The sequence below is a fragment of the Notolepis coatsorum genome (genome assembly GCF_963971535.1).
Source record: "Notolepis coatsorum genome assembly, chromosome: 15".
NCBI classification, from domain to species: Eukaryota; Metazoa; Chordata; class Actinopteri; order Aulopiformes; family Paralepididae; genus Notolepis; species Notolepis coatsorum.
In genome coordinates, this window is record NC_140179.1 from 77,329,316 (window position 1) to 77,473,494 (window position 144,179).

A 144,179-nucleotide genomic window follows, 5' to 3' on the forward strand; every position below is an offset into this window, starting at 1 on the left:
ACATTGGATTGGGTAGGTGGGGGTGGGGGGGGGACTGTACATTGGAGGTGGTTGGGGGGGGGGGGGGGGGTGGGTAGGAGGGGTGGGTGGGCGACACTGTACAACTGTACAAACAAAACTGTACATTGGATTATTGACAAGACCATACTTGGTAATTTACTGTACATTGGAGGGGGTTGTGTTCGGACATTTACAGGGGCCAGTTTCGAGTTGCAGTCTCCCTTAGGTGTTTTTTGAGAGTGTTTTTGAAAGTGGGTAGTGATTCACATTCCTTTACAGCTTTGGGTAGGGCATTCCACATTGATGTGGCATAATTGCGAAACGTGTTTAGTCCCTTGTTTGAGCCGAATCTGGGTTTAACATGATTTGTGGAGTTCCCTCTGGTGTTGTGATCGTGGTATTCACTGACCTTTGGGAAGTATTTTGACATGTACATGGGTACCTTGGTCGCGTAGTGTATCTTGTAGACCAGGCCCATTGCAAGTTGCTGTACTCTGTTGTCTACTCTAAGCCATCCTAGGTTGTCAAAGTGGGCAGGGGTGAGGTGGGTTTTAGGAGTAAGGTCAAGCAGTAGTCTGACCAGTTTGTTTTGAGATGTTTGTAATTTTGTTTTTAGCGCCTTTGAGGTGCTTTGGTACTATGAGGTGCAAGCATAGTCGTAGTACCCTTGAATGAGTGCTCCTGCTAGAGTCTTCAGGGTATTCTTGTTTACCAGTGAGGAGATCCGGTACAAGAATCGAGTTCGTTGGTTGACTTTTTTTATTACATTGGATGCCATTTTGTCACAGGAAAGATTTGCCTCTAGGATGGAACCCAGGTAGGTAATATCTTCTTTCCTTGTGACAATATTGTCACCCACTGTAACTGAGAAGCCGTCGGTCTTGCTGAGTTTGTTATTTGAACCGAAGAGAATGGACTCTGTTTTGCCCATGTGTAATGATAGTTTGTTATCAGCGAGCCATATGCAGATTTTGCCTAGTTCTGAGCTGAGGGTTTTTTCAACCTGTAACTTGTTCTTGTCAGAGACCAGCAGGGCTGAGTCGTCCGCAAACAGGAACAAGTTGCAGTCACAAGCTGACGACATGTCATTTGCATAAATTAGGAACAGTAGCGGACCTAGTATGCTTCCTTGTGGAACACCACAGCTTACTGTGAGGGGGGGGGGATAGGGTACCGTTTACCTCCACCATCTGCTCTCTCCCCTCCAGGTAGGATTGGAATCAGGGCTGGTGTTCTATCGCTCTGCTCTAAGACAAACTCTAACCTTAAACAACTTCGAAAGAGTGCCTAAGCTTAACCAGTGTAGAAACAGGCGTCGGCCAATCAGAGAGCGTCTCCGCAAAATGCGGCTACGGAAAAAAACTACTAAACTACTGTCCTACTTCCGGGAACTCTCCCATCGAGGCCGCAGGTGCGTGACGTCACCAACCCAATCCCATTGAACCAATAGTATCCAGCTGCAGAACCAAAGAACCACCACAGTAGCGGCGGGCTGAGGGACCGGCGGCGTCTATATTAATCCCAGCCGAAGAGCGCTTCCGCATTTTGCCCTGATTGGCCCCGGTAACGTCCTCCAAATGCGCATTTTCTTTTTCCCCGCTCAGACGCCGAAATGGAATACATCATACAACTGTACTTTACATATTATCCAAACGAGGACCACATAACGCCATAACGTTATTTCGCTGTACATTGTAACGTTAACACAACGCAGCTGTCAACTGTACTTTCATAACGCCATACCGTTATTGCGCTGTACATTAACACTTTGACTGCCATGAAACGTGTTTTGACGTCATTGCGGGCCATGCTCAAGTTGCCGGAGGACGCTGTACAGCGTCCTTATATCAATATTTCAAAAATCTGCGATCGGATTCATATGTCCCCTCCGCTGGCCTGAGATCCACCAGCAGGACCCACTGAGCTCTCTGGCGGTTCAGGAGCGCCATCTGGTGGCCGATCGGCGCAATCGCTTTAACAGGAAGTGGCATAGAGGTTGTGCTAGACGTCCGTAGTACTTCCGGGCGCTCGCTATAGGTCCCGCGACTCTGGCTCGTCACGCTACACAGTGATCGATTGCCAATAACTCGATAAACAACATGATTTGGACGTATATACCATTATACAAGCTGGAGATGGACCGGGTAAATTTACATCCCATAATGATAAGATTTCAACTCTACGATGATCGCCCAACGGCGCGCGGAGACTGGGGTGAGTTTCAGCGTGTAACGTTACCGTCTTCGATACTAACAGCTATTATCAAAATTTTGACCCACATTAGATGATTGGTATAACGCTGCCCACGGAATTATAAACGCCCCCTAGCCCATCCGGTCAACATCAGATGACGTGTAGTAACTTCTAGAAGTACGTCTAGTTGGAATTTTTTATATCGCGCTGATTGCCATAAAACTGTATTGCATCATCAATATAATGCATTTGGGGCTATAGATCACGTTCTGGAGAAAGCTGCAGAAAGAGATGAAAACATACTTATACATTAGACCATACTTTACTATGAATATGTGAATGAAAAAGTTTAACGTTGCTACACAATGAACAATACATATAGGACTTTGAATGGGCCCTAATAATGGCAATGTAGCAATAGAATTTAAAAAGGTATAGCCCTGCAAAGAAGGGGTACTTCTCCATAGACAAATAGAGCTGGCAATCTATGGTATATCATGAATTTAACCCAAGGCAACCAAAGTGTTAACACAACACAGCTGTCAACTGTACTTTGTATCGTTATGTTATTTCTAAATATTCAGCAGGACTGCCAGACAATGGGTCACACAGACAGAAATTAGTCAGTAAATAGTTGGCAAGGATTAAAAGCAGTCAAATGTACAATAGGAGTTCCAAGTCCATTGATGCTATACTATAGCAGTGTGACATATACGCCTATGGAAACCTGCGTGACTGACTGTGTTGCAATTAGTCTAATGTCTCCTTCCTGTACTTGAAGCTTTCCCTTGAACTCACTAGCGAGATGAGAGACCGGTGAGAAGATGCAGGAGATATATCACAGTTGTTGTTTTAATAGAGCGAATGTTAGTAACGCCTGCTGCGTCCATCGCGTATATATATATACCGTATTAGCGCTTTAATATGGCGTGTTCTGTGATTAATGTGATTGACCTGCGTTAATGTGATTGACCAGCGTTGCGACCAGCGTTATATGAACCAAAGGCTTATATGGCGCGTTCTGGCATCTGTGATTAACCGTGTTGAATGGGGGTCTGAACCAAGCGAGGACCTCATGCGCATGCGCGGCGAGCACCTGGGCGAAGGAAAAGGAAATGCGCATTGCTTACCGGCGAATGGGGAAGAATGCGGAAGCGCTCTTGCACTCTTCGGCTGGGATTAATATAGACGCGGACCGGTGGGCTGAGGGACCGGCGGGCTGAGGGCCCTCGCTTCCATTGGCTGATTTGGGTCACGTGACCGTCCCACCCAATGGCTGAATTGGAGTGTTGCACTGCGGGCATTGGCTGATTTGGGTCACGTTGCACTGCAGGATTGATTGATTGATTGATTGATTGAAAACTTTATTAACAGATTGCAGAATGGGTACAGTGACATCACAGGCCCGGATTGATTGATTGATTGATTGATTGATTGATTGATTGATTGAAAACTTTATTAACAGATTGTAGAATGGGTACAGTGACCGATTGATTGATTGATTGATTGATTGATTGATTGATTGAAAACTTTATTAACAGATTGCAGAATGGGTACAGTGACGTCACAGGCCCGGATTGATTGATTGATTGATTGATTGATTGATTGATTGATTGAAAACTTTATTAACAGATTGCAGAATGGGTACAGTGATGTCACAGGCCCGGATTGATTGATTGATTGATTAATTGATTGATTGAAAACTTTATTAACAGATTGCAGAATGGGTACAGTGACGTCACAGGCCCGGATTGATTGATTGATTGATTGATTGATTGAAAACTTTATTAACAGATTGCAGAATGGGTACAGTGACGTCACAGGCCCGGATTGATTGATTGATTGATTGAAAACTTTATTAACAGATTGCAGAATGGGTACAGTGATGTCACAGGCCCGGATTGATTGATTGATTGATTGATTGAAAACTTTATTAACAGTGACCGATTGATTGATTGATTGACAACTTTATTAACAGATTGTAGAATGGGTACAGTGACCGATTGATTGATTGATTGATTGAAAACTTTATTAACAGATTGTAGAATGGGTACAGTGACCGATTGATTGATTGATTGATTGATTGATTGAAAACTTTATTAACAGATTGCAGAATGGGTACAGTGACGTTACAGGCCCGGATTGATTGATTGATTGATTGAAAACTTTATTAACAGATTGCAGAATGGGTATAGAGGTGTGATAGGTGTGATAGGTGTGAGAGGTGTGATAGGTGTGAGAGGTGTGATAGGTGGGATCGGTGTGATAGGTGTGATAGGTGGGATCGTTGTGATAGGTGTGATAGGTGTGATAAGTGTGATAGGTGTGAGAGGTGTGATAGGTGTGATAGGTGTGATAGGTGGGATCGGTGTGATAGGTGTGATAGGTGGGATCGGTGTGAGAGGTGTGATAGGTGTGATAGGTGGGATCGGTGTGATAGGTGTGAGAGGTGTGATAGGTGGGATAGGTGGGATAGGTGGGATCGGTGTGAGAGGTGTGATAGGTGTGATAGGTGGGATCGGTGTGATAGGTGGGATAGGTGTGATAGGTGGGAAGATAAAAACAAGGATTTAGTATAGCAAATAAGATACTTTCACAGATGCTATAGATAGAAATAAAAAACTAAACAATTAACTAAAAACATACAATAAATATCAATTTTTAAAGATACAAAATGAGAACTTGTAGGCTAATAGGCAAAAACCCATACACAAATGCAATACACATTAAGGCAACAGCTGTAATTGAGATTTGAGTTTCTTTTTAAAAATCGATTTACTAAAAGTGTAGAGATAACTAGGTAGGTTGTTCCAGAGTGTTATGCACCTATAAATAAAAGACCGCTTTAAAGCATTGGTTCTAGGACGAGGGAGTACAAACTGACCATTTCTGGCCCCTCTTGTATTATGGTCTTGTATAGAGCTTCTGTAAACAAGTTGCTCAAACACAAAATATGGAGTCTTGCTGTTAATGACTGATTTACACAATACAAGTGAGTTGTTAGACGATAACCTTTTTTCAACTGTGAGCCAGGAGAGACCAGCATGCATACGGTTGACATTGGACCTTAGTGAGCAACCCAAAGCCAACCGTGCTGCCCTGTTCTGGACTACCTGTAGTCTCCTGATCTCACCTTTGGTGGCAGATGACCAGATCACAGAACAATAATCAACATGACACAGGACTAGACTCTGAATAATCTGACGTAGAAGAGGACGATCAACAAAAGAAGCACATTTTCTAACAATGCCTACAGCTCTTCCCATCTTTGAGACAATAGTACTATCCAGTGTCACTCCAAGGAGCTTAATGCTTTCAACTTGCTTAACTATGGAGTTACATGAATTTAAAATAAGCTTTGGGTTACAAGACAACCCATGCCTCGATCCAAACACCATGCTTTTTGTCTTAGAGATGTTCAGTACAAGCCTGTTAGCTACTATCCAATCATTCACATCATTAAGTTCTATGCTCAGGACTTCATTAAGCATACCATTTGATGGAGAAGCATAATACAAGGTGGAATCATCTGCATATTGGACCAATTTGGCATTCTTAGTAGCCCATGGTAGGTCATTGGTGAACACTGAGTAGAGCAGAGGCCCTAGGGAGCTCCCCTGTACACTCCAAACTTCTACTACTAGATAGGCTGCCATTCAAATAAACCTGCTGAGATCTGGATCACAGATAACTGCATCCACATCAAAGCCAGGGGATTAAAACCATAACATTTAAGTTTATCAATCAAGAGAGAATGGTCAAGCACATCAAATGCAGCACTGAAATCTAAAAACACAGCTCCGACTATCATGGAGTTATCAATAGCTCTGAGCCAGTCGTCAGTCATCTGAACTAGAGCAGTCGATGTGGAGTGACCAGTTCTGTATGCATGTTGAGACTTTTTTTTTTTACTATCCAAGTTGTCTGTAACTGAGGGGTACAATTCCCTGACTGTATTACTAGATATGATACTTACTACCACTACCTTTGTACTTAATATTCGGCCACCCAGTACACGGCATAAATATATTATGATGAACACTGTCACGTAGATGAAACGGATCCAACACAAATGTACGAATTAGAAATAGGTCTTTATTTCTACACAGCGATGGTGTGTAGAGCAAGCACTTAATCAAATCAATCACATTTATGAATGGAAATTAGTATGCACTTTTATGGCAAGAGTACTCGTCGGTATATCAATAGAGAATGTCCAATCTCTGAAGGCGCAGGTGGTACATATACGACCTGGAATAGTTTAAGGAATAACAGCAATGATACTTCAATGATTATATACTGGATACACTAGGGAGGGTTAATCCGGTCGCTTGTAAGCCGACAGGAGTAGGAGGGGGGGGGGGGTAGAATCCGGCTGCCTCATGCGGCCAAGGGTATCCCAGGTGAACCCACTGTAGTGCCGTTCAATGCGCCGGCGATCCTTGGACCACAGATGAAAGCAGATGGACTCTTTGTGGGCCGGCGGCCTCCGGTCCACGGAGGAGAGACGTGAAGCGACCTCGTCTTGCAGAGCGTCTCCTCACCTTGCGTCCTCTCCAGGGGGGGGGGTTCCAACACACGGCAGTGTCGGGGGTCTTTATCCATGGAATAATCAAAGTATACAAAGCATAATCCGTGCCTGGGAAGGCGGGCTGTCGTCGGTAGAATAATCCGGTATACAGGTCCACTCGCTCGTCGGCTCTGGGGCTCCTCGGGTGCAGCTTCACGTGGGGTCAACCACCCTGGATAAGCAGCCAGTTCTCTGCCCGAAACGATGGGGTACTGACTACGGTAGTATTCTCACCGCACGAAGCACTATATATTAACAGACTATTATTAGCTTAATAGACTACGTCCAACTCGACGATATAGTGCCAAATATGACTATTCAAATATTAATATACACGATGTCTCAATACCGATGGTAGGCGAACTTGGCCTTACTCCCACACGTGGCGTCGCGGGGAGGCTTTACGTCTGTGACTCTATTGGAGGGTAAGAAACTGGACTGAAAAGGAAGTCCTACTTTAGTAGCGCAGTATATATATACGCACTATGAACAAATAGTCCCATTAGTGGTGCGGTAGCCAGATTCCTACGCGGAACTAGGACTTGTTCGTACATGTGGAGCGGTACGTTTGAACTGGGTCTGAGGGGTATGGCAGCCTGGCACCAAGGTCTCGACCAATAGTAGAATGGAGACTATTATGGGATGTTCAGTAGGCTAGAATGGATATTCAATGCATATTGTACAAGGAATATACAAGGGATATCAAGGAATATTAGAGAATATACAAATACAATTAAATATATATATATAAATAAATATATATATTCGGTTTAATCTGGCCCTTCACAACAGCCACCCCCTGATTGGTCCCAGACCTAATCAGTTAAACAGAGACAGATTAATCGCGTTGTCTATTTACACATAAGGGTTTGCTGTAGGGGTCAGTCAACTTCACAAAGTCATAGGGTTATAGGGTCATGGTCATCATCGATTGTGTCTGGGAGTCGGGGCAGTTCTATGAGCCTCGCCACGGGACGGGTGTAAGTGCGACCCTGGACGAGCACTTCAGCTGCTCGGACCTTGCCGTCGGCACCGGTGATCACTTTGCTTACGCGGCCGGCCGGCCACATAGCTCTGGGCAGTGATTGATCAACAATCATGACGACTGTTCCTTCTGTCAAATTGTCTCTCTGGGCTCGCTGCAGTAGAAGCAATTCTGCTTCCTCGTAGTTAGCTGCTGACATATCAGCGGGGGACTTGCACTCCGGGTGGTACCGCAGGAATGTTCTTTGTTGTGCACTCTCTATGGACGTGCAATCGTCTATGTTAGGGTCGGTGGAGGCTACGGTGCTCAATCCACAGAACACAGACTTCTTATTTTCCACCTCCTCTGGACTTGCTTCCCTCGGGATAGGCATGGGCCACTGTCCTTCCAGGAGTCTTAGGAATGCGGGGCCATCACTGTAGACATTGCGACGGGTGAGGTCATCCAGGGGCATCCCCCGGGTGATGACGTCAGCTGGGTTCTGTTTTGTATCAACGTAGCGCCACTCTGTTTCTCCGGTTAACTCTTCGGTTAAGTCTTGAATCTCGGTGACTCTGACTCCCACGAAGACTTTGTACTTGCATGAGTCCGATTTGATCCAGGCGAGTACTGTCGTGGAATCTGACCACAGGATTGTTCTAGACACCGGTATGGTGAGCTCACGTTGGATGAGCGTGGCTAGGTGCGCTCCGGCTAGGGCTGCGCAGAGCTCTAGACGTGGGATAGATTGTTGCTTGCGTGGGGCTATTCTCGAGCGGGCGAGGACAAATGCTGTGTAGATCTCTCCCCCCTGGTCTTGGGCCCGCAAGTAGGCTACTGATCCGTATGCGACCTCTGAGGCGTCACTGAAGACGTGTAAGTCCATTTTACATGTCTCTGGCCTCACCATGGGTGGGAAGTAGCTTCGGCGCATATTAACGCCTGGGAGTGAGTGGAGCTCCATCTCCCACTCTCTCCAGGTGGATGCAAGGTGTGCGGGAATGGGGTCGTCCCAGCCCTGGTCCTTGTCCCACAATGCTCGTACAATCATTTTTGCCCTGGTGGTGTACGGTAGAATACATCCTAGCGGGTCATATTGTCGGGCGAGTGTTGTGTACACACTCCGTCTGGTGGTCGGCGCCGCCGCCGGCCTTCCCTGCTCCGTAGTCAGGGGCTTGTGTCTGTAGTGAAGCGAATCTGTTTTGAATCGCCACACCAATCCCAGGGTCATCTCCTGGGCTTCTCCCGGGATTGTAGCCATCCAGGTCTCGCTGCTGGCTGCCTTGTCCTCGGAGGAGAGGCTGCGCAGTACTTGCGGATCGCTGCTGGCCCACTGCCTGAGATCAAAGCCGCCTTTGATCAATGAGGCGCGGAGTTTAATCAGGAGAGCCTCGGCTTCTTCCTGGGTTGAAAGGCTTTGTAGACAGTTGTCTACGTAGAAGCTGTTCTTTACGCTGTGTCGGACCTCTTCGTCCGCTGCTGGGTCCTCTGCTACATGTTTCTGTAGTGCAAATGTAGCACAGCAGGGGCTGCACGTCGTTCCGAAGGGGAGGACTTCCCATTGGTAGATGGCTGGGTGCTCATCTCCTGGCTTCTCTCTCCATAGGAACCGTAACAGGGGCTTGTCCGCCTCTACTAATCTCACCTGCAGGAACATTCCTTTAATGTCCCCGCTGATGGCCACCTTTTCCTGGCGGAAGCGGAGTAGAACGCCGAGTAGGGAGGGGCCGAGTGTGGGACCGGGCAGTAACTCTTTATTCAGATTTTGGGATCCGATCTGGTAGCTGCAGTTAAATACTATGCGGTCTTTACCGTTGTGATGGACCTTGTGGTGAGGCACGTACCACGATTCAGTGGTCTGGTCAGCCTCTTTAATGTCCATCTTTGTGACGTGTCCCGCTGTGATGAGCTTCTCAATCTCAGCGCGGTATACACTCTCTTGGGCGGGGTTCTTGGCTAAGCGCCGCTCCGTGTTCAGCAGGTACCGTTCTGTGGCGTCTGTCTTGGCGTGGAAAGTAGGCATTCCTTCTCGCCGCAGGAGTGGCGTGGCGTATCTCAACACGCCGTTGACCGGGACTCTCTTGGTCCCTGTCTCGAGGAGGTGAATGGCGTAAATGTCATCTTTAGAGCGAATGTCTTTCTTTCCGTTCTTAAAGGGCATTTGTTCCAGGGTCCATAGCCGCTCTACGTGTTGCAGGAGTGCGGTTTCTCCCTCTGTGACTCGGGAGTGGAGACATCTAGTGGCTGTACTTCGGTTGAGAGATTTGGCGAGCGGGCCTTGGAGAGTCCATCCCAAACGGGTCTCGACTGCTGCAGGACAGCCTCGGGGTCCGGTATGAACCCGGTCTATCGGGACAATGAGGTCTGCATGGTCGGAGCCTATCAACAGGGTCGGCATAGCATTGTCTATGAGCGGGATCGGTAACTTGCGCAGATGTGCATATTTCTCCATCAGCTTGGCGACGGGGTATGTGTACCGCGACAGTCCTATTTCTTGGCTGGTGAAAGCGTCTGTAATCTGGTACCGTCGCTCAGGCTGGCCGCTTGCTGCGATAGAGAATGAGACATTCTCGCCCTTTATCGTCTTCAAATCTCGTCTTATTGTCCGAATTGTCATTTGGGTTTCGCTTCCCCGCAGCCCTAGCTGGGCCGCAGCGGAGGCGAGCAGCAGGGTCTTCTCTGACCCGTCATCGAGGACGGCGTAAGTGTCCAGGACTTTATTCTGGTAGCTTAGTGTCACACGCACTACTTTTAGGAGTACTCGGGCTCCACTGCTGCTGGCGGGATCGATGTACATGACGCTCGCTTTGCTGCTGGATGGTGCGGGTGAAGGGCGCCGTCTGTTACTGTCGTGAAGTATGTCCAGATGGGCTCCATCGCACTTGGTGCACCTTTTCTTTAAGCGGCATTCGGCTGCCATGTGTGAGCGCGCACAGCGAAAACAGCGCTTGTTGGACTTTATCCATTGACTTGCTTCCTCCGCGTTCAGCTTGGGGAAGGAGTCACATTGAGCTAGCCAGTGTTCTTTCTCACAGTAGGGGCACACTATCTTCCACTTCTCCGTTCTGGAGGGGGTACTGTGGCTCCTGCTGCTCGGTACTGACTCCGATTGGTGCATCACAGTCACCGATCTTCTTCCATCATTTAGTCGTCTGGTTCCTTCTCTGGAGCCAGGGGTGCTCCGTCCGAATGTATCTAGCCGTAGGCTGCTGACTTCTCTCGCCAGGAAGTCTGCTAGATCGAGGAGGTTCGGTTCGGGGCCATTCGGGTCTCGGTGGTCCCTCTGTCGCCTAAAACGCTCCTGTCGAGCGGGCGGCAGCTTCTCCAAGATCCTTTCCACATTTGAGTTGGCGTAAAGTTCATGCCTCCCCTTCTCTCTCTGCGCTCCCAACATCCCTACCAGGGACTGCACTCTGATGGACAGGTTGTCCAGTGCTCGATTGTCTATTGCTGGGGGTAAGCGGTCGATGTGTCGGATCTCCTGGATCACGTAATCCCATATGCGCCCATACCTCTGGTCCAATGCTACCAGCGCTGCTGTGTATGGGGTGGTGGAAGTCGCGTAGGCGAGCGCTATATTATGTGCGCGGGGCACCTTTAAGTGCTTCAGTAGGATGGCGTATTTATGGCGTTCATCCAATACATCCACCAACATGGTCTCCAGACACATGCGGAGTTCCGTATACTGGGCCCGGTTCTCTTGGGTGAAGTCGGGTACCATAGGCGGGCCAATGTATGACGCTGACTGTGGATACATCGGCGAGCGTTGGGGGAGAGGCCTCCTAGGCGAGTCTCCTCCCGCTCCTTGGTATGGGCTGGTACCGGCAGTGTACCATGGCCCGCTTGTCCAGGTGCTGTTCCTCGGTGCGGGTCGTGCGTCGTGCTCACCCGTGTATAGAGTCGGGGGTCTGTAGCGCAGCTCCGCGGGAGTATAGCCTGGGCTGTACCGGACCTCCTGGTCCGGTAGAGTACTGTGCTGTCGTCGGGCGTGGTTCTCCTCCTCTTCCTCTTCGTCTTCAGTTAGGTCATCCAGTGCTTGTAGTCTCTGGTTTAGCCTCTCCACAGGATATGCTGCTCCTTCCCGGTTGCTAGGTCTCGCTTGGACCGGTGGGGGGAGGTGGTCTGTGGGGGGTATAGACCTCGTCTGTTGGTCAAGTTCAGGGTTGTTTACTCGGCTAGGGGATGCCGCCCTGGAGGTGTGTCTAGACGAGTTCCTGGAGCCTCTGGCGGAGGGAGAGGGTGTTGTCCGTCTGATCAGCTGTTCTATTAGTTGCGCTTGCTGTCTGTCGCGCTCTGCGTCCCGTAGAGCACCAGCAGCTGCTCGCTGGCTGTCTGCTCGGTCTCGGGCCACATTCTCTTCTCTCTGAATGCGTCTTAGTTCTAGACGTATATGCTCTTTTTCGCTCCGCTGCTGGATCTGCAGTCGGTCGCGTTCAGCAGCGGCGTTCAGGCTGATGAGGAAGGCCTGCTGTAGGGTCCTCTCTGCCTCGCTGGGAGAAGGCGGTTGTATAGGGGAGCCTTCCCTCGGGGTACTCCTTGCGGAGCCTTGGAGCTCTATCTCCACGGTGCTCTCCCCGTCTTCTTCCGTGCCGAGTTCTCTCTCGGTAGCGTTGTATTCCTCCCGGGACTCATCGGGGACTACTTCTTCAGTACTGGCGGGGTGTGAAGTCATGTCTGGTTCCCACTGGTCCCCACCGTGAACTTGGTCAGTTACATTAGAGCCCGTAGGGGCCTCTATGGTCGGGGTAGTCTGGGCGTTGGGGTTAGACATACTTTTACTTTCTAGTTTTACCGCGTTTACTGTTAGTAGAAGACTAGGTTGTTGACTGACAGCGTAGGCCTCTAAGTACTGAGGGAGCCGTCGTTCGCGCTGCGGGCGTTGGTTAGGAGGATCGTTTCGTGGAGTGTTCATCATAGGCCATTTCAATATTAATAACACTATATTAATATTACACTAATTACCCTCCGGCTCGAAGGACCAATTGTAACTGAGGGGTACAATTCCCTGACTGTATTACTAGATATGATACTTACTACCACTACCTTTGTACTTAATATTCGGCCACCCAGTACACGGCATAAATATATTATGATGAACACTGTCACGTAGATGAAACGGATCCAACACAAATGTACGAATTAGAAATAGGTCTTTATTTCTACACAGCGATGGTGTGTAGAGCAAGCACTTAATCAAATCAATCACATTTATGAATGGAAATTAGTATGCACTTTTATGGCAAGAGTACTCGTCGGTATATCAATAGAGAATGTCCAATCTCTGAAGGCGCAGGTGGTACATATACGACCTGGAATAGTTTAAGGAATAACAGCAATGATACTTCAATGATTATATACTGGATACACTAGGGAGGGTTAATCCGGTCGCTTGTAAGCCGACAGGAGTAGGAGGGGGGGGGGGGTAGAATCCGGCTGCCTCATCCGGCCAAGGGTATCCCAGGTGAACCCACTGTAGTGCCGTTCAATGCGCCGGCGATCCTTGGACCACAGATGAAAGCAGATGGACTCTTTGTGGGCCGGCGGCCTCCGGTCCATGGAGGAGAGACGTGAAGCGACCTCGTCTTGCAGAGCGTCTCCTCACCTTGCGTCCTCTCCAGGGGGGGGGGTTCCAACACACGGCAGTGTCGGGGGTCTTTATCCATGGAATAATCAAAGTATACAAAGCATAATCCGTGCCTGGGAAGGCGGGCTGTCGTCGGTAGAATAATCCGGTATACAGGTCCACTCGCTCGTCGGCTCTGGGGCTCCTCGGGTGCAGCTTCACGTGGGGTCAACCACCCTGGATAAGCAGCCAGTTCTCTGCCCGAAACGATGGGGTACTGACTACGGTAGTATTCTCACCGCACGAAGCACTATATATTAACAGACTATTATTAGCTTAATAGACTACGTCCAACTCGACGATATAGTGCCAAATATGACTATTCAAATATTAATATACACGATGTCTCAATACCGATGGTAGGCGAACTTGGCCTTACTCCCACACGTGGCGTCGCGGGGAGGCTTTACGTCTGTGACTCTATTGGAGGGTAAGAAACTGGACTGAAAAGGAAGTCCTACTTTAGTAGCGCAGTATATATATATACGCACTATGAACAAATAGTCCCATTAGTGGTGCGGTAGCCAGATTCCTACGCGGAACTAGGACTTGTTCGTACATGTGGAGCGGTACGTTTGAACTGGGTCTTCTGAGGGGTATGGCAGCCTGGCACCAAGGTCTCGACCAATAGTAGAATGGAGACTATTATGGGATGTTCAGTAGGCTAGAATGGATATTCAATGCATATTGTACAAGGAATATACAAGGGATATCAAGGAATATTAGAGAATATACAAATACAATTAAATATATATATATAAATAAATATATTCGGTTTAATCTGGCCCTTCACAACATTGTCTGTGCCAGCTAACTTGCTGTCAGGTTGAGCCTGGAGTAACCTTTCAATATCACTAACCTCAACCTGTTTAAAATCAAATTTACACCCTTTATCTTTCATTATGATATTCTTAATTATGTCATTTGATTTTGTATTGTTTGAGATGTGCATTCCCTGCCTGAGCTGAGATATCTTACTTACATAAAAATCATTAAAATGGTTGGCAATATCACATGGTTTGGTTAGGACAATTCCATATGACTCAACAAAAGGTGTACAGACATTGGATTTTCTACCCATAATTTGATTTAAAACATTCCATAGATTTTTACCATCATTTCTCACATCATATAACCATTGTTTAAAATATTCCCTTTTTCTCACCTTATTTAACTTTGTGACTTGATTAAGTAAGGAACAGTACTTTTGTCTGTCATCTGCAGAACTGGAACACACTGATGCTTTTTTGGCTATGTCTCTCTCATTCATTAAAAGCTACTATCTATCCATGGGGCTGATTTTTTTCTGACTGTGAACTTTTTTAAAGGAGCATGTTTATCTGCTACACTCATGTACCTCAACATAAATAAGTCCGGTGCAACCTCTGGGTCATCCTCACAACATACCTCCTCCCAGTTTATACCCAACATTTCATTAATAAAACCTTCTACATTAAAACTCTAATATGACCGTGAGACAATAATTTTTGCTTTGGCTTTTGGGACCTTCGTCATTCTGGAGACTGCTATGATGTTGTGGTCACTGAAACCTACAGGAACAGACACTGCCTTTGAGCATTGGCCTGGCACGTTTGTATAAATATGATCAATACATGTAGATGAAATGCTACCATCCTTATCTATACTTATTCTAGTGGGAAGATTGACATTATTATTATACATGAACTGCTTGTTTTTTTTTCCATCTGTTTATTACTTGTTTTTTATTATTATTTATTTTCAATTTATGTTCGAAATAAATAAACTCATTCATTCAAGATAGAATAGAATAATCGTCATTGCACAGTATACAACGAAATTTCAGGGGAGCTCCCACAGACCGTAGTACAATATATACATACATGAACAACACATATAACACTGTACATAACAGAATATTTTAAATAAAGTGCATGATGAGTGGTAACAGTGATTATCAAGTCCAGGTAAGTGCATGGTGCACGTGAGGGGACAGTCAATGAGCGTTTAACAGTCCGACTGCTTGGGGGAAAAAGCTGTTCTTAAATCTTGAACTCTTGGCATGTATGGACCGGTATCTCCTCCCTGGGGGAAGGAGCTGAAAGAGGTGATGTGCTGGGTGAGACTGGTCCTTGATGATGCACTTGGAGTGGTGGAGGCAGCGGGAGGTGAAGACGGAGGTGATGTTTGGTAGAGGAGTCCCGACGATCCTGCCTGCCGCCTTCACCACCCTCTGTAGAGCCTCTTGCTCTGCCTTTGTGCAGCTGGAGAACCACACAGACACACCGTAGCACACTCTCTACAGTTACAGTCTGTACAATACTGCTGTAGGCCTATAATACTTATGTAAATAAGTAAGGCAATTGAAATATATCTGCAGTACAGCTCAATACACACAATTGTTAAGGGGATGCAGACCAGAGAAAGACTTCCGTCTTGTTTACATCAGGGTCCCCCATTTTCAATTCATCATAAATGTACAGTTCCCTCCCCCTTGTATATATTTACTGTATGTCACAAATGTAACAGTACTGCATGGTCTGCATCCCCTTAACAATTGTGTGTATTGAGCTGTACTGCAATCTGTTAATAAAGTTTTCAATCAATCAACCAGGCCTGACGGTCACTGTATCACACCTCTCACACCGATCCCACCTATCACACCTCTATACCCATTCTGCAATCTGTTAATAAAGTTTTCAATCAATCAATCGGTCACTGTACCCATTCTACAATCTGTTAATAAAGTTTTCAATCAATCAATCGGTCACTGTACCCATTCTACAATCTGTTAATAAAGTTTTCAATCAATCAATCAATCCGGGCCTGTGATATCACTGTACCCATTCTGCAATCTGTTAATAAAGTTTTCAATCAATCAATCAGGGCCTGTGACGTCACTGTACCCATTCTGCAATCTGTTAATAAAGTTTTCAATCAATCAATCCCGCAGTGCAACGTGACCCAAATCAGCCAATGCCCGCAGTGCAACACTCCAATTCAGCCATTGGGTGGGACGGTCACGTGACCCAAATCAGCCAATGGAAGCGAGGGCCCTCAGCCCGCCGCTACTGTGGTGGTTCTTTGGTTCTGCAGCTGGAAGCATCTCCATTGAACAATGTTATTATACTCTGAACATGTTATACTCTTTCACTACCACACGACAGTTTCTACATCAAATGTATATACTCTCTTTTCTGGACTCTTTTTGTATCTCTGGTATGTCATAAATGTATAGATGTAGCAGTACTGTCTATCTGTATGTCATGTGTGTCATATATGTTATGATGAATTGAACATGGGGGACCCTGATGTAAACAAGACGAAAGTCTTTCTCTGGTCTGCATCCCCTTAACAATTGTATGTAGTGTACTGTACCCATTCTGCAATCTGTTAATAAAGTTTTCAATCAATCACAGCAGGTTAACCCTCTGTGTATTGTCACAGTGAAAGGGTTAACCGCTTTTGGTAGTGTGGCAGTGAAAGGGTTCAACTCTGAACATGTATCATCCAATAAAATGCGAAAGCGCTACACCGTTGCTTCACATCGTGTGTATTGTACACATACTCGATCATAAGAGTAGAAATTATATACATAAAAAAAAAGCTTTCACAAAAGACAAACTGACCTTTTATTTGAACAATAAAAGGCACATTTCAATAAAGTGCATCCCAAGAAAACCAAAGCCAGTGAACAAAAAACATGAATTGAATTTAGGATGTGAATAAAGTTCAATGACTTTTGTATGAACATTTTCCAGAATCGTGAAAAGAAGAATAGACTGCATCTATCTAAACCTCACCAGAATCTAAATTGAGGGCTAAAATAGTAGTTGTTAAATTGTACAAGTAAACTGGATTGTAATTACCGGTATGTAAATCCAATATTTTCAAGTGTAGGTTAACCCTCAAATTCTAGGCCCTCTAGAGGTAATTAATCACACATAAATAATTAAAATAAAACATGGCATGAATTACTAGTATTAAACAGCATTATACAATTCAAAAACAGAGATGAGCATAATTATTGTCAAGTATGCTACAATTAGGCTAACATAACGTTGTGTGAAAATAGAGTACAAGAATGACAAGATATCCATTTTTCATCTAGAAAATAACACTTTCACCAAATACGGCTTACTTAAAAAAAAAGTAAACAAATACCCCAAAATACCCACTCTGAACAGAAACAGTACATCATTCAACTACAGTAGTGCTACATTCTCCAGCATGTCCCTTGTTAACCTAACTTCATGCTACTGACTAAATTAAATGGCTTCTATAATTCATGTTATTCTTCATCCGATATGTAGAAATATTATTGTCTGATCAAAAGCACCTAGCGTCTTTCTGTAACCAAATAGGCAATTCACAGAATGCTAAAAAACATCTTCCATATCCAGTATCTAAGAATCTTTTAAGTACATAGATCTGTGTGCAAAATTTCTACTTTTCTGTATAAGTTGCCATAATAGAACCTTTGTTGAAAGGAAATACGCTAAATGGATGATCAAACAGTGCATTGACCCTCTTTCAGAGATGTACCTCCCAGGACATCCCGAGTACAAAACAGTCATGTTTTCTTTTGCCTTAATTATCTTATCTACCTAACATTTCAACATATTTCTGCCTACACGTTCTTTTAGCGATTTTAACCATTGAAGTGTCCTGAAATCAATAAACTGTTCAGTGTTGTTGCTGAATGTGCAGAGCAAACACAACCTGACTGACTTAACAATGGTTGTCATCTAGGAGACTAAAGTAGATGAGCACATGCAGCTGACCTACAAATTCATGGCAAGCATTTTTTCTTTTTTTAAAACAGCAACATTTTAAAGCTAATGCCAAAAAGAAATAGGCCAAAAATGCTAAAAACTGAACAATTAATCATTCAATTCTAAATTAGTCATGGTCATCTGCTAAAGCAGACAACAGAACAGCCAGTGCCGTTACCAGCAAACTATTTCAATTAAAAAAGCAAATAATTTCTAATTACTCAACAATAAACCAAACGGGAACAACTCAGGTGTGTATGGTACCTCAAGTCCCAACCCTTTGACCACTCCCTAAATCTAAAGGAGATTTGGACAGGATGGTTAAAGCACCAAACAAATTTTCTCAAAGCATGTACTGTAGGACTGCTGCTCCGAGATCACTAATTAGATCCCGCTTGTACACTGAATTCTGATCACTCATGAATGTTAAGTAACAGATCCTGAATCAGTAGCAGTCAATTATGACAGGCTTTGGAGCTTTAACTTGGCAACGGCCCGGGCCCTCTTTAGGACTATTTGCCCACCACCACGGAACTTTGCGAACTTTGCATTTTTTTATAAACCATATAATATATATTAAAGCCCTATTTGTTGCCGTTCGAATGCCACCTCACCCGACCAAATCCATTCAGCGGTTCTTGAGTTACATGCCAATATGTCAGGCGCGCGACTTTGTACATGCGAGCCTCAGATTACCACACCCGACTCCACAGGCTCTGGAACTGTCAATCATTCGCCAATTGTGAGAATTATTGGAAAGGATTGTAGCCAATGAGTGTAGCTTTCCAATGATACCCCACATGGGGTTGTGCGAATCAGGGATCTAGGTGAAAATCTACGAGCAAAAACAGGAAATGAAAAACACACATTGACTGCATTGCAGTCAATGAGGAAATGGATTACTGGAGAACTTTCTTTTTTGTACAGTTTACCAAAATCGATCTAAATCACCCATTTCTGAACAGATTTTTATGAATTTGGACCTGTACTACATAAGACTTCAGGCTATGGACCCACCGTGTTTTCCAGCTTATACCATATACTTCTTTTTTGGGATATTATTCTTTTGGATATTGCAACTACTACAGAAAAACGTGAGTACACAATTACAAGTACAACTCAAGTTCAGCCCTGTTACTCTATTTCATTAGCACTAAAAGTGATTTTTCTTTATTGTGTAAGACACTTCAGAATGTTATCTTTCAAAAGAGACCAGGCTTATGCAAGTGCTATAAGTATAAAGTATAAAGATACGCTTTTCAAAAAAAAGTATGCAGTCCTCAAGTTCAAGTTTAAAAATTGCCACTTTTCTGCCCGTCTGTTAAGAGGTTAACAAAGGTCTAATTCAGGGGTTATACCCCTCACTGTTTGGAACCGTTTTCTTAAAAGGTGGCAGCAAAGTGTTGATCGAAGACCACAGGGTGGTGCTTCTGGAACTCTCTGACCAGCCTCCTCCTCTCCTTGATGGTAATGCCGTCGTTGAAGGAGATGTGAAAGAGGAGTTGTCTGAGGTTCTCCTGGGTGGCGGACTCACGCTGGTCCTCGTACTGCTGGGGAGTCACCCGCTGGCAGAAGGTGAACGCTACAACACACAATGTGGGGAGGGGGGGGGTTCACAAGGGAAAGGTTAAGGACTGGATTTAACTGTGATGTTGATGCTGTAACAGGAGAACTATCAAATCTAGAAATTTTAAGGCTCCGATTGACAAGGAGTTTAAATATTCAGACAGGGGAACAGAGTATGAATAATAAAAAAGTGTAAGATGTATTCAAAGAAAATACATCTGTATGGCAGATTAATGATTCTGTCATCTCATGTAATGTTCATAACGTCATGTGATGCCAACCCTGGAGTGTGAATGTTGTAATTCCAGGGTTCGTACACATTTGTCCTATAATCAAATTCTAAACTTAAAGATAAAAATGATAAAAAAAAGAAACGATTTTGAACAAAGAAATCTCCATGACATTTCCAAAACCTTTTGGACATGTATAATTTTCCATAACTTTTCCGGACCTGGAAAACACAACTATCAAATTCCATGATGTTTCCAGGTTTTCTATGACTGTATGAACCCTGTGTGTGATTCACACACACACTATTGACTTACTGGGGATAGAGTCAGGGTCTTTACCCTGCTGCATGGTCCCGAGTGTCCTCCTAACAGCTTCAATCAGAGATAAGGGGGTCTGTGTAGACGTCACAGGGAAAGAAAACAAAGACACGATTTGAAAGGGTGTTAGATTAACCTCTTAAGCCCTAGCCATATAAATGGCTTCCAAGTAAATGGAAGATTGCTCCACTTCTACAAGGGCCATTTGCATGTTCTTGGTATCTAGGGACATCTATGGACCCCAGGGAATGTATTCCCAATGTCAGAAATATTGTGTCTGTTACTATGCTCGAGGAAATTGTAATGAACCAAATGAGAATATAAATTAATATACGTTTTTGTTTTTGTTCCATCTTTGACGGTGAATAACACCATGCTAACATTGACCAGAAGTGAATAATTGCCACTGAGCTCATTCAGCACCTTCTTGAGATCACGTGTACTAAACATCTAAGCAAATGAATGAAGGGCAGATGATTTACAGGGTTTTTTGTAGATACAGTACAGAATTTTGCCATCCGGACACAAATATGAATATACTAGAATATAGAATATCAGACCTATAAATGACCTTATTATGGCCAAGTCATACATCTATGGATCGGGCCAAATGTCCTCTTTCCAATGGCAGTGTTAAATCTGCATTTAGTACCACCAGGCATCCGTTTACAGGGCAGCAAAGGCCGTGAATGAAATTTACTGTAAGTACAGTTATTTTTGTATAATGGCCATAGCTCCGCCATTTTTCACCAGATTGCGATGCATTTTTTGTAGACGTTCACAGAAAGGTAAAGAAACAATATACATTGTATTTTATGGCAATAACGTTCAGGTTGGTTCGACCCATGAGATATAATCCCGAAAATAATGTCAATATTATTCGCATAGAATATCTTTAGCAGCTTTGACATCGGCTGGTGTGTGCTGGGTAGTGTAGTTTTATGAAATGTCTACGTCCATCGAAAGCCCTGGGTCTCCTCTTTCTTAGGACTACAGCGATTTCATGACGGTGTCATTTCCTCGCGTCTAAATCTTCCGGTTTCAAGATTTGTATAAACTCATATTTAGCTAATAACACTTAAAATCATTGGTAAACAAACGTTGTGCTGAAAATATACACTTTTACTGCTGTTTTGATAGGGTTAGGGTCTTTACTCTTGGCTACATTTTAAAAAGAGACGCAACATTAATTAATACGGACTGTATTGATCTATTTATGACGTGAAATAAATCCACGGTTCAGTACGTACCTCGGTTTTGAAGTCATGGTTCGGTACGGGTTTCCATGTTCCACTCAGGGGTGATGTTGTGTGCAATTACTGTTAAGTAGGGCTGTCAACGAATATTCTATATTCAAATGAATAATCGACTCTTTCACTTTCATTGAGCTGAAGAACGTGTAGTACCAAATGAACAACAACCGGTCGCGAAGATAGTGATTTGCACTCTGAGCAATCTCAAGCCCCGGTTGGAACCTCGAGACAAAATTGTATGCCAGCTATGTAAACTATAGCTGGCCTACCTTCTAGCTCTGGCTTGTTGTTTGTGTTCGCCATACTATGAGGCTATGCTAAATTACAGGTAATCTCTCAGTGGTGCAGCGTGGGCTGAACGAACAACATCAGGCCCTTTGCGCACGTTATATTTTGAGAAGGGGGTGAATGGAGTTTTGAATTTAGTTCTGCACGTGCGTTCCATTAGTATGTATTCGTGTTTTCCTTCTGTACACAGCGCGTACTGAACCGAAGGTCCCGTATAGAAACGGTTCGGTACGAATACCGTTACACCCCTACTACTATCTACTATCTACTATGCTAATATGTCTATACTACTATGCACTCAAGAGTGTACCACTCAAGTTCGACACGGTCTAAACAATATCACTTAAAATGGTAAATGGCTGCTTTTTTATATATCGCTTTTATCCAAAGCGCTTTACAATTTGTTACTCACATTTTACCCATTCACTCACACATTCACATTTCACACACACATTCACACACCGATGGTGGAGGCAACGATGCAAGGTGCCAACCTGCTCATTGGGAGCAATAGGGGTTAAGTGTCTTGCTCAAGGACACATCGACACGCTGCCCGGGAATCAAACCGGGAACCTCCGGATTGCCAGATGACTGCTCTACCTCCCGAGCCACTGTCGCCCCACCCAGTCTTAGCTGCCAGATATGTTTCCCTCCTGCTGACTTGTTGTACACAATTTGTAAGTAGCGTAGGATAAAAGCGTTACTAAATGTAAATCGAAAAACTTTTGGCATAATAGGTATAATCCAACAATTAGTGTTGTCAGCATGTAAAGTAAATGCAATTTCAGTGTAAATTCTGAATGGATTGAATTGGGCCATGAATTGGATCCCAGCTCTGGTTAGTACACAGCAGTGAGGATCTACCTTGAAGAGCTGAGTGTGGTTGTCCATGAGAAACAGCACCAGGGCCTCACTCTGAGCTCGGGTCAGGTCATGGTTCTGTATTATGGCCTTCTGCAGGGTCCGACTGACAAACACCCTGTTGTGGATCTGACGGGGAGAGAAGATCAGTACAGTCAGAACCTACATTAAAACCAATGATTCAACTATTCCACTCTGGGTCTCTCTTGTATTTGTAGAAGAGTTGCAGCAGAAATAGTTTTGGCCACATAAGAGGTAATTCATCAGTTATGCCTCAATCTGCTAAACAGGTTTAATGTTGCTTTGCGGTGGAACGTCCCTTTAGCACTGTACAACACAATAAAAGCTGTCATTAGCAGCTACAACCTCGAAGCTAGCGTAGAGAGAAGGGAGCCGGCTACCTGCTTGTGCAGACGACAAGCCTCTGGGTGGGCCGCGGAGGCCATGAAGGCCAGCAGTCTGTGGAGCTCGTCTCTCCCAGCGGCCTCCAGCAGACGCAGACACAGCTGAGAGGCCCTGACTGCCTCCTCCACCTTCCCTTCGTCTGCAGGAAGATGTGAGAGAAGGGGATGTCAGGTTCAAGAGAAGATAAGATAAGATATTCCTTTATTGATCCCCTTGGGGAAATTCAGGCATCATAGCAGCATGGGGGGGGGGGGGGGGGGGGTACAGGTAGTAGAAGACATGGTACAGGTAACAATTATATTACAGTGGAGAAGTAAAATAATAAACAATAAATCAATATAATTAACTCTGGACATGTGCAACATGGTGCGGGATGAGGGTATGTATTGTATGCCCTCTCAGTTATATTTGCCCTACAATATATAGTTACAATATATAATCTAATAATCCAATAATCTAAATCTAATCTAATATATAATCTAAAAAAAACGAAATGCTAAATATATGCAATATATAATCTAATAATTCAATAATCTAAATCTAATATATAATCTAAAAATGCTAAAATGCTAAATATATGATCTGATGAAGTATACAGTATTCACATAAGGGTGCCGTATGCATAAACTAGTATATTGTCCTTTTAGGTGGGAGTCAGCTACTAGGTTCCTAAGTATAACTTCCCTCCATCTTAGAGAAAGCAATAAGAGAAGGAAATGTCAGATTCAAGAAGATGAAGGGAAAGTATTCCCAGTTCCTACATTATTGTCCTTCCACAAAAAAAATGCAATGATGCAGATAATCCGGTACCTATTAAAAACCAAAATAACAGTTTGAATGTATCATTGTGTTTCCAGAGACATGCGGACACACACAAACAAGACCCTGAATACAAACTAAGTCGACTAAGCAAGGAAGAGCGGGCTGCTGCCTTAACCCTTTCACTGCCACACTACCAAACGGTTAACCCTTTTACTGTGACAATAGAGAAGGTTAACCCTTTCACTGCCACACGACAGCAGGTTAACCCTTTCACTACCACACTACAGAAAGTTACCCCTTTACTATCACACTACCAAACGGTTAACCCTTTCACTGCGACAATGCGGTTAACCGTCTGTAGTGTGATAGTAAAGGGTTAACCTTCTGTAGTATGGCAGTGAAAGGGTTAACCTTCTGTGTATTGCCGCAGTGAAAGGATTAACCTTTTCACTGCCACACAACAGCAGGTTAACCCTTTCACTACCACACTACAGAAGGTTAACCCTTTACTATCACACTACCAAATGGTTAACCCTTTCACTGCAACAATGCAGAAGGTTAACCATTTCATTGCCACACAACAGCAGGTTAACCCTTTCACTACCACACTACAGAAGGTTAACCCTTTACTATCACACTACCAAACGGTTAACCCTTTCACTGCGACAATGCGGTTAACCGTCTGTAGTGTGATAGTAAATGGTTAACAGTCTGTAGTGTGGCAGTGAAAGGGTTAAGGTAAATCCATTGGGGTCTCACCCAGCAGCTCCAGTATCGCCATGTGTACGTCCAGGTAGCGGCCTGAGAGAAGGGGGACCCTCTCCTGTCCCCCATAGTACTTTGCGATGGTGTCAAACAGCAGTCTCTTCTGACCGGACAGCCCCTCTTGGGTCGTCTGGCCCCCCGTGGAGCCGTCCGTCGTGCCCGGCTGTCGGAGCTGCTCCCCGGCCACCACGATCAGCCGGTCGGGGAAGAGCTCCAGGCAGTCGGCCGCTGCAGACAGCCAGCTGTCCATCCTGAGGAGAGCAAGAAGGGACAGCCATGTTGTCTTGACGTTCAGTGTGTGGTATGTATGAGGGGATGGTAAGTGCTCACTCTTTAACACAGGGGTTCCCAGACATTGCAAAATGAAATTCAAGGACCTAAGTACTTTTCCAAGCACTATTTTTCATTTGAACCTCTTCCGCCCGTGCGGTCCGTCGGCGGACCGCAAATGACATCTGGTCATAAATCAATATCTCCAGATTGTTCTACAAAAGTAGCGTTTTTATTTTCAAACGTATTCAAGTATAAACATCATAACCATGTCACAACAGCATTTATAATGTATATTATAATCAATACGTTAGTTTAGGAATAGGTGTTATTAGATCGATTTTCCTTTTCGAAATGTCTGTTTATTTTGCGAGAGGCGACCAAAACTACACTTCCTGAAAGGATCTATGGGGTTCAAGGTTCAAGTTATGTATGCATTTTTTTTAATAACTCTTATCATTCGGGATAGTATACCTGTATACCACAAAACGTAATGTTATTGACAAATATTCTCTTCCCTATTGTTAGCATGCAATTTGTTCTGAAATTAGTTTCAAAATGAAAATTAAAAAGTACAGTAGATTACAGTAGATTTCATTATCTGTTCTTATGCACGCCTGCCGCCTGGTGATACTAAATCCTAATTGAACTCGGCCATTTGAAAGATAATCAGCTGTGTATATCAGTGGTGGGAGTCAAACTCTGGAATTCTCTTTATAATGAGTTGAAGTACTGTAAACATATTTTCAAACTAAAAAATACTTTTAAAGACAGAACAATGAGAACATATGAACAGCAGGTAGGCCTATACATTTATCTGTATCTGATTTTTTTATTTTTATTTTCATGCATCCGAGGTTCGTGACGCAGGTATTTATTTTTGTTTGTTTATTGGTAGCTATAGCAATATTATTACCATTATTATTGTTATTATTCATGGTCATATTATTATTATTGTTATCATAGTTATGGTAATGATTATTATTATTATTATTATTATTATTATTATTATTATTATTATTATTATATGGTATGAAGCTGTAAGGTGCACATGAGCTGACCATTATGTTAAGTTTGGAAGGGGGCAGGAAACATACGTTTTCTTCATCCTGCTCCTTTTCGGCCATGGGTGCATCATAAAAAGAAATATGTTGGTGATATTGTGCAAAGATTAACTGTACCCCCATGTACGAAACAAAATAAAATGAATGAATATATATAAATGTGCGAATTGGCTATAATAGGTAATTCATAAGCCTGCTATTCTATAATAATATTTCAAATTGCATTGGTCCGGATGGGAGAATTCAGTACTGTATCTACAGAACCTTCTGTTTAATCATCTTCCCTTTATTCATTTCCTTAGATTTTTTGTACACGTGATCTCAAGAAGGTACTGAACGAGATCAGTGTTTGGTCATTATTAGCATGGTGTTATTCACTGTCAAAGATGCAAAGAAAAATCATAATTCATATTCTCCTTTGTTTCATCACAATTTAAGCAAGCCTAGTAATAGACACAATATTTCTGACACTGGGAATACATTCACTGAGGTCCATAGATGTCCCTAGATACCAAGAATATGCAAATTGACCTTGTAGAAGTGGAGCAATATTCCATTTACTTATGTATTTTAGGCGGATTTTCAGAAAATAGGCTCCGGGGGCCGGCTTAAGGGCATTTAAAAGGATACAACTCACTTTTAAATGCTGTTTATAGAAAAAGAAATCTGATCCAATATTCATAGCTTAAAAAAAACCATTTCCGACAATTAGTTACTTTAAAAAAAAAAAAAAATCATTTCTTGATTCAGAACAATTTTATCACGGATGAACAAAACTTTCAATGCGAATGGTTGATTTGAATTTCAAGGACTTTTTAAGCACCTTGTTAAAAATAATTGGCTGTTTTCAAGGAATTCCAGGCCTCGACTTTTTTTTGTAAAAAATCAAGCACTGTAAGCACTTCAAGGACCTTGTGCAAACCCTGTTAACACTCACAGGATTTATCTTTCATCTATTTAGAAGGAAATCTTTCAAATTTAAAAAAAATTCAGTAGAGAAAAATTTAAGTATGGTCTCTACTGCCACGTGCCAAGTGCATGACGGTCATATGATGGTGGGCTTTTATACTGCTGGTAATAACTAACTACAATGATGATAATAATAATAATAATAATAATAATAATAATAATAATAATAATAATAATAATAATAATAATAATAATAATAATAATAATAAGATTGCCTTTCTCAGACTCAAGGACATTGGAATGCCTTTCTCAGACTCAAGGACACTTTACAAAGAGAGAGAAGCTATATAAAAGAGAGGGTCAAAATATGAATATATATATGTAGTAACAACAGGGGAAAAAGGGAAGTAAGGTGCTGTCCAATTGGACGAACAGTAACAAAAGAATAAACAAAATCAACGGGATCGGTAGTGGTTAGAAAAGAGTCAGGGGAAAGGGGGTGGGCTACTTGGGAGCAGGGCTGTGTTGCGCGAAGGCAAGTGTGTGAACAGGTGTGTTTTTAGGTGTGTTTTGAAGAGGTTGATGGTTTTTTTTACGACGTTGATGGTGTCAGAGCCTCGGATGGAGGGGGATTGATTGATTGAAAACTTTATTAACAGATTGCAGAATGGGTACAATACAGTATGGCTCAAGGGAGAGGGAGTTCCACAGCCTGGGGGCAGCCACGGAGAAAGCTGGATCTCCCAGTGATGATAAGTATGATTAAAGGATAATTGCAGGAATGGAGGAATGTTTGTGTTTCAAGGTGCTTGAGTTGGCTGCAGTTGAATCCATCTGAGGCAATCACACAGCAACAAAGAATGCTACAAAAGAATCCTTTCTGAGTAAAAGACATGCTAGATGCTAGGCTGATTTTGAGGAATGTTGTTCTGCTGCTTGGTCGTTCCATTGGACTGAATTGCAGCCAGGATTAGCTGCAGCCAAGTCGAGTGGCCAGAAAAATACAACTCGCTCAAATGTGGCTCCAAATAATAATAATAATATTTATATCATACATGGATTGCAGCTCAAAGTGCTTCACAGCAAAAAGCATAAAATGAACATAGGCATAACATTTGCATACAGTTGACAGAATAAAAGCAATGCATAAAGTGCAGACATAAGAAGAATAGGTATAAAAGACAATAGAAGTAGTGCAACTTGAACTAAAGAAACTTGAACTTGATGTAGAAAGTGCAGACATAATAGGCATAAAATAAGTACAATAAGTACAGTGTCGCTCGAAGCATGTGAACCCCGCTCCCCCGGAACAGCCAGTCACCCAAACACCCCACACATCAATCCCCACCACATCCCCATCCAAGATACACCCCCAGATAAAGCACGTCATGAAGGAAAACACAAACAGCCCGCGCGCCACTCACACCGCCATGCACGGCGACGGGAATGCCACCCCCACGGGCCGCACCATCTCCCCCGGTCCCGGCGACCGCGCCACCACGAGGAAACCAGCGAACCCCACTCCCCCAGCCCCAAACTCCACAAAGGAATGACACGTCACACTAGGGCTGTTTTAAATACTTCGAAGCTTCGTTCGATGGCACAAGCTTCGAACAAAAAAAATATATCGAAGTTAAAAAAAAATTAAAACACTGCAGCGTTGCAAGGCGCTCGCCATCAACGCTGGAGACACTGGGTTCGCGTGTTCGAATCCAGCTCTCGGCGTTGCTATCAGCTTGGCTGGTCGTTCATACTAACACAATTGGCAGTGTTAGGGGTGGGAAAGCTGATGGGTGGGTCCTGGGCGTTGTAAACAGAAAAATACTCCTACAGTTCGGTCGGGGCGCCTGCTCAGCGAAGGAGGGATCTGGAGGGAGGTAGTGTGACCTTCCACACGTTACACTCTCCCAGTGAGAATCTGTGCTGCCAGGCTGGCTGCCGGCTGGCTGCGCATGTGTCGGAGAATAGCATGTGATACTTGTGATAGTCTCCGGCTTCCCGGACCATCAGTAGGGGGGGTGCGCAACAACCAGGAAGTGGGTTGGGAATTGGCATAACGACTAAAAACAGTGGGATGGGAGAAAAATCGGAAAAAGAGGAGGGGGAAAAAGATAAAAAAATAATAATAAAAAATTAAAAAACGACAAATCTCGTCGTCGGCACTCAACGGGGGGCATGATAAGACGACAATTCTCGTCGTCGGCATTCAAAGTGTTAAGAGTTGGACAATATCGGCATATCGGTATCGGTAAAAAAGCCAATATCGAGCATCCCTAATAGCAATAGATGGATATAGCAAGATAGCATAAGGATATATAGTATAACTGTATATTATATTGTATAGTATAGTATTGTATAGTAGTGTACATAAGACCCAGTGCCTCATCTGTAGTTTAACACTGTATTGCACTATCGCAGTACCTTAGCATGTCTTTTACCATGCATTTTAAACTTTATGTACATTATAGCTGTTATGTCTTATTCTTATTACTTGTATTATTGCACAATCGCCATGACCACCCGCATTTCAATGTATGCCCTGTATGCCGTGACAAATAAAACTCTCGACTTGACTCTTGACTTAACCGTGCAAGGAGCCACTGTCAGGTCCAACACCGTCAATACAAACAGAATTTCCCAATGTGGGACAACAGAACTCATTAGTGATGTGCAGGGAGTTGCTTGGGAGACAGGGGCATAGCTGAAGGTCAGGCTGGTGAGGGTCTGAAAAATAATGTTGCAAAATAATAACTTAACGGGTTGCACGCAAAAGAGGATAGCAGTTTTGAGGCCATTTCGGCAAAACTGAAACTCTCTATAACAACCTAAATTTGTTGGTGCATCATTAAAAACAAACAACAAGTGGGATTTATGCAGGGTACGGGGTCTGACTGTGAGTTTTATAATTGTTACCAAACCCAGGCAGTGAGTGAGTGAGTGAGTGAGTGAATGAGTGTACTGGGCTCTGTTAAGGAAGGACAGGACACACTCACTGAGAAACATTGCTTTATACTGAAAACTAGGGTAAGCCATTTTAAGTTTATTAGTGAATCTTAAAAGTGAGGAACCAGCTGACTTGATTAAAGGGGCGTGTTTAAAACGGCCATTTTGTTTTGTTAAGTGCCCCCATTAAGGGACTGTTTCCTGTTTACTAGTAGCATCTGATTTGCTGAGTGAGCCATTAAGAGCCTGCCCTGTTTAAAAGCAGAGGTCCACACTGTGTTGAAATCACTCTGTACTGGGCTCTGTTAAGGAAGGACAGGACACACTCACTGAGAAACATTGCTTTATACTGAAAACTAGGGTAAGCCATTTTAAGTTTATTAGTGAATCTTAAAAGTGAGGAACCAGCTGACTTGATTAAAGGGGCGTGTTTAAAACGGCCATTTTGTTTTGTTAAGTGCCCCCATTAAGGGGCAGGTGTTAAGACAGCACTAATTAGTGATAGTGATAGTGATAGTGATTTAAAGGCTTGCTGGTGTAGCGTCAGTGAAGCGTCGAGAAACGAAGAGGGACAAAGAGGAGGAGTTTTCCTGGAGTTCTTCGCCGAGGGATCCACCGATCCACCCAGTGCTAAGCTCCGGGAGGGTCATCAAAGAGAAGTCGCCTATTCTCAGTCCTTGCCCCACAATGGTGGAATGAACTACCCACCCCAGTTAGGACAGCCGAATCACGTCCAATCTTTCGCCGTCGACTAAAGACGCACTTCTTCAACCATTATCTGAATTAAAAAAAAAAAAAAAAATCTAACCCTAACTAACCGTACTGTCATGCACTTGTCCTAATAAACTAACCTACACTGTAGCACTCAACACTTTGATGAACATTGTTGCTCAGCTGATAGAGTTGTGCCCTTCCTGATGGCTTGTCGTACAGAACTTGTAAGTCGCTTTGGATAAAAGCGTCAGCTAAATGACTAAATGTAAATGTAAATGTAAATGAGTGAGTGAGTGAGTGAGTGAGTGAGTGAATGCTGGCAGGTAGGGCTGCACGATTTTGGGAAATAATCGAATTGCGATTTTTCTGACAGATATTGCGATTGCGATTACATTTGCGATTATAATATATTTTTTTTAAGCAGCCCCATAGAGGTTTATTGTAAAATGCGGCTTGCATCTGGCCTACACGGTGAGTCTTTTCAGGACACAGAGCCTGAAAATGTTTATTTTTACCTGGGAATCGATACCGGTACCAAACGGTACCTTTTTTTCTGTACTTTACTCTCCCTCTCTGAAGTCTAAACTTCACAACACACAATCTAAAACCCCTTACCTCCCTCTCCCAAACCGATCTTGTATCTCAATGGGACTCCCTGGTTAAATAAATGTTAAAAAAAAGAAAGAAAAAAAAAGAAAAAAAAAGTGATTGATAATTGCATCATTCCAAATCGCGATTTCGATTTAAAATAGATTAATCGTGCAGCCCTACTGGCAGGTACGAAAGCTGACCGCTGCATCACTGAAACCAATCAACCAGTGTGAGACAGACATGTGAACTGGAACACTGACTGGGGTAAGTTGAGTGTCTGGGGCAGCTCTCTCTCCAGACAGGTGTTGGAGATGACCAGGTCCTGCTGCAGGGCGGCCAGCGAGGAGCCGGAGGCCAGGGGCTGGATCCTGGCCGGGGAGGTGAGGATACAGTCTAGCATGGGCACCTCCACCGTCTGCAACAGCTGCAGCAGAGTCTGCTGTTTCCACACCTCGTCCACCACTGGAGAGAGAGAGAGAGGAGCAGGAGAGGAGCAGGAGAGGAACAGGGGGAGAGAAGAGGTGGAGGAGACGTGGGAACTTTTGGTCCGGTTTGAACAGATAACTCACATCCATTTAACAATAGTCAATGATCAAGTACAGATCACAGTCTGTTTTTTTTTTATCTTTTCCCCCCTCCTTTTTTCTCCCATCCCAATGTTAGTCGTTATGCCAATTCCCAATCTCCTTCCTGGTCGTTGCGGACTCTACCCCCTACCGTCGGTCACATGCTTCCTCCGACACATTGTGCAGCCCGCCCACCGCTTCTTTTCACCTGGCAGCGCGGACTCTCACCAGGAGTGTAACGTGTGGAAGGATCACACTACCTCTCCCAGATCCTTCCCTCGCTGTGCAGGCGCCCCGACCGAACTGTAGGAGTCGCCGTTTACAACGCCCAGGACCCACCCCACCGGCTTTCACCACCCGCTGACACTGCCAATTGTGTCAGTATGGACGACCGACCAAGCCGGAGGTACCGCAGCTGGATTCGATCCCACCGTCTCTGCGGTGGTAGACAGACGCTTAGTCCGCTGCGCTACCCGTTTTTAGGGCTGTACCGAATGTAATTTTTTATTTAATTTTTTTTACATTCAAAGTTTCTATTGAAGTTTTCTAATGAAGCTTCGTCATATTTTATGATGTAATCATAAAAAAAAAGAATCCTCAAACAAAATCCTCAATTTGAATAAAGTGATTAATCCGATTAAATTAATATTTTTTTTTTATCCACTTTCTCCCATTTTCTATTTTTCTCCCATCCCTAATTTCGTATCATCCAATTCAACCCTCCCCTGTCTCGAACGCTGTTTCTTGCCTCCCACAAGCCGGCTGCAATGTGGACTAAGTCATACATAGCACAAGTCCCCTCCGGTACTTGAGGTAACAGCAGTCGCATCTTTTCACCTGCGCGGCGCGATCTTTCAGCGTCAGGGGTCTGCGCTTTGGAGGGGCGCCGCCCCCATCGCTTCCTGATTCTACTGCGCAGGCGCACCAACCGACCTGTAGGAGTCGCTGTCCACAACGCCCGATCCCCACCCATCAGTTTCCCACCCCCTAATACTGCCAATGTGTATTAGTACGGACGACCAGCTAAACTGAAAGCAATGTGGAGCGCTGGGCTCGAACAGACGAACCCAGCATCTCCAGTATTCGTGGTGAGCACCTTGCCCACTGCACCACGTAGCCGCCCCGATTAAATTAATCTTGAATTTTTTTATTAAAATAAACTTTCTTTAATGAATATAACTCATCAGTTTGGTCAACATAAATAATCCAATACGGGCACGGTTGGTACGAAAGTGATGGTGACGTCTTGATGGAGCGCCGAGTGCCAAGCGGATGCAGGTAGGCTACATCATTTATGATAAATGTTTTATTTAAATGTTTATGATGAGTCATATACTATAATAGTATAATACTATAATATTAGTGTAGCCTAATCTTTATCTGCAACTGTGGAGACAAACCCCATTGGTTTAAACAGAATGAATAGACGCATACAAAATCAATAAAAAATCAAATGTTGATTTAGAATTCGAATGTCAACATTATGAATGAAGCTTCGAACTATTCGGTACAGCCCTGGTAGTTTTGCAAAGAACCGACATGGAACACATTTCTTTCTGGCAGCCATTGATCCGACTGTCGTCTCACCAGCCTTGGAGAGGAAGGAGGCCGTGGAGGCGGCCGGGCCCAGGGATGAGGTCAGCGAGGGCTGCAGGTTGATGGTCTTCAGCAGCCTCTCAACCCGCCTGTCCGATGGCCCTACTGCCAGGGGGTTAGAGATGGTCCTCAGCTCATTCAGCCTGGGGATACAAAACACAACAACCAGGCATTCTTCCAATGAGTGATATGATCCCTTTTGCTTTTGTTTGATTTGTCTTCCAGACTATGTAAAATACTCTGTGTATGCGTGTGAGAGTGAGGTGAGTGAGTGAGTGAGTGAGTGAGTGAGTGAGTGAGTGAGTGAGTGAGTGAGTGAGTGAGGTGAGTGAGTGAGTGAGTGAGTGAGTGAGTGAGTGAGTGAGTGAGTAAGAGGTGGGGGGTTTGTTTTTCCACAATCACATCCCTTTGCAGAAGAAATTCCTCCTTACTATAGTAGTAGTATTAGTCATGTCAGTGAATATGACTTAAATATACAGTAGTATATAGAGTAGAGATTTCAACACCACCAACCTGGAGCCCTTCTTTCTCTTCCTCTCCAGCTCGTGTGGCGCCATGTTTCCCATGTCACTGCCACAGTCCTTTGAGGCGGAGCCCGGCAGCGCGTCGCAGTCGAGGAAACGATAGAGGCTGCAGCCGCTGTCCTCGAAGGTCACCTCCTTGTCCCTGCGGAACAGCTTGGTTCCCACCGACTCGAACACCTTGGCCTCCATCAGCACCTGGCAGAGCCGCGCCGCCTTGAGGCGGGACACCTCGCTGGCACAGAACACCACGTTCTGCATCAGGTGACTGAGCACGGCGTCCACCGCGTCGGCGCCGGTGAAGCACTCCGCGTGGACACGCAGGTGCCTCCGCCGGCGGCGCACCTCCACCTGTGTCTGGAGGGCCCGGATGATGTTCCGCCACAGGTGGGTGGCGCGGAAAGGACCCGAGAATCCTGGTGGAGAGGAGAAGGGAGAGGAGAGGAGAGGGGGGAGAGGAGAGGAGAAGGGGGGAGAGGAGAGGAGAAGGGGGAGAGGAGAGGAGAAGCGGGGATAGGAGAGAAGAGGGGGGAGAGGAGAGGAGAGGGGGAGAGCTGAAGAGGGGGGAGAAGAGAGGAGAAGGGGGGAGAGGAGAGGAGGAGAAGGGGGGGAGAGGAGGAGAGGAGGAGAAGGGGGGGAGAGGAGAAGAGGGGGGAGAGGAGAGGAGAGAAGGGGGGGAGAGGAGAGGAGAGGAGAAGGGGGGAGAGGAGAGAAGAGGGGGGAGAGGAGAGGAGATGGGGGAGAGGAGAGAAGAAGGGGGTGAGGAGAGGAGAGGAGAAGGGGGAGAGGAGAAGAGGGGGGAGAGGAGAGGAGAGAAGGGGGGAGAGGAGAGAAGAGTGGGGAGAGGAGAGGAGAGGAGAAGGGGGAGAGGAGAGGAGAAGGGGGGAGAGGACAGAAGAGGGGGGAGAGGAGAGGAGAGAGGGGGAGAGCTGAAGAGGGGGGAGAGGAGAGGAGAAGGGGGGAGAGGAGAGGAGGATAAGGGGGGGGAGGAGGAGAGGAGAGGAGGAGAAGGGGGGGAGAGGAGAAGAGGGGGGAGAAGAGAGGAGAGAAGGGGGGGAGGAGAGGAGAGGAGGGGGGGGAGGAGAGGAGAAGAGGGGGGGAGAGGAGAAGCTAAAAGCAATTGGTTTTGATAGCCTATCAGTGAGCTGGATGCAATCCTACCTGGAGGGGAGAGGACAGATGGTGGAGGTAAACGGTACCCTATCCCCCCCCCTCACAGTGAGCTGTGGTGTTCCACAAGGAAGCATACTAGGTCCGCTACTGTTCCTAATTTATGCAAATGACATGTCGTCAGCTTGTGACTGCAACTTGTTCCTGTTTGCGGACGACTCAGCCCTGCTGGTCTCTGACAAGAACAAGTTACAGGTTGGAAAAACCCTCAGCTCGGAACTAGGCAAAATCTGCATATGGCTCGCTGATAACAAACTATCATTAGACATGGGCAAAACGGGGAGTGGCTAGGCGAGCAATGGAGTAGTACGCTTTTCTGTTTTCGCTCCCGTCGAGTCTCTACTTTTTGTTGTTTTATCTTAATTTAATAAGCTTACGGATTTACATAACTTAGTGAATCTTACGGCGGCTACGTGGCGTAGTGGGCAAGGCGCTCGCCACAAATTCTGGAGACGCTGGGCTCGCCTGTTCGAGCCCAGCGCTCCACATTTGCTTTCAGTTTAGCTGGTCGTCCGTACTAATACACATTGGCCGTATTAGGGGGTGGGAAACTGATGGGTGGGGATCGGGCGTTGTGGACAGTGACTCCTACAGGTCGGTTGGTGCGCCTGCGCAGTAGAATCAGGAAGTGTCGGGGGCAGCGTGAGCCTCCCACGCGTTACTCCTCGCCACTGAGAGATCGAGCTGCGCAGGTGAAAAGATGCGACTGCTGTTACCTCAAGTACCGGAGGGGACTTGAGTACTACATGGCACTACGGGGTACTACATGGTACTACATGGCACTACAGGGTACTACATGTCTGCACCACAAACATGGTAACTCTCTAACTCTTCCCCCCCCCACCCTTCTCTCTGAGTGCCCGTCTCCTGGCGCTGACTACGGTGATGGATGCCTCGGGGTCTTGGCCAAGATTGTAGTGACTGCTCTACATGCACCTCCGAGGCCTTGGATCAGTTATTCACCGCCGTCTGTCCGTGGTCCTGTCAACTGATTAACAGTATTAACAGACTGTTAACAGATTAACAGTCAATGCGGTTTCATTGCTGGGTTAAGTACTTCCATTTCTATTCACATAATACGCCTACTTCACATATCTACTCCATTCACATATATGCCTACCACTTGTATCTATTGCTATGTCCGCCTACTACAATCTCATGAGCTGTCTAACGCCTGTCCCGTCTCCCTGTCTCCCTATGACTTGCTGTCCTGGAGTGTTGACCGGAGTGTTGGACGTCCCGTGACGAAGGCCGGGAGGTTGCGACCCCCTCTGCGTGCCCCCCTGTCTCCGGAGGTCTCGTAGTGGTGACCGGAGTGCCGGATGTCCCGCGATGATGTCGGGGAGTTCGTGACCCTCTCTGCGCCGCCCCCTATCTCCCTGTCTCCGGCTGTCCCTGAGCAACGACCGGAGTGTTAAATGTCCCTTGACTAAGACGGGGAGGACGTGACCCTCTTTGCGCCGCCCCTGTGCCTCAAATAGATTGCTATCAGCTCTATCTTTAATCTTTCAAAATGTTCAGTTGCTATCGCTATTAGCTCTATCTTTAATTTTTCAAAATGTACAGTTGCTATTGCATGCACTCATCTGTGTTCCACTACACACATGAGTGCATGCTTACCAACTGTCCGTCTGCAACACTACTATCACCTCACCAACATCTAAGAAGGGAGATCCCCCCTTGAATGGCCCTTCTAAGGTTTCTCTCCTCCACACTGCCTGTGGAGCTTTTTTCCCTATTGTTAGGTTTTAGTGAGTTTTTCCTTACCTTCGCGTGGGGTATGTCTGGGAGTGCTTGCATTCTTTCATTTATTTGCATCCATCTAAAAATGTTTGCACCTTATGGTGTTCTTGTTCTGTTCTTGACTTATTGTTATGTTTTCTTCTTGACTTGTTTAAAGAAGATCTGTACGGCCCATGGGGACATTAACGTGTGTTGTCGGGCCCTATAAATAAATTTTATTTGATTTGATTTGATTTGACTTGTGCTATGTATGACTTAGTCCACATTGCAGCCGGCTTGTGGGAGGCAAGAAACAGCGTTCGTGACAGGGGAGGGTTGAATTGGATGATACGAAATTGGGATGGGAGAAAATATAGAAAATGGGAGAAAAAGTGGATAAAAAAAAAACGTAGTGAATCTTACTCAGGGTACATTAATTTGTTCAAACCATTGGTCATTTTTTACACGGACTGATGGCATCAAACCTTCGCAAATTTGGATACGTCCCGACTACAAGTAGGCCTGAGAAAGCCTCTGGGCCACCACCGACCACACCGTCAAAGATGGCCGACGTGGATACCACAGCCTTAAAGACGGAGATTCTCCTCGCGCTGAAATCCGAAATCGCAGTGATAATACAATCGGAATTGAAGGGTGCACATTCCAAGGAGTTCGACCTTATCAGAAATGATTTGAAAGCGATAAAGGAGGAAATGCGAAGCTGTGTAGCGACACTGCGTGTGGACATGAACAAAATGTAGGTTGCGGTTAAGGACGTGGAGGGTGGTCTCTCGAGGTGGTCGGACGAGGTGGCAACGCTACAAGTCACAGTCGACGACCTAAAGACGGAGATGACTGGTCTCAGGGGAAAGTGTGACGATATGGAAGGAAGGATGAGGAGATGTAACGTGAGGATACTTGGAGTAGCTGAGACGGACGGCTCAAGCTCCACTGCATCGGTCTCAAAGCTGCTGAAAGACGTGCTGCAAATGGACGATGAAGTGCTGGTGGACCGCTCGCATAGAGCACTGGGGCCAAAGAGGCCAGACGGGAAGCCGCGTGCTATCGTGGCTAAACTCCACTATTACCAGGATTGTGTCGAGGTGTTGAGACGGGCGCGCACTGAGGCTCCATTGCAGGTCAACGGAAAGTCTATTGCAATCTTCCCCGACTATGCCAACGGCGTTGCGAAGGCCAGGGCTGCGTTTACGGAGGTGAGGAAGCTACTACGCGGTCGTGAGGGCATCCGATACGGCATTCTTTTTCCAGCCCGACTTCGCATCACGCACGGGGGAAAAGAGAAATGTATCGGTGTGTAAGTGCTGCTTATGATATGCAGGCGATGTGAACAATGTATCATATTAACTACAACAGGACAATATATATATAGAGGCTACTGTAATGTCTACTGTCTGTGTGATCATCTATGTGTAGCATCGTCTGCCTAGCATTGAGAGGACACCACTGGACACTATTTACCAAGCTAAGTGACTCACCAACCTCCAGAAAATTCGTTGCCCTATACTTATGATGTACAGACGATGTGAACAGTGTATAATTTTGGCCCCAATAGGACAATGTGTGTATACACATACAGATACAGACATATAAATATGTACACACATGCTCACACCTAAGATGGCGCACGCGCCCGCATACCTAATGGATGCACTACCTAGAGATTCTAGGCGTACTACACACACGTGGGCGCGCACTACGCGCATGCACAGACACACATTAAGACAAGCAAACACATTATACAGACACGGGGGCATGGACCCACACACTCACACCCATACGTTTACACCTTTGGCTTGTCTGTGTTCGATACATCCAGATATACACACACACATAGGATCACGTGCACGCAAATGCATGAACAATGAAGGGCATATGCCCAGGTACACGCCCATTTGTAGACGCACGGACACACGCACACTCCCACACCTCTTCCAATTCAATTTATTTTATTCTATATCACCCAATCAGGTACCCTTTTTTGTGTTTAACGGGGCATGTTGGTTGCCCTTGCTCGGGAGTAAGATGTTTTGCCTTATTTCAGGGCCTGCTCGATGTGAGGTTGTTAATGTTAATGTATTATTGTTATACTTACCGTTCACCGCTGCCACCTATATTACCCTACCTGGTTGGGTGTATCCCAATGGACAGCTGAAGACCTTATATAATACCAAGATCTGAGTAAGTTTTTTTTTTTTTTTTACTCTTATTTTTCTTTTCTTTCTCTTTATTCTTTTCTTTTACCTAAGGGGCTCGACGGGGGCCTGAGCGGCTGGCTCCATAGGTAGAACACCTCCAACATAAGCACATTATGTGTGGATTAGTTTCTGAAGGGTATTTATTTTGGGCACCTTGTTTTTTATAGGTGTCAGGGGGGGGGGAGTAACCGGACTTGTACATTCAACATGCTTAACTGATCAGACGTCTGTTTTGCTTTTCACCTGCTGCAGTTGTGCTGAGCTCTCTATAGGTTCCAGATGCATGGCCTCTCTCATCTACTATGATCGACACGGGTGATACCATGGGGCTGGAAGGGTGCTCTGTCAATTTCGTGAGTTGGAATGTTAAATCACTCAACCACCCAGTAAAGCGTAAGAAGGTACTTACACATTTAAAACAACTCAATGCAAACATAGCGTTTTTATAGGAGACGCATTTAAAAACTGCGGACCATGCTCGACTGGGGGGAGGATGGGTGGGACAGATGAATCACTCCAACACAAAGGCCAGAGGAGCAGCCATTCTGATAGATAAAAACACGCCATTTACTATGTCAAGTGTAGAGGCCGACCCTGCAGGGCGCTATATTATAGTGGTGAGGAAACTGCATTCATTTCCGGTCATTTTGGCTAATATCTACACACCAAACTGGGACAACCCTACGTTCTTCACCAGCCTTTTTTCCCGCCTACCCGATATGACCTCGCACCATCTCATCCTTGGCGGCGACATGAATTGTGCACTCTCCCCGGTGCTGGACCGTAGCTCGTCCAGGAAGGCCCCCCAGTCTAGCTCGTCCCGTGCAATCCGGCACTTTCTTAAATCATATGGGGTAGCTGACGTGTGGCGGTTTCGTAATCCTACATCCAGAGGATACTCCTTTTTTTCCCCGGTCCATAATACCTTCTCGCGCATAGACAGCTTTCTCCTGGATAAGAGACTCCTTCCCCTTGTAACCAAATGCGAATACGGAGCGATAGTTATCTCGGACCATGGTCCCTTAGTTATGAAAATGAGTATCCCGAATACACGGCTCGGCCACCGCCAGTGGAGACTCAACCCGTTGCTTCTGTCAGGAAGCCTTCACAAGCTTCATCACCTCGGAAATTACATTATTTCTCGACATTAATAAGACTCCGGAAATGTCTTCTTTAACCATTTGGGAATCACTGAAGGCGTACTTAAGGGGACAGGTGATTTCATATTGCGCCAACCAAAAGATAAACACGGCACGCCTTAAGCAACTGACGGACGAGATTTTGGAGCTAGATAGACTACATTGCCACTTGCCATCAACAGACACGTTGAAAAAACGTATATTGCTGCGAACTGAGTTTGACCTCCTGTCAACGCGACAGGCTGAGTACCTCATTACCAAAACGCGACAGGGGTACTATGAACATGGGGAGAAGGCCGGACGGATACTTGTCCATCAGCTGCGACAAAGAACTGCCAACCAGTCCATCCCCTCTATCAATGACGAGCGGGGCTCAAAAGCCACTGATAACCTTAAAATTAAGTTAAGTGGGGCCCTCCACGCTAGACGATTTCTATAGGACCCTCCGCGTCCCGACAGTCGACCCAGAGAGGGCCGCAGATCTGGAGGAGGGACTTACGGTTGCGGAGATTACGTCAGCGTAGGGCTGGGCGATATGGCCAAAAACGTTATCGCGATAAAATTATAAAATTTTCATATAACTCAATATCGTTAATTATCATCGATATAATGTCTGTCAAGTTTAATTAACTTCTTATGCCCGGCGCCGATGGACGGGCTATTAATAAACTTGTTTTGCTGCTGCGAATGTCTCGAGTTGATGTCGTCATCAGTCCGCGCACGTTAGCAGTTAGCCGACAAGCGGTGTATCCCATGACAATGTACTAAATATGACCCTAAAATACTCTGTTCCGCCCCAATACATTGCAACAACGTCCACCGTATACCCCACACTACTATAACCGTGGCCTCAGAATTCACACCACACACCCACTCGGCACGTAAACTATAAAATAGCGCCGTGCAAGCTAATTATCCTAGCCAGCCTCGTTTACAAAGTACTAAATATCACCCTAAAATACTCTGTTCCGCCCCAATACATTGCAACGACGTCCACCGTATACCCTACACCTACACTACTATAACCGTGGCCTCAGAATTCACGCCACACACCCACTCGGCACGTAAACTATAAAATAGCGCCGTGCAAGCTAATTATCCTAGCCAGCCTTGTTTACTACTTGAGTCCTACCTCTCTACCCAGAGGTGCAGCGCGGGTCTCCTTCCGCTGTCAGCCATCTCCTTCACTGATTGGTTGTTAGTAGAGATGTTCCGATACCATTTTTTCCTTTCCGATCCGATTCCGATACCTAAGCTTTGGGTATCGGCCGATACCGATACTTATCCGATACCAGTGCATACAAAAAAAAAAAAAAAAAAACGATATTATATAAATTTTTTATAAATATATATATATTTTTTTTTAACAAATACTGTTTTATATATACTGTTTTTTAGTCATAACTAGAAAGTAATGGTATTTATTCAACAACAGGTGATTGTATAGATTTGTATTAGTATCATTAATCAATGAGTATGGGGCTTCAGCACTGCAGATATACCCTACTCCAATGATCCACACGGACATTATACGTTGCTGCACTCGCTACCCACTGGCTCTGCAGATATACCCTACTCAGTCTGTCTACAAGGCTCCGTTCAGTAGCAGTCGGATCTGTTGTGATTTTTGCACAATAAATATTCAACATTCTCTTTTGAGACTCCGCCTCAGACTCTTATCATTTGGCACTAAAAGCTAAACATTGTCGCCGATATGGCTGTCCGCAACATGTCATTAATTGTGTACGCGACGTGCAATGACGACGTTACCGTTAGCTAGCATGAGCTACCGGTATATGGGAAGACCATAGAAGACTGTAACGTTACTGGTGACATTGTGATTTAACTTGGAATACTCCTTTGCCAACTTGCTGTACTTTGCTTGCAGGTCTGCAGCCATTATTGCTGGATTATATGAATAGCCCCAACTTTAGCCAAGGTAATGTTAAAGCTAGCTTTCGGTTAGCTGTTCAATGCTAATAACACCAGCCACCAAGCGAACCCATGAGCTCCTCGTCAACACCGCTCTGTCGGGACGATGACATTTAAGAAAGTATCTGCTGTTAAAATGACAAATGGCATTGACACTTTAATCGATTAAGCACACGTTTGTTTTATAATGCTTACTCAACAGACCACAGTGTTGTTGATAAATTTCGTCATATGGTATCGGAGCGCAGCATTAGAGGGTACTCGCCGATACCGATACCAGCATTTTAGCCAGTATCGGCGGCTTTTCCGATACTGGTATCGGTATCGGAACAACTCTAGTTGTTAGTGCGTGTGCTCATATCCAAGCTTGGAAAATCGATATATCGAAACTTTGCGACCACGTTTCATTTTTATTTCGAGGAAATAATTTATCACGATAGTTATCGTTATCGTTTTATCGCCCAGCCCTACGTCAGCGATTAGATCTATGCAGAGTGGCAAGTCCCCGGGGCCAGACGGTTACCCTACAGACTTCTACAAAAAATTCTCAACCCAGCTGTCCCCACTGCTGCTAGCCGTATTTGACTAATCATTCTCGGCAAATTCTCTTCCTCCGACCATGCGCCAAACGGTTATCTCCTTAATCCTTAAGAAAGACAAGAACCCCCTGGAATGCGGCTCGTTCCGTCCAATTTCCCTCCTTAACGCCGATGTCACGGTTCTCGCTAAGGTTCTGGCCCGTCGTCTAGAGGGGGTTCTCCCCTCGATTATCTCGCCGGACCAAACAGGCTTCATCAAGAATCGGTACCCTCTTTAATATCAGACGCCTCCTAAATATCCTGTATGGCCCCTCTCCACCCGGAACACCTGAGGTGGTCCTCTCCCTTGATGCGGAAAAAGCGTTTGATCGGGTGGAGTGGGACTATCTTTTCCACGCTCTGGAGAGGTTTGGGTTTGGCCCTAAACTCATAGCTTGGATTAAAATTCTATATACGTCTCCGATGGCTGCCGTTCGCACCAACAACAATCTATCCACCTACTTTGAACTCCATAGGGGTACGAGACAGGGATGTCCTTTATCTCCACTCCTTTTCGCGATGGAGCCCCTTGCGCTGGCTCTGAGGCAGAATACCGATATCAAAGGGATCATGCGTGCGGGCTCGGAGCATAAAGTCTCGCTCTACGCGAATGACATGTTGCTGTACATATCACAACCCCAAACGAGTCTTCCTCGGTTGATGACCCTACTTGCGGACTTCGGCAAAATATCCGGATACAAAATCAACATTCAAAAAAGCGAACTGATGCCCGTTGGCACCTCTGCGGATCGGATATCTCTGAGCACATTCCCGTTTTAAAATTAGCCCTAAAAAGTTCAAGTACCTCGGGATATGGATCACGCATGAGACGGGGAACAAACTTAACTTTTTGACTTACCAGCCATTTGGCTGGTAGATTTTAAAAACTACCAGCCATGCAAATTTTTACCAGCCAAAAATTATAAATTGCTTTTTAGTATATCGCCATGTGTTATTATTACTATATAATACTCTCATATGCTATTTTCAATTAATATCATAAACAACATAAGGAATATTAGCATAATTTTGAGTGGACTGAAGGAATGAGTCAGCGTTAATAGTTTTAAATGCAAATAATTTATTGAAACATAGAAGTGGGGTCAGGACACACACAGTTTCAACTCACCACCCCTGCATCATATTGTAGTCCGTCTTCAAACTTCCACTCCTCTCGAAAAATTTTTATATTTGAATATCAACATTATCTGTCCATCCTCAGTAAACTATAATATACTCCTGTCCTGAGTCCTGACTAGTGACTTCATCGTCTTTCCAAACGCATGCACACACACAGGGAAGGGGAGAGTGCCCCCCCCCATTTCCCTTTCCCCAGTCCACACTGTCTGCTGTTCTCTATGGCTCTGCGCCTCTGCCTCTGATCAGGATTAGCTTGTTAGTTTACGCTAACGTTGTAGTGATTGTAATGGTACATAAACGTTCATTTCGGGCGATGTGGGCATAAAGGAATGGCGACGGTGCAAAGCATGTAGATGCATTTGACCCGTTGTGAGAAGAAGAAAAAACACCACGGTCTTATTTCGGGTTGTGTACAAGGCGCACTGCTGTGTAGAGCGCTGCTCTGCCTTCAGAAGCACTCTGCTTTCAGAAGCACGGACTGGGCGGATATCATATGACTCGCAGAGTTGCAGGGTTTTTCAAAATAAGAGTATCATATGATACTGGTGGACACTGTACTGGAGAGTGCGTCGGTTAGGTCCACCTCCCTATCTGCCTTGTTATGTGCTAAGCTCCCGTTCACACAGCCCATATCTAGCTTTACCTCGAACCCAGTTGTCATCCACTCGATAAAAGTGTGGAACCAATTTAGAAGAACCTTCTCCCTCAGGGAACTATCACTGGCTGCTCCAATCACAAGAAATCACATGTTTGTCCCATCAACGATGGATAAGGCCTTTGACAGTTGGGTTGGGAGTGGAGTGATTACGCTGTCTGACCTCTATATAGACGGCAACTTTGCCTCCTTTGATCAGCTAGTACAGAAATACAAGATCCCTAGGTCACACTTCTATAGATACTTGCAACTCCGGAGCTTCGTAACTTCGAACTCGGACTGCTACCCAGTGTGCCCTCCGGCCTCCCTTTTAGACTCAATCTTGAACTGTAAACTGATCCAGAAACAGGCTATAAGCCGAATTTATGAACTACTTAATAGAAGCAACTCAACACCTTTAGACCTCCTCAGGGGCAGATGAGAGGCTGACTTAGGTGAACCAATCACAGAGGTCACATGGGACAAGATAATACAGGGGATTTTCTCCTCTTCCATTTGCCTTAAACATGCGGTTATCCAATTTAAAATTGTACACCGACTGCATTGGTCTAAAGACAGGCTCTCTAAGATATATCCCGACATAGACCCTCTATGCGACCGCTGTAGACAGGCTCCAGCCACTCTGCTCCACATGTTCTGGACGTGCCCAAAATTGCACACCTACTGGCAGACCATCTTTGACACCTTCTCTAAGATATTTGGAAAGGAAGTGGAGCCACCATATATTGCATTGTTCGGAGTGGCCCCAGCGGACATCCACTTTAGATGGTGGGAATCTAGAATGTTGGCCTTCTGCTCACTTTTGGCCAGAAGGCTGATACTATTCAAATGGAAGGACCCGGGACCACCTGTCTTCAGCCACTGGATGAGAGAGGTCATGTATCATATTAAATTGGAGAAGATCAGGTATACTATCAGAGGCTGTACCGAAAAATTCCACAATATTTGGGATCCTTTCCTAGCTTTCTTTGAGGGTATGGAGGCGGATGATGTGACGGAGGCGATCTGACTGGCTTCCCTGGTCTCTCAGCTGGTTACGGTTTATTTTTTCTATTATGTTCTTACTTTTCCTCTTCTCTATCTGGAGAATACAAGGGATATGCGACTGCTGTCGGGTGATTTAAAAGCTAAAAGGAAAAACAATGATTAACAAACAATCTAAGATATTGTAGAATGATTCTGTCTGGTATAGGGGTGGGGGGAGGGAGGGAGACATGGTCAAAACAGAGTCCATTCTCTTCGGTTCAAATAACAAACTCAGCAAGACCGACGGCTTCTCAGTTACAGTGGGTGACAATATTGTCACAAGGAAAGAAGAAATTACCTACCTGGGCTCCACCCTAGAGGCAAATCTTTCCTGTGACAAAATGGCATCCAATGTAATAAAAAAAAGTCAACAAACGAACTCGATTCTTGTACCGGATCTCCTCACTGGTAAACAAGAATACCCTGAAGACTCTGGCAGGAGCACTCATTCAAGGGTACTACGACTATGCTTGCACCTCATGGTACCAAACCAAAGCACCTCAAAGGCGCTAAAAACAAAATTACAAACATCTCAAAACAAACTGGTCAGACTACTGCTTGACCTTACTCCTAGAACCCACCTCACCCCTACCCACTTTGACAAACTAGGATGGCTTAGAGTAGACGACAGAGTACAGCAACTTGCAATGGGCTTGGTCTACAAGATACACTACACGACCAAGGTACCCATGTACATGTCTCAAAATACTTCCCAAAGGTCAGTGAATACCACGATCACAACACCAGAGGGAGCTCCACAAATCATGTTAAACCCAGATTCGGCTGAAACAAGGGACTAAACACGTTTCGCAATTATGCCACATCAATGTGGAACGCCCTACCCACAGCTGTAAAGGAATGTGAATCACTACCCACTTTCAAAAACACTCAAAGAACACCTACGGAGGGAGCTCCCGTAGCTCACCGCATATCTCGGCGCTATTTCTGCGTCGGGGAAAACCGTGCTCGTCAAGGATCTGGGGGACACGAGTTCGATTCCCGGACCCGCCGTCATTTCTCAGAATGTCTTCCCCTGCTCTACATCCCATTTCAACCTGTTTCTGTCGGTCATGCTTGACCAGAAAAGCGATAAACGCAAAAAAATAAAGTTTAAAAAAAAAGAACACCTACGGGAGACTGCAATTCGAAACTGGCCCCTGTAAATGGCCTAACCCAACCCAATGTACAGTAAATGACCAAGTATGGTTGTCAATATTCCAATGTACAGTTTTGCTTGTACAGGTGTACAGTGTCCCCCCCCCCCCCCCCCCACCTACCCTTCAATGTACAGTTTCTACATCAAATGTATACTCTCTTTTCTGGACTCTTTTGGTATCACAAACAGTACTGTATTTGCAAATCTGATATGTCATAAATGTATAGATGTATGTAGCAGTACTGTGACTGTCTATCTGTATGTCGTGTGTCATATATGTTATGATGAATTGAAAATGGGGGACCCTGATGTAAACAAGACGAAAGTCTTTCTCTGGTCTGCATCCCCTTAACAATTGTATGTATTGAGCTGTACTGTACTGTACCCATTCTGCAATCTGTTATACATATCTTACTGCAAAGGCTTCTAAATATTGGTACTAATGGTGGACTTACTGTATTATGGATCAAAGAAGACTTCGACCTCAAAAAGTCTCTGTTAATGGCACCTTGTCAGAGCAGTCTATTCTAAACAACGGTGCTCCTCCTTGTGTTTTATCACCAATATTATTTAGCTATCTGTATGTTGAAAATACCATAGGCCAGAAATCAAAATGAATGAATGAATGAAAACTTTATTTAACAGATTGCAGAATGGGTACAATACAGTACGGCTCAATACACACAATTGTTAAGGGGATGCAGACCAGAGAAAGACTTTCGTCTTGTTTACATGACCAGCAGGGTCCCCCATTTTCAATTAATAATGATGAAAAGCTCGCCCAACGCGACGTAATGTAATGTAAAGACATGTTATTACACTACCTTGGTTGCAATATTCAGTTTGTTAGTTTGTAAAGTGCAATAATGTTTATCAAAATGTTCCTCAAATTGAGCCAAGCAATCGGACACGTGGCGCATTTTCAGGCGACCTGTCACCACCACCATTGAGCTGTACTGTACTGTACCCATTCTGCAATCTGTTAATAAACTTTTCAATCAATTCAATCAATCAAAACCAGCGAAATATGAGCTGACCAAGGGGCACATTGTGTTAACACAAAGCAACACATTCAAACAAACAAACAAACAAACAAACAAACAAACAAAAACAAACAAACAGTATTATGATAGGCTGATCTCATTATATCTTAAAGAAAATTACTTTCTTTACATGTTTCTTTACAGGCGGCGTTAGGTGGACGTTAACGTAAATGAGCTGTCAGTCACTAATATACACAACGACAACCCGAGGCTCCCAGCATTTATTTCGCTAATCTTTGTATTTTCTGGTTTAAACTGATATATTATATAATATGCCCATGATGACTTGAAGACACTCACCAGTATGTATATTTTCACGAAAACTCCGTGTTTGACTATTCAATCTTCGAAACCTTGGGGTCAAATCAACCGCCATCGTGAGTTCCGGATGTGACGAACACAACGATCTTCTTCTACAGAATAAAAAAAATAAAATAAAAAGAGACTAGGCTACCACTGGCGAAGTGCGCCACCTACCGTAGGTGAATGAATGAATGAATGAAAACTTTATTTAACAGATTGCAAATGGGTACGTTACAGACTTACAGTACGGCTCAATACACACAATTGTTAAGGGAAGGGGATGCAGACCTGAGAAAGACGTTTGTCTTGTTTCCATCAGGGTCCCCCATTTTCAATTCATATAGACATTTATGACATACACAACATACATGACATTTATGGCATAGGGACATATAGGTATTTAGTACTGATACATTTGTGACATAAACGGTATTCAAATATACAGTACTGTTACCCCTAGATCCTGACAGAGTATATACATATGATGGGGAGGGGACTGTACATTAGGAGGGGGTGGGTGGGTGGGAGAGAGATATACCTACGGCGGGGAGGGAATATATACATGCGGTGGGGAGGAGACTGTCTATTAGGAGGTGGTGGGGGTTTTGGGCATTTACGGTGGCCAGTTTCGAATTGCAGCCTCCCGTAGGTGCTCTTTAAGAGCGGTTTTGAATGTGGGTAGGGATTCACATTCCTTTACAGCTTTGGGTAGGGCGTTCCACATTGATGTGGCATAATTGCGAAAACGTATTTAGTCCCTTGTTTGAGCCAAATCTGGGTTTAACATGATTTGTTGAGCTTCCTCTGGTGTAGTGGTTGTGGTATTTACTGACCTTTGGGAAGTATTTTGACATGTACATGGGTACCTTAGTCGTATAGTGTATCTTGTAGACCAGGCCCATTGCAAGTTGCTGTACTCTGTCTGTCGTCTACTCTAAGCCATCCTAGGTTGTCAAAGTGGGCAGGGGTGAGGTGGGTTCTGGGCCCGGGGGTAAGGTCAAGTAGTAGTCTGACCAGTTTGTTTTGTGATGTTTGTAATTTTGTTTTAAGCGTCTTTGAGGTGCTTTGGTACCATGAGGTGCATGCATAGTCGTAGTACCCTTGAATGAGTGCTCCTGCCAGAGTCTTCAGGGTATTCTTGTTTACCAGAGAGGAGATCCGGTACAAGAATCTAGTTCGTTGGTTGACTTTTTTTATTACATTGGATGCCATTTTGTCACAGGAAAGATTTGCCTCTAGGATGGAACCCAGGTAGGTAATTTCGTCTTTCCTTGTGACAATATTGTCACCCACTGCAACTGAGAAGCCGTCGGTCTTGCTGAGTTTGTTATTTGAACCGAAGAGAATGGACAACAGAAATGACCTGAATCATAAATCAATTGAAACTGTATGGGTGGAAATCCTATTCGAAAGGGCGAAATCCCTACTGGTTGGCACAGTCTACAGGCCGCCAGATCATAGTGGCTTTTATGATACACTGGATGGGTGTTTAGCTGGAGTTGAGGATGTAGACAAAATTCTTATTGGAGACTGGAACACGGATATGCAACGAAAAGATGCACCCGTCTTCAAGTCATTCAGTAGGTTTTGTGATCTGCACGGCCTCAGCCAGCTAATCACCCAACCCACACGTGTATGTGAATCAACTCAGACTACCATTGACCTCATTCTGACCTCCGACAAGTCCAAGATCTCCAATAAAGGGGTTATAGCATGCAGGTTAAGTGATCATTATATGATATTCTGTACCCGCAAAAAACTAAAACAAAAGGCTGGCTGCCACAAAACAGTCACATCTAGAGACCTCAAAACCTACTCTAGCGAGGCCTTCAACCTTGAACTGGAGAGTCTGGACTGGTCAGATGAACTCAATGGTACACTGCTTGAAGAAACATGGCTTGGTTTCAAAACCAAATTCTCAACTATACTAAACGACATGGCCCCCCTAAGAACCACCAGGGTAAAAAATCGCGCTGAGCCGTGGATGCACTCCGAAATACTGGCCGCTATGAAAACCAGAGACAGAAAATGCTCTGAGTTTCGTAAAAGTCAGTCAAAGCTTACTAAAAGCACGAGCAGTGAACTCCAAGCCCACGTGACTGAACTCAAACTAGAAAGAAACAGACTAAAAAACGACGTAAACTCCATGATCAAAACTGCAAAAAAGAATTTCATCAATGACAAAACTGAGGAAAACAAAAACAAACCACGTGAACTTTGGAAATTACTCAATAATCAACTAGGATGCAGTAAAAAACTTAAAACCAGATTCTCAAACATAAACATAAAAACGGACAACACGCTCATCACAGACAAGCTGGATGTAGCCAATTACTTAAACATTTTCTTCACAAACATAGCCACAACACTACAACAAACTACCCTCCCACCCAGGGCTTTATGGGGTAGAACACATAGTAGCTTACTACAAAAACCTAGGGGTCCGCAAGGACGACTTCAAGCTGGAAATGGTAACAACAGATGAGGTACTCAATAAACTGAGCGCCCTCCAACCTAACAAGGCCACTGGCCATGACAACATCCCCTCCAAATTCCTCAGAGACTCAGCAGCCGCCATCACCCCAATCATCACACACATAATAAACCTCTCTATAAAACAGGGACACGTCCCCAAGGACTTCAAAATTGCGAGGGTGACCCCTCTGCACAAAAAGGGCAGCAAATTAGACCCAGGCAACTACCGCCCTGTTTCTATTCTCACCTCCATCTCGAAAGTCATGGAAAAAATAGTCTACGAACAGGTCGAAAAGTACCTAGCGGAAAAAAATCTAATCTACGAATTCCAATCTGGCTTCAGAACATCCCACTCCACTGACACATGCCTTCTCTATTTGAATGACCACATCAAACAAGAGGTGGACGCAGGCAAATACTGTGGCATGGTCATGCTGGACCTACAAAAGGCCTTTGACACGGTCAATCACTCCATTCTGATTGACAAGCTAAAAGCAATTGGTTTTGATAGTCTATCAGTGAGCTGGATGCAATCCTACCTTGAGGGGAGGGAACAGATGGTGGAGGTAAACGGTACCCTATCCCCCCCCCCCTCACAGTGAGCTGTGGTGTTCCACAAGGAAGCATACTAGGACCGCTACTGTTCCTAATTTATGCAAATGACATGTCGTCAGCTTGTGACTGCAACTTGTTCCTGTTTGCGGACGACTCAGCCCTGCTGGTCTCTGACAAGAACAAGTTACAGGTTGAAAAAACCCTCAGCTCGGAACTAGGCAGAATCTGCATATGGCTCGCTGATAACAAACTATCATTACACATGGGCAAAACAGAGTCCATTCTCTTCGGTTCAAATAACAAACTCAGCAAGACCGACGGCTTCTCAGTTACAGTGGGTGACAATATTGTCACAAGGAAAGATGAAATTACCTACCTGGGTTCCATCCTAGAGGCTAATCTCTCCTGTGACAAAATGGCATCCAATGTAATAAAAAAAGTCAACCAACGAACTCGATTCTTGTACCGGATCTCCTCTCTGGTAAACAAGAATACCCTGAAGACTCTGGCAGGAGCACTCATTCAGGGGTACTATGACTATGCTTGCACCTCATGGTACCAAAGCACCTCAAAGGCGCTAAAAACAAAATTACAAACATCTCAAAACAAACTGGTCAGACTACTGCTTGACCTTACTCCTAGAACCCACCTCACCCCTGCCCACTTTGACAACCTAGGATGGCTTAGAGTAGACGACAGAGTACAGCAACTTGCAATGGGCCTGGTCTACAAGATACACTACACGACCAAGGTACCCATGTACATGTCAAAATACTTCCCAAAGGTCAGTGAATACCACGATCACAACACCAGAGGGAGCTCCACAAATCATGTTAAACCCAGATTCGGCTCAAATAAGGGACTAAACACGTTTCGCAATTATGCCACATCAATGTGGAACGCCCTACCCAAAGCTGTAAAGGAATGTGGATCACTACCCACTTTCAAAACCTCTCTCAAGGGACACCTACGGGAGACTGCAATTCAACACTGGCCCCTGTAAATATCCTAACCCAACCCCCTCCAATGTACAGTCATTTACCTAGTATGGTTTTGTCAATAGTCCAATGTACAATTTTGTTTGTTTGTACAGTGTCTCCTCCCCCCCCCCCTCAATGTACAGTTTTGCTTGTTTATACAGTGTGCCCCCCCCCCAACCACCTCCAATGTAAATTACCCAGTATGGTTGTCAATATGTCAATATCCCAATGTACCCAACCCCCCCCCCACCCAACCTCCTCCAATGTACAGTTTCTACGTCAAATGTATATACTCCCTTTTCTTGACTCCTTTTGTATCACAAACAGTACTGTATTTGCAAATCTGGTATGTCATAAATGTATAGATGTAGCAGTACTGACTATCTGTATGTCATGTATGTCATATATGTCCTGATGAATTGAAAATGGGGGACCCTGATGTAAACAAGACGAAAGTCTTTCTCTGGTCTGCATCCCCTTAACAATTGTGTGTATTGAGCTGTACTGTATTGTACCCATTCTGCAATCTGTTAATAAAGTTTTCAATCAATCAATCAAAAGACTCTGTTTTGCCCATGTGTAATGATAGTTTGTTATCAGCGAGCCATATGCAGATTTTGCCTAGTTCCGAGCTGAGGGTTTTTTCAACCTGCAACTTGTTCTTGTCAGAGACCAGCAGGGCTGAGTTGTCCGCAAACAGGAACAAGTTGCAGTCACAGGCTGACGACATGTCATTTGCATAAATTAGGAAGAGTAGCGGTCCTAGTATGCTTCCTTGTGGAACACCACAGCTCACTGTGAGGGGGGGGGATAGAGTACAGTTTACCTCTACCATCTGTTCTCTCCCCTCCAGGTAGGATTGCATCCAGCTCACTGATAAGCTATCAAAACCAATTGCTTTTAGCTTGTCAATCAGAATGGAGTGATTGACAGTGTCGAAGGCCTTTTGTAGGTCCAGCATGACCATGCCGCAGTATTTGCCCGCGTCCACCTCTTGTTTGATGTGGTCGTTCAAATAGAGGAGGCATGTGTCAGTGGAGTGGGACGTTCTGAAGCCAGATTGGAATTCGTAGATTAGATTTTTTTCCGCCAGGTACTTTTCGACCTGTTCGAAGACTATTTTCTCCATGACTTTCGAGATGGAGGTAAGAATAGAAACAGGGCGGTAGTTGCCTGGGTCTAATTTGCTGCCCTTTTTGTGCAGAGGGGTCACTCTTGCAATTTTGAAGTCCTTGGGGACGTGTCCCTGTTTTATAGAGAGGTTTATTATGTGAGTGATGACTGGGGTGATGGCGGCTGCTGCGTCTCTGAGGAATTTGGAGGGGATGTTGTCATGGCCAGTGGCCTTGTTAGGTTGCAGGGCGCTCAATTTTTTGAGTACCTCATCGGTTGTTACCATTTCAAGTTTGAAGTCATCTTTGTGGACCCCTAGGTTTTTGTAGTATGCTACTATGTGTTCTACCCCATAATGCCCTGAGTGGGAGGGTAGTTTGTTTACCAGTGTTGTGGCTATGTTTGTGAAGAAGATGTTTAAGTAATTGGCTACATCCAGCTTGTCTGTGATGAGCGTGTTGTCCGTCTTTATGTTTATGTTTGAGAATCTGGTTTTAAGTTTTTTACTGCAGCCTAGTTGATTATTGAGTAATTTCCAAAGTTCGCAGGGTTTGTTTTTGTTTTCCTCAGTTTTGTCGTTCTTTTTGCGGTTTTGATCATGATGTTTACGTCATTTCTTAGTCTGTTTCTTTGAATTTTTAGTTCAACCACGTGGGCTTGGAGTTCACTGTTTGAGCTATTGGAAAGCTTTGTCTGACTTTTATGAAGTTCAGCTGCATGGTTCGGGAGCGGAGTGTGAGTGTACTAGTGTAGTGTGTGCGTGTGCGCGCGCGCGTGCGTGTAGTGTGTGTGTGTGTGTGTGTGTGAATGCAACAGGCTGATAATAATAATAATTCCTGGTCACCTAATCATTTTGTCATATGTCATTTATAAATGTCATACAAAGCACAGATGATCATACGTGAGGAGACAGCAAAATGGGAGCAGCTGTCAGCCAAGGAGCACATTTAGATGATTTCAAAGAAAAAGAACATTCAACATTGACTTTCATTACATTTCAAGCTAAGTTTTACAATATACTGGTCTCATTCACCAAGGACTTACGACAAAAAGGGCTTTCTCTTAGGGCCATTTGAGACCTTTTCGGGCCAATTTTCACCAACCGTCCCAATAAAACATATATAATTAATATTATATTATAATATATTGTCTATATTCATGTCTTGCCCGAAAAGGTCTCAAATGGCCCTAAGAGAAAGCCCTTTTGTCGTAAGTCCGTTGGAGAATGAGACCAAGGAACTATTGGCCTAGAATAGATGACAATGCCAGAGCAGGCAGAGCTGGGAGAACAGCTGCTTTGCCTTGACAAATGAAATAACACTTGGCCACATGGCCTGCTGGAGAGAGGTCACGAGAGCAGTGGGAGACTTGGCAACACCTGTGCCATTGAACTTTATTAACAGATTGCAGAATGGGTACAGTACGGCTCAATACATACAATTGTTAAGGGGATGCAGACCAGAGAAAGACTTTCGTCTTGTTTACATCAGGGTCCCCCATTTTCAATTCATCATAACATATATGACATACAGATAGACAGTAGCCTACTGCTACATCTATACATTTATGACATACCAGATTTGAAAATACAGTACTGTTTGTGGTACAAAAAGAGTCCAGAAAAGAGAGTATATACATTTGACGTAAAAACTGTACATTGGGGGAGGTTGGGTGGGTAGGTGGGGTGGGGTTGGGGGTTGTGCTGTAGAGTATAGTGAGGAGGGAGAAACTTGGTAATCCAAACTTGAAATCACAGAATCTTGTTCTATCTTGCCTTGTGTCCTAAATAATCATGGCTTGTTTTTCTCCCTTCCTTACTGTGTTGGTAGAAAAACAAGACACACACGTCACATCCGTAAACAAATACGACCATGTGAGGTGGAGCATACCATTTCAGTGCCTATTTAATATACTGTTTATTATTATCTATCTCAAAACACAAGCTGTGTGTTCGCTTAATCGAATTTTTTTTATTGCATCGTATATACGTGTACTAGAATAAATAGCAATTACATCTAATTACCCTCTTCTCTTCTCATAAACATCGACTGCGCTGCGTGCTGGGCCAATATGACCACCCCTCTCTCGGAATGGTTTGGTCTGGTTGCCCACGAGCCCACAGCTGGACCCTGAGTACAGCACGAGCTAAGGACCTTTAAACGGAGACGAGGCTCGAGCCGCGGTACAGACACTCTGTCACTTCGGTGCGGTTCTTTTGGTGAAAGTCTCTGTTGACTTTGATGAGGTAAAAGCCTGTTTTCAACATAACTTATATGAATTATTATGACTCATAATTAGTCACGTTAGCTAGCTAATTATAGTTTGTTGCTGAGCGTCCGACCAAAACCAGCTTGCTTTGTCGTGGAGCGGAAACAATTGACTTGGTAGAACAAGATTCTAACGATAATCAATAATATTTACTTTTTCCTCATCTGACCTCGAAATTAATGCGGACCTATTGTATTGTTCAAATTCAGTCACTTAACTGTTTGTCTTATTTAATATAATAGTAAGTTAACGACCAAAGCATAATGTAACTTTGCTTTATAATATTAATATTATTTCATCTGCATAGCGTCAATGTATTTATCTGCTGCTTTCACTCTTCTCAGCTATGCTTGTGTTCTTGGCACGAGAGCTCTTTCTTCACTCTTGTTTTGGTTGTGCAGCTCGGATCACGTGTACTATCAGTGACGCGTGTGGGTCTTTTTTTATATAATCCATGTGCACGGCAGCATTGTAACCAAGTGTTTCCCTTGTAGGGCTGAGCGACAGGGTGTTTCAACCAATAAGGAGAGTGGCTATGCAGAAAGCCCCGCCTTCACCTAGAGAAGTTCTTTGTTTTCATGATACTGATTGTTGTACTGATTTTGCAATTCAGAGGATTTTGTTCCAGACGCTGAGATGCATTACAGTTCTTCTACCCATTATAATTGTATTCATGGAGGAAGGACAACATTGCATTGTGGATCAAGATGAGTGGTTTGAAGCGTTGCAAAACTCTAAACCTGTATGTTGTGTTTATGCAGGGGTTCCAAATGTTGCATCACACCAACAAACGCCACACATTTGTAACATATGGCATTTCATCAGTCATGTTGCATGGATATGTCATTTTAAACTGTAAGAAACACATTACAGTGTAGGCCTAATCCTCCTTTAATCACTTCTCGGACTGGACTCGATCGACACATCACTTAAGATAATCTCTGAGAATTGGCCTGCTGTCTTGCTGTGACCTAGCTGTCAAGTCTGGCGGATGATGTAATGAATAGCCCTAGGAGGGAGGGGGGTATGTAGGCTATAGGAGGAAGTCACAAAGACCCCCCCCCCCCCCTCCTCATCGACAAGGGGGAGCATGTGCTATCTTTGAACGGAGAGAGGAGTGAGGGAGTGTGCAGTAATTTTTGGCAGCAGATAGCCGAGACCAGAGACAGGAACACCCAAGGGCCACCCGACCAGGGCTGGCTGCTTCAGATAATGTTGGTTTGTAGGCCTTATGGGGGTAGGCGAGGGGGGGACAATGGGAATAAATGTTTTACAGCTTTTTTTTCTCTCCATGCTGAATGAGTTGGCCTATTTCCTGAAAAAAATAATAAGCGCATCTCCGGTGAGCACTAGCTAAATTTAAAAGAGGTCCATCTGCGTGGTTGCATGTTGGAAACGCAATTTTACAGATATGAGTATTTATTTAGTCGAGAACTGTTAACACGTGCATTGTTGTTGGCTTATTCCTTTGTGTATGGTGAATAGAATAGAATAGAAATCCTTTAATGATCCAGAGGGAAATTCGGCACTACAGATCGCTCACAGTGAACAACAATAAACATTTAGGTACAGTAGTCAATAGGACTAAAATAAGAATATAAGAATAAAATACGGTCCGGGATATACATTCTATAATCTTAAATATACAACTATCCAGCCAAAAATATACAGTAATAAGTGTGAAATTGCAAAGTGAAAAGTGTAAAAAAAAATAAGTGTCCAGGAAGATTTCGCCAGGCTGTACTGTCACCCTGTGCTCAGTGATGCATTATAGAGTCTGATGGCTGAAATGTTTCTTTTGTGGATTTTAGTCGTGGAACTAGCTGCTTCTCTTTAGATCTGGCCTTGTGCTAAAGCAATCCTTAGCCAACCAATAGCCTAGTTGTCATGGGACTTTGTTAGGCTAATCGACAAATCTGTCAAATTCAAGTTTCAAGTTTCTTTAATAGTTGTCATACAGAAGTACAGAATACTTTCATACAAAATGCTTCTTACTGTTACGCTCCAGAGACTGTGCTAGACAAGATAGTATCAAATAACATAGTATAGCATGTAGTTTAGAAGAAGAAAATGAGGTCACAGTGTTCGGTATAGACATATGTACAATGTTCTGAGTTACCATATAATATACAATACTATGCAGTGTACTAATGTACAGTACTATATAGTGCAAAGCAGAAATGGGATGAGGTACAATTTAGGTACAATTTACAGTAAGGTGTACGAGTTGTAGTGCAATCCTTCATCAATAAATATAAAGTGTGGGGAGTGGGTGCTACAGTGTGTTTGTTTAAAGTGGGTGTGTGCTATAAAGTGTGTGGAGTGGGTGCTACAGTGTGTTTGTTTAAAGTGAGTGTGTGCGTGTGGATGTGTGTGCTATGTGCGTTTGGTGGTTGTTGTTTCCCAATTAGCAGTTGATTAACACAATTTTGTCACAACTACAACTATTTCTACCCGACATAGTGGAGAGTTCAAGTGGTACTTCCTGGTCGTATATATCTCATTCCAACCTCACGTCAATGCAGAATAAAACCGAACCCACCGATTAAACAACTAGCTATGTTGGGGAAGCTCTATAGGAGATTATGATATCATGATATCAATCTGTTAGCCTGCTCTCTCGGGTGTCCTTACTTCACCTGATAAAAAAAGTCTTAGCCTATCAGGCTTATGTCATTACGCATGTGCGGAACTGAGAGAGACGAGAGGATGAGACGACAGCGAGGTGTAACTAGACCTCTTTGTCGGTTGAGAACGAAGCTCACTCTGTTGTCCCCTAGTTGCCCTGGAGACACATTTGCCAACCAGAGCACAGTGCAGTGTCCTGGTTGTGACGGAAGAAACGGGGCTAACCTACCGGTAGTTATTTAAATATGGCTTTTTTGTGACTGACATTGCATAACATTGTTGACTCCTTGACAATAAGAACAGAGGCAAACGTCAAGACTTCTGTCAAGTGTTTACTGTTAAGGGTGTGTGTTTGCGTGTGAGTTTGTGGTACTGCTGAATATTTGGAACAGGTCAGTACTAGTAGGACGTAGGTGTTTCCATGGCCACAGGCCCACCAGCTGTTTTATGGAGCGTGTGTGGTATTTACCTTCCTGTTGGCTCCATAGCAACTGAAATAATAGCCAACTGACAAATGAATGCTCTCTTTCTCTCTCTCTCTCTCTCTCTCCTCATTTTGTGTTCTGTGAAACGTAGGGCTGACCTTCGATTTTTTTTTGGAATTCGAAGCTTCGGGGCCGAGATTCGATTTTAATTCGACGCTTCGAGAATTTCTTTTAATAAAATCATTTATATATATATATATATATATATATATATATATATATTTTTTTTTTTTGTATGTTGTGGGACTTGTACAGCACTTTGTTCAACTTTGTCAGTGCTGTAAAGTTTAAACCTTTTTAAATCTTAGACAAACAAAACACTTTGCTTTCATGGAATATTGTCAACCGTCATTTGGCTTTATAAAAGCCGCACAATGAACACAAATCTGTCAGTGCCGAGTCTGACCTCATCTTAAATAACAAACGGCATTGCTTGTTGTAGTTAACAAAGAGAGGCAGAGTTGATTTAGCACAAAAAAAAAATTCATATATATATATATATTTTTTTTAATAATCAAATTTTATTTTCATATTCGAATCCCATGCCCATCGAACGAAGCTTCGAAGTATTTAAGACAGCCCTAGAAACGTTTACTTCAAAAAGTTAGACTTTTGATCATCAGTTGTCACTCTGTGGCTTTAGTCACATCCACCTTACAAAAGTAATTTTTTAAAGTAGTAAAGTTAACCCCCCCCCCCATTCCCTAATTGTTTGCTTTATAACTAGCCTAATGCCTATTAATAAGAATTGTTGGTGGGTAACACAAAATTTCAGTAGAAATGGACAAGAATGTCCTGACATAATTCAACCCAGTCATTGTGTCGAAACCCTAAAGTTGTGACAAGTCTACTGGCTCTTCTCATCTGCAGCTCAAGCCCAGCGTCATCATGCCTCTAAACGACGAGCGGCCCGCCTCCCCGTCCAGCAGCGGCGAGGAGCAAGGCAGTGATGATGGTGAATCTTCATCGGGCCGCTGTGACAGCACGTCATCTTCCAGCGACATGGACAGCGCTCGCCAGAGCTTCACCAGCGACTGCTCTAGTAAACCCAGCACGCCCTCCTGTGAGTATAGCCCGCCCTCCCATAGATGTATAATGACTAGATGGCTCAAGGCGGAGTCTCCCGCGTAGTTCACCGGCAGCCATCCTGCTTGAGGGGACTACTGCTTTAAGGTGATTATCTGCACAAACAAAAATACTGGCTATGATTCTTGCTTGGAAGAATCTTTTTTATAAAAAAAAAGAAAAGAAAAAAAGAAAAGTCCATTATAAGTATGCAGTATGATAACTACATCTCTGACGTTTTTAACAAACCAAACGGTTGAAAATTGAGCAAGCTATGGTTATTTCAATAGTACATGCACCATAGACATGCATGTTATGAGTGGGCGTGCTCCACCTACGCAAGATGGCCGCCATGTGGCAACGTCTGTCTCTGTTGGCCAGCAGCGTGGGTAAGTCATCTAGTGATATATATCTATGCGCCCTCCTGTGAGTATAGCACGCCCTGCTGTGAGTATAGCACGGACGCTAATAACCCGCTGTGTCTGAAATCCTACACAATCAAGAGAAGCTACTAACCCTACTACCCACACTTTATGCTTTTAGGATCCTGATTGTTCAGTAGAGGTTCACCCATTTATTTACATTTATATTCTTATATTTACTGCATATATATATATCTATATTTGTCTGAATATACCTGCATATAACCCCTCTATATACTTACTTATACACCTGCATAACCCATAGCTCTTTTACATATCTGTAGATACTATCTGTACATATCCTACTCTTACTAGTTAGTTACGCTGCTGGCCAATATGACTACTACCATACTGTCTTTACACCTGTATCTCTGTACATACATCTTATTAGCACTACACTCGGTAGTACTAATTTGTATGTATTATTTTGTACCCAGTTTAACCACCTGTACATTGTATATTGCTGTTGCACTTTACTGCTACATTTGCACTCTGGTTGGATGCCAAACTTCTTTTCGTTGTACTGTACTTGTGCCGTATAATGACGATACATTTGAATCTAATCTGAATCTAACCCAGTAGGTGAAAATCCAGCTCCTACTATGCAGGTCGGCAGCTGTGGCATCTAACTGGGTTGGGCGTTACATAATTTGTGATGAACACATACGAAATATAAATGGATAATCTACCTACACTTGAAAGGTGCATTGTCTGCATGGGGGTTTAAATTGGCTGCTTCCATGATTGTTTTCATTGTAGAGTACGTCAGTGAAGTCACCTTTCTGGGAGTAAAGTATAAATCCACTTCCTGAAAGTAACCACACTAAGCTTACTCGATCAAACTCGGAAGACCGTAGACATCTGGCGATTTATTTGTTATTATTGTTGTTCTATTTTTATTTTCCATTTTTGGATAACAAACATACAAGCAAAAACAATGCTCATGAAAAAGAAAACTAAATAAATTAAAAAATAACGAAAAGCAAAAAGGGCCATTCACCATTATTTCCCATTCAAACACAAAGTTACACAAAGTCTAAAAAAAATTATTTCTACTTCTAATACCCTTTCCATGTACTTGTGTACTTGTATCCATAGAAGGAGGACATCTGGCGATTTTAAGATTACTGAAGGGCTACTCAGTGACCTGTCGCACCTGTTGTAAGTCGCTTTGGATAAAAGCGTCGGCTAAATGTAAAATGTGAATGTAAATGTACTACAGATTCTACGGATCCTGTAGAACTGGCTGATAGGTAAACAGTTTTTTAGGGGAGTAGGATTAAATGAATCACTTCTCAATAGAGAATTTCTCTAACGGTTTTCTGTATACATCCGTTTGGAATGTTCCATTGTCTTTTTTGATTATAATATCTAAGAAATTTACTTGGTGTGTTGGTCATACTCCATAGTAAACTTTAGATGTTCATTTTTGGCATTGAGGAAAATAAATTAAAGAATTGTATCAGTGTAATTTCATCCCCTGTCCACAGTATGCAAATATCATCTATATATCTTTTCCACATCTTAATGTATGGTAAAGACACATTTTCTGTAGAGTTGAATACACAATTCTGCTAAAAAAAACTTTGCTTTGCTTCCCATACCCACGCCTTTGATTTGTAGATGGTTCTCATCTTGGAACATGAAGTAGTTATGTGTGAGTAGAGTCTCTGACTTTGAAAACCTTCACTTCAGTGAGTAACAAAATGTGACCTTTATTTAGGAATTGTTAACCCCCCAACAACCCCCCTCCACCTCTGCACCTCCTGTGTGGAGAATAACTCACCAAAGGGCTCTAAAACAGTCAACTTTAAAACAAACGTATATTTAAGCCAGTCCATAAAGTACAACAAGTGTACTGAAGTGCTATAGGTGAAAATATTTGCGGTGATGGGGGTAACCCTGTTATCTCCTATAGTCCCTTCTGGCAAAATTTGATGTAAGCCTCATTCTTTGTTTTCCCGCTGCTGGGATTTATCTATGCAGATGATGATGATATGATGTTATCCACGTGATATTGGTTAATTTGTTGTTGTGATCCATGATCCCTGCTGCAATGGTTTTGCTTTTATCAATGAGATCAATGTCTTGCATTGCTTTATGCTCCAGGACTTTGAGTCTTAGGACATACCAGTCCATAGTTTTTGCTTTGGTCCTTGCACTTTTCCAATGGACCTTTTTCACGGCCGACCTTTTGACATGTCATAGATGGGTAAACACAACTGCAATTATTAACATTAACAATTGGTCTGTTCACTTCAGGTATGCTAGTGGGCCATGCCATTGTGCCGGTGTGCACAATACCAGGGCCCTGGCACTGGTGCACTTAAATGGAGCCATCTCAATATTAAGGATGTTAGTTACAGCTAACTAATTGTTGTGAAAACGGTCCATTGGAAACTCGGTTCAGTTCTTCTCAAGATACTGATAGCAATTTGTCAATGTTTCGCTCCCACAGCTAGTCCACCCAAAACCTTAACCTTTGATGAGGTCATGACCTCTGCCCGGGACCTGTCCAACCTCAGCCTGGCCCATGAGATCATCGTCAACCGCAACTTCCACTTGGAGATACCCAATCCACCTCAGAACAGGTACACATCCCATAACGGTCACCAAGGGAAGAGGGTGTCCTCCTTCAGTTTTAGTTTTAACATGAATCTCAGATAAAGTTGTTTCTAATCTTTATCAAAGCGCCAAATACCTTTTTTATAGGAGGAAAACAATCCAGTAGGCAATTGCTTGGCTGTTTCTGTATTAATAAAAGTAAAAAAAAAAAAAAAAAACATTTCCTATTTCTTCGGGTGTGAAAAATAGGCAATGCATCAATATGAAAAGCGAGCTATAAAACAAATTAGTCAATGTTAATGTGTGTCTTTATTAATAAAAATAACGTGAAATTAGGGTTCTCATTGCATATATTCAGTTATTGCACACTAAATCAGTCCTGCCATTTTTGTTTAGCTTAAGACATATCAAAATTCAATTGGAACCGAACAGAATGTTTTTTTTTTAGATTGAATTGAATTGTCATTTCATAATAATTGTTCCAGTTTAGAGAAGAGGGTGAAAGACATGATCCACAAGGTCTTCTGGGACATCCTGGAGTCGGAGCTGAACAGCGACCCGCCGGAGTATCAGCACGCCATCAAGCTGCTGGAGGAGATCCGAGAGGTCAGGGCTCTTCACTTTCAACCCTTTCACTGCCGCACTACAGGAGGTTAACCCTTTCACTGACACACTACACAGAAGGTTAACCCTTTCACTGCCACACAACAGCCGGTTAACCCTTTCACTGCTGCACTACAGAAGGTTAAAGGGATAGTTCACAGTTTTTGTACCGTAGCCCTTTTTCCTACTCGCCAAAATCATGTCAGATCGGTCGTTCCGAGTCCTTTTTTCAGCACAACCCTTGCTGTTCTTCATACTAGTTATCCTGCTCTGCTCAGTTCAACAAACTCGATTCTTGTACCGGATCTCCTCTCTGGTAAACAAGAATACCCTGAAGACTCTGGCAGGAGCACTCATTCAAGGGTACTACGACTATGCTTGCACCTCATGGTACCAAAGCACCTCAAAGGTGCTAAAAACAAAATTACAAACATTTCAAAACAAACTGGTCAGACTACTGCTTGACCTTACTACTAGAACCCACCTCACCCCTGCCCACTTTGACTACCTAGGATGGCTTAGAGTAGACAACAGAGTACAGCAACTTGCAATGGGCCTGGTCTACAAGATACACTACACCACTAAGGTACCCATGTACATGTCAAAATACTTCCCAAAGGTCAGTGAATACCACAAACACAACACCAGAGGGAGCTCCTCAAATCATGTTAAACCCAGATTCGGCTCAAACAAGGGACTAAACATGTTTCGCAATTATGCCACATCAATGTGGAACGCCCTACCCAAAGCTGTAAACCCCACTTTCAAAAACACTCTCAAAGAACACCTACGGGAGACTGCAATTCGAAACAGGCCCCTACAAATGTCCTAACCCCTGTTGTACAGTAAATGACCAAGTATGGCTTTGTCAGTATTCCAATGTACAGTGTACAGTGTCCCTCACCCACCCCCTACCCCCCCCCCCCCCACACATCCAATGTACATTGTACAGCCCCCCCCACTCCCCCCCCCACCGAACCCCACCTACCCAACCTCCTCCAATGTACAGTTTCTACGTCAAATGTATATACACTCTTTTCTGGACACTTTTTGTATCACAAACAGTACTGTATTTGCAAATCTGGTATGTCATAAATGTATAGATGTAGCAGTACTGTCTATCTTTATGTCGTGTGTGTCATATGTTATGATGAATTGAAAATGGGGGACCCTGATGTAAACAAGACGAAAGTCTTTCTCTGGTCTGCATCCGCTTAACAATTGTATGTATTGAGCTGTACTGTACTGTACCCATTCTGCATCTGTTAATAAAGTTTTCAATCAATCAGCCACAATGAATGTAAAGTCGATGGGCTAAAGCTCCTTCCTGCCGGTATAACATGACTGAAGGTCATTTAAATCTAGTTTTGTGTAAAGTACCTTCAGTCAGCTTGTACAGGCGGGACCTTTTAACCTTAAATATTTTTTTAATGCAGGTTTGATTGATTTATTGATTGAAAACTTTAACACTTTCTTCGCCAGGCTTATGTACATCATTATACCATCCTCTGCCAGCTCTATTTGTCTATGGAGAAGTTCCCCTTCTTTGCAGGGCTATAACTTTTTAAATTGTATTGCTAAATTGACATTACTATGGCCCATTCAACATCAAGTATCTATTGTTCAGGGTGTAGCAACGTTATACTTTTTCATTCACATATTCATACTAAAATACGGTCTAAAGTATAAATATGTTTTTATCGTTTTCTGCAGCTTTCTGCAGAATGTGATTTATAGCCCTAAATGCATTATTGATGATTGTATACAGTTTGATAGCGATCGGCGCGAGATAACATTTTTCGAATGGACGTGCTTCTAGAAGTTACTACTTATCATCTGATCTTGACCGGATGGGGGGGGGGTCGTTTATAATTCCGTGGCCAACGTTGGATGATTCATCTAGTGTGGGTGATATGATCATTAGAGCAGTTTGTATTGAACACGATAAAGAAAAACGCTGAAACTCACCGTAGCTTCCTCGTAGCGTTGGGCGATGAGCGTGCAGCAAAAATATTCCTATTATGGGATGTTGAAATATGCGATCCATCTCCAGGTTGTATAATAGTATATACGTCCAAATCATGTTGTTTATCGAGTTATCGGTAACGGATTGCTATCCATTGTGTCTAGCTCGAGTCCCGGGACTATTAGCGAGTGATCGGACCGAATTGGAATGAGCACCAGTTTCCGTTTCCGGTTTGGGCGATCGGCCACCAGATGGCGCTCTTGAACCGTTGGAGTGTTGAGAGGGGATCAACAGTAGATCTCAAGTCTCCGGGGGAGAAATATGATTGCGATCACAGATTTTTGAAATATTGATCTCAATGACGTGTTACGGCGTCATTGGCAGAATGAGCATGACGGGGAATGACTAGTTTAGGCGTCCTTGGCAGAGAAAGTGTTAACAGATTGCAGAATGGGTACAATACAGTACAGCTCAATACATAAAATTGTTAAGGGGATGCAGACCAGAGAGAGACTTTCGTCTTGTTTACATCAGGGTCCCCCATTTTCAATTCATCAAGACATTTATGACAAGACATACAGATATACAAGTCAAGTCAAGAGTCAAGAGTTTTATTTGTCACGGCATACAAGTATACAATGAAATGCGGGTGGTCTTGCCCGCAACGATGTGCAATACAGTAGTACAACATATAATAGAATCCAATAAAACAACATTGTGCAATAAACAGGTAACATAGTGGGGCATCTCGGTATTTGTACATAAGTTATTTACAGAGCATGGAGGACATGCTAGGTCCTTTGGTAGTGCAATACACTGTTACTGTTGCTATACTATATTTAAAGTGACCTTTCCTTTGTGGCCATAAGTGTGGGCGTGTGCAGCATGAGTGTGTGCTTGCTCATGTTAAAGTGGCTCCTAGTGTGTGAGCGTGTACAGCGTGCGTGTCGTGTGCGTGCTCATGTGTGCTTGTGTGTGGAGAGTTCAGTGTTCTGTGGCACTCAGTGTTCAGTGTTCAAGGCTCTGATGGCCTGGGGGAAGAAGTATACAGTACTGTTTAAGAAAAAGAGACCATACAAAAAAAATTCATTCGAAGGAGAAGAAACTGTACATTGGGGGGGGGGGGATTTGGACATTTACGGGGGCCAGTTTCTAATTGCAGTCTCCCGTAGGTGCTTTTTGAGAGCGGTTTTGAAGGAGGGTAGGGATTCACATTATTTTACAGCTGTGGGTAGGGCGTTCCACATTGTTGTGGCATATTATTGCGAAACGTGTTTAGTCCCTTGTTTGAGCCAAATCTGGGTTGAACATGATTTGTGGAGCTCCCTCTGGTGTTGTGATCGTGGGATTCACTGACCTTTGGGAAGTATTTGGATATGTACATAGGTATCTTAGTGGTGTAGTGTATCTTGTAGAAGCACTCTCTTACTACCACAGAGACGTTCAATCCCCAGCAGCAGTACTTCCGGCTTGGTCACACATTCCTACGAACACGATTGTCAGTGTTTGCGGGTGGGAAGCTGGTTTGGTATGAGTCCTGGTCATTGCAACAGCGACTCCTACTGGTAGGTCTGGGGGGCGGTCTGTTCAGCAGGAAGGGGAACTGGGGTAGATAGCGTGAAACTACCTAGCTGTAAGGTAAAAGAAGTAGCTGGTGACTCCCCATGTTTCGGTCTACACCCTCCCCAGACCGACGGAGGGCACACATAGGGAGTTGGAATAACGACTAAATGTTTCCTCTTTTCTTTCTCCTCGTTGGATAGATCTTACTATCATTCCTGGACCCGGTAGCCAATCGGATGCGGACCCAGATCATGGAGGTGTTGGACATGGACCTGATACGCCAGCAGGCCGATAAGGACGCCGTGGACATCCAGGGCCTTGCCTCCTACATCACCACCACCATGGGCAAGATATGTGCTCCCGTCAGGGACGAGGAGATCAAGAGGCTCCGAGAGACGGATAACATAGTGACCCTGTTCAGGTGAGTTAGAGAGAGTACAGATAACATAGTTTAGATTAGATTAGATTCAAATGTATTGTCATTATACAGCACAAGTTTGGCATCCAACCAGAGTGCAAATGTAACAGTAAAGTGCAATAGTAATATACAATGTACATGTGATTAAACTGGGTATAAAATATATAAATGAGCACTACTGAGTGTAGGGCTAATCAGATGTATGTACAGAGTTGTTGTAATATACAGTGATACAGGTATGTAAAGACAGTGGTCGTAGTCATACTGGCGAACAGTGTAACTAGTAAGAGTAGGTAAGGGATAGACCACCGCAACACTTCCGGGATTCTGAAATCAGGGAGGAGATAGCGGGGGGAGCAAATTAATGAATGTGGATGAGTCTTGATGTAAGTGGTTGCAGCTACGGCTGTGTGGGCGCTAGAGACATGATCGAATAGACTATGCGCCTGAGTCTCCTGAACACGGCGCAACCAATTCCAAATCGATCAGAACTAAATCGGCCGAGCTAAAGTCCCCTTTTCAGCACCTACTCCCCATACGCACCTACTCCCCATACACCAGTATCATCAAATTCGCAGATGATACTACAGTCATCGGACTGATCACTGGGGGAGCTGAGGAGGCGTACAGAAGGGAGGTGGCGGAACTGGTGGCCTGGTGTCGGGACAATAATCTCTCCTTGAACGCAGACGAGACCAAGGAGATGATTATTGACCCACGGAGGAGGAGGAGGAGGAGGAGTGTACAGCACACACCTCTGTACATAGGTGAGACGGAGGTGGATAGGGTTAAAACTAGGGATGTCCGATATTATCGGCCGACCGATATTATCGGCCGATATCGGCAGTAAAATGTGATATCGGAAAATATCGGTATCGGTTTAAAAACAAACAAAAAACAATAACAATATTTGTTATATATATATCCAGTGAAATGATTAGTTACCTGAAATTATTCATTTTTTTGGACGGGGAAACCCTGCATATATCGGTATCGGTTGGTATCGGAAATTAAGAGTTGGACAATATCGGTATCGGTAAAAAAGCCAATATCGAGCATCCCTAGTTAAAACCTTTAAATTCCTCTGTATCCACATCAGCGAGGACCTCACCTGGGCTCACAACACCCAACATATAATTAAAAAATTCCACCAATGACTGTACTTCCTAAGAAGGATGAGAAAATTTGGCATGCCACCCAAGATTCTCAGCAACTTCTATAGAAGTATGGTTGAGAGTGTCCTTAACAGCTCAATCACGGTCTGGTATGGAAACTGCACTGCTAAGGAGAGGAAGGCACTCCAGCGAGTGATTAAAACTGCTCAGTACATCTCTGGAGCAGCCTTCCCCTCACTACAAGACATTTACTCTACCAGGGCCACCAGGAGAGCACACAACATAATTAAGGACAGCACACACCCCCAACACAGACTCTTCAACCTCCTGCCATCAGGCAGGCGATATAGGAGTCTGAAAGCCAGAACTACGAGACTGACAAACAGTTTCTACCCACAGGCCATCTCCACACACACCTTCTACTATGAACTATGAATCACTAAAGACACTTTTAACTGCTGCTGTGACCCACTATCACCTCCATTCACATGATCGGAATGTGCAATGTAACTCACTGTGCCTTGTGTATATATATTTATCTATTTTACCTTATTTTCTAGCACTCGCTTGTATTTAAATATGTTTAAGTTAAGTACTGTGTGATTTTTTTGGTGAAGGGTGGACTAGCAAAGTAAGATTTTCATTGTATGGCAAACTGTCGTTTTAACTGTGCATATGACTATAAACAATCTTGAATATGCATGCGCAGATTGCCAACGGAGTCTGAACGACGCGGCGCGAATGAATGTTGAATGTTCCATCAGAGGGGGGGGGGGCTTGTGGTGGTAGTGTGAAGCGGCTATAGACCACTGCACTTAAATATAAACATTAGTCTACCTGGAGACTCAATGAGGTAGTTGTAGATGTCGCCATAAGACGCGTCTGGCCATTGAGTGGGATCATTTTGCCATTATCCTGTTCGGCTGAAAGGACACTGGCCACCGAAGCTCCCCCCCCCTCTGATGGAACAGTCCACATTCATTCGCGCCGCGTCGCGCGCCGTTCAGACTCCGTTGGCAATCTGCGCATGCGTATGGGGAGTAGGTGCTGAAAAGGGGACTTTAGCTCGGCCGATTTAGTTCTGATCGATTTGGAATTGGTTGCGCCGTGTTCAGGAGACTCAGGCGCATAAAAGTCTATTGGATCATGTCTCTAGCACCACCACTTACATCAAGGCTCTCATCCACATTCATTAATTTGCTCCCCACGCTATCTCCTCCCTGATTTCAATGTAACGCAGAAGTGCAGTGGGCTATATGTGCAGATATAGATCTACATATCTATATCTACAGATATGTAATAAAAGCATTATGTACAGATGGGTGGATAGATTTAGATATATATATATAATATATATCTGTCTGTTATATGCAGACAGATATGCAGATATGTTAGAGGTTAGAGGTCGAGGGTGGAGTGGAGGGAAACAAATGATTATAATTTTCCTTTGTGCCAATTTTGTGACTGTAATGTTGTTCCCCCTTCCTGATACAAACCATAAACAATCATTTATCATAAATGTATTTATATGTATGTATTGTAGATATAAAAAGCTAATGAATCAAAACGGATCATCTTTTTTTGGTCTCCACACACAATAGGGAAATCTTCCATATCCTGGATCTGATGAGGGTGGATTATATTAACTATGCCATCCAGAGTCTGAGGCCCGTGCTGCAGAAGCAGTCTGTGGAGTACGAGCGGGAGAAGTTCCAGAGCATCCTGGACAAGACGCCCAGTGAGTTGTATTTGTGTTGATGAAAACATAATTCTGTGATGTTGTCGCTCCTGGAACCTTCCTATTTTCTGAAGGACCACTCTCGTGTATTTTATTGATCCAGCATGGTTCTAATGCAGGGGTTCTCAAACTTTTTCATACCGGGACCCCATTTTATTTAGAATTTTTTTTGGTGACCCACACTTAATGTATCCCGTAATTTCAAACGTGGAATTAAGGAATATCAAAATAAAAGCACACGTTGTTGAACTTGATCATGCATATTTACTATAAAATGTAATTACAGCACTATGTTATCAATACACATTTATAAAACAAGGCATATTTAGCCAAACTATGTTGTCAGAACATTAAAAAATATATATATATATATTTTACTTGCCAATGCGCCTACCCGCAACCTCAATTTGGGTCACGACCCGTAGTTTGAGAACGACTGTCTGAAGGACCACTCCCTTGTATTTTATTGATCCAGCATGGTTCTAATGTAAAGAATCGAGGGTAAATATTGAAAAATAATAAAGGACAAATCACACGTGCCTAATGTGATTGTGAACGCCCTCCTCAGCTGCCCTGGACCACACCACCTCCTGGATCAGGTCTGCCCTGGAGGAGTGTATGCAGTCGGCAGAGCCCGCCGAGCAGAGCAGCAGCCAGGGGAAGGGGAAGGGGAAGAGAGCCCTGCCTGGACCTTTCCTCGTTATCAACACCGCCTTTCTAAACATCCTCACCTGGGACCACAGCAAGACCCCTCTGCTGACTGAGGTGTGTGTGTATGTATGTATATTAGTGCTGTCAATCGATAAAAATATTTAATCTGATTAATCGCATGATTATCCATAGTTGACTCACGATTAATCGCAAATTAATCACATTTTTTCTTTATCTTTTTTTTATCTAACCTTAAACGGATCTTTTTCAAGTTTTAATACTCTTATCAATATGAGTCAACAAATGCTTGCTTTATGCAGCCATTTAACACAAAGGATGACCCTCATGCATTGCAAATTTGCATCAAATTCAAAACGGAGTGATGCACAAAATAACTTAAAAGAAAATAATAATTTAAAACAATGAATAAAGTGTTCATGAAATAATAGGGGAAAGAAAACGTTAGAAACTTGTTACATTCACCCACACAAGGGCTGAGGACTCACCCCCCCACCCCCCCTCTCTCTCTCTCACACACACACACACTCTCCCAGCTCTTTCTCTCTTGCCCCTTCCTCATCTCTCTCACCCCCCCTCTCTATCTCTCTCGCTCTCTCACACATAGGGATGCTCCCCGGACCCTGGTTCTAAACGGGCACCGGTACTAAATTAGAAAAAGAGTATTGAATGATAAGCTCCGACGTTATCGGTACTGCTATCGATACTCGAGAAATTATTATGAGTTTTTTTTTTTTCCCAGAGGAATTTAAAACGTTGCGAACTATCTCTCCTCTCTCTGTCTGCACGAGAAGCGAGCCGCAGTGAGCCATTACACACACGTCGTGAGCCGCTCACACTCGCACATATACATACGGGTACTTAACACACCAAAAACGGCGTAAGTCAGTATTGCCCGCCATGCGTTGAACGAACGATCAATATTTAATTTTTTCGCCATGGCATTCATAATTCATCCAGCTTCCCTCCCGACTGCAGCGGCACCCTGTATGAGATTGCAACGCCTCAATACCACCGCCTTGTGGATGGTCGGGCGAGTTACACTCTCGCCAAAACCGGAGGTGGCGATCGGTGCGTCGAGGAAATCCCTCCGGCAGTCATATCTTGTTATGTGGGTCCAGACAAACACTGGCGTGCATATGGATCGCTGCCATAACGCAATAATCAATATGATTTCGGCGTTTATGGGCCATAGTAATGTCAATATAGCAATAAAATTAAAAAAAGTTATAGCCCTGTAAAGAAGGTAAACATCTCCATAGGCTTTCAATGGTGGCAGACTGGGTACAATGATGGGCACAACCCCCGGCGCCCAATGTGTTAACACTTTGAGCGCCACTCACGGCTTTATTCGGGTTTACGCCCCGACCGTTGAATGCCACGTCACGGCTATTCTCGTTTTTTTTTTTTTTTTTTTTTTTATCTTTTTTTATTGGCGATCTGAAATCATATTGCATCACCGTTGGAGATCCAGGGACCGCCGGCGATCAGATGTGAAAAAAGCGCCCCCTATCGTCTCCCAGATGGTAAATCACCCTTTTGGAATGGACTCAATGAAAGTGAATGGGAGAACGGATTTCTGACTCCACCTTGTACTTCTCACTGATGCAGCCGGGGTTACCAGAGTTCATTCTGGAGCCTCTGAGCCGTGGGGAATCATGTGTTCTACTGTATACACGTTGGATCAATACACTTATCGATTTTTTCAAATGGTGATCAGGAATTGGAATATACCATTTGGATACCATCTGATGTCAGGTAAGGAATCTATGTTATCAGTGTTAGGATAATCAGACTCGTTTTCACGGAGATATAAGCGTTTCCACTATATGTGATATAGCTGTTTTGACTGTAAAAGCCATGAGGAAATAATAGCAGCGATTATCTAGCGTTTATTTGAAAACGATTCATAAATAGACTGACAAATGACAACGTTCTGGAATATTCCAGTAAAAGGCGATTATCATAGAATGGGTTGTTTTCCCCCGGAAAACGGGTGATTTTCAAAATGCTATCAAACGGAAATGAAGCGATAAAAATACAATCTGCCTTGCCAATGTTGACTGGAAAATGATTCTTTGATAAGCGATGGGCAGATTAGACACATAGCCATAATTTAAAACATAGATTAGGCGATATTAACGTTAACATTGGGAGTGGACCGTGGCATCAAGGGGGTAAAAAGGAAAACCCGGCGTGGCATACAAAGTGTTAAGGAAGGTGCTGTCCGTGGCTCCGTGCTGCTGAAGTGCGCAGCACACAGACGGCTCTGCATGCGCTAATCATGGCGGAGAGAGCGAAGCGCTCAAAAGTATGGGTATACTTTACGAGAGTCGATGCCGACAACGCACGTTGCCACAAGTGCAACAAAACATTTGCCAGTAAGGGTGGCAATACGAGCGATTTATCAAAACATCTGTTGGCAAAACATAACATTAGTGTGCAGAAATGTGCCGTTTGACTGCTTTGCTCGCAGTGTTCCATCTGCATCCACATCCACTGCAGGTAAGCCAAGATACGGAGTTAGCTAGGCTAATAACGAATTATTACGAATAGGCTAATAAATAAAATATAATTGCTTAGCTAATTGTTTAGCTACAAATATATTTGAAAGATGACAAATTTTTATAGATCGTCAGGCTGAGGTTGCAGCCACCATGTCCCAGCCCACCCCTCCTCTCTCTACCACCACCGGTCCCAGCCAAGCCCAAAGTCCCTTCACCCTAGCAGCTAGGAAGGATGACCGAGGATAGGGTGAAAGAGTGTCACAGGGCTGTGACCCAGTTTGTTGTCAAAGGCCTGCACCCCTTCTCTACAGTGGAGTCCAAGGGCTTTAGGTAACAACTAATCATTCAGTGTATATAGTTTTTCTTATCTTACATTTGTTTATTATAAAAAGTCTATAATTCGGACACATTTAAAACATTGTTGCTGCTGTTGCTGAAGAAATAATATTTATTTATTATATTTTATCATTTATTTATAAAGTTATATAAAAGAACATTGCTGTTGCTGAAGAAATAATATTTATTTATAAATAATAAAGCAATGTCTGTTCTTAATTAATTGTCTTTTTCTTGCAAAATAATCAAAGAACCGATAAGAGTATCGATAAAGTACCGAACCGTTAAGCAGTATCGATAAGAGTAGTAGTATCGATAAAATCCTAACGATACCCATCCCTACTCGCACACACGCACACGCACAAACATAGTATCAATGAGAGTATCAATAATACACCTGAGTGAAGTCTATTAAAAAAAATCTATATATATTTTAATCATGCGTAAAAAAAAATAGTGGCATTAACAGAATTGTGCGTTAATGACGTGTTAACTTTGACAGCCTTAATGTATGTATATATATGTTTGTGTTAGGGGTATACTGTAGTATCAGCTAATTCCAAGTTCCAATTCATTGCTTTGACTGAACAATGTTTTTACTAACGACTTTTTAAGGTAATCAGACAAATATTTAAGAAAGATATAATCCATTCCTTTCCATAAGAGTGATCCAACATGCTTAGATGTGCTTTACGTAAACATGTTATACATGGTTTTGTCAGATTTCTATGTTGGGGAGATTATTTTGCTACTCTGCCTTCAGAGACGTGATGTAAGTGTGACTATTCAAGTTACTATGTATTTGAAAACAGTTTCTATCCAGAGTAATAAATCACATTACCACAACCATATCCATCTTGGTAGGGAAACGGGTGACACTCATTAAATCACAACCGTGACCAACTGGTTGCGTTTGTGGCATCGCGCCATATTGGTAGAAAAGGATTTGGATTTCTTGTTTGTGCTCACGCTTGGCCATCTAATGTCGACTGTCACCCTGGCTCCTCCCGAGCAGATATTGATATTTGGTGGTCATTTAGCTCAGGGGTTCCCAAACTTTTCAGGCCGCGACCCAAAAATAACAGGGTCAGAGAGCCGCGACCCACACTATTATAGGAGGTAAAAAAAAAGAATTCTTTATTTTTTTTAAATAAATGGAAATGTATGGTTGAAACATGCACACGTTCAAACGCACATACACTAATAAGCATTGGAGGCTTTTAACCAGGGTCGGACTGGGGAAATCATTCAGGCCAGGAAATATAGTGCAAAATATAGCCCCAGTCTGGCCACTTTTTAAGCAGGGGGTCTGGGGGTCCCCCACCAGGACATTTCTTGTTACAAAGACTTAATTTCCTGCATTCTGGTGCAGGCATTTTTTTATGTGTACCCTTTAAATGCCAGTGTTTGTGATAGGATAGCATCACAAATTATTGTTAAAAAACAGGCTAGCATATGTATGATTAGCAACAACACTGATTTTGATGGATTTTCAGGTTTTTTGTAATGTCAGATTGAAAATAATACAATCTTTTATTCAACATCTGCCCTGATCATAACACCACATATTAATTTTATAATTCTAACCCTTTGTGTGTGATGGCATATATTTGCAATATATCAATGCAAAGTAGATTTTTCTGGGGGGATTTTTGTAAGGGTCCCGCCTCCACCAATCACATGCGGCTCCTTTTGTGTGTGTGTGAGAGCAAGAGAGAGAGAGAGAGAGAGATAGTTCTCCAACTTGTGTGAGTTGCAGTGATCTCCTGGTTGTTCCCCACCTAGGTTATCTAACTACTTTTTTTTAGGCTTTTTTTGTAATCATCTGGCGACCCCCCCCCCCCCGTGGCGGCTTGCGACCCTCCTGTGGGTCGTGTAACAATAGGATTGTTCTATTTAAGTGCTGTTGCACGTAGGCAGGGTACAAAATAGTTACACGCCCAGCGCCACTGGCTTGTAGATTTAATGTTTGGCCGTCATAAATTAAGGTCTGGGCGCCATCTGGCGGCCAACAAAATCCACTGCATGGGTCGGCATTAATATGATGCTGGAGTGGTGAGTTGAAACGAAAGTGAAACTGTGTGTGTGTCTTTAAATGTAAATGAGATGCGCTCTGCTCACGAGGTCATGGTGAGTTGAAAGTGTGTGTGTGTGTGTGTGACTTTAAATGTAAATGAGATGCGCTCTGCTCACAATGTCAAGTTTGTAACATGAGACGCACATGAGGTCTTACATCACCCTTTAGCCTACAAGAAAACGCTGCAATCGCGTTTTTGATTGTGCTCTGATATTTTACTATTTCGCATTTGACCAAATATGTGGAGTGGAGGCATATTCCCTGCAACAGGTTCAAAGGTAACTTTACATTTATTGGCAATTCGTTTCCTTATATCGCTTCCTCCAGGGTTCCTTCCAACTTGTGTTGACAAAACACCTGGGCCCTCATTCATCAACGTGTTCTACGCACAGATTTGTGCTTACCCTGTGCGTACGATCATTTCTAAGCAAAGAGTGGGATTCATCAATTTCAACTTGAACTTGACTCCGTGCTTACGTCTACGCACAGGTCAGAGCACACTTAGCTGACGCCCAGTGGTAGAATATATTATTACAACAAGGAAATGAGCTTCTGTGCATAATAACACTGGCATGTTCTGTACGAACCGTAGTTCATTATAGTTCATTGTAAAATAGCAACAGTAGTGTAATTATGGTCAAAACCCTATAAATAGCATTTGGAATAATAGATCTTTCTCTCAGAATGAATGCAGCATGGTTTATATAGCGTTATCGGAATATACGGGGTGTAGGCTACTGACTGACTGCGCTCCGCGTAGCTTGATTGATTGATTGATTGAAAAGTTTATTAACAGATTGCAGAATGGGTACAGTACAGTACAGCTCAGTACATACAATTGTTAATTGGGGATGCAGACCAGAGAGACTTTCGTCTTGTTTACATCAGGGTCCCCCATTTTCAATTCATCATAAATCATAAAGCTCAACTCGTTATTATTTTGCGCAGACCGCAGAAACACGGGAACGTTTTGATTATATTTAAAAGGCTTTACGTTAAACGAAACAAGTGGAATTTCGAAGCTGTAAGCAGAATACAAGTCATATGAATATAGTGTTCTTCCCCCTTTTTACTGTATAAGAAAGAATAGAAAACGCATTGCAATGACACCAGATAGTGGACAGACTATGTATATGATGGGATTCAAGTTCATGTATTGAAAGGCAGGCTACATCATACATGCAGTGAGATTCATTGTTCTTGTATATGCTCTCGTATTATTGTTTATATAGGCTACCCAATACTGACATCAAAATAGATTGTAGTATGCCTCTAGAAATCATATGCAGCAGGTAGAAAATTGACGGGAGATCCATCGCGATTTGGAATAAAATTGAGGAGAACTTTAATCCCTGGGTATTAATCAAACAACACGGGAAAAGGCAGTCATATTCCAGCGCGGTATTTATTAGTGTTTGCGCTGCCCAGGCAGCAATGGTTAATAGATATCATATCCGACATCACCGTAAGTGTACACGTCTGTCAGCCTGTCTCATGACACGCTTCCCTCGGCTTAGTCCATTTTTCCACATTTCATGGGTGTATTCCATTACCGTATATTGTTAATCGGGGCGTTTCTGGTATGCAAATACTTTAAACAGTGCACGAGCTCAAACGTAGGATCAAAGTCATATTCATCATGACGGGTGTGCGTAGAACCTGCGTACGTACGTGTGATGAATCCCGACTTCCCTGTGCGTACACTCATTCTAAATTCTGTGCTTACGTGTGGAAATAGAACATGTTCTACGCACACGTTGATGAATGAGGGCCCAGGGCTGCTCAGCTACGGGGAATCAGCGCTCTCTCTCTAGACTAGAAAGGTGCACTCAGTAGAGCACAGATGTCCGCCAGGGCGGCAGAAACACATAATAATAATAATAATAATAATAATAGATTGGATTTGTAATGCACTTTTGTGCTACACTACATGGTTAAAACGGTTAAAAAAATTGAAATAAAATAATTATTAGTAAAACAAATAAAATAAAATACAGAATAAAAATAAGATAAAAATAGAACATAGTTAATTAAAAACATAGTATAAACAGACAATTTAAAAACAAAATCACAATAAAATTAAAATAAAAAGCTTAACAGTCAAAGGCCTTTTTGAACAGGTAGGTTTTCAGGCCTGCCTTCTCTCTCTATCTATCTATCTACCTCTCTCTCTCTCTCTGTTCAATGATTTAAAGTGGCCAAACATTACAATATAAATACTAATTGGATTTTTGGCTGGTAAAAAATCTGCCCGGCTAGTAGTTTTTAAAATCTACCAGCCAAATGGCTGGTAAGTCAAAAAGTTAAGTTTGTTCCCTGCATGTAGGACTCTTTTAGATGTGACACCGAGGGTTCACTTGTGGTGGAACCAAGCTTATGTAACTATAACAACAGTGAATAAAGTACAAGTAAGCAAGACTGCTTTAACCCTTCATTGTGTACAGTCGGGACACGGACAGAGCATAATGAAACATGGTGACAGCTGGGTACAGATCGGGAAAGTAATTTGCGCGGTAGCTAGAGAAGTAAAGAGTTTAGCTGGCGAGCTGTGGCTAACACGTACTTTGGGGAGAAAACTCTTACTAGCTGTCGGCGATGGAAGGGCTAAATTCGCTAAGACCCCCTGGAAATCTGCTTTTGGACTCCCAACAACTTGGCGAAGGCATGGAAAAGTTGGAAGGAGGAGTTCACATTGTATACAGACCTTACCATGCCCGACGCCGAAGAGACCACAAAAGTCAAGCTGTTTAAATATCTCGTCGGAGAAAAGGGCAGAGAACTATGGCCAACTCTGCCGAGTCCGTCGGCGAAGACAACGGTGACAACTATCACGAGTACTGCAATCCAAAGGTAAATGAAACAGTGGAAAGATACAGATTCTTTATCAGGAACCAAGGATTGGAGGAAAACGTGGACAGCTATGTAACAGACTCGAGAATGCTTGCTAGTAGTTGCAGCTTTGGGGACATTAGAGATTCCCTGATCAGAGATCGAATTGTATGTGGTACAAATAGCTCAGAACTGAGAGAGAGACTGCTCAGGGACGATAGGCTGACTCTGGAAACATGCCTGAAAATATGTAGAGCTTCGGAGCTGTCGAGGGCTAATAGCAGGACACTGCAACAAGGACAGGCAGTGGAAGAGGTACATGCGCTAAAACAGTCAGAAGAGTGGAAAAAAGACAGCGAGGTTGACTGCATGTTTTGTGGTAAAACACATGAGGGGAACAAGAAAAAATTGCCAGCTTTTGGAAAAAAGTGTAAAGTGTGGGAGAGAAAATCACTTTGCGGCTAAGTGCAAATCAAAACAGGAGAGCAGCAAGAAAACTAGGAAAGTGCATGCAGTGGCAGAACAGCACAGTGATAGTGATTCTTACGAGGAAGACCTTACGAGGAGGGCCAACAGCTTTTTGCAGGGATGATGTTGGGGGAAACACTAGTTAACTTCCAGATAGACTGTGGGGCCACCTGTAATGTCATCCCCATACATTTGTTAAACCCTGACACACAGCTAGAACACACTGAGAAAGTACTGTTGATGTATAATAAGACTAGGGTGATTCCTCTGGGTACATGTAAGGTTAAGATCAGAAACCCCAGAAACAACGAGCGTTACAGGCTAGAGTTTCAAGTGGTAGACCAGAGTAGCAGAATCCCTTTACTGGGCAGGAAAGACAGTGAGGCTATGAAGTTGATAAAGGTACAGTACGAAAATATCCTAGCTATAGACAGCATAGTGAGGAAAGAGCAGAGTCCAGTGACGGGGGGAGAAAGTGACAGTCACATGACAAGGGACAGAATAAATGCTGAGTTTGGGGATGTGTTCACCGGAGATGGATGCATGGAGGGGGGAGTATAAAATAGAGATAGATGACAGAGTGCCGCCAGTGAAACTGCCAAAGCGCAGAGTGCCTGTAGCTATGATAATACCGATACAGGAGCAACTCAAGGATCTGGAGAGAAGAGGGATTATCACACCAGTGGAACGCAGCACTGACTGGATCAGCAGCATGATCTCATTAAGGAAGCCGAATGGGAAACTATGGCTTTGCATAGACCCGAAACCTCTGAATCGGGCACTAAAGAGAAGTCACTATCCACTCCCAACTATAGATGACATCCTGCCGGAGATTTCAAAGGCAAAAGTATTCAGTCTGCGACGTGAAGCACGGTTTCTGGCACGTCAAGCTAGAAGAGGAGTCAAGCTACCTGACCACATTCGCCACTCCATTTGGTCGCTTCCGTTGGCTCCGGATGGTCAACTACCTGGCGAAGTTCTTTGACCACCTGTCGGATGACTGCAAGATTCTTAGACAACTCACACGGAAGGAAAACATGTGGGAATGGGCAGATGTCCAAGAGGAAGCGTTTCAAAGGCTGAAAGACAAAATAGCCAAAGCACCAGTCCTACAGTATTACAACAGAGAAGAGGAGTTGATGCTACAATGTGATGCGTCCGACACAGGACTGGGGGCCGCCCTGACACAGAAAGGTAAACCTGTAGCATTTAGTAGTAGGGCGCTCACACCAACTGAAAAGGGCTATGCCCAAATAGAGTGTTTAGCCATAGTGTTTGGTATGGAAAAGTTCCATCAATATACATATGGTAGACCGGTGACCGTTCAAAGCGACCACAAGCCTCTAGAAAATATCCACTGCAAGCCACTGCTTAGTGCACCGAAGAGATTACAAAGGATGCTACTCAGACTGCAGCACTATGATATTAGTGTGACATATGTGCCAGGCAGGGATATGTTGCTTGCAGACACGTTGAGTAGAGCACTAAGGGAGACTGTGAGACAGAGGTAGAGACGGTAAACATGGTTAGCTATTTACCCATCTCAGCAGAGAGGCTGAGCGCTATCAGAGCTGCAACAAAGGATGACCTAAAGTTACAGAGTGTGGCAAATAGAATACAGTCAGGGTGGCCCAAGAGGAAAAGAGACTTGCCAAGTGACATCAGGCACTACTACTCGTTCCAGGAGGAAATGAGTTTCCAGGACGGCATCGTTTTCCGAGGAGAAAGAGCCGTGATACCGGATGCACTCAGGGTGGACATCACGTACAGGATCCACTCCTCTCATCTGGGAGTAGAAGGATGTCTGAGGCGATGGAGTGTGTATACTGGCATGGGATGAACGAGGAGATAAAGACCTTCATCACTAAATGTGGTATATGCAGGTCAGTGGACCCAAGGCAACAGAGGGAGACACTACACCAGGGGTCGGCAATTAGGTTTGGCCGCGGGCCAATTTTTCCCCAAGCCATTGTTTGGCGGGCCAGAACCAAAAACAATGGCTAATTTAATATAATGATAGTGAATTTTTTTTAACTCTGTCAAAATAAACGAGCTGCATAGGTGGCATAATAAACTGTAAACGACATATACATGCACTGAACATTATACCTTTGTCTTTTTTCCATTGTATTATAAAGCGCCTCTCTATCGGTCTATCCTACATTACGCGCGCACAACCGTCTATCTGACGCCACGGACCAGTTTAATGTTGAATGTTAAAACTATCGATTTATATGGAATTAGTTCAACTTATCCGTTGTCTTACTTATTATTATACTTATCGAATCTCAAACAAGCCTCGTCGTCTTGTTAAATGAGACAGTCTGGTCTACGGAGGAGACTGGCTGACGCATCCAGATTGGGGAATCCCCCGCGATAGATTATTGACACTTCTAAATATATTAATCCGCGGGCCGCCTATTGCCGACCCCTGCACTACACCCACATGACATGGCCAGCAGACCCTGGGCCAAGGTAGGGACAGACCTTTTCTCGTTCCACAACAAAGACTACCTGATCACTGTAGACTACTTCTCTAACTTTTGGGAGGTTGACTATCTGTCTGACACTAAGAGCAACACAGTAATCAGAAAACTCAAGGCCCACTTTGCCAGGCAAGGGATACCTGATGTCGTTATTTCTGATAACTGGCCACAGTATGCATCACAAGAGTTTCGACACTTCAGTCAGAAGTGGGGTTTTGAACACAGGACATCTTCCCCGCGATACCCACAGAGTAACGGGAAGGCAGAGTCAGCGGTAAAGACAGCCAAGGGCCTGATGCTGAAGGCTGCAGCGGCGAGAGAGGATCCGTACCTGGCTATGTTGGACCATCGTAACACGCCGAGCCAGGGCCTCAACACAAGTCCAGCACAGAGACTCCTAAGCAGGAGGACCAGAACCCTGCTTCCTACAAAAGACACTCTGCTGGAGCCAGAGGTAACGGACAATGACCAGGGACTGAAACACAACAGACGGAGACAGGAAAAATACAATCGCACAGCAAAGGACATGGACACTCTGAAAAGAGGAGACAGTGTGAGAGTACAGCCTGGTGACACACACAAGACTTGGAGAGTGGCAAAGGTGATCCAACCAGTGAGCCACAGATCATATGAGGTGGAGTTAGAGTCGGGAGGTGTTCTGAGAAGAAATCGTCGCCACCTCAGACACGATCACACCACTATAGACACACCAGGTACAATCACACCTGCATCACCAGTGACTGAGAAGGCCGGCCCGCCAGTCAACTCGGTAGGGAGCCAAGGTACGGTCACTACCAGGTCTGGTCGACAGGTTGTCAGACCTCAATACCTGAAGGACTATACTTCGTGATTAGAGAATGGACTGGGGAGAGGAAAAAAATAGTGAAATGGGTTATGTTTTGATTGTTGGAGGGGTACTGAGTCATTTACAGTGTTGTTGTTGTTTGGATCTGTTGTAAGTAAGCAGAACACAGGTTAAGTAGTTGTAAGTTAAATATCTATATCCTGTATATATCTGTACTTGGAAAAAGAAAAAAAAATATGTAACGATAGCATTGTTCTATTTAAGTGCTGTTGCACGTATGACTCTTTTAGATGTGACACCGAGGGTTCACTTGTGGTGGAACCAAGCTTATGTAACTATAACAACGGTGAATAAAGTACAAGTAAGCAAGACTGCTTTAACCCTTCATTGTGTGCAGTCGTGACACGGACAGAGCATAATGAAACCGGTCGCGACCCCGACTTTGGGAACCCCTGATTTAGCTGACTCTTTTATCCAAAGCGACTTACAAGTTTTGTACAACAAGACAGCAGGAAGGGTACAACTCTTATCAGCTGAGTAACCATGTTCATCAAAGTGGTGAGTGCTATAGTGTAGTTTAGTATATATTAGGACAGGTGCATGTCAGTAAGGTTAGAATTTTTTTAAATTTCAGATAATGATTGAAGTGCGTCTTTAGTCGACGGCGAAAGATTGGACGGGTTTCGGCTGTCCTAACTGTGGTGGGAAGTTCGTTCCACCATTTTGAGGCAAGGACAGAGAATAGGCGACTTCTCTTTGATGACCCTCCCGGAGCTCAGATAGGAGTGGGTCTGGAGGTGGCCAGAAGATGCAGAGCATAGGGGTCTTGAGGGTGTGTAGTTGGAGACCATTGACCGGAGGTAGGCGGGAGCCGTTCCCTTCGCCGCACGATATGCCAGGTCGAGGGCCTTGAAGCGGATTTGTGCGGCAATGCCAGTGCAGGTCCCTTAGAAGTGGGGTGACATGGGCCGACTTTGGTAGGTTTGAGATCAGGCGGGCCGCTGCGTTCTGAATTAGTTGAAGAGGCTTGGTGGCAGTGCTCGGAAGGCCAGCAAGCAGTGCGTTGCAGTAGTCGAGGCGGTAGATGACTGTTGATTGGACGAGGAGTTGGGTGGCTTCTTTTGACAGAAAGGGGCGGATCCTTCTGACATTGCTCGGGAGGAATCTGCAGGTTCTGGTTGTCGCTGCGATGTGAGCGGAGAAGTTCAACTGGTCGTCAAGGACAACGCCAAGGTTCTTGGCGGTCGGGGATGCGGTCACAGGTGAATTCTCGACTGTGATGGAAAGGTCGGTCAGGGGGCAGGATTTGGCCGGCAGGTGGAGCAATTATGTTTTGCTTAGGTTCAGTTTGAGGTGGTTGGTCGTCATCCAGGAGGAGATGTCGGATAGACAGGCCGAGATCCGCTCAGAGACGTGGATATCCGAGGGAGGGAAGGCGAGGAAGAGTTGAGTATCATCGGCATAGCAATGATACGAGAAGGCATGAGACGTGATAATGTTACCCAGAGATTACCCAGAGAGGGAGAAGAGAAGGGGTCCTAGGACCGAGCCCTGGGGGACACCCGTCCGCAGGGGGCGGGTGGCAGACAGGGTCCCTCTCCATGACACTTGGTAGGAGCGGTCATTGAGGTATGATGTCAGCCATGTCAGCGCAGAGCCAGCCACTCCCATTCCTGCTAGGGACGCGAGGAGGATCTGATGGTTGACTGTGTCGAAGGCTGCAGATGGGTCTAGGAGAATCGGGACAGAGGAGAGGCCTTTCACTCTTGCCACAAACAAAATGGCTATACAGTTGGAATTTATTACTATTCCTATCACTCTGTGGTGTCTAGAATGTGTCCGCATTCGGTTAAAACATTATTTTCATCTCTCTAGTCGGTTAAGGTTAGTGTGACGATTAGAGTTTGGTTTCTAAACAACTTTTTTTTCCCGCACCTCCCCATCCTTCTCCGCCCCCCTTTTTCCGCCCCTCCCCCCTCCTTCTCCGCCCCTCCCCCTCCCCGCAGACCCTGATGACGGACGAGGTGCGCTTGCGGGAGATCCAGAGGCGGGTGCAGCTGCTGCAGGTGGTGAACGAGGTGCTGTTGATCGTGTACAGCAGCGTCGGAGGCCCCATCCAGGGGCTGCCCTGCCTGGCCGCGCGCCTCAAGAGGACGACCGGCGCGCTGCTGGAGGGGATGCACAGCCCGTCAGTTCAAACCTTTATTTAACCCCTTCACTACCACACTACAGAAGGTTAACCCTTTACTTTCACACTACAGACGGTTAACCATCTGTAGTGTGATAGTAAAGGGTTAACCTTTTAAACCGATTTTCATTTTCTTTCGAATTAATCGATCAAATCAATTAATCGCCCAGCCCTAACACACACACACACACACTTCAACCCTCCATACCAAATGTCAGCCCCCGTAGTGTGAAACCTGTGGCTGTTTGAGAGTGGAGACAATTTTGTGAACAGACTGACCGACCAGCCCTATAGAGCTGCTGGTCACAGCTAAAATAATAAACGAGATGAAACGGAAGATAAAAATAAAGAGAGAATAATTTGTTAAAACGATTAACATGCTGAAATAGAACGGTTTGTGGTCACAGTTCTTATCTGTCCAACAGTTATCTTGGGTAGCATTTTTACGCACGTGAATAGAAGGCTACAGGTTGGTTGGCGGGTTAAGAACGGAAGACCTCCACCTCACACACACCCTCTATCTCACCTGCAACTAAAAGATCTGGAAAACCGCTTCATCAGGTTATCTGGAACTGATGAAGGTCCTTGTACCCAACTGTGCTTGAAGACACGGATTACAATATCCATTCAAAGAGAGTGCAGTGCTGGTTTTTAAAGCTGTACTGTTGTCGAGGGAAGGAAGTCCTGAACATCTATTCTAAAGAGTGTAGAAGAAAAAAGTATAGTAGATTTTCACAACTGAATAAACTAGCTGAAGTTTGATTGTTTGCTTACAGTTTCCCGTATTGTTTATTGTTTGTATTATGCTGGGCCTACAAGTTTAGTTTCTAATGCATATATTTACTATACAAAGAGGTATCTTCTAGGCTTAACGTCACAGTGACCAATCGCAGCCACTCTTATTGTCTGGGACCAAATACGGCCACGCCCCATTCCCAGTAAAAAGTGGGAATCTCTAGAATGGGTTTCGGGCGACGCTGTATACGGAAGTGACTCTAAAGGTGACGATTAGACAACACTTTCTGTTGTCAGTAGATGCCAGGCAGCATTGGTTTAAAATTAAAAGGTGAAAATGTTAAACTACATGAATACATTTCCCAAGAGCGTTAGCACAGGTCACTGGGATGTGTCTATTCGTCGACGTGATCTGAACAGCGGTAAACTATTACTGCGACCTCGGTATAGTGACCGCGAATGGTAAACTAATTATCTTAACAAAAGTGCGCTGGTAGCGTTACATATGTTGTCTAAAGGGGGACATATGGTACAATTTAAGATTTTAATGATAATCGGCATATAAAGGACAACATAAAGCATCGTTAATTTGTAAGAAACCTCAATGAAAACGGTAATATTTGCTATTGTTATGAAAATGTGCTAGAATCCTATAAAAATGTGGACGGATTTGGTTACGTTCCGTTACATGTGTAGTTCACACTGTATCAAAAATATGTCTTTTGATTCCCAATGACCTAAGATGATGATTCTAATAATGAGAATGTCCAAATGATTGTTCTATGAATATTCTTTTTTTAATCTTTTAAATTACAGAGGAGCTTTGAGACACACTTGGGGCCCTTTCTCACTCACGTTTTGGGATCGAATCACTGCTCCCGGGAACGGGGGGGAGTGTTCTCACTCACCCCTTTTGGGATGCGAAACAGCGCTGATTCGTTTTACCCCCGCTGAACGGGGCCAGTTGGATTAGGTGGTCTCGGAATCGCGCCGTGGGAGCGTGACACACAACGTCGTTACTGTCATGCTTGCTTGAATTTTGGGCAGATAACACCACACAGCAACAACTGGAGAATACCCACAAAAACGATATTTATGGGCAATTTGAGAGTTCAGACCTCAACCAAAACATGAAGCCACGTTACAAACGCACAGCACTTCCCTGGCTCGCATTAGGCCTGGCAATTTTTGTTTGCCATGCTATTTTCTATACATTAGTTTCTTGTTTGAATGCATTTATTTCTATTAGACCAGTGGTGCCCAACCAGTCGGCCGTGGTCGACCAGTAGATCAATGACATTCAATATAATCGATGCAGCAATGTTACTAGTAAAGGGCTAAGATAACTAGCGTTAGCCTTTAGCTTAGCGTTAACGTTAACCCTGCAAAACGCTCAAACTCTACAACAGAGTTCCATTCGTGAGAAAAGAGGCAGAACACACAGTGAATGTATCCGTTTTGTTTATTGCACGTTCTTTGCTGAAAAGAAAAAGTGCTACAGGCTATACTAGACAAGGCTAAGCTAACTAGCGTTAGCCGTTAGCTTAGCGTTAGCCCTGGGAAACGCTCAAAAGCTAACTCTACAACACCATCCATTCGTGATAAAATGGGGTGGGTTATATTGACAAGGCTTGACAACAGAGGTTCAAATATAACTTCATATTTATTGCTTATTGTTCATTTTATATCAGCATCCATTCTCCAGCGCCATGTTAACACTTCCTGTGTTTACATTTTCGAACGTGACATCATCGCCTACGGCAAGCGTAAACGCTCGAAGGGCAAACCGTAAACAGAACCCGGAACGAAACAAGACTGCAGTGTGTACGCAAACTAGAGGGGGGAGAGGGAGTTCGCATCAGATCTCGGAACGGGCTAGAACGAAACTGAATGGAACCGAATACCTGAGTGAGAAAGGCCCCTTAGGCTCATGCACACCCTGTTGTATATGTGCATGCTTCCTCATACGCTAAATGTACACATTCAACAATCGGAACACACACACCACACACACACACACACACAACCTCGTCTTGAAACCAAGAACTCTCCTCTCAATCTGCAGGGACTTTAACCTAGAAGAGGCACTAGATGGCGCCAATACCCAGATCTGCTGTGAGCTCAACAAGTCTCTTACCGAGAGGAACTACCCAGCGCTGAGCCCAGCACTGCAGGCCACTCTGAAAGGCCTGCTCTGTGACATCACCAGAAAGGACAACCCCATCCGCACTCTCGTGGGTAAGACACTCGACCTGTCCCTGACACTCACACGCTCGGGCCCAATCCAGTTTGTTGCTAAAATGCTATCAAACGGAAATGAAGCGATAAAAATACAATCTGCCTTGCCAATGTTGACTGGAAAATGAGTCTTTGATAAGCGGCGGGCAGATTAGACACATAGCCATAATTTAAAACATAGATTAGGCGATATTAACGTTAACATTGGCCGTGGATGGTGGCATTCAACGGGGTAAAAAGGAAAACACGGCCCGACACTGAAAGTGTTAAAGGTGCTGTAGATAACATCATTCATAATAATAATAATAAGTGGACTTTTGAAAAAGTCTTTAATCATCATGCAGTGACACACATGTGATGGGCGGCACACACAGGAACACACGCATGCACATTTCTCAAAAGTCCCTGCGCTTGACCCATTTGGGGGGGAAGCAATACTTTTACTTTTACTCCACACCTTTCTAAAATCTCTGGATGTGTATATAGCACCTTTAAGCAGTGGTGCAGTCATAATATGGGAACTGCCCAGATGCCATGTGCACGCGCATAAATGTTCCCTCGCTTGCGCACAGAACAGATGATTATTATGCATAACAATGTTTTAAATGTAATTGTAGTTACAATTTCTTTAATTGAATTAACTTAAACTAGAAAAGTAAATACAAACTAAATTAACAATGTAACTTAGTTTACAGAAGGACAGTTTCCTTCAGACTGAAGCACAACTCAAGCACAACTTAATGTCTCATCCTTCCAGTCGGGACCACAGATCAAGCAAACCCCCACCAATTGGTACAGGGCTTGTATTTTGGTTTGGCTCTTCTCGTCGTTATGCTATCGGTATCCTATTATTATGCAAAGTCTAGGTGATAAGTGCCGGCCGGGTACTTGCCGCACGGCGCGACGAGTCCAGTGACAATTGTGAACGCATTTTTGTGTGCGCGATTGCGCGCACTTCTGCTCAGCGAACTACTAGGACGGCGTCTTACCCTGTCCTACCACCACTGCACCACTGCCTTTAAGCCTACTTTACAAAAACACAAGAGCTGGAGAAATGTAAGCACTGTTGTGTGTGTGTGCGCGTGCACGCTTTGAGTCCCAAACTCATGCAACTAAACCTGTCTTCACACAAACGAACCGAGTTGGGAGAAAAACCAACACTGATTCAACTACGAATGTGTTCTACCAGGACGCGTGGAACTGATTGATTGATCGATTGAACATTTTATGAATGGATTGCAGAATGGGTACAATACAGTACGGCTCAATACACACAATTGTTAAGGGGATGCAGACCAGGGTCCCCCATTTTCAATTCATAACATTTATGATATACACGACATACAAATATACAGTACTGTTTATTTACAGAGTTTCTAAAAGAGAATATATACATTTGAGGGGGAGGAAACTGCACTCTCTGTATTATCCCCACCATGTCGTCATTGTGAAAGTCCATGTACTGTGTTTGTCTATGTACTGTGTTTGTCCGTATGCTATAATGACATGTATGTAAAGCGCTTCGAGATGCCTAATGTAAGGCGCTATATAAAATACATTTATAATTTATTATTCACATTCTTTTACGGCTGTGGGTAGGGCGTTCCACATCGTTGTGGCATATCCTGACCTCTTGTGTCTCGTCTCTCCCCCCAGAGGAGCGCATCCAGCAATACTTCATGGCCCTCCTCTCCGCACAGAACCACCTGACCGTCCTTCCCCAGGTCCCCGCCGGCCTGAGCGCCATCAAGCCCGAGCTGACCGCTCTGGCCACCGACTTCATCGGCCTGGTCAACTACAACAAGCGGGTCTACGGACCCTTCTACTCGGGGATCCTCCGGCGAGTCATGTTCAGCGAAGAGGCGGCCCCCCCGCCGGCCTCCTCTCAGGACCCCCCCCCCACTGAGGACCCTGTGACCGCCACCTGAGAACCAAAACGTCAGCGCTCAGCCAGTTTCTGAAGCCTCTACACTTATTTAGACACAGGGCGCCAATAGGGAGGCGCTAAATTAAGCAGCTAGAAATCGGCTTCCCTTTTGGCCAGTGTACTGATCCGTTACCCCACGCGTGCCCCTCCGCCCTTTGGTGGCACATGTTTTGAAACATAGTAACTACCTTTAGTGAGTTTCCCTACGTATTTTATACGATAAAATTGTGATAACAACACGCATAACATACAGTTGAGTAGTGTAATTTGAGGGCATCCAACCATATACAATTTTTATACATGGAAACACACAGAATACCCCCCCCCCCCCCTCCTGTGAGTTTCCCCACTTGAAAGCTGAACCCGAGTGTTACTGAAGAATCTCACCCCCCTGACGAGCCCCTGACGACCCCCTGACGAGCCTTGCTGACGAGCCCCTGACGAGCCCTGCTGCACAGTCTGCGTTTGCATTGGAGGGACTCGTCAACCTCAGTTCTCCTGTTGTTTTGGAGGACGTGTGCCGGGCCGACCCTTAATTAAAAATGCTACTGCTACCAAGAACATTTATGTACATTTCATAATCTTTATGTTGACTATGAGAGAGAAAAAGTGCAGCCCTATACATTTATATATACACAATCATGTAGTCCGTTCTTTTACGGAGACATTACGGAGATGCTTTATGCGGGGGCTACGAATAGAACAAGTTATTTATCACTGTTTAAAACGTCATAAAGGGAGTTTGAATATAGACTAGGAGGAACTACAAATTGCCTTTCAGCCTGAGCATTGAAGTGGAGACTGGAGACGCAGCTGAAGCAGTGCTGTAGTGTCTGATTCTCCCTTTAACTGTTCATGGCCGGGGAAATATAAGCATTTTTTAAGTTTGTGTTGTTTCTTCTTTTTGTATTAGATATTACTGACCAGCAAAGAATGGAAAAAACAAATAAATAAATAAATAAATAATGTTTTTCTAAAAGACAAAAAAATAATATTGTCTGCATGATTTATTTTTTCTTTTTCTTTTTATGTTTCTAGTTACTTGTGGAATGATCTTGTTTGCGTTTTAAATGTTCTATACAACATAGCTATAGGCTATATTGATCTAGTTGCTTTCTTTGATACCTTTAAGGTACTGTAGCCTAACTGTTGTTCATGTTTTGCTATATATAGGCCTATATATAATTTCCTCAAAATGACATCCCACAACTGGTTTATAAAATCGTCAGAAAATGTGTCCAAAATGTCTTCTGGACCTGATAATGCCAGAAGGAACACATTTATATTGTTTGCTGAAAGTTTACTTGAATATGTGGGAAATTGTTCATTCTTCCTCTTCCTGTAATAAAATGTATTGTCAAAACAAGCAATATGTCTCACTTTTACTGAGTAGAACGTTTTCTTATCAAATCGTCATACATCTGTCTTATTGATTGGCTAATAAAGGTGCACTATGTAGTTTAGTGAGTCAGAGAAGGTATATTTTCATAACTGAATAAACCAACTGTTCTCAGAGGAAAATTGGATCCTCAGTTTGAACTGAAAGGTTACTATTTCATTTACAAAGGCAGGGCCTGCTATTTTGTTAAATATATTCTAGGCTTACATTTGGTTCACAATGCCTAAATAATAATTTGTTTTAATTTATATATGAATAAAATGAAAACATAAGATATAATAACTCTTAAGGATCACAGTCGATGTCCTCCGAAACGGCATAGTACATCTTTTAAAAATAGAATTTGAAGAATTCTAAAATAAAATGTATTTATTTTACATGATTAATGTCCCCCTGACCTTGGCTGGTTGGTAACTGAGCTTGTCCCAGATACTGTTGTGGCCAGATTCGACGCAGGGAGAAATGTGATTGACCACTCTACACACCGGCCGTCTTTCTTAGACCTTTTTAGAATTTTGTATTGCAATTATTTTCACAAATTGAAATCCCCAAACCTAGGATTAGATAAAACTATATTTTATCAGCTATTTAGATACTTGACCAACAAGGGTGAGTGTGCCCTCTGCTGGTCAAACGGAGAACTTGTAAAAAGTGATTTGCTACTACAGAATAATGTGTCTGAATACCTTTTTCTGCCCCACGATATGTATTGTCACATTTCTGTATATATAATATTTTTTTTATATATTGTCCCATCCCAGATATAAATTATATATTCTATTCCAGGGCCGCCCCTTTATATAGTCCTACGTTTCCTAGCAACTGGCCCCTGTAAATGTCCTAACCCTAGTATGGTTGTCAATATTCCAATGTACAGTTTTCCCCCCAACGCCGTTACACCTGCTGCTGCGAACACAGGATAGGCAGAGAGAAGAAGCTGGAGATGGGGGTAATTTGGGTAACAGCTCGACAGAAGAAGAAGATACTGTAGACAGTGTTGGATCTATCATCTATCTAACTAAATGGATACTTCTACTACAGGCTACAGTACGTCTGCGATCACATCCAACAGTTTGATTGATTGATTGATTGAAAACTTTATTAACAGATTGCAGAATGGGTACAGTACAGTACAGCTCAATACATACAATTGTTAAGGGGATGCAGACCAGAGAAAGACTTTCGTCTTGTTTACATCAGGGTCCCCCATTTTCAATTCATCGTAACATATATGACATACATGACATACAGATAGACAGTACTGCTACATCTATACATTTATGACATACCAGATTTGCAAATACAGTACTGTTTGTGATACCAAAAGAGTCCAGAAAAAAAAGTATATACATTTGACGTAGAAACTGTACATTGGATTGGGTAGGTGGGGGTGGGGGGGGACTGTACATTGGAGGTGGTTGGGTGGGTGGGGGGGGGGAGGTTGGGTATGAGGGGTGGGTGGGGGACACTGTACAACTGTACAAACAAAACTATATTGGAATATTGACAAGACCATACTTGGTAATTTACTTGGAGGGGGTTGTTAGGACATTTACAGGGGCCAGTTTCGAATTGCAGTCTCTCGTAGGTGTTTTTTGAGAGTGTTTTTGAAAGTGGGTAGTGATTCACATTCCTTTACAGCTTTTGGTAGGGCGTTCGGTTCCACATTGATGTGGCATAATTGCGAAACGTGTTTAGTCCCTTGTTTGAGCCGAATCTGGGTTTAACATGATTTGTGGAGCTCCCTCTGGTGTTGTGATCGTGGTATTCACTGACCTTTGGGAAGTATTTTGACATGTACATGGGTACCTTGGTCGTGTAGTGTATCTTGTAGACCAGGCCCATTGCAAGTTGCTGTACTCAGTCCGACTCCTCCCTTAGGCGCACCCCCCCCCCCCCCCCCCGCCTAATAGAGGCCTTGCACATTTGTCCTTGTTAGGGACCAAGCAGTGAAACAATAGGAAACAGGAGTTAGATGAAAAGAGAGAGGGACTTCACAATCAATGGACTACCACCAACCACCTTGTTGAGGCTTTCGGGACACTCCGCTGAAGGTCAGCATGGCAGGTCACAGAATCTTTACAACATAGATACTTTATGTCTAATGAGTGTCTTTGGTATTTAAATAAAGGACAGTTAGCCACAGCAATGGAAACATTTTTTTTTTAGTACAATATTTTTATTGGGTTTTACAGTACACATTTCAGGTTTTCATTGTAGTCAGTTATTCTTAATTCCTTTTCTCCACAAGATTATACATATACCCACATACCCCCCTCCCCCCTCCCCTTTTCTCTCTCTTAGCATCTTTGGTTTTGTTTTTACTGTTATCATACAGAAATAATATGTACATTCATTGGTACCTCCATTAGAATAGCTCGTACACAAATATAAATAATTGAAAAGAGGAAAAGAAAATGTACATACAAATAAAAATAAATAAAGAAATAAAAATAAATTACATCTTTACAACACCTTCACTGACGTGCCTCCGGTCTCTCCCGGGGTCCGGGTCACGGCTGACCGCGGGAGAGAGCGGGGGGACTCATCCTATAGCAGCCCTCCTATATCTTCCCTTGTCAGATATTCATTAAATGGTTTCCATATATCCTCGTAAATCTCTATATTGTTCCTGAGGATATACGTTATTCTCTCCATAGACATGCATTGTGCCATGTTTTTAATCCAAGCACCGAATGTGGGTGCGTCTATTTTCTTCCAATTGAAAGCTATTGTTCTTTTTGCCTGTAGTATAGCAAAATCAATACATTTAAATTGTTTGGTTCTCAGGTTCAGATTTATTGGATATAAATGTAACAATATCATTTTGGAGTCTAGTGGGATATTCACTGACAGGATATCTTTGATTTTATTCACCACCTCCCCCCAGAACTTCTTGATTTTGTCACATTCCCAAATACAATGTATAAAAGTTCCCCGATCCTTGGTACATTTAAAGCACCTATCTGGTGTGTTGCTGTTGTATTTATTCAGTTTGACAGGGGTTATATAAGTCCGCATCAGCCATTTGTATTAAAGTAGTTTTAAGCTAGTGTTGGCTGTTTGTGTCTGAGCCTCCTCGCATGCTCTGTTCCAGTCCTCGTTTGAGATCTCCTCTCCCAAGTCCAGCCTCCATGACTCCAATCTAGATAATGACGTCTCGTCTGAACCAGATACAATCCAGTTATAGAACATTGATAACAGGCCTTTGCTATTGCAGTTCTTAATAAAAATAACAATTATCCTTTTATCATAATTATATGGGCGATGAATTGATAATGAATGATATGGATATCATTCATTATCAATTCATCTCCCATATAATTATCCTAATGATAATAGGCTAATTAATTATTATTCATGTTTAGTAATAGTAATTTGTACTATAGTAATAGTACTATATTAAATACAATAGTAATTAGTACTTTTATTAACAAATAATAATAATTATTATTCATAAAGCGTCTGAGACAATTGTTCTTTCCCTGCCCAGACATAGTTCACCATCTTTCGGGACGGGTACCATCACTACCATGCGCTCATGCTCATGGACGGGCCGGTCTGAAAAACGACGCCGTAACCGTGTCATGCTACAGGCCTTCCACACCCTGCAGGTGGTGTACACACACAACACACACACACACACACGCACACACACACACGCAACACACACACACACAACACACACACACACACACACACACAGTGTGTTCAGTCATAGATAGAGTAGGTTTGGTGTTGATGAATGAATGAATGAGTTTATTTATTTCGAACATACATTTAAAACAAATTAAACAAATAAAAAATAATGAATAAAGTAATAAACCGATTAAAAAACGAACAAGCAAAACAGTAATGTTCGAAAAGGAGTAGGATGAAGTGTAAACTAATGTATTCCTACCCTCTTCACACTCTATTATTTTATGCAACTCATATTAGCTCATTTTCATACAACCCAAATGTCCACATTATGAAAAGAAAAGTGATCGGACGTTGCCTGGCGATGCGCTCGTCTGTCGCTCAACGACAATCGCTTGGCCCCCCATACCAGATCCGACCTCTCCTCATTCTTCCTGACATTACTGCATGACAGGATTGAGGCCATATTTACCAGGCGACAGAAATTGCTGCACGATCATCGCTCGAACATCTCCTGCCGTCCAGTAGCGGCTGCTGGATTCTTCTCCACTAGGGGCGCTATACCAAACATTTTGCAAACATGTACAAGGCACGCATTGGCGAATATTATCACCATTGCCATCGATCAATATATGATCACAGTCAGTCGACGACGACCAGGCGACGCCAGCAGATGAACATGACAAAGAATCTCACCCACCCCCCCCCCTCCCACACACGGACCAAATAATAACAACACAGCCCCACCCCCCTCCCGTCCCGGGACACCCACCTTGATCAAAGGATCCCCCACCCCCCCTCCGGACATCACAGAGCCCCCCCCCCCCTTCCCACAGAAGAAGAATCCTACCTTTATCTCAAGGATATTGACAACACAGCAGATAAAAACGGACTACATATCTTTCATCTTTTTTTTTTTTTTATTTGTCTTTTTCCCCCTCCATTTTCCTCCGATTTTCTCCCATCCCAATGTTAGTCGTATGCCAATTCCCAGTCCCTTCCTGATCGCTGCGCACTTACCCCCCACAGTCAGATCATCTGGGAGAGTGGAGGCTACCACGTGCTTCCTCCGACACACGTCCAGCCAATCACCGCTTCTTTTCACCTGGCAGCGCGGATTCTCATTGAGAGGACCACACTATCCCCCTCACGTCCAATCCGCGCTTAGCAGGCGCCCCGACCGAACTGTAGGAGTCGCTGTTTACAACGACCCGGACCCACCCCGCCAGCTTCTCCCACCCTCTGATACAGCCAATTGTATCAGTGCAGACGGCCAGCCAAGCTGGTGACAACCCCGGAGCTGTGAGCTGGATTCGAACAGGCGAATCGAGCTCACAGCTCCGGGGCTGGTGACGAACACAATCTCCGCTCGGCCACCTAACCGCCCCTCATATCTTTCATCTTAATGTAAATAGCCTCAGGCACAAACTGGCAGAAATAAGACAACATTTCAGTAGCGGAAAGGTAAACATACTATGTTTCTCAGAAACTAAACTGGACTCATCAGTAACAGACCCGGAAATTGAATTAGAGAACTATTCTTTAGTCCGCAATGACAGGAACAGGCATGGAGGAGGTGTCTGTATGTACATCCATAAAGACACCAAATTTATTAACCGTACAGACCTAGATCATGAGGCTATTGAAACTGTTTTTGTAGAAATTCTATTTGAAAGGGCTAAATCTGTTCTAGTCGGCACAATTTACAGACCGCCAGACCAAAATGGCTTTTATGATGTGTTGGATGCGTGCTTAGCTGGAGCTGAGGATACAGAAATGATTCTTATTGGGGATTGGAACACAAATATGCAACAAAAAGATGCACCCGTCTTCAAATCCTACAATAGGTTTTGTGATCTGCACGGCCTCAGCCAGCTAATCACACAACCCACACGTGTGTGTGAGTCAACTCAGACTACCATTAACCTCATCCTGACCTCTGACAAGTCCAAGATCGCCAATAAAGGGGTTATAGCATGCGGGTTAAGTGATCATTATATGATATTCTGTACGCGCAAAAAGCTAAAACAAAAGGCTGGCTGTCACAAAACAGTCACATCTAGAGACCTCAAAACCTACTCTAGCGAGGCCTTTAACCTTGAACTGGAGAGTCTGGACTGGTCAGATGAGCTCAATGGTACACTGGTTGAAGAAACATGGCTTGGCTTCAAAACCAAATTTTCAACGATACTAAACAACATGGCCCCCCTAAGAACCACCAGGGTAAAAGATCGGGCAGAGCCGTGGATGCACACTGAAATACTGACCGCTATGAAAACCAGAGACAAAAAATGCTCTGAGTTTCGTAAAAGTCAGCTTACCATAAGCACGAGCAGTGAACTCCAAGCCCACGTGACTGAACTCAAACTGGAAAGAAACAGACTAAGAAATGATGTAAACTCCATGATCAAAACAGCAAAAAAAAATTTCATCAATGACAAAACCGAGGAAAACAAAAACAAACCACGTGAACTTTGAAAATTACTCAATAACCAACTAGGCTGCAGTAAAAAACTTAAAACCAGATTCTCAAACATAAACATAAAGACGGACAACACGCTCATCACAGAAAAGCTGGATGTAGCCAATTACTTAAATAGTTTCTTCACAAACATAGCCACAACACTGGTAAACAAACTACCCTCCCACTCAGGGCATTATGGGGTAGAACACATAGTAGCATACTACAAGAACCTAGGGGTCCACAAAGACGACTTCAAACTGGAAATGGTAACAACAGATGAGGTACTCAAAAAACTGAGCGCCCTCCAACCGAACAAGGCCACTGGCCATGACAACATCCCCTCCAAATTCCTCAGAGACTCAGCAGCCGCCATCACCCCAGTCATCACACACATAATAAACCTCTCCATAAAACAGGGACACGTCCCCAAGGACTTCAAAATTGCGAGAGTGACCCCTCTGCACAAAAAAGGCAGTAAATTAGACCCAGGCAACTACCGCCCTGTTTCTATCCTTACCTCCATCTCGAAAGTCATGGAAAAAATTGTATACGAACAGGTCGAAAAATACCTTGCGGAAAAAAATCTAATCTACGAATTCCAATCTGGCTTCAGAACATCCCACTCCACTGACACATGCCTTCTCTATTTAAACGACCACATCAAACAAGAGGTGGACGCGGGCAAATACTGCGGCATGGTCATGCTGGACCTACAAAAGGCCTTCGACACTGTCAATCACACCATTCTGATTGACAAGCTAAAAGCAATTGGTTTTGATAGTCTATCAGTGAGCTGGATGCAATCCTACCTGGAGGGGAGAGAGCAGATGGTGGAGGTAAACGGTACCCTATCCCCCCCCTCACAGTAAGCTGTGGTGTTCCACAAGGAAGCATACTAGGTCCGCTACTGTTCCTAATTTATGCAAATGACATGTCGTCAGCTTGTGACTGCAACTTGTTCCTGTTTGCGGACGACTCAGCCCTGCTGGTCTCTGACTAGAACAAGTTACAGGTTGAAAAAACCCTCAGCTCAGAACTAGGCCAAATCTGCATATGGCTCGCTGATAACAAACTATCATTACACATGGGCAAAACAGAGTCCATTCTCTTCGGTTCAAATAACAAACTCAGCAAGACCGACGGCTTCTCAGTTACAGTGGGTGACAATATTGTCACAAGGAAAGAAGATATTACCTACCTGGGTTCCATCCTAGAGGCAAATCTTTCCTGTGACAAAATGGCATCCAATGTAATAAAAAAAGTCAACCAACGAACACGATTCTTGTACCGGATCTCCTCACTGGTAAACAAGAATACCCTGAAGACTCTAGCAGGAGCACTCATTCAAGGGTACTACGACTATGCTTGCACCTCATGGTACCAAAGCACCTCAAAGGCGCTAAAAACAAAATTACAAACATCTCAAAACAAACTGGTCAGACTACTGCTTGACCTTACTCCTAGAACCCACCTCACCCCTGCCCACTTTGACAACCTAGGATGGCTTAGAGTAGACGACAGAGTACAGCAACTTGCAATGGGCCTGGTCTACAAGATACACTACGCGACCAAGGTACCCATGTACATGTCAAAATACTTCCCAAAGGTCAGTGAATACCACGATCACAACACCAGAGGGAGCTCCACAAACCATGTAAAACCCAGATTCGGCTCAAACAAGGGACTAAACACGTTTCGCAATTATGCCACATCAATGTGGAACGCCCTACCCAAAGCTGTAAAGGAATGTGAATCACTACCCACTTTCAAAAACACTCTCAAAAAACACCTAAGGGAGACTGCAACTCGAAACTGGCCCCTACAAATGTATGTCCTAACCTAGTTGTACAGTAAATGACCAAGTAAGGCTTTGTCAGTATTCCAATGTACAGCCCCACCCAACCCCACCCCAGTGACCCCACCTACCCAACCTCCTCCAATGTACAGTTTCCATGTCAAATGTATGTCAGTATTCCAATGTACAGTGTCCCCCCCCCCTACCCAACCCCCCCCCCCCCCACCTCCAATGTACAGCCCCACCCCACCTACCCAACCTCCCCCAATGCACAGTTTCCTTTAAGGCGCTCCCATAGTCCAGCAGACTGTACACAGAGCAGACCCCGCGGAGGGAGATGCTTCCAGCTGCAGCTCCGGAGACCAGCGCTTACAAGCCCCGCACATACAAGCACCGCACATAGCAACCCCTCGCTTCCATTGGCTGATTTTGGTGACGTGATTTGGGTCCCACCCAATGGCTGAAGTTCTGCAGACGCCTCTCTGATTGGTTGGGCTCCATTTCTGCAGCCCCCTCTTTGATTGGTTGAGCGAAGCCCCTCTCTGATTGGTTTAGCTCGCCATGCGGTAAAATGCGGATGTTAATGTTATCATCTCAAGAAGATACAAATAAATATACTACCAGATTCGCGTTTATAACGTTATTTCGCGTGACTTCGCGGTTTATTCATAACGTTATGCACATTTCACAACACAGCCAGCTGTCAGAAACTGTACATTGTAACGTTATATGTTTATTCACGTAACGTTATTTCACGTGACGCGTTCAACTTGTTTACACTCCCCACTTACTGAAACTGTACCATGACGCACTCCCCACTTAACCCAGTTAATGCCTTAACTAGACAGTTAACAATATAACATTTAGATTAATTAACCCAGTTAATGCCTTAACTAGACAGTTAACAATATAACATTTAGATTAACACAGTTAATGCCTAACTAGACAGTTAACAATATAACATTTAGATAGAGAGGCTGGTGGTCAAGTCAAGAGTTTTATTTGTCACAAGTTGTTTATTTGCATACACGTTTATGGGACAGTTTTCTACACCTGACTGAACGGTCTGGGGACAAATGATTAAGGTGGGGTTACAATGATATCAAGGATGAATATGAAAAAGGGGATCTGATCTGATGGTACTTGTACTTTATAATGTGTTATATATGTATGTACATGGATTTTATGTCCGGATGGTATATCTATGGAATGGTCACTGTCTCTATCACACTCTCATATGTGCATGTTTAGCCGCATACAAGTATCTAGGATACACATATTCGTATGTGTACATAATAGGTTTACACACACTCATATGCACAAGGCTAAGTTATACATGTCAGGGGCACACATACATGCACATACTCACTTATAGGAAATAGGCATACACACACCTACATATACACATAGTTGAGGTATAGGCTCTCACTGACACATATGGGGGATATACATGTACATAGGAGACACACACATACGTAGCTGAGACGCACATATATATGCACACCTGAGATATACACTCACATAGGGGGCGGAGGCACACATGGATACGAGACACACACAAGAGATAGGAGTACAGTCGCATACCTGGAAGATGCACACACACACACATGTGAGGCATGTACACATGCTTACGTACACAGCCCTCACCCAACCCACCCAACCCCACCCCACCAACCTCCTCCAATGTACAGTTTCTACGCCAAATGTATATACACTCCTTTTCTGGACACTTTTGTATCACAAACAGTACTGTATTTGCAAATCTGATATGTCATAAATGTATAGATGTAGCAGTACTGTCTATCTGTATGTCATGTATGTCATATATGTTATGATGAATTGAAAATGGGGGACCCTGATGTAAACAAGATGAAAGTCTTTCTCTGGTCTGCATCCCCTTAACAATTGTATGTATTGAGATGTACTGTACTGTACCCATTCTGCAATCTGTTAATAAACTTTTCAATCAATCAATCAATCAATTCAATCAATCAATCAATACACGTACCCACATACATATGTTGGAGACACACATGCATGCATGCTATCATGCACACCTACATGTGTCTGGGACGCTTTCTCTCACATGCAATATGGAGAAGGGTGGCATCCCGATAGAGGATGCAGCACATACCTGCTCGCAGGTAGATCGGTCTACATGCAAAGTATATATATCAGGGATGTATACGCACAATGTATAGTATAGTATTTTTCTTTTTTTCGTAAGTCTTTTTTATTTTCCATGTCAGTTGTACCCATTCTGCAATCTGTTAATAAACTTTTCAATCAATCAATCAATCAATTCAATCAATCAATCAATCAATACACGTACCCACATACATATGTTGGAGACACACATGCATGCATGCTATCATGCACACCTACATGTGTCTGGGACGCTTACCGAACACTGTGACCTCATTTTCTTCTTCTAAATTCATGCTATATTATGTTATTATGTTATTTGATACTATCTTGTCTAGCACAGTCTCTGGAGCGTAACAGTAAGAAGCATTTTGTATGAAAGTATTCTGTACTTCTGTATGACAACTATTAAAGAACTTGAACTTGAACTTGAGTTGTTAATGTATTTGTATGAGTCCTTTACATGTTTTGTATGTTCTTACAAAAAAGAAAAAGGCAAATCTTGGAAGTTGCATATGGTGATGTGGAAAGAGATGTTTTGAATATTGGAGAGATTTGTGCAAAAAATATCAAAAAAAAAAAAAAAAATTAAATGCGGGTGGTCGTGCCCGCAAAGATGTGCATAATACAATAGTAATAACATATAATAGAATCCAATAGAACGACATTGTGCAATAAAACAAGTAAACAGAGTAGGGCATATCGGTATATGTACATAAGTTATTTACAGAGCATGGTAGGACATGCTAGGTCCTGTGGTAGTGCAATATTAGCTACGGATGAGGCACTGGGTCTTTATGTACATGCTATATTGGTGGTCAATGTCACTTCGGATTGCTACGACACATCTCTACTGCTTGTGACAGGCTGTGGTGCGTTCCAGACTTTACTCCTGTTGGGAAACTATAGCGATGGTCTGTGCTCACCACACTTTTCTTCGGCCTCCCCGCAGCGAGCCGTCGTCGACCCCCGAGCTTCATTTTACGACGGGCAACAGAGGTGGGTTGAGCCGCTATACTTGGCCCAGCACGGTTAGCGACTCGCCTGAGTGCGTGTGCACGTTTTGATGCATGGCTGATACCAGAGCGGCCGAAGGTGTGTAGCGCTGACAGCAGCTTGGAGGGATTCCCCTTCAGCTGATTGAAGGTCTTTATCATGGCTTTATCATCACCACCCTCTGTAGAGCCTCTTGCTCTGCCTTTGTGCAGCTGGATAACCACACAGACTTCACACAGACTGTCTGTACAATACTGCTGTAGGCCTATAATACTTATGTAAATAAGTAAGGCAATTGAAATATATCTGCAGTACAGCTCAATACACACAATTGTTAAGGGGATGCAGACCAGAGAAAGACTTCCGTCTTGTTTACATCAGGGTCCCCCATTTTCAATTCATCATAAATGTACAGTTCCCTCCCCCTTGTATATATTTACTGTATGTCACAAATGTAACAGTACTGCATGGTCTGCATCCCCTTAACAATTGTGTGTATTGAGCTGTACTGCATTCTGCAATCTGTTAATAAAGTTTTCAATCAATCAATCAATCAATCAATCAATCAATCAATCAATCAATCGGTCACTGTACCCATTCTGCAATCTGTTAATAAAGTTTTCAATCAATCAATCAATCAATCAATCAATCAATCGGTCAGGTCACGTGTACCCATTCTACAATCTGTTAATAAAGTTTTCAATCAATCAATCAGGGCCTGTGGTCACGTGTACCCATTCGGCAATCTGTTAATAAAGTTTTCAATCAATCAATCAATCTGTTAATAAAGTTTTCAATCAATCAATCAATGAATCAATGAATCAATGAATCAATCAATCAATCAATCAATCAATCCCGCAGTGCAACGTGACCCAAATCATACGGCAATCTGTTAATAAAGTTTTCAATCAATCAATCAATCAATCCCGCAGTGCAACGTGCAACGTGACCCAAAATCACGTGACCAAAATCAGCCAATGGAAGCGAGGGGTTGCTATGTGCGGGCTTGTATGTGCGGGGCTTGTACGCGCTGGTCTCCGGAGCTGCAGCTGGGTACTATTGCGCGGAGGTCCGCGCGGACTCTTTGAGCCTTCATAGTCAAGCGGACCTCCGCGGACCAATTTCCTACATGTCACGCTGCAGTTTACACAATTGTCCCCACGCTGTTCAACTTCTGTCATGTCGTCGTCATCCGATGTCAAAATAAAGAGTATGTTATCTCCGTTTCCAATATTTCGATAATAAAACGGGCAGTTTTACGCACTTGAATAACAGGTATATTATAGGCAGCCAGATGCAATGTACCGTATAGGCTTGAGGTTGACAGCGCGTGGTGCTGAAAAGACACGCATTGCATGAAATAAAAGCACCAGTTTTATTTCAAAATATTGGAAACGGAGATAACATTATCTCCGTTTCCAATATTTCGAAATAAAACTGGCAATTTTACACACTTCATTTAGAAAAGCCATTCAAACATCTCTCTTGGCACAGAGCGAGTGTTCAGAGTAAAATGCAGATCGGCGTCACATTAAATGCAGTTCGATGTCAACCAAAACGCCGAGCAGCGTTTTGTGTGACACCAAGTCAGCGGCGCGGATGTCCGCGCCAGAAAATAGGAGCTTCCCACCTGTGGGTCTGCTGTCCGCTGAGATCAAAGCTCAAGAGTCCGCGCGGACGTCCGCGGAGTCTGCTCTGTGTACAGTCTGCTGGACTATGGGAGCGCCTTAACAGAACCAGAGAATGCAGCAGACTAGCCAGGCGCCCCTTAAGGCGCTCCCATAGTCCAGCAGACTGTACACAGAGCAGACCCCGCGGAGGTCCGCGCGGACTCTTTGAGCCTTCATAGTCGAGCGGACCTCCGCGACCAATTTCCTACATGTCACGCAGCAGTTTACACAATTGTCCCCACGCTGTTCAACTTCTGTCATGTCGTCGTCATCCGATGTCAAAATAAAGAGTATGTTATCTCCGTTTCCAATATTTCGATAATAAAACGGGCAGTTTTACGCACTTGAATAACAGGTATATAGGCAGCGAGATGCAATGTACCGTATAGGCTTGAGGTGGACAGCGCGTGGTGCTGAAAAGACACGCATTGCATGAAATAAAAGCACCAGTTTTATTTCAAAATATTGGAAACGGAGATAACATTCTATGTTATCTCCGTTTCCAATATTTCGAAATAAAACTGGCAATTTTACACACTTCATTTAGAAAAGCCATTCAAACATCTCTCTTGGCACAGAGCGAGTGTTCAGAGTAAAATGCAGATCCGCGTCACATTAAATGCAGTTCGATGTCAACCAAAACGCCGAGCAGCGTTTTGTGTGACACCAAGTCAGCGGCGCGGATGTCCGCGCGTCAGAAAATAGGAGCTTCCCACCTGTGGGTCTGCTGTCCGCTGAGATCAAAGCTCAAGAGTCCGCGCGGACCTCCGCGGAGTCTGCTCTGTGTACAGTCTGCTGGACTATGGGAGCGCCTTTAGGTAAATTATATCACCTTACTTTAAGCAGGCATATAAGTACTCGCTATTTGCATATCAATAGCGCCGGTCGTCAGGTGTGTTAAATACGTTCTCAGATACATTCACACCTAACTTGTTGTGAATGACATGTGTTACATTCCATTCCTGGAGGCAATTAGGCACTGTCTTTAGTCTGTGCTCAAGCGAGGGGACATTAAATGCGCATTCGCGGGAGAGCGTGCACGCGCCGGGAGCGCGCATGCACGTGGCACCATTAGGTGCGGGCAACCCCAGATGATTTCAATAACGCACCACTGCCTCTAAGCTAAGCACACTATAAATTACAGCACATATCACTGATATCACAGCACACTTTTATATAGGCAACAACCCTTAGTTTGAATGAGGTACGGTACATACACAGTGGTGCGTTATTGAAATCATCTGGGGTGACACGCACCACGTGCACGCGCGCTCCCGCGAATGCGCATTTAATGTCCCCTCGCTTGGGCACAGACTAAAGACAGTGCCTAATTGCCTCTACGAATGGAATGTAACACGTCTTCACAACAAGTTAGGTGTGAATGTGTCTGAGAACGTATTTAACACACCTGACGACCGGCGTTATTGATATGCAAATAGCGAGTGAGCTTGCACACCGTGCTACCCCGTCCCATGAACAACGCATGCCTGTACATACACAATGCACTTACAATAGTCACACACTCTATTCGACCCACGGGTCCACGTGAATATTTAGGGAATCACCTCCCGTTACCAGTCAATTCTCTCTCGCTGTAAATCCTCTGCCACCCCTCTCTCTTGGTACGGCCTCATGCCCAATAGGACACTTGTCTTTATTACAACACATAAGTAATTCATGCAGGGGACTAGGGGTCTCTAATTGGGGGGAATAATCGGGCACCATAAAGGTAGTCTAGACGTAACTCAGTCACCCTCTATAAGGCATGCAAAGGTGAACATGGTATGTCCTATCACACACGTAAAAACACCCTCCTTAAGGGCTTATATACTGCTTGGCTTCTCCGTAGGTGGGGAGAGAGGGGAGGAAGAGGGAGAGGGATAAAGGAGTTATTCAATGGGATTTTTGTAAAAGAACACACATTATTATTACACTCAACCAAAATGACAGTGGGCCCACTTTACAAATAAAAGTCCTATCTATAGCCGGCTTTTCCCCAAAATAATAAAGGTCGGGGCGCCCCTAAAAACTGTTACCAGCGTCAGTTCAAAGCACTGCTTCTCTTTGCCCTTAGAGAGCCTGCGCCGCACAGAGAGAATGTCTACCGATAAAGTTTCAGCACTCGGAGCACTCGCTGTACTTAACCAAATGGCGGGCCTGCTCCCACCACCAACCGTCCGTGTGGTGAGATGGCCGTCGAGAGGTCCCGTGATAGCAGGCAGCGGGGCTGGGTAGACGTTGGGCAGGTGACTGCTGGGGTAACGGCTCGGAGGGGCTGGAGGAGCGTGCAGTGTAGTGAAGTCCGCTGCTGGGCTGTAGGGGTGGGGCAACACGCGGGCTAAACTGTGGTGCTAGCCTAACTGAAGCTAAGCTGTGGGTCGTGGTGAACCCCCTGTCATGACGCATATACTTCAGCTAAAACGCAATGTGGGCAATATCTACCACTCTTCGGCAGTAGCTCGTCTGCTTCTTCGTTCACAATGTCTCTTCCGCATTAACTAAAAGCTAAGCTATCGCATACTCATTACTATCCCGCTTCGTAACTGGGTCTATATCTCGCGTGCTTGATGTCCGGAGCTCCAGCTCCGTGCGTCCTCTTCCCTCTCTGGAAAACGATGAAGAGGAAGTTCCTCCGTCGGCGCCGCGCCCTGAGCCCATCCTTCTTCACTTGTTTCTCCCTGCCCAACGTCGCCACCAGCTCCCCCTGGCGGCACCTGTATCATGTCCCACTATTAAGTGTCAATGTTAGGATAGGGAGGATCAAGAGCGGTCAGCCAGTTACACAACGTCCTCGCGAACACAGGGAATGCAAGGAATTAGTGTTAGACACATTGAATTATTGTCAGACATATTCAGGTGTCTACACCAGCATCTCCTGCATTAGTGGCGAGCGCCTTGCCCACTGCGCCACTTAGCCGTCCCTTCACACTTTTTAAGGGTAACAATCGTTTCATTATAAACCAATTGTGTAAAAGCCTAGAAGAAAAATACTGAGGAGCTGAATATTTACAATTCCACATGAAAAACACAAAAAGTCCTCTCACCTAAAGTTCAGCTGTCTTACTTCAAAGAAGACTATATACTGTAGGTTTGTGGGACCCTCTCGAAAACGAGATACTGTATCTCAATGTGGTTTTCCCAATAAAATAATTTCAATATAGGTGAGCTCTGATCCCAATTCTGAACATTTCCATACCAAAATATGGGATAAATCACCTTTTGGTAGCGAAATATAATGAATGTGACAACCTACCTGTGTGACAACCATCCCCGTTCTCCCCTACTGTGTTTTACTTTTACCTCGAAAGTGCTTGAGTTTACAAAAGGTCCTTTGCACTATATATATATTATTCCTAAAATTGCTGCACTTTAAAAAAAATTGCCTTGATCTGTTTGTAACTGCAGCTATGGTTAACAGTTGGTTAATATAGTTATTTATGTTTACAATTTATATGCTTATTTTGTATAATAGTAATAATACACTCAATTGCTTTTCAATGTATTTCTTATTTGTTTTGTATAAGATATATATTAGTGGCGCACTGTTTTTTCTATTTTATTTGTGCAATTACCACATCTCACGAGAGTTGACACACCTGGTATCCGGTGACGTGTTTCCGCCTTCTCTCTCTGCGTTGGACCATGAACTTGAATGGTAATGGAATTACCTGGCGTTCTAATAAGTAAAGAACAATCCATCACGCCAACGAAACAAGACAATCTTCCAAGAAACTGACAGAAGACATACTACAGTAACGCATCGATGTTCTCATGTACTGGCACGCAGCCAATAAGATTTTATTGTTTGGATGAAGGTTTGGATGAGGTTGGATCAAGCTTCTTCATTAAAATCAGTTCAAGAAATCAACTTGTGTTTTGCGTCGTGCCCGAGGATGTCACACTGTTGGTCTGTGTAGTAGTTAATACAGGATTTTGCTGCTTAAACGTATGTATAATGTATATTCAAAATACATGAAAAAAAGTACATTTTATCCCTTCAAACATGGCCATGTACTATAGTTCTGTATCGTTAGTGGCTTAGCTTGGCATCGCTACTGCACTATCTCGCGTACGTGCACGCGTACTGAATAAACCACAAATGTACCTCTAATACCAGTATTAGTCTGACCACACCCCTCATCAGCTTACCTTCATAAGCAGGTGTGTGGTCACCTGCTCTCCTCCTTCTCGCTTTCACCACAAGGAAGAGGTGCCTCGGTAGATCCCCACACTTGACACCATGATGGAAGAAATTGGATTAGGAACAGCTTGGGAAACAAGGATACGTTGACATCATATCTTTATTTTCTCTCTCACTATTTTCGAGAAAATACTGGAGTACTGGAGTGTCTAGAAGATGATGATCATTCTAAAAACCCTCCACCGGTTTTCGTATTGGGAGCACGCCGCTGCATGCTTCTCAACTGCAGTTCCTTGCTGTGTTTGTTGGGGTGAAACCTGTCAGGCCACAGCTGAACTGTCGGACATGCCGCTGTTGTGAGGAGCGGTGCGTTCCAGGTTGGGTGAGTAGTGTTTTGCTGGCGGGCTCCACTTGTCTGTTAGTGCTATGGGGGCTACTTGACAAAGTTTATGGAAACCGGCCCCAGGCTAGGGTCCTTTGTTTAGCCGCCTAGGCGACAGAAGGCCTTGATCTGGCGACCATTATAGTTTTAACTAGTGGGCCGCGACCATTGACACTGGTGATCCCTGTGTGTTCTGGACGAGTGGATTCTCTCTGTCACCGTGTTAAGACCCCATCTTTCATATCCAAATGAGAGTATTCCTTCACGAGGGGATATGTGCATGTAATGTGCGATAGCGGCAGATTCATGTTCAAAGTCAGCTATACAGGCCAGTTGGTACTGTGCTGATTCCGCCGGACGTGGTAATGTCACCGTTGTGAAGCGGTGTTGACGTCTTGTTTTCTCTTTTCTCTTAAAAAGTGAGGAGGGTTCAGAACGGCGGCCTGTCTGGGTGAGTGTTATGTCATTGTTTACATGTTCATAGCTTACGGTTAGCCGGTCAGTGGCCTGGCGCGGGGTAGCTTCGCTTCTCGCGCGCCGCCGGGAGCTCGCTTCTGATCGCGTGCGTCGTTAGACCGGCGTCTCGCGAGCGGAAGCAATAGCACCCGAACGGTTGGAGCAGCCGTTAGCTTGATGCTATTCTGTTGAACGTGCTTTGATTTTAACATGTTTTACACTCTTGACCACGACGTCATCCTTGACAGGGGATGTTCGTCGACCCTACCTGAGCCTAGACGGGGATTGCGTCAACAAAGAGGACTGTAGCGACTGGTGGAGCGGCGACGCTGCCCGGGTCGAACAACACAGGACGGCTGTGTTCTACGGTGTCTTGTGAGTTTGACTGCACTTCGCTGATCTGCGTTCCGGGTAGGTACGGGGTTGGCCAGACCTCATAACACGTCTTCTGGTTTTACTTTGCTAAATGTATTGTGGATAAACGGTGTTTTTTCCCAAAACGTGTGTTGTTGCAATACATTTGGGATACGTTGCGGGTTGTGTGTGAGCTGTTTTTGTCACTGGCAGTTAGCTTCTCCGTGCAGATCGTGATGTATTGATCTGGTTGTTGTGTGAGAAACATCATGGTGTTTATGTGTACCGTGTACTCACTACTAAGGCAACTAACCTATGAAGCTATGCTTGGTGACAAGTGAGTAAAAGAATGTTCTTTCTCAGACTGTAATGACAATGAACAGTGAGTTCACACATTAACAGGTTTTCCTGTTTTAACTGGCCGTATTGAGGGTAAAATAGGAGGATTGTGTTTCCCCCCCCCGGTTCCCTGGGGACTTTATCACCTCCTATCAGACATGTTGTGCATTAATTGTGTCTTTTGTGTGGTAGGGATACGATGTGACTCTTAGCTTGATTGCTGAGGTTGTGCTAAATCTGCTGGAGAAACTTATTTCCTAAAGGGAAATTGGTTTGGTTGCTGTCATGTGTGCTTAGCAAGGCCTGTGGTCGATACTAATCAAGAATGATGTATTCTCTCATTGTGAAAAAAACGGCGTTCCTCTGTTGAGTGTTTTTGCCATTTTTTGTAGGTGATGATGGGTTGTGTGTGTCATGTGACCTACAACTGGGTTGTACTGGCCACAGAAGCACATGTGTATGTTGGACCGGGGTTCTTAGAGCCTTCTCTATTCTGTGTTTTTCCTTAGTAAAAATCAGATAGCAGGTTAGCTCATGCGCTGTGTGGAGCTGTGAAACGCTTCATAGAGCTGACTATGACTGTGTCATATTCTCTTTTTGTCGTTACGTCGTATCATGGGTGTGGGGTCGTAAAGGGGTGAACTGGTAACCTTTCCTCTCCCCATTGTTCTGTCGGTCAGGGGTACACCCCCTGTCCTTCAAGGTTCCCGTCACGTGGCGGTTCGGCACGTTACGGGGGGGGGGGGGGGGGGGGGGGGAGGGAGTTCCTGGTCCCACGGCCTGGTATATTGGGCGTGTGCACCGCAGGAATTCCCCCGCCATAGAGTACGTCACCGTGCGCGTCTCTGTTGGTAGGACTTCCGTGTGCTGTTCAGGTCCATGTGATGGATCTGTTTTCAGGGGGGGTGGTCAGGGCTCCTCCTCACCAAGCGCCTACTCAGGCCTTCTGTGAGTTCGGACTCCTTCTTCCATGTGAGGAAGCCTCCATCAGAGTACAGAGCCTTCCTCCTCAGATTGTCAAAGTGAGTGGACCCTCTAGAAGGGTCCTTTTCTATTGTATGTATATTCGATTCAATTCGTTTATTGAGTGTGTATGGGTTCGGTGCCTCTTCCCCGGAGGCCCTGAAACCAGTTTTTTACATGGCTCAAGGTGCAATATATTCTTTTCAATCTGTACAGCTCGCGTGGGAAGTCTCTCTGGGGATCCCCGTCTCTTTCCTATGGGAGGGTGGTGGGATGTAAAAATGTGAACATTTTTTACCCCGGCTGTGTAGACTGGGATACATACTGTTGATGCTTCCTTCTTTCTATTCCAGAAGTGTTGGAGTTAGGGAGTGTCACACCCCTCTTGTCGTTCCCCTGGGCGCCTTGGGGATTCAATGACAGGTCTAAATAGCCTGTTCATTGATGGGGGTGTGTCCCGACGCACGTATAGTGCTAGCTCGCTGTAAACAGGCGATTGACTGGCACGCCTTGGTTGCTTGTGGTTGAAACAGCGTTTTTATAAAGCAACTGAGATGGGGGTTTTTCCTCTTCCGGCGACCACATCCCATGACCTGGGTGGGTTGTCGACGGATTCTCGTTCATGTCTGGGGGATGATGACGGGATGGATCTGAACATATGTAGTGGGGTCTCACGCCCTTGGGGTGGGCCACCAGGCGCGGTTCGTCCGAACGTCTGGGTGGCGCCTTCTTTTCATGTTAAGATCAACACGCATATCTGCCCTTCTCCTGGAGTAGGCATGTCGGCGTGGTTAGGGCACGGGACTGGTTCTGGTCACGCTGGTCCAGATCGGTTGAACCCGTTGTCCGCCGGGGATGCAGATCTGCTGTTCTGGTACCCTGAGGGACTTGGGCTTTTTTCAGGGGGAAAAATGCCAGGTCGGTCTGGGTGTCACAGGGTTAAGCGCTATGGAGACCCTGGTTGGGTATGTTTTTACTCAGCACTGTCGTCATGGCTTACAGCCATGCCATTCTGTACGCGCTCGATCTCGTCGGATCTCGGCCGCTACACAGGTTGGTCCTGGTTAGTGCTTGGTTGGGAGACCGCCGGGGAATACCAGGTACGGTGTGCTTAGGGGCTGGTTCTCCATTATTTTTCGCTCCTCTCTCACGCATGGCGAAGAGGGGCCTGTGGGGGTGGTTTTTTGACCTCCTCTGGTGACCCTGTGCTTCCCGTACCGCCAGGCCCGGTCCGAAGTGATGTTTGCGACCCGTAGGCCTGGGTTAACCCTTTTTGGAAACTGAAACACTTGTACTGCGGTATAGCCGGTGTATACCCGCAGGTGTGTTTTGGAGTTTTTTCTTGAGGGGTTATAGGAACAACCACCGCATTGGGTAACACCGAGGTGGTTGATTCCCTGGTGTGTTGGAGCAGTGTCAACTCCCGGGTTCACCGGTTGAGGGTGCCCCTGCACGTTCATGACGTCTGCCAATCGTGTCAGCCTTCTCTGCCTCGACCCCTCTGGGTGGGGGTTGTTGAATGGAGGCTTGGTCATGCAACACCGCCAGCTTACGCTCCTTCCGCCGGGGCGGCTGTGTTCAGCTGTCCCCTCTGGCGCCTGTCTCGTCCGCAGTCTCCAGGCTAGGGTTAACAGCCTGTTGCCTGGTTTTTCCCCGGTGCGCTGCCTGCTTCCGTTGGTTAACCTTTTTTGTGTGCTTACGGCCATGCTGACTGCCTATTCTGCAGGGTCAGTGTGCCAGGCGGTGTACTATTGGGGGGACGGGGCCCGCTCGGCTTACGGCCATACCGACCTGACCACGCCCGATCTCGTCCGATCTCGGAAGCTGGGCAGGTTCTGGCCTGGTTGGTTCCGCCTGGGAATACCAGGTGCAGTAACTGAGGGGCCTTTGTCCGAATACGCTGGCGATGTGGGGGGCGGGGCACTACGTGCCCACCTGGTGGGGTCTTGATGCTGGCATCATGGACTTCTCCGGGCCCCCATTCTAGGGAGTCCAATCCTTTTGGTGGGTCTGGGTCTTCCTTCGTGCTCCGCTGCTACGGCCTTGCCACGGGGTTGGGTTTGCCCTTGACCCCGTGATTCTGGGGGCAGTAACGAGGTTGTTCCTCCGTTCGTTCCCGGGTGGCATGCGGGTTGTGCGTGTGTGTAGTCGTGGGGTCAAGCCACGGTCTGCTCACCCTGTGCGTTGAGTTGCTTGAGTGCCTCTTCGCACGGTCGGGTCCGTCGCCCTCCCGTGACGTCCCTAATAGGGGGGCTACCCTCCATTAGGGGGGGTCGGGGGGGCTCGGCCCTCCCTGTTCTGATGGTTTTGGGGGGCTGTCAGCGGGGTGTATTTGTCAGCCAAGTGGCTCCGCTTGGCCTCCCTTGTGCAGTAGCGATGCCAAGCTAAGCCACTAACGATACAGAACGTTAGGTTATGACTATAACCAAGTTCTGTTAGTTAGGGGCGATGCTTGGCATCGGACGGCCGCTGCAGCCCTTGTCCTCACCTTGTGGTGAAAGCTTGGGAAGGAGGAGAGCAGGTGACCACACACCTGCTTATGAAGGTAAGCTGATGAGGGGTGTGGTCAGACTAATACTGGTATTAGAGGTACATTTGTGGTTTATTCAGTACGCGTGCACGTACGCGAGATAGTGCAGTAGCGATGCCAAGCATCGCCCCTAACTAACAGAACTTGGTTATAGTCATAACCTAACGTTTTATTTACAATAATGGTTTCAATTAGATTATGGTATTAACATGGTATTATTTAAGTATAAAAGTGGTACTATGGCCATCCCCGATTTTTACCATAGTTGTATAGGCTACCATGAACATACTGAACATACCATCAAACTCTTTCTATCCAGAGAGCCTCTACTTTCTGGGTCAGTATGCAGGACTTTTTTGGATTACATTGGACTATTGTGTTGGCCTCTCACACCTGGCTCACACACCTTGGTAAGCCTCGAGTAAAGAGCGCAAACTGACATACCATCAAACTACCATGATTCTTTGTCATAACGGATATCTTAATACAACGTGTAATATGCTATGCATTTGCATTTTGCACACATCAGACAGGGCAAACATGGGGAAGACACAGGAGGAGTGGGGTGGTGGGTGTTGAAGAGAGGAAAAGACAGGGACACATACTTTCTAGGTCGAAGTCGAAGGTTATTAGAGATTAGAATGGATACTTCAGTTATCCCTCCACAAATTCCTGCCTCTTACTTACTTAAATTGGTGACCAGAGTGAACACGAAGTGATGCCTTTGTTTTGCACCGAGCAACGAGGTGGCTGTTACAGGCATATGTTTATAGCCTGTGTTAGAGGGACACCTAGTGGTGCTTGACCGGATGTGATGTGTTGACATGCGCACTGCTGTAACCTCAGTTTAATAAAAGATATACTGAAACATGGTGTCAGAAGCGGGAGCTCCGAAAGAAATAAACGTATAAGGAATAAAACCACGCCATGGCGAGCAACAGCATCCCAGCGCCCGAGGGCATGCGCATGTCTGGGGATTTGGCGAAGAACTGGGATGTTTTCAGGGCAGAGTTTGATGATTTTTTGCTAGCTACCGGTCTGAATGAAAAGCCGAAGCCAGTCCAAGCAGCCACGCTGAGACGGCTAATGGGAAGTGAGTGCCGTCATGTTTATACACACAGCCTCGAGTTGACGGATGATCAACGTAAGGACCCAGCTAATATTTTGCGCGCATTGAGGGATCATTTCAAGCCGGCGAAGAATGTGATCTATGAAAGATACATGTTTGGATGTTGCAAACAGGAGACTGATGAGCCAATAGACTGTTTCCTGACGAGGCTAAAGGAGAGAGCGTCAGCATGTGAATACCGCGCACTGAAGGACGAGCTGATTCGGGACAGGCTTGTGCTGGGTGTCGCAAATGAAGGCACCAGGAGGCGCTTACTGCGGGAACGTGAGTTAACGTTACTAGCGGCGACTGAAATCTGTCGGCTCGCTGAACTGACCGAGAGACATATAAGGGTGATGGCCCCGCCAGCGCAGACAGACAGTGTGAATGCCGCTGACAGACAGAGCGAGAGGCGCGCATTTCAAAGGAGGGCGGCGCCAGCGGAGAGGGAGCCCCAGTGGAGCTGTAAATATTGTGGGGGGAGCCACAAACGGGGCAGAGAGCAGTGCCCAGCCTATAGTAAAACCTGCCGGATATGTGGCATAGCAAATCACTTTGCCAAGGTATGCCAGGCTGGTAGCAGGTCTGACAGAGTAAAAAAGATAAATGTGCTTGAAGATGATGACAAGAAGGGGGAATACTCAGATACAGATGATAGACTGTTTCAAGTCACTGAATGTGTAAATACTGCAAAGGCCCAGCAGGGGCGCAAGTGGTTTGTGAATCTAAGCCTAAATAAAAAAAAGCAGCAGTGCCAGCTGGACACAGGCTCTACCTGCAATGTCATGGGCCGCAGGATTAAAGAGAAGCTGTCACCCAGAGCGGCGCTACACCAGAGCACGGCCAGGTTGAAACTATACTCTGGGGAGATCATGCCATCATTGGGAAAATTTCACACTGAATGTGTCATCCGCGGAGAAAAGCACAATCTCACATTTGAGGTAGTCGACACCGAGCAGAAGCCTCTTCTCGGGGGGAGCACGTGCGAACGTCTGGGCCTCGTGAGCTTCACGGTTCCGGATGAACTTAATAAAGTTGATACAAGTCCACCTATGCCCCTCACAAAAGTTCAGCTGCTGAGAGACTATCATGACGTTTTTAATGACCCAATCGAGTCGGTCCCGGGAGTGATACACTTTGAGCTGGATCCTGAAGTGGTGCCGGTGCAGTGCGCACCAAGGAATGTCCCAGTGGCTCTGAAGGAGAGAGTCAAGGAGGAACTTGACAGACATGTCAGGGTCGGCAACATCACGCCTGTGACTGAGCCCACACCATGGATAAGTAACATGGTGACGGTGGCAAAGCCAGATAAAATAAGGATTTGTATTGACCCGAAGCCTCTCAACCAAGCGCTGCGGAGGTCTCACTACCATATGCCTACACTGGAAGATGTGTTGTACAAGTTGCCAAAGGCCCGCCTCTTCACACTGGCGGATGCTCGCGATGCCTTTTTACAGTGCAAACTTGACGACGAGAGCAGCCGTCTGACGACCTTTTGGACGCCGTGGGGTCGGATGAGATGGCTCAAGCTCCCTTTCGGAGTCTCTGTTGCGCCTGAGATATATCAGCGCAAACAACATGAGCTGCTAACGGGCTTGGCCGGTATCGAACCGATCGCTGATGACATCCTGGTGGTCGGATGTGGCGATACGGATGCCGAAGCCGAACTGGACCACGACAAAAACTTGAGTGCTCTCATGGAACGATGCAGAGCAGTGGGACTCAGGCTGAGTGAGCGCAAGCTGCAATTCAAACTCAAGGCCGTACACTTCCACGGCCACATACTGTCTGCGGAGGGACTGAAAATTGACCCAGAGAAAACACGTGCCGTGCTGGAAATGCCGACGCCCACAGACGTGAAAGCGGTGCAGCGCTTTATTGGATTTGTGACGTATCTAGCAAGGTTTCTGCCAAAACTCTCTGAGGTCTGTGAGCCGCTCCGCAGGCTCTTGGATAAAGACGTCATGTGGCATTGGTTGCCAAAACACGAAGATGCGGTGCGTGAAGTGAAGCGAATGGTCACCAGCACACCTGTACTCAAATATTATGACATCACAAAGCCTGTTACGATCCAGAGCGACGCCAGCATGACCGGGCTGGGGGGCTGTTTGTTGCAAGGGGGACAGCCCGTGGCTTTCGCCTCGAGGGCACTGACGCAGACAGAGCAAAACTACGCTCAGATCGAGAAAGAGTGTCTGAGCATAGTCTTCGCCTGCCAGAGATTCCACCAGTACTTATATGGCAGGAACACTATCACCGCAGAGACTGACCATAAGCCGCTGATCACAATATTCAAGAAGCCCCTCCTGAGTGCACCGAAACGTCTCCAGGGTATGTTGCTGCAGCTGCAGAACTATAATCTTGATGTGGTCTACAAGCCTGGCCCCGAGATGTATGTCAGCGACACCCTGAGCAGGGCCACCCTGCCGTGCCATGGGTCTGACACCCCGTACGTGCAGCATGCTGTGTGCGCTGTGGACAGCACCCAGGCAGAGTATTCACAACTGGACCAGGCGCAGCACCTGAATGTTACGGCTTTTAGATTTGGCCAGATTGTGCAGCACACAGAGACAGATAATGTGCTCCAGGAGCTGGCGTCTGTGATTCTCAGTGGCTGGCCAGACTTTAAAGAGGACACCCCACTGGCAGTGCGGGAATACTGGCCCTTCAGAGACGAGCTGAGTGTTCAAGATGGGGTGTTATACAGGGGACAGTGTGTCATTATACCAAAAGCCATGAGGTCTGAACTGCTCAAACGCATACACACTAGCCACATTGGTGGGGAGGCATGTTACAGGCGGGCCAGGGATACCCTTTTCTGGCCAAACATGAGAGCGGAAATAAAGGACTTAAAAGCAAATAAATAAAAGCAAACTGCTCCGCATGCAACGAGTATGCACGAGTCCAGCAGAAGGAATCTATGATGTCGCATGACATACCAGCACGCCCGTGGCAAGCAGTAAGCATGGACGTTTTCTCATATGCAGGAAAGGACTATCTTATCATTGTAGATCAATACTCAGACTTCTGGGAAATCGATCATCTGCCGGATCTGTCTGCTGACACACTCATCACACGATGCAAAGCTCAGTTTGCACGTTATGGACAGCCAGACAGGGTGATCTCAGATAATGGCCCACAGTTTGCGTGCGAGCGGTTCAGGAGGTTTGCAGCGAGCTGGGGTTTTTCCCATGTCACGTCTTCACCCCGACATCCTCAATCCAACGGCAAGGCGGAGTCGGCCGTTAAGATTGTCAAATCACTCTGTAAGCGGGCAAAATTGGATGGCACGGATACATGGTTGGCCATCCTTCACTGGCGTAACACACCCACCGAGGGGATGGACAGCAGCCCGGCCCAGCGCTTAATGGCACGCAGGCTCAAGACTTCACTGCCGGTCACAGACAGCCTGCTTCTACCACGGGTGGTGGACGGAGTAGCAGAGAAGCTGCGATGGAAAAGGCGGATCGCAAAATCATTCTACGACACGGCTGCCAGGGACCTTCCAGAGCTTAATGTTGGAGATCACATAAGGATGAAGCCTCTGCCCGGTGATCGCACAGGGAGGTGGCGCCTGGGCCAATGCCTCCAGAGGGTCGCTCCTCGCTCATTTGTGGTGGATGTGGACGGCACACACTACAGACGCAACCGAGTGGATCTGCGTGTTGCGGAGCGCTCAGCCCAAGCACAACAGTCGGACATACTACGGCCGGAGCAAAGCAGTCCTGACCAAGCTCATGTCACTGGAGTGACAGCCTCTGCCGGGACGCAGATTGTCCCAAGTCAAGGGGAGGTAGGTGGCGAGGAACATCCCTGCACGCCACACGCACCGAGGACACCGGTGACGGGCGTGACGACAAGGGGTACTGACACGGCAGGCCATGGTGTCTACTCACGGAGTGGCCGCCTGTCACGGCCACCACAACGACTGGACTTGTAATTTTTTTTAAGAGTAAAGTTGGGCAATGTTATGTTAGAATGTCATCGAAGTAATGTTATTATGATGACTGGACTTTGAAAAAAAAAAAAAAAAAAGAGAAAAAAAAAGAAACAGTTGGGCAATGTTATGTTAGAATGTCATTTGAAGTTGTGATTGATAAACAAGATGCAAGCATATCATTATTTGCAAACAGCTAAAGGAAAGGAGATGTTACAGGCATATGTTTATAGCCTGTGTTAGAGGGACACCTAGTGGTGCTTGACCGGATGTGATGTGTTGACATGCGCACTGCTGTAACCTCAGTTTAATAAAAGATATACTGAAACAGTGGCTGGTCAGGTGAGAAGATACAGGACACAGTTCTCATTAGCATAGCGACCTCAACAGGTGCATTTAACCCTTTCACTACCACACTACCAAAGGGTTAACCCTTTCACTGCGACAATACGGAATGTTAACCCTTTCACCGTCATGGCCACACAACAAATGGTTAACCCCTTCACAGCCACATTGCACCTCTAGTCTCGAATATTTTAATCGTATGGTGTAATTTCATTGGTGGATTCAAATAAAGCATTTATTATGTGTTTGTGTTGTTTCCGCATTTGTGCGTGTGTGTATGTGTGTGTGTATGTGTGTGTGTGTGTGTGTGTGTGTGTGTGCGTGTGTGTGTGTGTCTCTGCACCCCCTGTTTCCATGTAGGCTAGAGAGACAGCTATTTATGCCAGTGGATGGAGCTCCAAGTGAGACGACCGCGTCCAAACTCCCCGCCAGTCTGCCGCCCCGCCGAGAAATAATCGACATAGTTTCTGTATCTCCCTCTCATTACGGTCGTTGCGCTGATTGTCGGGCTGAATTTATGGCTCTGCGGCCGAACTCCCCTAGCTGTGCTCACAGCGCTGCTGGAACAAACCAGGGAGAGAAGAGGAAGGGAGAGAGAAAGGAGGAGGAGAGAGGGGTGGGGGAAGACAGAAGAAGGGGAGAGTGGTGATTTTTCTTCCCATTGAGTTTAATAGGTCTCATAAACATCTAATTTAGATGCTCATTAACTGATTCCAACAGATCTTTGGAGAGTATTATGAGATGCATCATGTTGAAGTCAGAGGTTCTAGGTAGGATTGTTAGTAACTGTCTAACTGCATATATAACTGTTTCCACTGGAGGGCGCTCTAGGCGGGGCCACTCATGGACACCACCAGGTGACGAGTATAAGTGGAGATATCTCCTCCCATTCTTTCTCTTTCCCCCAGTCTCTCAGTAAGAGAAGACCTGTAGTGTTACTGCTCTGCCATGTGAATAATAAACCACGCCAGTTAAGGCTCAAGATAGAAACCATGCCTCTTGACAACATTATTGTCGCCCTATAGCCGAATTCTGTTAACAGGTTATGGGCCCAGATCACGCCGGGGGCGAAATAATAAGGGTAGCAAGTTTAGCTAAAGTATAGGCTAGGTTAGCACCGGGAGTACCGCGTGGCTAGACGCTAGGCCAACAGGAGCTAAAACTACGGCCACCATCAAAGAGCAACATGAAAGCCAAGAAGCCTCACAGGAGAGTCAAGAAGGTAGCAGCCGGGAGTCACTGGAAGGTAGCAACCAAGAGCCCCGAGAAGGCGGCACCGGGGGAGATGGAGCATGCTGAGCACAACGGAGGCGAGGGGGAGAACCCCGCCTTAGAAAGCGTGGCGCCTGCTGAACACAACGGAGGCGAGGGGGAGAACCCCATCTTAGAACGTGTGGCGACTAGAGGGAGGAACAAATGGCCCTCATTCAATGGAAAAGCAGAGAACTACGAGCTCTGGGAAGAGCGCATGCTATGCTGCATGCACGGTGCGGGACTGAAGGAGACAATCCTGGCAGCCCCCACGGGAGAACTGATGGTGGAAGAGCAAGCCCTGGACGACCAGCGTAATGCAGACGCGTACTGTGAGTTAGCGCTGCTGCTCGACGACACCAGCCTGGGGCTGATATTCCGCGACACTAAAGACAGAGGCCGAGAAAGCCTGGAGGTATTGAGAGAGCATTACATCGGGCGAGGAAGACGCCGATTCATGGCCCTCTACACAGCACTGACGACCCTGAGGAAGGGGCAAACCGAGACTGTGACCGAATACGTCAACAGAGCGGAGCAGATCACAACGCCATTGAGGAGTGCCGGAGAAGCACCAAGCGATGGGCTAATGATGGCGATGATGAAGAGGGGATTACCGGAGCTGTACAAACCGTTCACACTCCTGGTAATACACGGTTCAACGGACATGACACTGGGACAGTTCAAGGCTAAGTTAAGGAACTTCGAGGCCTCAGAAGATACCCAACCAGCCGCCGCGGAGGCGAGAGAGAGGGCGCTAAAGGCCCGAGCGATGCCAAGGGAGAGGACCAGGAACACGACGGAGCAGGCGTGTTGGCGATGCGGAGAGAAAGGCCATCGGAGAAGTAACTGCACGAGGACTGTCTGGTGTGGCCCCTGCAGATCCACGCAGCACGCAGGCAGAGCGTGCATGAAGAAACGCGACCAGGGCGCGAGACACGTGCATGGACAAGATGGCGGCGATGGCCGGCGTGAGACGGGTCGAGGCGACGACTGGAGAGTAGCGGAACGAGAGGGCCTCATCCCCAGGGCGCAGATGGCGTACGTCACCAGGCCAACGCAGCTGCAACAGGCCCAAAGGAAGGGACTGATCGTGGACACAGGTGCGTCGTCCCACGTCATCAACGACAGGAGTCAGTTCAAGAACTTTGACAGAACTTTCCGCCCGGAGAGACACAGCATGGAGCTGGCAGACGGAAAGCGCACCTACGTATTGGCGAAAGAGAGAGGAGACGCACAGGTATGCCTCACGGACAGCGGGGGGCGCCGGCGTACAGTGACGTTAAAGAACGCTCTCTATGTGCCATCGTTCCCACAAGGACTATTCTCTGTAATAGCTGCTACTGCGAACGGTGCCAGAGTGTTCTTCATTGAAGGTAAAACATTTCTTGTAGAGCCCAACGGTACGCGATTTGACATAGAGGTGTATCAAAGAATGTATTACCTGAAAACAGAGTGTAATGACAATGATGTGTGTAAAGTAACCGTCAGCCACGATATTCAGACATGGCATGAGATTATGGGTCATTGTAATTACGAGGATTTACTGAAACTGCAAGCAGTGACAGAGGGCATGCACATTGAAGGCGAAAAGCGTAGACCTGATAAAGAATGTGTCGTGTGCATAAAGGGGAAGTTTGCTCAATCGAGAAACAGAAATCCCACAGAGAAAGTAAAAGTACCACTTGCGTTGGTTAACACAGATCTTGCCGGTCCAATAAGGAACGAGTCCATAAGAGGCTTTAGATATGTACAGTCTTTTACAGACGTGTGCACAGGGGCAGTGTTTGTTTACTTTCTTAAAGCAAAGAGTGACACACTCCAGGCCACGGAAAAATTCCTAGCGGACATAGCCCCTTATGGTACAGTAAGATGCTTGAGGTCCGACAAGGTCAAGGTCCTGGCGGGATGGTGCCAGGAAAACAGCCTCTCCCTGAACGTCAGCAAAACAAAGGAGATGATTGTGGACTTCAGGAGGTCGGGGGTCAAGGACTACAGCCCCCTCAGCATCGACGGGGCACCGGTTGAGAGAGTCAACAGCTTTAAGTACCTCGGAGCCTACATATCCGAGGACTTGACATGGACCACACACATTGACAGTGTTGTGAAGAAGGCACGACAACGCCTCTACTTCCTCAGGCGCCTAAGGAAGTTCCAAGTCAGCCAGAAGATCCTTAAGAACTTCTACTCATGTACAATAGAGAGCATCTTGACCGGCAACATCACCTCCTGGTTTGGGAATAGCACTGCACAAGACCGAAGCAGACTACAAAGAGTGACACGTTCAGCCGAACGCACAATTGGAGGGGGGCTCCCCACCCTCCAGAACATTTACTACAAGCGTTGCAAGGGCAAGGCTAAGAGAATCATTAAAGACTCCAGTCACCCGAACAACTGCCTCTTTGAACTGCTGCGGTCAGGCAAGCGATACCGGAGTCTCAAGGCGAGCACAGAAAGACTCAGAAGAAGCTTCTATCCCCAGGCCATCAGGCTGCTAAACGAACAATGAATGAACACTACACAACAACAACCACCAAACGCACATAGCACACACATCCACACGCACACACTCACTTTAAACAAACACACTGTAGCACCCACTCCACACACTTTATAGCACACACCCACTTTAAACAAACACACTGTAGCACCCACTCCCCACACTTTATATTTATGGATGAAGGATTGCACTACAACTCGTACACCTTACTGTAAATTGTACCTAAAATTGTACCTCATCCCATTTCTGCTTTGCACTAGATAGAACTGTACATTAGTACACTGCATAGTATTGTGTATTGTATATTATATGGTAACTCAGAACATTGTACATATGTCTATACCGAACACTGCGACCTCATTTTTCTTCTTCTAAATTCATGCTATATTATGTTATTATGTTATTTGATACTATCTTGTCTAGCACAGTCTCTGGAGCGTAACAGTAAGAAGCATTTTGTATGAAAGTATTCTGTACTTCTGTATGACAACTATTAAAGAACTTGAACAACGGGACCGAATTCACAAACAGAGAGTTCCAATCACTGTTGAGGAAGAACAGAATAAGACACGAGACGTCATGTCCATATTCCCCACACCAGAACGGAGTGGCAGAGCGAGAATGGCGCACTCTTTTCGAGATGGCTAGGTAGTAACTTACCTAAGAGCCTATGGCACTATGCGGTGCAAGAAGCCGCTTACACCAGAAACAGGTGCTTCAATAAGCACACAGGCACCACCCCGTATACAGCACTGACAGGAAAGAAGTGTAATCTAGCCAGAATGCACCGATTTGGATCAGTGTGTTATGCGTACCTGCAGGACAGAGGAAAGCTCGAGTCCAGGTGTGAAAAAGGACTCTTTGTAGGGCATGGCAAGGGAAGCCCCGCTTTCCTGGTTTATTATCGCGGTAAAGGGGTAGTGCAGAAACACAGGCTAGTCAAGTTTGTCACAAAGACAACATGTGAGGGCGAGACACAGACAGAGGAGCGAGAGCTGGACTCCAGAGTAAGGTGTGTAGAAACAGAGACACATCAGCCCAGTGTACTTAGCACGGTCGTGCAGGCAGACAGTCAGCCACCCCCAGAGGGCGATGACGAGGAGCACCCGAGGGTGACGTCAAGTGCCCCAAGCAGTGGGAGGTACCCCTCGAGGGAACGCAGACCCCCAAAGTATCTGACAGACTATGCTCGGAAAGGGAGGGATGAGGAGGACAGTACACCCATCACCGTTGATTACTGCTACAGGGTAGTTAGTGGGGTACCCCAGACCTTTAAAGAGGCCATAGTGTCTCCTGAATCAAGTAAATGGGAGAGAGCGATGGATGAGGAGATGAGGTCCCTAGAGGACAACCACACCTTCACTCTAACCAAGTTACCAGAGGGCAGACAGACAGTGGGAGGAAAATTGGTGTATTCAATCAAGGAGGGTATTGGAGGCCATGACAAGTACAAAGCAAGGTTTGTAGCTAAGGGTTACAGTCAGAGGGAGGGGATAGACTACGGTGAAACATTCTCCCCCACAGCCAATCTGACCAGTATAAGGGTAGTGGTGCAAAAAGCGACTGAGGACAATCTAATTTTACATCAGATGGATGTGAAAACAGCCTATCTGCACACACCCATAGATAGGGAGATATACATGGAACAACCTGAGGGTTACGAAAGGAAAGGAGAGAAGCTAGTATGTAAGCTGGACAAATCCATTTACGGCCTGAAACAGTCTGGGCGAAATTGAAACGAGATGCTTCATACATGCCTTATCAAAGATCACTTCCTACAGAACCCAGTAGACCCTTGTGTTTACTCGAGGGAGTCAAAGGAGTCAGGAAAAGTGATCATCGTCATTTGGGTAGATGATTTGATCATAGCAGCAGACAACACCAGGAACCTAGCACAGGTGAAAGAGATGCTCTCCACCAGATTCAAAATGAAAGACCTGGGGAGGTTAACGCATTTTCTAGGTATGTATTTTGAACAGTCTGCTAATTGTGTAAAAATATCCCAGAAGAGATATGTGGAAAAGATCCTGAAATGTTTCGACATGCAAGAATGTAGATCAAGGGAAACACCATGTGATCAAAAACTAGACTACCAGGAGGATGCTCAGAAACTGACAGATATAAAAATGTACAGAGAAGCTGTGGGTAGCCTCATTTATTTAACAACATGTACCCGCCCTGACCTATGTTTTGTAGTGAGTAAACTGTCACAGCATTTCGCTGACCCCACAGAGGAGCATTGGATCTCAGCAAAACATGTCTTTCGTTATCTTAAAGGTACAGCAGACAGACAACTGTGTTTCAGAAAGAGCAGCGAGGGTCTAGGACTTACTGTAAAGCCTACAGTGATGCAGACTGGGCAGCTGACACCACAGATAGAAGGAGTACCACAGGATATTGTGTGAGTTTGAATGCAGATAGCTCACTGGTTTCGTAGAAAACAAAGAAGCGGACTTCCGGTACGAGAGGAAACGGGTAGCACGCGTGTGCTGGAGCTCCTGGTCGAATAAGTAAAAAAACGGATGAATAAAGACCCGAAAAGAAATAAAAAATGGAGATGCAATCAAGGAACAAGGAGGAAACAAGGAATGAGAAGAAGAGAGAAAATGAGGGATCTCTGAGAAGGGAGAATTTGAAGATACAAAATCCCCGTCGCGAGGGAGAGAGGGACCAGGTGGAAGGAGGAGGTGGGCCGGCCGCGCTCGACAGGGAAATGCCAGGATGGGCGGTCTGCATGCAGGCCGAGATATTGGCATATATGAAAACAATGACGGACGCAATATTGGCGGATATGCAGATAATTACGGACACGATAAGGACCGATGTCGGGAGGCTGGGGGAGGAATTGAAGACGGAGCAGGAGGATATCGGGGGAGAAATGGATGCGGGACTCGAAGCGGTCAATGAAAAGATGGTGGAACAGGGTGAGAGCGTGGTGGCGTTGGAAGGGAGAACGGCAGAGGGGGAGGAATGGGAAACGAAGATACACGAAGTACTGACAATTGCAATTCTACAACAAGAAAAAATGAAGGAAAAGCTGTTGGACATGAAAGGGAGACCGCAGAGAAATAATACCCGGTTATGGTGATTGGAGGACGGAGTGGAAAGGGAGTCTATGGCCCTGTATGTGGTGATGGAGATTCAGAGAGCCCACGGGGAGCCTGCGTCGAAGCAGCCCGCTGGCAGGCCCCCCGAGAGCGATTACTATTAACTTTTTGAGATTCGAGGTGAAGGAAATGATAAGGAGACGTGAAGGAAGAGACGAGGCGAGACACAGGGAGGCGAACGAGAGGAGTACATAAAGAACGGATTAACCACCCCAGCTATAGACAATAATGCCCAATGAAACACATACACGAACGCGCACTATAATCACTGCAGATGGAAATAATTAGGAGGGTAAATATACAACACATAGAATAATGGAGAACTATAAACACACAGAGATTTACACACATTGGACTGGGATGAAGGAGAGACAATGGAACATGGGACTCGAATCACGGGAGGACTGGAAGGTGGGGGTCTCGGAACAGGAGGAAAAGTAGACAGAGAACTTTGACCAGGAGCTCTAGCACAATAGACAACACGAATGTTGGACAATTATAGTGAGATGAAGGGGGGCCAAGACATCAGGCACCCCTCGCCACTAGGCAGAGCCCTCTCAACAAGAGAGCCAATACTCTGCACCTACCAGCAGGGGAGAGGGGGTGACATATGGATCCCCCGTACACCTTGGGAGCGATTTATGTAAAGTATATATGTTTTAAATGTGCACATGGACAAATATGAAGGACAAAAATAAAAAATGTTGCACATGAAGAGAGGCTTGAAGAGCCTCCTGCGGGGGGTATCTTCGTCTCTGGGGGGGGGGGCTTCTCCAGTAGGAGGGCTGATCCCCCTCCAAACCGCCAACTGGGGAAAGAGTGCGCTTATTGTATTGTTAGTTTTATTTTCATAAACGTGTGCGTTGATGTCGGTGACATGGGAGGTACAGTGGGTTTCCTGGGGTCCTCGGCCGTCGTGCCTGGGCGGTCAGGTGTCGGGGCCGGGGGGGCACCGGGCTTGGCGTCGCGGGGGGTCGGGGGGCCATTGAGGCGTGGTGCTTAGACCTTCTGCGGACCTGGGCTTGGGGCTCTAGTGGACCGGGGGCCTGGCGGTCGGGCGGGGGTGGGTGGGGGCTCTGGGGGCTCGGCTCTGTGCATGGTGGACCAGGATATGGGGGTGTTCTATCTCTCGGGGAGGAGGGCGGGAGGGAGGGGTCTCTCACAGGGGGATCAGAGAGGCTGGGCTTTGCCCGGCGGGGCCCTGTGTGTTGGGGGGCCGATGGGCGTGGGGTGGGGCTCTTGGGGGCATGGGGAATAGCGGGCTTGGCTCGGTGGGGGGGAGTCCCCTATCCTTTCCTCTACTGGGCCTGGCCCAATTGATTCAAGGGACCCGTGTCGATGGGGGCCCAGCTACGGGCGCAGCGGCCTAAGATATGGGGGGCGCCAATGGGCTCAACTCAGGGGGGGGAGTCGGGGGTGGGGGGTCAGCGTTTATGCGGTTTGACCCGGGAGAGTGGGATCCCGTGGGTTGTGGGTTGGTTGTGCGTGGGGTGGGGGGCTTGGTGGCATGGGAGGTAGCGGGCTTGGCTCGGTGGGGGGGAGTATTGCCCCTCGCCCCTCTACTGGGTCGGGCCCAATCAGATTCAAGATGCCCGTGTCGCTGAGTGCTGGACCCCGCGTGGGACGGACCTGGGATGCGGGGGAGCCCGGTTTCTAGGGGGGGAGGGTGGGAGGGGGGGATTCCTCTTGCGGGGGTCTGGGAGGATGAGCGCAGCCGAGTTCAAGGGGCCCACATCATTGTACTGTTGTGTTATTGATGTTATTGTATATGTTGTGTTGTATGTCTATAAATGTTCAATAAAAATTTAAGTTTAAAAAAAAAAGAAAACAAAGAAGCAGCCCACCGTGGCTCTATCAACTTGTGAAGCCGAATATATGGCTCTAGCTATGACCATACAGGTGTGTATTTATCTGGAACAACTGCTCGAAGGGATAGATACCTATGTATATAAGAAGACTGTTGTTTACGAGGACAACCAGGGAACCATTGCGATTGCTAGAAACCCTGTGTGCCGACAGAGATGTAAACATGTCGATATAAAATACCATTTCATCAGATCTGTCATCAGAGAAGAAAGGATGACACTGATGTATTGTCCAACGGACGACATGGTAGCAGACGCTATGACGAAACCTGCTTCCAAATTGAAATTGAAGAGATTTGCAGAGGCCATGTTTGGTGTGTAGATATTGACTGCGATATTCTTTTGATGTTTTTGGAGTATATTATTTCCTTTGTAAAATGTCTTTCGAAGAAGTTACCCAGTATGCTAATCAGCGTTTCCGTTAGCCGGTAATTACCGGTATTTGACTGGCAAAATATGTTGAAGTCCGAATATTTAAATATCTCCGGTCATATTGTCCGGTGGAAATAATTCCTCTAAGCACAATTTTATTATTTGAATTGTATTAAAATAGGCTAAAATTAAATAGCCTATGCGATGAACGAAACAATGATTACATTTGTTTCATTGTGCTTCGCTCTAATAAAGCGCGGATGGCGCCGCTCGGATGTGAATCTTTTTTTTTTCTTTTTTTGAGCCTGTCTGGCCACCATAATAACGACAAACAGCTATACGAGCGAGAGAGAGAGATGGCCAAACAAGCTAAACCTAACAAATATTTCATGAAACCAAGCACAAGCAGGTCTAATAATAATGACATTGACAACGAAGATGAGTCTTCTGAAGTCACAGAGACCGCCGATGCTCCCGCGGAAAATAAACAAATGTCGAGCGTTCAGGCGGCGGCCCGAGTGGAAAGTTAAATTCTCCTGGCTGAGGTACGACATTATAGTCTAGTAGTCTAGCGTCTATGATGTACGAGAGATAACATTGATTGAACGTACACAAAGTACACTTTATTGATTGAACCACAAAGAGCATCCCCAGTCTGCTGCTACCGTTGCGAGCCTCGCAGAAGTCCACCTGTTCCAATGCAATGGGGATCTAGTCGCAGGTACAAAACGGATAGGCAGAACGAGACGGGGTGAGTAAGTGTTGACATTTTTTAATCATAATGCAACTGTTGGTTGACTGCCGTGTCACATAGTAATGCATATAATTGATTATAACTAAATGTAGGCTATAATGAAATCAACAAACGCATTACGAGCATGTGGCTCGTCCTCTCGCTCTCTGCATGCAAACGAGGCAATGTGATGATCAACTACAGTTTGCTGTGTGTGAAGTTGAACATTATGATATGTGTGACGTGTCTGATACAACGAGGTGAAGCGATGTCGACTCGAGATTCATTTGGGGGTGCGTGTGACAGCTGCTGCAGTGCGAGCCAGCGTATCGCACTAACTTGGGAGGCGAGAGATAGTAATTTGATTCTGCAAATCAATTTCTCATTCTTCGCTTGATGTAATTAATACAAATGTCCAATATAACGGAATTCGTTAGCTCATAAAAATGTGATTATAACAGACTGCTGTTTAAAACTCTGACCGGAATTTCAGGAATATGTCCGGGGATAGAAATCTTGCAGGACACTCAGACCGGCACGAATATGTTCTAACGGAAACGCTGATGCTAATACAAACCTAAGTGGGAGTGTTGAAGTCAGAGGTTCTAGGTAGGATTGTTAGTAACTGTCTAACTGCATATATAACAGTTTCCACTGGAGGGCGCTCTAGGCGGGGCCACTCATGGACACCACCAGGTGACGAGTATAAGTGGAGATGTCTCCTCCCATTCTTTCTCTTTCCCCCAGTCTCTCAGTAAGAGAAGACCTGGGCCCTCATTCATCAACGTGGACTTTGACCTTGACCTACTTCCACACGTAAGCACGGAATTTAGAACTAGCGCACGCACAGGGAAGTCGGCATTCATCACACGTGCGTAAGCAGGCTCTACGCACACCTGTCATGATGAATCCCACCTTGGCCCTGCGCCGCAGCTCGTGCACGCTTTCACGTATTTGCATACCAAAACCGCCCCGACCAACCAAATATGGTCAGGCCCTCCCCTTCAAATACCATGAGGGAATCCCTGTGCGTGGAATGTTGGAGGATGGCAAAGCGAACGAAAAAGAGAAACTACACAGACACCGAGGTGGAGGTCCTCGTAACGGAGGTGGATAAATAAAAGGCGGATTTGTAAACGGTGATGTCAGATATCAACGGCTCCCTAAGACCATTGCTGCAATTCTGCCTGGACAGCTCAAAATACTAATAAAGACCGTTCGTTGACCACTGTTTGGCGTTGGTTGTGTTGTGTGTCATTATAACCGTGCTGTACAATATGAATGCCTTTATTAGTTGTGTTCGATTGGCTATATGATTTTTAGAGGCATCTATTTTGTTGTCGGCAAATAAAGACCGCGCTGGAATATGACTGCCTTTTCCCGTGTTGTTTGATTAATACCCACGGATTAAAGTTCTCCTCAATTCTATTCCAAATCGCGATGGATCTCCCGTCAATTTTCTACCTGCTGCATGATTTCTAGAGGCATACTACTACAATCTATTTTGATGTCAGTATTGGGTAGCCTATATAAACAATATAATACGAGAGCATATACAAGAACAATGAATCTCACTGCATGTATGATGTATCCTGCCTTTCAATACATGAACTTGAATTCCATCATATAGTCTGTCCACTATCTGCATGGTGTCATTGCAATGCGTTTTCTATTCTTTCTTGTACAGTAAAAAGGGGGAAGAACACTATATTCATATGACTTATTCTGCTTACAGCTTCGAAATTCCACTTGTTTCGTTTAACGTAAAGCCTTTTAAATATAATCAAAACGTTCCCGTGTTTCGGCGGTCTGTGCGCAAAATAATAACGAGTTGAGCTTTATGATTTATGATGAATTGAAAATGGGGGACCCTGATGTAAACAGGACGAAAGTTGGTCTGCATCCCCAATTAACAATTGTATGTACTGAGCTGTACTGTACTGTACCCATTCTGCAATCTGTTAATAAACTTTTCAATCAATCAATCAATCAAGCTACGCGGAGCGCAGTCAGTCAGTAGCCTACACCCCGTATATTCCGATAACGCTATATAAACCATGAATGAATGAATGAATGAGAACTTTATTAACAGATTGCAGAATGGGTACAGTACAGTACAGCTCAATACATACAATTGTTAAGGGGATGCAGACCAGAGAAAGACTTTCGTCTTGTTTACATCAGGGTCCCCCATTTTCAATTCATCGTAACATATATGACATGCTGCATTCATTCTGAGAGAAAGATCTATTATTCCAAATGCTATTTATAGGGTTTTGACCATAATTACACTACTGTTGCTATTTTACAATGAACTATAATGAACTACGGTTCATAGAACATCCAGTGTTATTATGCACAGAAGCTCATTTCCTTGTTGTAATAATATATTCTACCACTGGGCGCGAGGTACGCCAGGTCCGAAATGTGCGTAGATGTAAGCACGAAGTCAAGTTCAAGTTGAAGTTGATGAATCCCACTCTTTGCTTAGAAATGATCGTACGCACGGGTTACGCACAGATCTGTGCGTAGAACACGTTGATGCATGAGGGCCCTGTAGTGTTACTGCTCTGCCATGTGAATAATAAACCAATAAATCATTAATTCGTTCTAACCTGTATTTTATTCTCGAAAGGACAATTGAGGTCACCCTCATTTTCAATGTCATCGAGACTTAGACATTTCAATGCATACATTATTTTTTACAATATAATAATAATAAATATGAATAACTATATAGCACTGTTCATACATGGACCGTAGTCCAGAGTGCCCCACAGCAATTAGTGTAAAATGTACCTAGGTGTAACGGATGGTACCGCGAAGCCCAGTCACTAAAATACTTCGGACGTTGTGAAGTGACTGTGGCACGGTAGCGGTACCAGGAAGTAAAACTCACTCCCCAGAGGCATCCAGACTGAGTGCTTAGAAGTGAATTCACCTCTTGGTACAGAGGTCTGTGATGTCGCCCACGGTGCGGACGCCTGGGGTTCGACTTCCACTCATGGCATGTTCAGAGTAGTACCGGCTACAGTGGGGCCGTGACCCGGATGCCTGAGTGGTGTGAGTTTAGGGGGGGTGAATGTAACGGATGGTACCGCGAAGCCCAGTCACTAAAATACTTCGGACGTTGTGAAGTGACTGTGGCACGGTAGCGGTATCAGGAAGTAAAACTCACTCCCCAGAGGCATCCAGACAATATGACAAACTATTCTAAAAATGATTAGAAGATATATATTATTTCATAGTTTCAGGTATGTGTCTATATGACTGTTAATAATCAATTCTTAAAACTGTGAAAATGTATATGCTTTTCTTATTGTCTTGAAGTTTTAAGACTGTTGCGGTAATGAGAATTTGAAGGACTTATTTTGGAAAATGTGTTCAAAAAGGTGTTAAATTGTAAATAAATATTTTCTAATTATTATTCACATATACTCCAGACCTGGCAGATGTATGACGATTTGATAAGAAAACGTTCTACTCAGTAAAAGTGAGACATATTGCTTGTTTTGACAATACATTTTATTACAGGAAGAGGAAGAATGAACAATTTCCCACATATTCAAGTAAACTTTCAGCAAACAATATAAATGTGTTCCTTCTGGCATTATCAGGTCCAGAAGACATTTTGGACACATTTTCTGATGCTTTTATAAACCAGTTGTGGGATGGCATTTTGAGGAAATTATATATATATATATATATAGCAAAACAGTTAGGCTACAGTACCTTAAAGGTATCAAAGGAAGCAACTAGATCAATATAGCCTATAGCTATGTTGTATAGAACATTTAAAAACGCCCAAACAAGATCATTCCACAAGTAACTAGAAACATAAAAACTTTATATGGTTGGATGCCCTCAAATTACACTACTCAACTGTATGTTATGTAATTTTATTTTATCGTATAAAATACGTAGGGATACCTATTGGTGCCCCGTGTCGAAATAAGTGTCGAGGCTTCAGAAACTGGCTGAGCGCTGACGTTTTGGTTCTCAGGTGGAGGTCACGGGGTCCTCAGTGGGGGGGGGGTCCTGAGAGGAGGCCGGCGGGGGGGCCGCCTCCTCGCTGAACATGACTCGCCGGAGGATCCCCGAGTAGAAGGGTCCGTAGACCCGCTTGTTGTAGTTGACCAGGCCGATGAAGTCGGTGGCCAGAGCGGTCAGCTCGGGCTTGATGTCACTCAGGGCGGCGGGGACCTGGGGAAGGACGGTCAGGTGGTTCTGTGCGGAGAGGAGGGCCATGAAGTACTGCTGGATGCGCTCCTCTGGGGGGAGAGACGAGACACAAGAGGTCAGGATATGCCACAACGATGTGGAACGCCCTACCCACAGCCGTAAAAGAATGTGAATAATAAATTATAAATGTATTTTATATAGCGCCTTACATTAGGCCTCTCAAAGCGCTTTACATACATGTCATTATAGCATACGGACAAACACAGTACATAGACAAACACAGTACATGGACTTTCACAATGACGACATGGTGGGGATAATACAGAGAGTGCAGTTTCCTCCCCCTCAAATGTATATATTCTTTTAGAAACTGTCTGTAAATAAACAGTACTGTATATTTGTATGTCGTGGAAACGGGGTGTGTATAGTACTTGAGTAATTGTACTTTGTTACAATACTTAAGTACTGTTTTTGGGGATTTGTACTTTACTCGAGTATTAGGTTTGTATACTTGTACTTTTACTCAATTACATTTCAGAGAAAAAAAACATACTTTTGACTCCTTACATTTAAAATGCAGACCTACAAAGTACAAATCTCGCAGGTCCATCAATTTTAATTAGTATATTTGTTTCTCCGGCCGCACTTTATTTAAAAACAGCCATTCAAATCCCCATCAATGGAAAATGGGGGCGATGGGATGGGTCAAGCGCAGAGACTTTTGAGAAATTTGCATGCGTGTGTTCCTGTGTGTGCCGCCCATCGCATGTGTGTCACTGCATGATGATTAAAGACTTTTTCAAAAGTCCACTTATTATTATTATTATTATTATGAATGATGTTATCTACAGCACCTTTAACTCATTCAGCGCCTAGAGGTCGCTGTTTACCTTGTGGTAAGAAGGCCATCGCTTTAAAGAATAGGGATAGATGGCGGTGTTTGCAGGGCTAAAAACTATATTAAATATTATAGCTATGGATCTAATAAACACGTCGATTGTCAGTGAGTTTCTTCCGGTCAACATGCAAAAAACAGATACTTTTTTAATAGATACATTTCCGTTTTATACCGTGGTGAATATGAGTATAGTTTTAGAGTGATCCTGTCGAATCCCAATAAACTCCAGCAAATGGCTCTTCAATGCATTTCCTTAGAAATCGTGCCATTTGTCGCCTGATTATCGAATCATCCTGAAATCAACACTAGATTATCGGTATTATGTTTCCTCGTGCATGCACGAAAGCGGGGGAGGAAAAGTCACCCCTCCGTGCTTTGGTCGCAGCCAACGGCACGCACACACACAGACAGACACGTTGTGATCGCTGCGAAAAGGGACAGTGTCAGGGACAGGTCGAGTGTCTTACCCACGAGAGTGCGGACGGGGTTGTCCTTTCTGGTGATGTCACAGACCAGGCCTTTCAGAGTGGCCTGCAGTGCTGGGCTCAGCGCTGGGTAGTTCCTCTCGGTAAGAGACTTGTTGAGCTCACAGCAGATCTGGGTATTGGCCCCATCTAGTGCCTCTTCTAGGTTAAAGTCCCTGCAGATTGAGAGGAGAGTTCTTGGTTTCAAGACGAGGTTGTGTGTGTGTTGGTGTGTTCCGATTGTTGAATGTGTACATTTAGCGTATGAGGAAGCATGCACATATACAACAGGGTGTGCATGAGCCTAAGTGTGTCTCAAAGCTCCTCTGTAATTTAAAAGATTAAAAAAAGAATATTCATAGAACAATCATTTGGACATTCTCAGTATTAGAATCATCATCTTAGGTCATTGGGAATCAAAAGACATCTTTTTGAGACAGTGTGAACTACACATGTAAGCCTAGAAGATACCTCTTTGTATAGTAAATATATGTATTAGAAACTAAAGTTGTAGGCCCAGCCCAGCACATGTAAACAATACGGGAAACTGTAAGCAAACAATCAAACTTGAGATGAATATTTTCATCTCAGGGCAGCTCGTTTATTCAGTTGTGAAAATCTACTATACTTTTTTCTTCTACACTCTTTAGATGTTCAGGACTTCCTTCCCTCGACAACATAGTACAGCTTTAAAAACCAGCACTGCACTCTCTTTGAATGTATATTGTAATCCGTGTCCTCAAGCACAGTTGGGTACAAGGACCTTCATCAGTTTCAGATAACCTGATGAAGCAGTTTTCCAGATCTTTTAGTTGCAGGTGAGATAGAGGGTGTGTGTGAGGTGGAGGTCTTCCGTTCTTAACCCGCCAACCAACCTGTAGCCTTCTATTCACGTGCGTAAAAATGCTACCCAAGATAACTGTTGGACAGTTAAGAACTGTGACCACAATCCGTTCTATTTCAGCATGTTAATCGTTTTAACAAATTATTCTCTCTTTATTTTTATCTTCCGTTTCATCTTGTTTATTATTTTAGCTGTGACCAGCAGCTCTATAGGGCTGGTCGGTCAGTCTGTTCACAAAATTGTCTCCACTCTCAAACAGCCACAGGTTTCACACTACGGGGGCTGACATTTGGTATGGAGGGTTGAAGTGTGTGTGTGTGTGTGTTAGGGCTGGGCGATTAATTGATTTGATCGATTAATTCGAATGAATGATTTAAATTTTTTTAAATCGGTTTAAAAGGTTAACCGACGTCATCCGGTTTCAGCATGGGTGGTCGCATTTTACCCAGCTCCCGTAACCAACGCAACCGAGCAACAACAGCAAAGTATTTTGCGCATTTTCTACTTTCCCTCCTGTGGATTATGGACCTGTACCTGAATTCACAACTCAAGCAACAACTCCAGACAGAAGTGGAGGGTAGCGAAAACGCAAATCAGCAGTCCCATTGCGACTTCTATTTGCTAACGGGCATGGAGAGAAAGCGTCCAGCTTTCGGAGCCACGGCTATCCACACAGTACTTACTGCAAATCCGGAACGCAAGAAATTACACCCGACTGGAAAGTTTAATAGGAAATCAATGTTTCTATTATATCTGCTCATGTCGGGTGACATTCACCAGAACCCTGGACCCGTAATGACACGGAACCAGAGACGACAGTTAGGTCTGCTGACCCAGGAAGCAGCAGCTAGCTTCACTAGCACAACAAGGCTACTGCTACCTACACGGACGACGGCGGCTGATGACACGATCAACGGCAACATTCCTCCTCTACCACCTCTACAAAATAACCCACGAGAGGCCACAGCGAGAAGGAATGCACCGGGGCTCACAATCGAGGCGCCCATCACGTTGCGGGACCAAAACAGCGAGGCAGCGCCCGATGGCCGGCGAGCTAGCCGGCGAGCTAACCGGGCTAACGGAGCTAACAGGGCTAACAACAATGGACACAGGACCCCATCCCCCCCTCCTAACAACAATGGACACAGGACCCCATCCCCCCCTCCCCACCTACCGCTACACGGACAACCAGACACCACAGTCAATCAACACTTTGAACTCGACGACATAAACCAAATAACGAACACAAATGGATTTCACATATTTCACCTAAACACAAACAGCCTGAGACCCAAACTGGCTGAAATCAGACATTTGTTTATAAATGGTAAGGCTAACATATTGTGTTTCACAGAAACAAAACTAGACTCATCTGTTCAGGATCCAGAGATTGAAATCGAGAACTATTCAATAGTCAGGAGGGATAGAAACCAGTATGGAGGTGACATCTGTGTGTATATTCACAAAGATACCAAATTCATCAACCGTACTGACCTTAACCATGACGAGATTGAAACTGTATGGATTGAAATCTTATTTGAAAGGGCGAAATCAGTACTAATAGGAACAATCTATAGACCGCCAGAACACAGTGGCTTCTATGACACACTCGATGGGTGTTTAGCTGGGGTGGAGGGAGTAGAAAAGATCCTTATTGGGGACTGGAACACGGACATGCTACGTAAAGCAGCAACCGTCTTCAAGGCCTTCAGTAGGTTTTGTGATCTGCACGGCCTCAGCCAGCTAATCACCGAAACCCACAAGGGTATGTGAATCAACTCAGACTACCATTGACCTCATCATGACCTCTGACAAGTCCAAGATCTCCAATAAAGGGGTTATAGCATGCAGGTTAAGTGATCATTATATGATATTCTGTACCCGCAAAAAGCTAAAGCAAAAGGCTGGCTGTCACAAAACAGTCACATCTAGAGACCTCAAAACCTACTCTAGCGAGGCCTTTAACCTTGAACTGGAGAGCCTGGACTGGTCAGATGAGCTCAATGGTACACTGGTTGAAGAAACCTGGCTTGGCTTCAAAACCAAATTTTCAACAATACTAAACAACATGGCCCCCTAAGAACCACCAGGGTAAAAAATCGCGCTGAGCCATGGATGCACACTGAAATACTGACCGCTATGAAAGCCAGAGACAAAAAATGCTCTGAGTTTCGTAAAAGTCAGTCAAAGCTTACCAAAAGCACAAGCAGTGAACTCCAAGACCACGTGACTGAACTCAAACTAGAAAGAAACAGACTAAGAAATGACGTAAACTCCATGACAAAACTGAGGAAAACAAAAATAAACCATGTGAACTTTGGAAATTACTCAATAATCAACTAGGCTGCAGTAAAAAACTTAAAACCAGGTTCTCAAACATAAACATACAGACGGACAACACGCTCATCACAGACAAGCTGGATGTAGCCAATTACTTAAACACTTTCTTCACAAACATAGCCACAACACTGGTAAACAAACTACCCTCCCACTCAGGGCAGTATGGGGTAGAACACATAGTAGCATACTATAAGAACCTAGGCGTCCACAAAGACAACTTCAAACTGGAAATGGTAACTACAGATGAGGTACTCAAAAAACTGAGCACCCTCCAACCGAACAAGGCCACTGGCCATGACAACATCCCCTCCAAATTCCTCAGAGACTCAGCAGCCGCCATCACCCCAGTCATCACACACATAATAAACCTCTCCATAAAACAGGGACACGTCCCCAAGGACTTCAAAATTGCGAGAGTAACACCCCTGCACAAAAAGGGCAGCAAATTAGACCCAGGCAACTACTGCCCTGTTTCTATCCTTACATCCATCTCGAAAGTCATGGAAAAAATAGTATACGAACAGGTCGAAAAGTACCTTGCGGAAAAAAATTGAATCTACGAATTCCAATCTGGTTTCAGAACATCCCACTCCACTGACACATGCCTTCTCTATTTGAACAACCACATCAAACAAGAGGTGGACGCGGGCAAATACTGCGGCATGGTCATGCTGGATTGACAAGCTTGATTGACAAGCTAAAAGCAATTGGTTTTGATAGTCTATCAGTGAGCTGGATACAATCCTACCTGGAGGGGAGAGAACAGATGGTGGAGGTAAACGGTACCCTATCCTCCCCCCTCACAGTGAGCTGTGGTGTTCCACAAGGAAGCATACTAGGAACGCTACCATTCCTAATTTATGCAAATGACATGTCGTCAGCTTGTGACTGCAACTTGTTCCTGTTTGCGGACGACTCAGCCCTGCTGGTCTCTGACAAGAACAAGTTACAGGTTTAAAAAGCCCTCAGCTCGGAACTAGGCAAAATCTGCATATGGCTCGCCGACAACAAACTATCATTACACATGGGCAAAACAGAGTCCATTCTCTTCGGTTCAAATAACAAACTCAGCAAGACCGATGGCTTCTCAGTTACAGTGGGTGACAATATTGTCACAAGGAAAGATGAAATTACCTACCTGGGTTCCATCCTAGAGGCTAATCTTTCCTGTGACAAAATGGCATCCAATGTAATAAAAAAAAGTCAACCAACGAACTCGATTCTTGTACCGGATCTCCTCTCTGGTAAACAAGAATACCCTGAAGACTCTGGCAGGAGCACTCATTCAAGGGTACTACGACTATGCTTGCACCTCATGGTACCAAAGCACCTCAAAGGCACTAAAAAACAAATTACAAACATCTCAAAACAAACTAGTCAGACTACTGCTTGACCGGACTCCTAGAACCCACCTTACCCCTGCCCACTTTGACAACCTAGGATGGCTTAGAGTAGACGACAGAGTACAGCAACTTGCAATGGGCCTGGTCTACAAGATACACTACACGACCAAGGTACCCATGTACATGTCAAAATACTTCCCAAAGGTCAGTGAATACCACGATCACAACACCAGAGGGAGCTCCACAAATCATGTTAAACCCAGATTCTGCTCAAACAAGGGACTAAACACGTTTCGCAATTATGCCACATCAATGTGGAACGCCCTACCCAAAGCTGTAAAGGAATGTGAATCACTACCCACCTTCAAAAACACTCTCAAAAAACACCTACGGGAGACTGCAATTCGAAACTGGCCCCTACAAATGTCCTAACCCAGTTGTACAGTAAATGACCAAGTATGGCTTTGTCAGTATTCCAATGTACAGTGTGTGTCCCCCCTACCCAACCCCCCCCCCCCCCCCCACCTCCAATGTACAGCCCCCCACCCACCCACCCAACCCACCTACCCAACCTCCTCCAATGTACAGTTTCTACGTCAAATGTATATACACTCTTTTTCTGGACACTTTTTGTATCACAAACAGTACTGTATTTGCAAATTTGGTATGTCATAAATGTATAGATGTAGCAGTACTGTCTATCTGTATGTTGTGTGTGTCATATATGTTATGATGAATTGAAAATGGGGGACCCTGATGTAAACAAGACGAAAGTCTTTCTCTGGTCTGCATCCCCTTAACAATTGTGTGTATTGAGCCGTACTGTACTGTACCCATTCTGCAATCTGTTAATAAACTTTTCAATCAATTAATCAAACCCTTTACGATAGTAAAGGGTTAACCTTCTGTAGTGTGGTAGTGAAGGGGTTAAATAAAGGTTTGAACTGACGGGCTGTGCATCCCCTCCAGCAGCGCGCTGGTCGTCCTCTTGAGGCGCGCGGCCAGGCAGGGCAGCCCCTGGATGGGGCCTCCGACGCTGCTGTACACGATCAACAGCACCTCGTTCACCACCTGCAGCAGCTGCACCCGCCTCTGGATCTCCCGCAAGCGCACCTCGTCCGTCATCAGGGTCTGCGGGGAGGGGCGGAGAAGGAGGGGGGAGGGGCGGAAAAGGGGGGGCGGAGAAGGATGGGGGGGGGGGCGGAGAAGAAGGGGGGAGGGGCGGAAAAGGGGGGGGGGGGTGGAGAAGGATGGGGAGGGGCAGAAAAGGCGGGGGCGGAGAAGGATGGGGGGGGCGGAGAAGGAGGGGGGAGGGGGGGAAAAGGGGGGGCGGAGAAGGAGGGGGGAGGCGCGGAAAAGGGGGGGGGGAGAAGGATGGGGAGGGGCGGGGAGGGGAGGTGGAAAAGGAGGCGGAGGGGCGGAAAAAACAAGTTGTTTAGAAACCAAACTCTAATCGTCATGCTAACCTTAACCGACTAGAGATGAAAATAATGTTGTTTTAACCGAATGCGGACACATTCTAGACACCACAGAGTGATAGGAATAATAATAAATTCCAACTGTATAGCCATTTTGTTTGTGGCGAGAGTGAAAGGTGTTAAAGTTAGAGGTTCTATGTAGGATTGCAAGTAACTGTCTAACTGCATATATAACTGTTTCCACTAGAGGGCGCTCTAGGCGGAGCCACTCATGCTACCACCAGGTGGCGAGTATATAAAGAGATGTCTCCTCCCCCTCTACCTCTTTCCTACCTGCCTCTCAGAGAGAGGGGAACTCTAGTACTGCTGCTTACCGTGTGAATAATAATAAACCACGCCAAAGGCTAAAGATAGAAACCATGCCTCTTGACCACATTATTGTCGCCCCATAGTCAGATTCTGTCAACAGGTTATGGGCCCAGATCACGCAGGGGTGAAATAATAAGGGTAGCAAGTTTAGCTGAAGTATAGGCTAGGTTAGCACCGGGAGTACCGCGTGGCTAGACGCTAGGCCAACAGGAGCTAAAGCTACGCCCACCATCAAAGAGCAACATGGAATCCAACACAACGATCCTGCGCGTCAAGAGGAAGCGGGGCACCGACCCCACCGACGGGCTGCTGGAGCGCAAGCGGACCTGCCCGGAGAGCAGCACGCAGAGCCCCAGGGAGGCGGCACCGGGGGAGACGGAGCCTGCTGAGCCCAACGGAGGCGAGGGTGAGAACTCCGTCTTAGAACTTGTGGCGCCCAAGGGAAGGAGCAAATGGCCCTCATTTAATGGAAGGGCAGAGGACTATGAGCTATGGGAAGAGCGCATGTTATGCTGCATGCACGGTGTGGGACTGAAGACGGCGATCTTGACGGCCCCCACGGGAGACCTGACGGCGGAAGCACAAGCCCTGGACGACAAGCGTAATGCAGACGCATACTGTGAGTTAGCGCCACTGCTCGACGACACAAGCTTGGGGCTGATATTCCGCGACACTAAAGACAAAGGCAGAGAAAGCCTGGGGGTCTTGAGAGAGCATTATATCGGGCAAGGAAGACCCTGAGTCGTGACCCTCTACATAGCAGATCATGACGCCATTGAAAAGTGCAGGAGAAGCACCAAGCGATGGGCTAATGATGGCGATGGTGATGAGAGGACTACCGGAGCTGTACAAACCGTTCACACTCCTGGTAACACACGGTTAAGCGGACATGACGCTGGGAAAGTTCAAGGCCAAGTTAAGAAACTTCGAGGCCTCTGAAGATACCCAGCCGCCGCGGAGATGGGAGAGAGGGTGCTGAAGGCCCGAGCGACGCCAACGGAGAAGACCAGGCCCACGACGGAGCTGCCGTGTTGGCGATGCGGAGAGAAAGGCCATCGGAGAGGTAACCGCACAAGGACTGTCTGGTGTGGCTTCTGCAGATCCACGAGGCACACAGACAGAGCGTGCATGAAGAAACGCGACCAGGGCGCACGACGCCGACACGCGCATGGACAAGATGGCAGCCATGGACAAGATGGCGGCAACGGTCGCCGTGAGACGAATCGAGGCGACGCCCGGAGAGTAGCGGGACAAGAGGGCTTCATCCCCAGGGCGCAGACAGCGTACGTCACCAGGCCAACGCAGCTGCAGCAGGCCCAAAGGAAGGGACTGATCGTGGACACAGGTGCGTCGTCCCACGTCATCAACGACAGGAGTCGGTTCAAGAACTTTGACAACACTTTCCACCGGGAGAGACACAGCATGGAGCTGGCAGACGGGAAGCGCACCTACGGGTTGGCGCAAGAGAGAGGAGACGCACAGGTATGCCTCACAGACAGTGAGGGGCGCCGGCGTACAGTGACGTTAAAGAACGCTCTCTACATACCATCGTTCCCACAAGGACTATTCTCTGTAATAGCTGCTACTGCAAACGGTGCCAGAGTGTTCTTCATTGAAGGTAAACATTTTCTTGTAGAGCCCAACGGTACGCGATTTAACATAGAGGTGTACCAGAGAATGTATTACCTGCAAACAGAGTGTAATGACAACGACAAGTGTAATGATGATAATGATATGTGTAACGTGACTGTCAGTCACGATATTCAGACATGGCATGAGATTATGGGTCATTGTAATTACGAGGATTTACTGAAACTGCAAGCAGTGACAGAAGGCATGCACATTGAAGGTGAAAAGCGTAGACCTGACAAAGAATGTGTAGTGTGCATAAAGGGGAAGTTTACTCAATCGAGAAAAAGAAATCCCACAGAAAAAGTAAAGGTATCACTTGCGCTAGTTAACACAGATCTTGCCGGTCCAGTAAGAAACGAGTCCATAGGAGGCTTTAGATATGTACAGTCTTTTACAGATGTGTGCACAGGGGCAGTGTTTGTTTACTTTCTCAAAGCAAAGAGTGACAGACTCGAGGCCACGGAAAAATTCCTGGCAGACATAGCCCCTTATGGTAACGTAAGATGCTTGAGGTCCGACAACGGAACCGAGTTCACAAACAGAGAGTTCCAATCACTGTTGAGGAGGAACAAGATAAGACACGAGACGTCATGTCCATATTCCCCACACCAGAACGGAGTGGCAGAGAGGGAATGGCGCACTCTTTTCGAAATGGCTAGGTGTAAGCTAGTAGACAGTAACTTACCTAAGTCTATGGCACTATGCGGTGCAAGAAGCCGCTTACACCAGAAACAGGTGCTTTAATAAGCACACAGGCACCACCCTGTATACAGCACTGACAGGAAAGAAGTGTAATCTAGCTAGAATGCACAAATTTGGATCAGTGTGTTATGCTTACCTGCAGGACAGAGGAAAGCTTGAGTCCAGATGTGAAAAAGGACTCTTTGTAGGGCACGACAAAGGAAGCCCCGCTTTCCGAGTTTATTATCCCGGTAAAGGGGGAGTGCAGAAACACAGGCTAGTCAAGTTTGTCACAAAGACAACATGTGAGAACGAGACACAGACAGAGGAGCCAGAGCTGGACTCCAGAATAAGGTGTGAAGAAACAGAGACACTTCAGCCCAGTGTACTTAGCACGGTCGTGCTGACAGACAGTCAGCCACCCCCAGAGGGCGATGACGAGGAGCACCCGAGGGTGACGTCAAGTGCCCCAAGCAGTGGGAGGTATCTCTCAAGGGAACACAAACCCCCAAAGTATCTGACAGACTATGCCCGGAGAGGAAGTGACGAGGATGACAGTACACTTACCATTGATTACTGCTACAGGGTAGTCAGTGGGGTACCTCAGACCTTTAAAGAGGCCATAGTGTCCCCTGAATCAAGTAAATGGGAGAGAGCAATGGATGAGGAGATGAGGTCCCTAGAGGACAACCACACCTTTACTCTAACCAAGTTACCAGAGGGCAGACAGACAGTGGGAGGGAAAAGGGTGTACGCAATCAAGGAGGGTATTGAAGGCCACGACAAGTACAAAGCGAGATTTGTAGCTAAAGGTTACAGTCAGAGGGAGGGGATAGACTACGGTGAAACATTCTCCTCCACAGCCAATCTGACCAGTGTAAGGGTAGTGATGCAGAAAGCAGCTGAGGACAATTTGATTTTACATCAGATGGATGTGAAGACAGCCTATCTGTACGCACCCATAGATAGGGAGATATATATGGAACAACCTGAAGGTTACGAAAAGGAAGGATAGAAGCTCTTGTGTAAGCTAGAAAAATCCATTTACAGCCTGAAACAGTCTGGGAGAAATTGGAACGAGATGCTTCATACATGTCTCCTTGAAGATCACTTCCTACAGAACCCAGTAGACCCCTGTGTTTACTCAAGGGAGTCAAAAGAGTCAGGAAAAGTGATCATCGTCATTTGGGTGGATGATTTGATCATCGCAGCAGACAACACTAGAAACCTAGAACAGGTGAAAGGTATGCTCTCCACCAGATTCAAAATGAAAGACCTTGGAAGGTTAAAGCATTTTCTAGCCATGGACTTTGAACAGTCTGCCAATTGTGTAAAAATATCCCAGAAGAGATATGTGGAAAAGATCCTGAAACGTTTTGACATGCAAGAATGTAGATCAAGGGAAACACCATGTGATCAAAAATTAGACTACCAGGAGGATGCTCAGAAACTGACAGATGTAAAAATATTGACTGCCATATTATTTTTGATGTTCTGGATTGTATTATTTTCTTTGTAAATTGTTTTTGGAGAAGTTATACAGTGTGCTATACAACCCTAAGTGGGAGTGTTAAAGTTAGAGGTTCTATGTAGGAGTAACTGTAACTGTCTAACTGCATATATAACTGTTTCCACTAGAGGGCACTCTAGGCGGAGCCACTCATGCTACCACCAGGTGGCGAGTATATAAAGAGATGTCTCCTCCCCCTCTACCTCTTTCCTACCTGCCTCTCAGAGAGAGGGGAACTCTAGTACTGCTGCTTACCATGTGAATAATAATAAACCACGCCAAAGGCTAAAGATAGAAACCATGCCTCTTGACCACATTATTATCGCCCCATAGTCAGATTCTGTCAACAAAGGCCTCTCCTCTGTCCTGATTCTCCTAGACCTATCTGCAGCCTTCGACACAGTCAACCATCAGATCCTCCTTGCGGCCCTCGCAGGAATGGGAGTGGCCGGCTCTGCGCTGACATGGCTGACATCATACCTCAATGACCGCTCCTACCAAGTGTCATGGAGAGGGACCCTGTCGGCCACCCGCCCCCTGCGGACGGGTGTCCCCCAGGGCTCGGTCCTAGGACCCCTTCTCTTCTCCCTCTACACTAAATCTCGGTCCTTGCCCCACAATGGTGGAACGAACTTCCCACCACAGTTAGGACAGCCGAAAACCGTCCAATCTTTCGCCGTCGACTAAAGACGCACTTCTTCAATCATTATCTGAAATGAAATAAAAATAAATAAAAAACTCTAACCCTAACTAACCTTACTGTCATGCACTTGTCCTAATATACTAACCTACACTGTAGCATTCACCACTTTGATGTAGATTGTTACTCAGCTGATAGAGTTGTACCCTTCCTGCTGTCTTGTTGTACAAAACTTGTAAGTTGCTTTGGATAAAAGCGTCAGCTAAATGACCACCAAATATCAATATCTGCTCGGGAGGAGCCAGAGTGACACAGTCGACATTAGATGGCTAAGCGTGAG

General features: G+C 45.0%; 3 protein-coding genes across 4 annotated transcripts in view; 1 reads left to right on the top strand and 2 right to left on the bottom strand.

Annotated features, from left to right (window-relative positions):
- Positions 1-16,944: 16,944 nt before the first annotated feature.
- Positions 16,945-47,891, bottom strand: depdc4 (DEP domain containing 4). The gene is made up of 9 exons (XM_084330364.1): positions 47,804-47,891; positions 33,719-34,142; positions 33,197-33,348; positions 31,304-31,505; positions 24,547-24,803; positions 23,022-23,164; positions 22,624-22,749; positions 20,216-20,294; positions 16,945-19,686 (listed from the first exon to the last, which is right to left on the bottom strand). The coding sequence occupies exons 1-9, from the start codon at positions 47,877-47,879 to the stop codon at positions 19,487-19,489; spliced, it is 1,659 nt and encodes a 552-aa protein (XP_084186490.1). The 5' UTR covers positions 47,880-47,891; the 3' UTR covers positions 16,945-19,486.
- A 7,151-nt stretch (positions 47,892-55,042) lies between these two features.
- tcp11l2 (t-complex 11, testis-specific-like 2) lies at positions 55,043-90,001 on the top strand. Of its 2 annotated transcripts, none has more exons than XM_084330353.1 (10): positions 55,043-55,174; positions 59,181-59,373; positions 62,256-62,388; positions 62,848-62,968; positions 66,695-66,915; positions 69,629-69,765; positions 70,334-70,530; positions 83,949-84,130; positions 86,931-87,103; positions 88,760-90,001. In XM_084330353.1, the coding sequence occupies exons 2-10, from the start codon at positions 59,199-59,201 to the stop codon at positions 89,029-89,031; spliced, it is 1,611 nt and encodes a 536-aa protein (XP_084186479.1). In that variant the 5' UTR covers positions 55,043-55,174; positions 59,181-59,198; the 3' UTR covers positions 89,032-90,001. The 2 variants fall into 2 exon arrangements, with proteins under 2 accessions (XP_084186479.1, XP_084186480.1); XM_084330354.1 differs by lacking the exon at positions 55,043-55,174 and adding an exon at positions 60,896-60,958 and having other exon boundaries at positions 59,315-59,373.
- Positions 90,002-131,517: 41,516 nt separating this feature from the next.
- Positions 131,518-144,179, bottom strand: part of LOC311242097 (T-complex protein 11-like protein 2) — a gene marked incomplete at both ends in the record, with an annotated part of 34,928 nt that continues 22,266 nt past the window's right edge. The window contains 3 exons of the mRNA XM_084331048.1: positions 131,518-131,789; positions 133,066-133,238; positions 138,539-138,720. Coding sequence (XP_084187174.1) covers positions 131,518-131,789; positions 133,066-133,238; positions 138,539-138,720 — 627 coding nt within the window. The remainder of the gene's footprint in view (positions 131,790-133,065; positions 133,239-138,538; positions 138,721-144,179) is intronic.

Bases quoted from the DNA above. Each gene is read 5' to 3' on its own strand.
- depdc4 (XM_084330364.1), bottom strand. From the start codon at position 47,879: ATGGCGGTTGATTTGACCCCAAGGTTTCGAAGATTGAATAGTCAAACA. The intron at 24,804-31,303 runs GTCAGTGTTCCA...TGCTCTCCTCAG, and splicing joins CAGACACTCAACTTACCCCA to GATGGACAGCTGGCTGTCTG. The intron at 22,750-23,021 runs GTAGCCGGCTCC...TCTCCCCGTCAG, and splicing joins CTTGTCGTCTGCACAAGCAG to ATCCACAACAGGGTGTTTGT.
- tcp11l2 (XM_084330353.1), top strand. From the start codon at position 59,199: ATGCCTCTAAACGACGAGCGGCCCGCCTCCCCGTCCAGCAGCGGCGAG. The intron at 59,374-62,255 runs GTGAGTATAGCC...TCGCTCCCACAG, and splicing joins TAAACCCAGCACGCCCTCCT to CTAGTCCACCCAAAACCTTA. The intron at 62,389-62,847 runs GTACACATCCCA...TAATTGTTCCAG, and splicing joins CCCAATCCACCTCAGAACAG to TTTAGAGAAGAGGGTGAAAG.